General features: G+C 31.8%; 1 long non-coding RNA gene and 1 pseudogene across 1 annotated transcript; both read left to right on the forward strand.

Annotated features, from left to right (window-relative positions):
* Positions 1-43,783: 43,783 nt before the first annotated feature.
* On the forward strand, positions 43,784-52,731 carry LOC148240183 (uncharacterized). Its single transcript, XR_015816554.1, has 3 exons — positions 43,784-43,913; positions 43,996-44,044; positions 52,681-52,731. It is a non-coding gene; the product is annotated as an uncharacterized LOC148240183 (long non-coding RNA).
* Positions 52,732-70,842: 18,111 nt separating this feature from the next.
* LOC148240184 (neutral/alkaline invertase 3, chloroplastic-like) lies at positions 70,843-91,508 on the forward strand (annotated as a pseudogene).
* The last annotated feature ends 52,671 nt before the right edge of the window (positions 91,509-144,179 follow it).

A 144,179-nucleotide genomic window follows, 5' to 3' on the forward strand; every position in this document is an offset into this window, starting at 1 on the left:
TACTTTCAACATCTTAAGGAGTATTTTTTAGATAAAAAAATTTAATATGATTGTTATTTTGTCTGTTTTACATGCCTTTATGTTCAATTGAGTCGAATTGTTCTAATTTTCAAACATGCTATGTGAATTACTGACATTTGATGAATTTGCATGTAATATATGTAACATGTAGTTCATAATAGTAAAAGTAAAAAAAAAAAATAAAAAAGAGAAAAGTGGAATGAAGCCTGCATGGTCTGAAGTGTATCTGTATTAACATGCATATTACATCAAGTATCTTGTTAGGCTTTTTATCTCTGAGGGGTATCGTTTCCCCTTGCCCTTCGGGGTATTTATTTTTTCCTCCTTTATCTGGTCTGGAAAGACGTAAGAGGACCACTCTTAGTGGATGACGGCGTGCCTTCTTACGAGAGTAGTATCGCACTATCTGTAGGGGCCACTAGTGGTTAAGTAATGTCGTGACTATAGATATCTATTAGGACCACTATAGTTAGTACGATCATGGTCATAGATCATACCATGGTTTGGCTAGCCAGAAGTGGGCATGAGAAAATTGTTGTATCTCTATCTGATCTGGTCATTTTACTTAGGCAGTTAGAAATCTATATTTGCCCTTAGAGATGGAAGTTTGTAACGACTTCGCGAAGCATGACACGAAATATCTGTGCATTTCATGATTTATTTAATTTTCTCTATTATTTGGCATGATATATGATTTTATGTGCTAATGTACTATTTTGATATTCAAATAAATGTTTTCTTTTTCTAATGATGAGTTAGGTAAAATCGAAGCTAAACGATGAGATAAAATAAAAAAATTTTGAAATCTTACGAGGTTAATTTAATACTATTGTCCTTACTGAGCATATGAAAAACATTCATTCCATCTTCCTCCTAGATGAGGAAGAAAATGATGAACCGTAGGCAGACTTACCCTTATAAGTCTATGAGGATCCCGTGGATGCATAAGTGTGAGTGCATGACTGTTCTTGCATTCTGATGAATTCCAGTAGCATAGTGAAAGAAGTGGCCTTTATGTTTTGTATTTTGTTGCCACTTCTGGCCTCAGTAATGCATGTATTTGGAACATATATATATTTGTAAGGGATTTTTTAAGGTTTGATTCTGCTGCATAAATATTATCATGCACTCGTTATTCTGAATTTGTATCTAACACCCATTTGCCTTAATTGGCACCTGGGATATCACAAAAGCCCTAATTCTTTGATCTCTAGATTTATCACATTCTAACTCTTGTAACGTCTATCTTTTTAGGCTTTTGGAACTATAATCCTACTTCTTCACATTCACAAATGTTTTGGAGGAAGTTCCAAAACATCTCCTAAGGTGTGTATTATCTAATTTCTTTAGACTATAAACGTTATAAGAATCCTAAACCTCATGATATAAGGGATGGTTCCTAGGAACGTGGGCTTTGATACCAATTGTAACGACCCGCTTTTTTTGTTGAGAAATGAGCACTATTCCACACACATAACCTGATAAATTTATGCAGTAATAAGCGAAAACTTAAGATTCAATCATCCTCTATATGGAATTACAAATCGTAAGGCTTATAAATTTTTTTACACTACATCACTATAATATAATTAAACTGACTTTACAAGATGAACTTTCACTATCATTAAAGGTTCTTCAAAGTCTTCCTTCGACCTTAAACTTGCTCTTGATTTTGACTAATCTGCATTGGGGGTTTTAATTGGAATGAGCTTCACGAACTTAGTAAGGAAAAAAGACAGTGCCCATAACAAAGACATGCAAACACTCAACCACACAAGATTTACAAAATATATGCATATGTTCTTAAAACCAATTCTCAAGCAATGTAGTAACCATAATGTCACATATCTCAATAATTCACTCTTTCACATATGATTTCATAGACATCACAAATACTCTAACATCATATCTACATAAATAAATGAAATTATTCACTAGTTTCATAGCACTTGCACTTGAATTTTCTGACAATCACTTGCACTTATTACTGAATTACTTATCATTGCATATGTCAATATGACTTTCTCCTTACATTGTTAACTTATCACTTTTCAATTATACTTTCATTCTCAGTTACCTTTCTATTAAGGTTTATAATTTGTATTTTTTTCATCTTTTAAGAGTTTCATAGTGCGATGCTGTTTTCACTGACATCAACGAGAGCAGTAAATATCCCTTCTACCACGTGAATACATTCCAATTTAGTTTACAGTTCACAATTTGCAGTACACAATATACAATTCAAAGTTCTCATCACTTCCCCACATCCGGAAAAATCTATATCCACATGTAGGGTTCACCACAGTCACATGCCAAAAGACTACACACACACCCACCCCTCTGTGATACTAATTAAATGGATTTTCTCGTCTTTTAAAGATTCTTATGTTATTCTTTTACTAATCAAGTTCATCATTGAATGACCTACTCAGGCATGGACATACTTATATATCATATATGTTATATATCAACATGCTTATACAACAAGCATAATATATACCCTTTATATGCACAATTATCAACGCAACACATATAACATGAATATACTTGTATATTTACACAAGTCATGTGTATCCTATAAGTAGGCACATACAAGTTATTCACTCATACATACACACGTTACACAACCTACAATTATACATACATCTATATGTATCACACATACCTATAACTCGATAACTATCATGCATAAAATTTGTATATATATAAAACTAACAATATGAATACATAAACATACATCATAGATAATATCATGTAGGTCTCCAATCATATACAATTGCACACACGCACATATGATGAGTTCACATAACTCGCGTAGAAAACTTAAATAGTTTGCAAAGTCTACAAATAATTTATTTTAATGGAAAATAAAGTTTTATAAGAATATGGGGGCATCTGAACGAGACTAACAATATTCGTTACCTACAGTTGAATCAAAAAGTGTCAGAATCCTTATTGTCTCAGCTCACCCAAATCAACTCCTAGAGTTTGTTTGTTCCGTTGTTAATCCCATTCCTACTTCCAAACAGCATCACTTTTACCCTCACAGAAAACACGGTCTCACTCACTTGGATTTGCCTCCTAGAATTTGATATTTATTTTGTTTTCAATCCCTATCCAGTTCGTTTCTTTTTATTTACTCACCAATAATACCATTTTCGAAACAGACATCAAGAGAATTAAATATAAAAGATAACAGAATAATAATTCCCAAATAGATATCAGATTCAGACCAAAATTTCCCTTTTTTTTAAATTTCCTATCCCTCTCCCATTCTCATCCTTTCAATTTTCCTCCTATGTTTTTAGCATATCTCTTATGTCCTCTCCTCATAGCTGTCAACACGATAATTCCATCATTTCATCCGATCTTCTTTTTATCCTCAGATTTCACTCTCCATTTTTTTTTGTTTTTACTTCTGGTTCTAATCTGATTTCAAGAAAATGTCCCTATTCCAAGATCAACTCATTACTTCCCAAAAATATCTCAAAGAATTTAAAAGATAAATTCTACTCAAGTAGTGAGAGTCAAATTTAACTTTGTTCTCAGTGACAGTGTTAATCTGATTGACAGATTCCTTCCTTATTCTGCTCCCAATTCCCTCGCTAGCTAATTAATCTGATTGAGAAATTGCACATAAACTTCCTCTTAGTGTATCCTAGCTATGAATTTTCTTCCTCTTCCCTTGTAGCCCGACATCCTCTTTAAAAGTGGAGGAACCGTAAAAACCATTGAGGATGGCATCAAAATCCCTAAATTAAATAAGATTACAAAATATTTTTTGATAATTGAGGCATAATCAACATTTTTACTTCTAATAATTAAGGTAGAAACAAATAATATCTTCCTAAATATAATTATATAATTATATATTTACTTTTTGAAAAGAAGATTTTTATCTCTTTAACTGCTTAAGTAGTAATCAAAATTTTAAATTTTAATGACTAATGAAGAAAATAAATCTCTAGACTTTGACTTCTAAACAAGCATTCAATTCTCTAATTTTAGATATTCTTTAAGTGTAAACTTATAATTTTTTTTTAATAGATAACATAATGAAAATAATATTAAAACTCTAAAATATTTGATTACATAAGTTCAAAAATAAATTACAACACTTCTAGTTTTTTTTTTCTTTCTTGATGTTTTTAGTTTTTTTTTTCAGTCTTTCTTTAATGATATAATTTATATCTATGATGCAATGTTCATATAGGAAATGATAAAATAGTTTCTTTATAAAATTAGCTCTATTTATTTCTTCACCACAATATAATTTCTTCATAATCTGATCCTCACATTTATTATTGTGTTACGATGTGATCAATTTTAGGTGATCTAGAAATATAAGAAGAGTTAGAAAATAATTGGGAGAAGGAGGAAAAACATAAAGAAATGAGATAGGAAAATAAGAGTTTAGAATATAAGTATTATAAAGGTAAGTTCTCTTTTATTCCCTTAACACATAACGCATAATTAGGTAGTAATTATAAAGTAAATTTGTTATAAGGATTCAAATTTTTCAAACAGTTCCAAAGTTTTAGTTAACGACCGTGAGCTAACTCAAATCACATATTTGACTTTTTATTAAATTATTTTTTACTCTAAATAACAGAAAAACATAAAAGTACAATCTAAATTAAATACGTCCGAAAATATATACGTGTACTTACATTAGATATTCTTTAAATGTAATCTTATAATAATTTTTTTTATAGATTACATAATGAAAATAATGTTAAAACTCTAAAATATTTGATTACATAAGTTCAAAATAATGAAAATAAGATTTCTATCTCTTTAATTTTTAAATTTTAAAGACTAATGTAGAAAGAAATTTCTAAATTTTGACTCCTAGTAAGCATTCAATTCTCTATATTTAGATATCTTTTAAGTATAATCTTGCAATAATTCTTTTAAAGATTACATACCTTAGAATGAAAAATAATGTTAAAACACTAAAATATTTGATTATAAAAGTTTAAAAATAGATTATGACACTTCTATTTTTTTTTCTTTCTTGATGCTTTCAGCTTTTCTTTCAATATTTCTTTAATGCTATGATTTATATTTATGATGCAATATTTAGATAAAAAACAACAAGGTAGTTTTTTTTATAAAATTACCTCTATTAATTTTTTTCACCACAATATGATTTCTTCATAATCTTATCCTCACATTTATTATTGTGTTACGATGTGATCAATTTTAGGTGATCTAGAAATATAAGAAAAGTTAGAAAATAATTTGGAGAACGAGGAGGAAAAACATAAGGAAATGAAATAGGAAAACAAGAGTTAGATTGGAAGCATTATAGAGGTATGTTCTCTTTTTTTTCCCTAATGCATAACGCACAATTAGGTAGTAGATTCGTTATAAGGGGTCATATTCTTCTAACAATTCGAAATTTTAGACCGCGAACTAACTCAAATCTCATATTTGACTTTCTATGAAATTACCTCTTCATCCTAAATAACTGAAAAATATAAAAGTACAATCTTCCAAAAGTATATACATGTACTTACATTAAGCGGTATTAAATCTATCTTGTTCATTTGATTCAATTTTTACTTTTTTATGTAATTATTAGTAATCATTTACATGTTGAATGAGGTATATATTCATTAATTTTATTTTTGAACCGCTTATATTTTTAGCTTGAATTCATTGAATGAAATTTTATCTCATAATTCTTCATATATAGGAAGATCAATTAGAATTTAGTTCTGAAAAAACATAAATAAGAGAGTTTAAATATTAAAATTGTGATATATTGTTAAATTATAAAATATGGGACACATGTAGCAATTTAATTTCTTAAGAAAATGATGAAGCTTGTTTAGAAATTAAAGTAAATGGGACAATTAGATACATATACAAATATTTTAACTTCTAATATTATACTACACTATATCAATTTTTAAAATATAGTTTCTCAATGAGTGGTGTAATTTGACCCACAACCTAAAAATTTCTATGTAATTTCTTCATTTACAAATTGAAAATATATACATATACATGAGGTTAATTGAAAATATTGTTCTCATAATCGAGCAATAGAGTTAAAATAATATAAGAGTATTCTCAATTTATAGTGAACTCTTTAGAAGAACACCTTTCACTCCTATAGTATTATATGTATGATATAAAGTCTATAAATAGGAAACAATTTGTTTATTCTCCAATCCAGGAAGATGTTTCAAGCTAATGCTAATCCTAAATCAACATATCATCTTTACATTAAGATCCAATGATACCTGAATCACTGCTTAAAAGCTTTAACCCCCAAATAAAATGAAAAATAAACATTGTTATCATCACCATTATACATTTAAGTTGTTCAGATAGGTAAGTGAAGCCACAAATTGAAGTTACCTTTCCTTATGTGAAAGCAGCTTAAGAATCTTATATTATGCAAGTCTTTTGGGAGTTCTTCCGACCACACTTTCTCTTGAGGTTAGCACTTATCATGCAAGAGAAGGCATTGATAAGCTCATAATACTCTTCAATTATCAGAATTTTGACTGCACTTGGGTCTGCAAGTAGAAGCTTAGCCACAAGGTATCTAGGAATTGACCCTGTCTGGAATAATCGTGCTTGCTTCCTGATGAACTTTCCTCTTTTCATGTCATAGTATTAAGGTCAATTGTCTCTTGATATGTGTGTTTCCCCAACTTCAATAGATTTAGCAGTGATTTCTGGTCTTTTCATCTTTATGGGTGCAACAGTAAGCTGTAAAAAGTCCATTTTTAAAATCTTAAGCCACACTGCCAAGATTCCTTCATTATTACTTTATTTTATAAAACATCAACAAGGTACCATATCCTATTGGATTCAAGTATGTGAACTTAAGAAACTTATACCTAAATATAAATTCTACAAAGGGTTCTTTGGAGCAATGAATAAAACATTAACAGCAGAGAGAATTTTTAAGCATAACAAACTAACCTACCATAGCAGAGTTGGCCAAGAACCACCATTGTGGTAAGACCAAGGACTGCATGAAAAGGAAACATAGTGAGAAATGCTAAAGATAATGAAGAAATATATCATAAATAAATAATACGAGAGCAGATTCTTATGTGTTCTTAGGATCACTACTAGTGATTATTTGCTACTCCTGACCTTCAATAGCAGGATAACATATCTTAAATAGCATATCTGCTTCCAAATCTAATTCGCTTCAATAAGATCTAGTATGGCATGTGACTAATCAACTGTTATCAGACTGCTTACAACAGACCACATGTTTCTTAGAGAAAAAAATCAAAAATCCATTTGTGCTGGTTGTAAGTTTCCAATTAGATAACCTCCTTTATTGGGCATCCATTCCACCAACCAAGGAGAAATTTGATCTGGGTAATTGTTGAACTTATTAACTGCATCATATGAGTACTCCTCAATTTTGCAACTGTAATCTCTTTTAGTTTTCGCAAATCAATCAAATAATACTCCATGATGTGGAATGAAAGAACAAGTAGGCAATTATTCAGTGCCGAAATAGATCAGCTGATCCATCTTCTTGAGCAAGCATTTCACGTGCACAGAGTAAGGTAGAATAAAATAGTGCCTTCAAGAAAAAAAGAAGGATTAACTGGAGATACCACAACCAAAAAAAGTAAACAAATAAGATCTCTCTGTTACCAACTTATAAATTTAAATAATGACCGATTCATGTAAGCTAATGAGTCAGATCATAATTTATTGTTTGAATCCAATTTGCTAAAACATGGATCAAAACTAAAACAACTGGGAATAGTTCTAGATAAAAGTAGCAAAACTGCCTTAGAAATTCCCATAGACATAATGGTAATCAAATAATTATAACCCTCTCAATCCTCAAACTCTTCTTTTATCAAAGTGAACCCAAGAGATTCTTGACTCAATTGAAATAAGACATTCTTTTGCTTCAATTTCAAGAATGATTAACCTTAAATCAAAAAACAAGCAAAAAAACAAATCAAGGCATTAGATTCAATGTGAGTATTTTGGTGAAAACTTTCAACTAAATCAGACATACAACCCAAAAGTAAAAAATTCAACAATAAAAAGGAAAATAAACTGACACTCAAGGAAAACTAATGAAATGATGCTACGAATATACGTAATACGTGTCTTTTTCCCCTTTATTTTTAGGAACCATAAAGAATTATCTTCTATTACCTAGAAGTCATATAATAAGAGTACTCAAAAGGTGAGAAAACCTCATCAAAAGCCAAAAGCTAATGATTACAAGGCACCAATGCAATTTTTTTGTAAAAAACAACAGAAAGCATCTAAATAACTAGTCAATTTGTGATAGAACTTAACAAAAGTCCTACTAATTGGACCATTCACAAATCAAGGATTCCAAAACAAGAAAAAAAAAATCATAGCTTAAATCCAAACCCAGATGAAGTGATATTAAAAATGAACATACTCCAAAACTAAATCTAGAAAATAAAAGAGAAAGATGAATACCTTGTTGAAATAAAAAGTGGGTTTGTATCGAAGCGATGTTTGGGAGCAGAAAAATCTAGAAAAAGAGAAGATAATGTTGTGTCGTTTCAACATCTCCACATAATCAATAATAATCCAATTGTATGTATTGTATTTACTTTTGTTTTTGATAGTTGTGGATTATTATGAATAAATAAGAAATTATATGAAGATTCCGCTTGCTCTTCTTTTCTCATCTTGTCCCTTTATTTTATTTATTCATTTCATTTGATTATTTTTTAATTCTATATATAAATTTTCTCTCATTTTTCTACTTGCTTTTCCTTTTCTCTCTATTTTTTCTTTTCTCTGAATCACATGGTTAATGATAAGTATAACATATGTGCAGACGGAGGAGATATCTTGCGATGAGGGTAAGCACACTATAAATTCATGCACCCTCCATTTTCATCAATTTACCATTAATTTATTCAACTTATATGATCAATGATTTGTGTTGACCAGATTTCTTGTTTGTTTGTGTACAATAGTTCCCTCAATAATGATATACTCATAATCTTCCCTCTCTTGCTTGGTTAAGATAAATCATGAAAAACAACATGCAAGCAAGCTAGAGAAGAACAAGTGCCTGGAATTCAAAAGCTTCTGCAATGAACTTTAGAATCATAAAAAATAATTGATATGTGAACCAACTAAGATGAAGTTGTTTTTTTTTTGTTTTTAGATTTTCATGATTCATTAATGAAATTTGAGATATGATCACACTTTTATATGAGATAATAAGAATCTATAAGTAAGAATCATTACTTTGTTTCTAAAGTGGAGGTTTTATAATCTGAATGTTTTTGTTTTCTTTATTAAAAGAATTGAAATTAAACTATTTTATCTTACATTATTTTTTATTAAAATACATGAGATATTGTTTTAGTATTGTAATAACAATATATATTCATATGAGTTTGTGAAAAAAAAAATCAAAACTAAAGGTCTTTTATATGTGTGTAATAAGAAGACGAGAGATCTTCGACTTAATGAGAGAAAATGTAGGAAATCTCACCCTTTATATGTAGGCATTTTGTGAGTTTTACTTTAACAAATTTCTTCTTCTTTAATATTTATGTTAATAAATAATTTAAGAAAAATATTAATTTGAATTTTTTTGCTTATTATAATTGTTTTAATAAAAGAATCTAATCATTACAGAATATTAATTTCATTTAGATATGTCATGACTATATCTCTACTAAATCCAATTTCATTACTATATCTCTACCAACACAGTTATAAGTTAAATTTTTTGATTCTATTGAATCAAATATTATAAACAAATCATTATTAATACATATAATTATATCCAAAAAGTGATAAATTTTACATTTTAATATGATACAGACTTGTTATCTTCCAAAAAAATATAAGAATCTTAACCATTCAAACACCATGTTTATGATCATTTATGAAAATTCTTAAAAACTTCATTGTAGTGTGTGCTTAATTATGATAAATGAACATAGTCACAAGCTTTAATGGGGGCATTTTGGTGCATGAAATGCATGTTCCCATGTTAATGGATGTTAGTGGCTAGTTTTTCCTTTTCAATGGTATCATCCTATGTTTACCTTATAAATAGTTAGCTCCTCTACTCTATCCTATCTTATTCCTACATTTCTCTATTGTTCTCTCTTTTATTTCTTTTCTTTCACTTTCATTTTTTTCTAAAATTTTCTTGAAAGATTCTAACTTTTCCTTTTCTAGCTGTGCAAATTAATAAAATCTATGATCTATTGGTAGCTAAGCTTATTGTATCATACAATTAACATGTCAAAAATCTCCTTTCTATACTCACCTTATCTGATTGACCTAGTGCACACCTCAATCCGTATAATGGATCCTCAAACTTCAATTCCTATTTGCATAGAAAGTAAATGTCTAAAGTAAATTCTCCTATCTTTTTTCACCAAGAGATATTTACGTGAAACTATTAAATATCAACAATTCATCTCAACCAATAGCAACAAAATTTAATTTTTTTTGAAATAATACCTTTCAATTTGTAATTATCTATGCAGAATAAGTTTGAGTTTCAAAGCAAAAAATTAAAAGTTAGGTCAAGATTTTGACCTACTATAGTTCCCTCAACTAAGAGAACTTAATAATCATGAAATATTTTTTTCACCTAAAAACATAACAGGCACGTTGAGATTAAACTCAACTTAATCACGACATCAGCAACATAAAAAAAAAGTTAAGAGTTTAAATTTGTTTTCCATGAAAAAGTAATACTTATTACAACCTGCAGAGAATTTATTGGTATTGATTTTTAGAAGCTTTCATCCCCTCATCTGCCCAACAAAAGAAAACATAATTACTTTATAATATTGTTATTGAAAGAGATGAAAATAGTTAAAATACAACTAGTGAAAAATTAAATATTGAACTTAAATTTTATAAATTAAAAGGATAATAATTACTTTAGTTAAGTTACAGTAATTGAAGAAAAATATAAATCTTATTTTATTCTTAATTAATTTAAAAGCAAATTGAATTAGTTAAAAAGAAATTGTATTTATTACAATAACAAAGTATTTGAGAGTAATATTCTCCATTTACTAGAACGATTCAAATTAAAATATTAAGGAATTAAAAAAATAAATAAGAATCGAATTAAATAAGTTGTTAGAAGCAAGAGTACCTTCATTTAAAAGAGTACGTTTGCGCTTGCAAGGGGTGGCGCTAGCTTCAAACTGCATCAGCATACATACCCATTCAGTGAATAATAATAATAAATATTTTAAAATCAAAATCTACAATGTTTAATATTTTAGAAAAACAGTTTTACTTTTTATTAAAATATAAACTTTACATTTTCAGCAAAACTTAAACTTGTAAATCTTAAATAAAACACAAAAATTTTAACTATTACCATATTATTATAATTCATTATAATTTTTAATTGCTATAATTATGAGCTAGCAAAACAAATTTTCAATTAAGTAAAACTCATACTTTATAAGTCAGCAAATTTAAATTTAGTTAAAATTTTTATGAAATCCATAAGAGAAAAAGATATATATGAAAATAAAATTTTGCAAAATATATAAAATAAAATATTACCTCAAGAAGGATGTTTATTTTATCCTTCCTAAGTAAGAAGTCATTTTCGATTGCATCCAATTGTAACTTGATGTAATGGTAAATCACTATAAAGTTTTTAATGGAATTTATAATAGGAAGTGGATATGATGATGATTGCCATATTATACATGAGAATATCTAAATATATATAAATGAGAAAAAAAATATGTTTTTTGGTTCTGATAACTAAAAGTTGAAAAATAAAGGAAATGAAAATTATAATATTTTGTTTGGTTTAAAGTTATAATTGAAAAATAATTGAATAATATTAGTTATTAATATAATGATGAGTTAGCTACCGATAATCAAAATAGAATTTAAAAAAAAATTATACTTTCCTCTTTCCTCTGTTGTTAAGAGTTCTTATATGAAAAAAGATTTATCATTCATGAACGATTACTATTGAAATAATTAATAATAAATATTTTAGTATAAAATCCAAGTCTATTTCTTCTTCTTTAATATTTATGTTAATAAATAATTTAAGAAAAATGCTAATTCAGAATTTTTTGCTTATTATAATTGTTCTAATTAAAAGAATCTAGTCGTTACAGAATATTATTTTCGTTTGGATATATCATGACTCTTTAGGACAAAATTCAATTTGATTACTATATCTCTATCAACACAGTCATAAGTTAAATCTTTTGATTCTATTGAATCAAATATTATAAACAAATCATTATTAATCCATATAATTACATCTCAAAAGTGATAAATTTTACATTTTAATAAGATTCAAACTTTTTGTCTTCAAGAAAAATGTAAGAATCTTAACTATTAAACCACCATATTTATGATAATTTATCGAAATTCTTAAAAACTTCATTGTACTGTGTGCTTAATTGTGATAAATGAACAATAGTCACAAACTTTAATGGGGTAATTTTTGGTGCATGAAATGCATGTTCCCATCTTAATGGATGTTAGTGGCTATTTTCTCTTTTTCACTTAGATCATCCTATGTTGACCTTGTAAATAGCTAGCTCCTCTACTCTATCATATCTTATTGCTACATTTCTCTATTGCTCTCCCTTTTATCTCTTTTTTTTTTTCACTTTCACTTTTACTAAAATTTTCTTGAAAGATTTCTAACTTTTACTTTTCTAGTTTTCTAAATTAATAAAATCTATGATCTATAGCTAATCTAATTGTATCAAGCAATTAAAATGTCAAAAAGCTCTTTTTTATACTCACCTTATCCGATTGACCTAGTGCACACCTCAATCCTTATAATGTATCCTCACACTTCAATTCCTATTTGTATAGAAAGTAAATGTCTAAGGTAAATTCTTTTATCTTTTATCACCAAGATACTTTTACATGAAACTATTAAATATCAATGATTCATCTCAACCAACAGCAACAAAATTTATAATTTTTTGAAACAAAACCCTTTAGTTTGTAACTATCTCTGCAAAATAAATTTGAGTTTCAAATCAAAAAATTTAAAATTAGGTCGAGATTTTGATCTACTATAGTTCCCTAAACTAAGGGAACCTAATAATCATGAACTATTTTTTTCGCCTAAAAACATAATAGGCACGTTGAGATTTAAGTCAATTTAATCATGGCATCGCCACTAACATAAAAAAAAGTTAGAGTTTAAATTTGTTTTCCATGAAAAAGGAATATTTATTACAACCTGCAGAGAATTTATTCGTATTGATTTTTAGAAGCTTTCATCCACCCCATCTGCCCAACAAAAGGAAACATAATTACTTTATAATATTGTTATTGAAAGAAATGAAAATAGATAAAATACTAATAGTGAAATATTAAGTATTGAAGTTAACTTTTATAAATTAAATAAAGGATTATAATTACTTTAGTTAAGTTTCAGTAATTAAAGAAAAATATAAATCTTATTTTATTCTTAATTAATTTAAACTCGAATAGAATTAGTTAAAAAGAAATTGTATTTGTTATAATAGAAAAATAATTGAGAGTAATATTCTCCATTACTAGAACTATTCGAATTAAAAAAAATAAGAATCGAATTAAATAAGTTGTAAGAAACAAGAGTACCTTAATTTAAAGGAGTGCGTTTGCGCTTGCGAGGGGTGGTCCTTGCTTCCAACTACATCACCATACATATCCCATTCAGGGAATAATAATAATAATAAAGATTTTTAAATTGAAATCTACAATGTTTAATATTTAAAAAAAATATTTTTACATTTTAATTAAAATATAAACTTTACATCTTCAGTGAAACTTAAACTTATAAATATTAAATAAAATACAAAAATTTTAACTACTACCATATTGTTAAAATTCATTATAATTGTTAATAGCTATAACTATTAGCTGGCAAAGCAGATTTTTAATTAAGTAAAACTCATACTTTATAAATCAGCAAATTTAAATTCTATTAAAATTTTCATGAAATCCATAAGAGAAAAAATATATATAAAAATAAAATTTCGCAAAATATGTGAAATAAAAAATTATCTCAAAAAGGATGTTTATTTTTCCCTTCAGAAGTAAGAAGTCATTTTTTATTGCAAAGTACACAAATTTTAGGAAAATCTACATCAGATACTTTGTCTCTGCAAATTAAGAGAAGAAGACCAAATAATTAAAACCCATTAACTAGTCAAACGTGGTTAATAACTACTCAGATCTATATCGAGATATATATTATGTACACATACAAAGCTTTAATCATGTCTGATAAGGTGATTTCATATTCAACTACGAAAGTGGAGAGTAGATTAGAGAAATATTTAAGACCGCAATCAAATACTCCTTTCATTTTATATGCTATTCCAAAAAAGTTATCTACCGTACCTTTTAAAAAAATTGAATGCAAATCAATCAATAATATCGATATATATACATGATCAGTAAATAAATAAGAAAAAAAATAGATAAGATGTTAAGCACTAAACCTCTTGTTCCATTGAGGGGATCATGTCGAGGAGCTGCGTGCTTCGATCCATCCTATTTGAAACAATTATAGAAGAGAAAATGGTTTTACCTAGAGAAAGGAGACTATTTTTTTTTTCGTATCTACAATGCTCACCGAAGTGGCGGAGAGTTATAATGAGTTTAGTATTTATAACAAATTGCTAATAATCTCAATCATTTCTAGTGATTAATATTTAGGTTATCAATATTCTATGCATTAATGAACTTGTATATTTTTGTATTTTGTGTTCCGAGTTTAGATTAATTTTGCCAATTGTTTTATGAGAAAAAATATTTTCTTTTAAAAAAACAAGAGTTTAATTTAATCCATTTATAATATTGTATAAATGACAAAGATGGTTTTTCTCCAAATAAATTACTTCAACTGATAAAGACATTATATTGGCACCTTTGAGAATGGTTAATTGTTGTTAAAAATTAGACAATAGATGATAAAATTTTACCAACAAATTTACATTTTCACTAAAAGTTCAAATGCCGCAAATTTAGAGGAAGCCACGTATCCATTTCATGCACAACTTGTCCATTTCTTTATTTGAAAAAAAATTATTTAACTTTTATGTTGACAAAAAGAAGTACAAAAGAAACTATAAATAAAATAGTTTATCTTTATGTTTTAAAACCTAAAGAAAATTCAATCTCCTCTGTTGCAAGATACTGAAACGTCTCTCTCTCTCTCTCTCTATTAGTTGCATCTCATTCCAGTCATCACTCATCACCTCTCATTATTTATTGAAGTATCAAATTTTCTTATTAGTCGTTAAATATTGTATTTTAAACAATAAATTTACGTTACTTACTTCACTCATTTATATAGATTAAATTACTTATTCGAGTTATACCTTATTATTTGACTGAACTACAAATTTAGCCATATTTCTTCCTAAACACTGTATAAGCCACTAAACAATGTAAATTAATACACTAACATCCAATACACGATTTACTTTTTCCTTTTTTTTAAAAAATCATGGATAAAACCATTCTGCTTAAGCAAGTAAACAAAAAATTGAGACTTATGAACAACTATATATCTTTCAAAATTCTTTACTACATCTCTAGCTCTGTTACATACTATCTAATTACACTTTACATCCAATTAAGAAGAAGAGAAACAAAATGTGGAATGAAAAGTTACTTTTAAATCCAACTAAAAATTAGACAATAAGTGACACAATTTTAGCAGGTGATAGAGGTTGTCACTAAAAGTCAAAATGTCGTTAAGTAAATAAATATACACCAAATAAAGGAAGCCACTTGTCCATTTCATGCACAATCTATCCATTTCTTTGAAAAAAATTATTTAACTTTTATATCGGCAAAGTAAATACATAAGAAGCTAGAAATAAAATAGTTCATCTTTATGTACTCAAACCTAAAGAAAATTTGATCTCTTCTATTGTAAGACATCAAAACTTCTATCTTTGTAATAGTTGCATCTCATTGCAATCGCCATCAATCACCTCTTATTATTTATTAAAGCATCAGTTCTCTTGATCAATTGTCAAAACACTATATTTAAACAGTAAATGTACATCATTTGATTCATTCATTTGTATGAGATTAAATAATTCATTCAAGATAAGTTCTATTTTGTCATTTCATTGACCTATAAAATTAGTCATATTTCTTTCTAGTATGGTATAAGTTTATACAATGTAAGTCAATATAATAACAACATTACAACATTTACTTTTTTTAAAGAAAATGTCTTCATCCATAAACAGTAAAAACCATTTTGCTTAAGCAAGTCAACAAAAAACTTAGGCTTATGAATAAATATACATCTTTCAATAGTCCTTACTACATTTCTAGGTAAGTTATGTACTATTCTACTAAACTTTTAAATCTAACTAAGAAGAAAAGAAACAAAATACGAAATGGAAGCTTAAACATCCTCAAATAACAATCCAAACTTTAGAAAAATATTCGTCAAGTATAAAATTTATATCTGGTACCTTTAATAAGGGTCCGATTACAGGTAGAAATTAGATAATAGACGATATAATTTTAGTGGTTGATTCAGACTGTCACAAAAGTTGAAATGTTGCTAGGTAACATGTGACAAATAGAGGAACTCATGTGTAACGGCCCCGAAAATTCAAAAGGAAATACATATAATAATAATCTGAGTGCAGAAGCTAAATAAAAGATTAAGGTTAACATCCCTTACACAATAACTTAAAAGTATTAAACAACATCACAGAATAAGTTCTCTAAAAGAAATACAAGAAATGAGAAAAATAAAGGAAACTATAAAGCATCTAGCACCTACTCGCAGTTTTCTTGTGAATCGAGCTCGGGAACCAGGTCCTCTTGATCTGAAATGGTTAAATAAGGAATGAGCTACACTAGCCCAGTAAGGACATCACACTATATCCCCGTCACAGAAGCAAAGATTGGTAGAAAACCAAAAACAACCAATGGAGCACAAATTTTAAACCAATACATTTATTTAAAATAAAACCATTTACCCTTTTTCTTACCCTTGGAGAACCTGTGAAAACAACCTATAAAGACAATAACATCATACAGATCACAATTTCATGCATAATCAGTAACATAAAACATATCATAAATCTGTATTCATTAACAATAACTAATTATCACCGTTTCTCATTTTTATCAGCCTACTAATATCCATGGGGATCCATAGGGGTGTCCCCGCTACACGTTAACCATTCTCCTTAACAATCTTAATTCTTGGGCCATCCCCATACCCCGTCCAGTATGAGCGCCAAGACGTTAAACCTCAATACCTTGTCCAGTATGAGGATGAAGCAGGCCGTCCCCATACCTCATCCAGTATGATCGCTAAATGACTAAGTTTTCATACCCCGTCCGGTATGAGACAACGTTCACAGTAGGGTTTTCTATGAACCCGATTGGTCCACCATCTCCCTGGATATCTAATGAGGCTATCACCTCATCTGTTTTTCCATAGTCTCCGTTACCAAGTTGAAGATAATCACATAAACAATAAACATGCACCCAGTAATACAATCATATTATAAATTCTAAAATCACACAATGGTCAAGTAAAACAGTAATACATGCATTTAAAACTATAGAATAGATAGACCAGATACCATAATGCATTTAAACTGTAAAATAAATCAAACAGGAATCGACAGAGAATAATGTCCGGTTCGGGCTCCATAAGCAACCATAATTAATTATGCATATCTATTAATTTGCACAAAATACAGAATTATCATTCATTCAAACATTAATTCCATGATAGGAAATAGGGTGAGGGGTCCTTACCTGATTCAACGACAAAAACCAGATTGTTACTGCGCCTACGTGCAGTCTCTAGGTTCCCTGAATTTTTTCTCGGGAACTGAAACGTGCTTACGGTACCTACACATGTCCCAAATAACCCAAAAATCATACCCAGGACCTACTCGGCCAATTTTAAAATTTTGGCACGGCTGCTTCGCCGTGCTCGGGTGACGGTGCCACTGCTCGTGTCAATAATCTGCCTTGGTTTGGCTATTTTCGGCCGTTTTCGGCTAAATTCAGCAAAACTTGCATTGGTTCCTGTGAGAAAACACACTTAGGGCCCTCGGTGGGTCAAAAAAATGTAGAAAATTAAAACTCTCCAGCGATGGGGCTCTCCTGTGCGGCGACTCCTCCAGCTCATGTTGAGGTTGGGTATTTTACTCTGGTCAACCTGTAGAAGAGGAAACGGTGATCACAACGGTAGAAAAATCACATCGAATGGGAATTGGGAAGGGCCTCAATGGGGGTAAAAACTGAAACACCCTGTAGCCACGCCGTTGAGCTTCAGCGACGTTTTTCAGCCAATTGGCTGGTTCTTTCACTCCAATTTGGCCATGGGTGGGTTTGGAATCAAATTCTAAGTAAAGGGTAAGATTTTTACCTCGTTTGGCAGCCAGAAATTGCTCCGGTGCGGCGGCGGGTGGCGGCGGTCGGCTCCTTGGCGGCTGGGTTGTCTTCTTAGATGAGGGGCTCTGGCAGCTAGGGTTAGGGTTTGGGTGCAGATGAGTTTATTTATACCTATCTGCTTTTGATCTGGGCTGTCCATCGCATTTAATCTGGATCGTCCGATCGCGATTAAATAGGGAGTGAATCTGGACCGTTCATCGCGATTCAATCTGGACCGTCCGTGCGCGATTCAATCTAAACCGTTTGTGTGTGATGCAATCTTGGCTATCCGTGCGTGATGGAATCTGGGTCGTCTGTGCGCGTTTTTCATCTGGGTCGTCCGTTTGCACAGGAACGAATCTCAGTTGTTCGATCGCGCGCACGCGGGTCGCCCACGTGGCTCGCTCTTGTGTGGCCTCCCGCATCAGCGTCTCTACCACCTGGCGCGTCCTGGTTGGTCAGGGCTGTTGACCAGGCAGTTGACGTGGCGTAACTTTTTTAAATTACGTTTTGACCCCCATTTTCTGATATTTCTTTCAAAAATACCCTCAGAACCTAAATTTTCACCCCTTTTTCCCAAAATTGTTTTCAATTAAATCCTCAATTATTTTTTTTACCCTTTTTATTATTATTATTACTATTATTTTCATTTAATCAAATTAAATTCAATTAAATTCAATTAACACATATTTATATTTATATAGAAATAATAAAATAACATAAAAATAATTCAAAAAAAAATTGGGTGTTACAACTCTCCTCCCCTTAAAAAGAAATTTAGTTCCTCAAATTTGTCTCTTACTCTCGATCGAACAACTGGGGGTACTGGGCTCTAAAGTCTGATTCTAGCTCCCACGTAGCCTCCCTTGGTGTGTGGTTCTGTCATACGACCTTTACAAAGAATATTTTCCGATTGCGGAGTAATCTGCTTTTTTGATTCGTAATGCCAACTGGTACTTCCTCGTAAGATAAGTCCTCCTGGAGTGGGAGAGGTTCGTGGGCCAAGACATGAGAGGAGTACGGATTGTACTTGCGTAGCATGGACATATAAAACACATTGTGAACCTTGGAAAGTTCTGGAGGCAGTGCTAGGTTGTAGGCAGCGGTACTAATCCTGTCAAAGACTTCAAATTGTCCAATAAATCGGGGGTTCAGTTTCTCCCTCCTGCCGAACCTACTAATTTCCTTGAAAGGAGTGACCTTAAGGAATACCCAGTCGCCTTTCTCAAATGCTAAATCTCTCCTCCGGGTGTCTGCATAACTCTTCTGCCTGCTTTGAGCTGTCTAAATGTTCTTCTTGATCTTAACTATTTTGGATGTAGTCTCCTCTACCAGCTCCGGGCCGAACAGTTTTTTATCGCCCACTTCTTTCCAACAAATCGGCGATCTATATAGGCGCCCATATAATGCCTCATACGGAGCCATGCCAATACTCGCTTGCTAGCTGTTGTTGTAGGCGAACTCTATCAGGGGTAGATGGTCGTCCCAATAGCCCCCAGAGTCAAGGACACAAGCTCGGAGCATATCCTCAAGTGTACGGATTATCCTTTCTTACTATCCATCAGTCTGATGGTGGAAGGCAGTACTGAGGGACAGCTTCGTTCCCATGACTTGCTGAAAGCTACTCCAAAACTGAGAAGTGAACCTGGGGTCCCTATCGGACACCACTGTCACTGGGACTTCATGCAATCTGACTATTTTTTGGATATACATTCTTACCAATTTGTCCAAGGGATCAGTCATCCTGGTGGCTAAAAAGTGGGAAGACTTGATAAGCCGGTCAACAACTACCCAGATGGCATCATGTCCTGAGCGTGCCTTAGGTAACCCTGTCACAAAGTCCATTGTGATATGTTCCCACTTCCACTCTAGGATCGGTACAGGCTGAAGTAACCTGCCTGGGCACTGATGCTCTGCCTTGACCTGCTGACATACGAAGTATTTAGACACAAAGTCAGCTATGTCTTTTTCCATCCCATTCTACCAAAACCGGGGTTGCATGCTTTGGTACATTTTAATGCTTCCGGGATGCATGGCAAACTTTGAGCTATGGGCCTCTGTCATGATGTCTCTCTTTAACTTATTGTCACCTGGAACACACACCCTGTCCTAGAATCGGAGTAACCTGACAGCGGAGACTCAGAATTCTGAGCTAACTCCCTGTTGTGCATCATTCTTGAGGGCTACTAGGGCGGGATCAGCTGACTGAGTTTCCCTTATTCTCTGGATTAACTCAAGCTAGACGGTCAAATGGCCCAAACATGTGACTCTCTTCAAGTTCTGAAGTCGAATCTGTTGTGTGGCCCCAATTTGTCTGCATTCTGAAACTATCAAATGGGCTAAGATACCTGCACTTTTTTTGCTGAGTGCATCGACTACCACGTTGCCCTTACCTGGATGGTGCAAGATGTCACAATCATAGTCCTTACGAAGTTCTATCCACCTTCTCTGACGCATGAAGTCCATAAGTAAAGTGGGCTTGGTGAGGGGTCTAAAATTTTAGTGGATTGAATCTAATGAAAGGAAAAATAAAGAAATAAATAAACAAAAAGGGAAAGGAAAGCCCAACTCGAATGGGTTGAGCTCGTAGGAAGAATAAAGGAATTTCAGTGATGAATTGGGCCAAACCTCAAGAAATTAAGCAAAAAACAAGAAGGAAATTAAATCTTGTGGACCTAGCCTATAGGAAGGGGATAAGAGTAATTAAAATTTAAGTGAGCCCAGCCTTTAGGAATGGGTTAAGAGAGAAGGATAAAATTTAGTTTGAGAGGTTACATTAATTCAAAACAAACAAAGATAGGAAAGAAATAGTAATATTGAGAAACTAACAAATGGGTTGTTTCATTGGGGTTCTAGTCTATAAGCAAATAAAGTAAATTTGAATGAAATATGATATGGCCCCTAGTTGTGTTGGGTCAACGACGTTTCAGGCAGTGAATAGTAACTAGTCAAAAAACAACAATGATTATGATGGGCTTGAGATCTAGAATATGGGTTGAGGAAATTAATTACGACTTTGGAAAGATAAATTATATAAAATGAGACATTATTAATGAATATAATGCCTTAAATAAATATTAGGTATGTGATTTGGTTCAATAATTAATGAAGTTTTGAGTAATCTTGCCAACAATTTTATGAGAAAAATTATTTGAGAAAAATTATTTTTTTTTTAAAAAACAAGGGTTTAATTTAATTCATTTTAATATTGTATAAACAACAAAGATGGTTTTTCTCAAAATAAATTATTTCAACTAATAAAAGGCATTTTATTGGCACCTTTGAGAACAGTTAATTGCTGCTAATAATTAGACAATAAATAATAAAATTTTACTAGCAAATTTATATTGTCATAAAAAGTAAAAATGTCGCAACATAAATTTGCAACAAATAAAGGAAGCCACTTATCCATTTCATGCACAACCTGTCCATTTCTTTATTTGAAAAAAAATTAAACTTTTATATTGACAAAAAGAAGTACAAAAGAAACTGAAAATAAAATAGTTTATCTTTATGTTCTAAAATTTAAAGAAAATTCAATCTCCTCTCTTGCAAGACACCAAAACTTCTCTTCCTCTGTTAGTTACATCTCATTGCAGTCATCATCCATCACCCCTCCTTATTCATTAAAGGATTAGTTTTCCTTATCAGTCATTAAATATTGTAGTTTTAAAATAGTAAATTTACGTTATTTGATTCACTCATTTGTATGAGATTAAATTATTTATTTAAGTTAAATCATATTTTATTATTTGACTGAACTACAAATTTAGTCGTACTTCTTTCTAGTATTGCATAAGTCAGCAAACAATGTAAGTTAGTACAATAACATCCAATACAACACTTACTTTTTCCTTTATAAAAAAATATTGGATAAAAACCATTTTGCTTAAGCAAGGGAACAAAAAGCTAAGAGTCATGAACAAACTACATATCTTTCAGAAGTCCTTACTACATATTTGGCTATGTTATATACTATCTGATTACACATTTACATCCAATTAAGAAGAAGAGAAAAAAAATATAAAATGAAAGTTACTTTTAAATCTGACTAAAAATTAGACAATAAATGACACAAATTTAGCAGCTAATAGACGTTGTTACTAAAAGTCAAAATGTCCTTAACTAAATATACAACAAATAAAAGAAGTAACTTGTCCATTTCATGCAAAACCTATCCATTTCCTTATTTTGAAAAGAAAATTATTTAACTTTTATATCAGCAAAAAGAAATACATAAGAAGCTGGAAATAAATTTGTTCATCTTTATGTACTCAAACCTAAAGAAAATTTGATCTCCTCTACTATAAGACATCAAAGCTTCTATATTTGTATTAGTTGCATTTTATTGCAGTCGCAATCAATCACTTCTCATTATTTATTAAAGCATCAGTTCTCCTTATCAATCGTCAAATACTATATTTTAAATAGTAAATGTACATCAATTTATTATTCATTTATATTAGCTTAAATAATTCATTCAAGTTAAGTTCTACCTTGTTATTCGATTGACATACAAAATTAGTCGTATTTCTTTCTAGTACGGTATTAGTTTATACAATGTAAGTCAATACAATAATGGCCATTACAATATTTTCTTTTTTTTTAAGAAAAAATCATCATACAATAACAGTAAAAGCCATTTTGCTCAAGCAAGTCAACCAAAAACATAGGCTCATGAATAAATATATATCTTTCAATAGTCCTTAGTGCATTCCTGGCAAAGTTATGTATTATTTGATTAATCTTTTAAATCTAACTAAGAAGCAAAGAAGCAAAATACAGAATGAAAGCTTAAACATCCTCAAGTAACAACCTAAACTTTAAAAAAATATTCATCAAGTATAAAATCTATACTTGGAACCTTTAAAATGGTCCTATTATGGCTAGAAATTAATTAATAGACGATATAATTTTAGCGGTTGATTCATACTAGCACAAAAGTTGAAATTTTGCTACGTAATATGCGACAAATAAAGGAACTCATGTGTCCATTTCGTGCTACCCTATCTATTTCTTTACTTGAAAAAAAAAGTTGTTTAACTTTTGTAGCAACAAAAAGGTGTACCAAAAAAAATTAAAAATAAAATAGTTCATCTTTGTCTTAAAACCTAAAGAAAATGTGATCTACTTTGTTGCAAGATGTTAAAGCTTTTATTTTTTGTGTTGGTTGCATTTCATTGTAGTCACTATCAATCGCCTCTCATTATTCACTGAAGTGTTAGTTCTCATAATTAGTCGTCAAATACTATATTTTAAATAATAAAATACATCATTTGATTCACTTATTTATTATAATATTAAATAATTCATTCAAATTAGGTTCTATTTTATTATTTAATTAAACTATAAATTTAGTAGAATTTTTTTTTAATACTAAATCAACTTATACAATGGAAGTCAATACAATAGCATCCAATATAAAATTATTTCTTTTAAGAAAAAATCATTATTCATTAACAATAAAAGCCATCATGCCTAAGTAAATAACCAAAACCATCATGTTCAAGTAAGTGAAGCAAAAACTGAGGAGGTTCATGACCAATTATCTATCTTATAGAAGTCCTTACTCATATCTAGCTAAGCTATATATTATTCTTATTATACTTTTGAATCCAACTAAGAAGGGAAACAAAATGCAAAATGAAAGATTAAACGTCCTCAAGTATAAACCTAAACTTAAAGAAATATTCATGAAGTATAAAATTTATGCTCGGTACAAAATTTACCATATAACTAAATAAAACATAATCTATGCTAAATTAAAATTTAGGACACAACTTTTGTTTCTTAGTGCAACATAACATTACGAAAAAAAAAAGACTAAAACCTTAAGATTTAGATGTAACACCGCAGTTTTAAAGCTTTATTAAGACCTAATACATGCTCGAAACCTTATAGTTGTCTTAAGATAGGTCTAGAACCTGCAAAACTTGAGTTAGATAGTGGGCATGTTCCTCTTTGCGTTTTGAATAAACCAAGATGTCATCAATAAACACAATAACAAACTGATCCAAGAATTGTCTGAAAACCTTATTCATCAAGTCCATGAAGATTGTTGAAGTGTTGGTTAGTCCAAATGGCATGATCAGGAACTCATAGTGTCCGTACCTGGTTCGAAAGGTTGTCTTGGAGATGTCTTCTGCCCTGATTTTTACCTGATGGTAACCTGAACACAGGTCTATTTTGGAGAAGACCCGGGCACCCTGCAACTGGTCAACGAGGTCATCAATCCTGGGGAGGGGATACTTGTTCTTGATCGTGACTCTGTTTAGACTCTGTAATCAATACATAACCTCAATGTCCCATCCCCCTTTCTTGTAAATGTGACTTCGGCACCCCAAGGGGACACACTATGTCAGATGAACTCACTGTCCTGTAATTCAGTGATCTATTTCCTCAGTTCCTCCATCTCAACACGGCTCATACAGTAAGGAGCAACCGAAATCGATTGGGTGCCTAGTTAAAGGTCTATGGTGAATTCGACTTCTCTGTCCACTAGTAGTCCATATAGTTCATCTGGAAACAAATCTTGAAAGTCTTGGACTACCAGAATCTCTTGAATATAAATATCTTTCTTGGGTTTGCCTAGTTAGAGAAAACAGTAAGGTTAAAGTCTTGATAATAAGAAAATTTTCTATGAGGGAACAAATACTAAATGATTTTATTAATTTATAAATGGCTCCTCATTAAGAGGATTGAATACAACCTTCTTTCTAAAACAATCTACAGTAGTGTGATACACCGTTAGTAAGTTCATTCCTAAAATTACATCAAAGTCCCCCATGTCTAATTCTATTAGGTCCACACTCAATTTCCTATCTACTATATCTACGACACAGGTTCTATATACAACTTCTTCCAATAGTATTGTACTCCCAACAGTAGACACAAACAAGACAGAATCAAGTTTATCAGGTAATACATTAAATTTTGATTCAAAAATAGGTAAAACAAATGAATGCGATGCATCAGTATCAATCAAAATATGAGCAAGATAGTTACAGATAATGTACATACCCTGTACCACGTCCAGGTTGGCTTCTGCATTCTGCTGGTTGAGATTGTAAGCCCTACACTAGATAGGTGGTCTAGCCTGATTCTAATTCCTTAGTCACTCCCTCGCATAATGTTGGGCACTACCACATATGCGACAAGTGTTATTGAGGCGATAGTAGGGTCGGTCCCCATGATCCCTGTCACAATGTTGACATATCTTACCGCGTCCTGCCACTAGAGCTTGAGGGGAAGCCTGAATCATTGGTCTGGGACTCTTGTTTTGTTGAACAGGTGCAGTAGGTGCTGGTCTGCGGGGTGGAGTTGAGGGCCTGAGGTTCCCTGCTACTTGAGAGAAGGTACGGAGGCTCCTCTCCACTAACTGTGCCTTTGCCAGAACAACCAAATAAGTACTGAACTCAAGCACAAACAACTGCTGTTTGATCTCTGGACGGAGACACCACTCGAACCTTCTAGCCTTCCTACCCTTATCCAAAAATGTCTCAGGGGAATATCGGCCCAACTCTAGGAACTTACGAGCATATTATGATACAGTCATGTTCCCCTGGACCAACTGTACAAACTCCATCTCCTTCAGATGTTGGAGATGCTCTAGAAGGTACCTTGTTTAAAAGGCCGCCAGGAACTGTTTCCAAGTAATTGGAATAGGCAGGGTGGTCTATTTGACTTTCCACCAGCGATCTGCTTCTCCCACTAGCATATAGGTAGCAAGGATGATTTTCTGTTCGGGAATCACTCCACTAGTCTTGAAGGCCTTGTCTATCTCTACTAACCAGTACTTGGCATCTTCGAAAGAGGATCCCCCTATAAAAGTAGATGGGTTTAATCTTTTATACCTATCTATGTAGCATGGGTCCATCATGGGAGGAGCTGGGTCCCTTGGAAGAGGGACTAGGTCGTTCTGAGGATGGATTGGATGGCCCTGCGGTGGTACTTGCTGATACGGTGGGGGCACTAGATTGTACTGTGGTGGTGCTGGGGGGTACTGTGGCTGGGGCACTAGATCATACTGTGGTGGTGCCGAGTAGTATTGTAGAGGAGCAGGGTCGTACCAGGGTGGCTCGGGATCCTCTTGTTGCAAGGGTGGCTCTACCCTGTGGTAGCGGGGGAGGATCAGGTAGCTCCCTCCTTTCCTCCCAACCCTGCTAGGCAACAATGAGTCTCTCCAGCATCTCAAATATCTAGTCAACATCTTCTCTAAGCAAACCATCTCGGGCTGCTCAGTTTAGTGAGGGTCTTCCTTTCCTTATCTATCTGTACCTGCATTTCATAAGGAATGGTTGAGTGATAATCCATTGTTTTGGTGTTCCCTAAGGATTTTATGCAAGAAATGGGTCCAAGGAATGTAGCTCTAATACCAACTATAACGACCCCATAAATTTCCAAAGGAAATAAATTATAAATTAAGTCCGAAAGTGTAAGAAGTGTTTAAGGTTTACATTCCCTACACAATAACTTAAAGAACCAAACGGGGCTACGAAGTTCAGTCTTAAAACAAAATATAAGAAATAAGGAAATAAACAAAAAATAAAGAAAACTAGCATCTACTCGCAATCTTCTTGCAGTTCGGACTCTAGAACTTGGTTCTCTTGGTTTGAAATGGTTAAATAAAGAATGAGCTACACTACCCCAGTAACGACGTCATACTATATTACCAACAAAGAAAAAAAGGTTGGTAGAAAATTAAAAATCACTAATGGAGTACTAAATTTAGCAAATTCATTTATCAATCATAAAACTATTTACTCTCCACTTACCGTAGTGGAATTCTTAAAAATAACATATACAAACAATAATATTATAAAGATCATGATTTCATGTATAAGCAGCAACATAGCATATATATAATTATATATCTATCATCAATAAATCAAACAATAACTGTCAATCTTTTTACTAGCCTGCTGGTATATGTGGGGGTTCATAGAGATGTCCCCGTTACACACGAACCCTTTCCTTTAACATTCTCCATTATGGGCCATCCCCATACCCCGTCTGGTATGAGCGCCAATTTACAAAACCTCAATACCCCATCCGATATAAGGGTGAAGCGGGTCGTTCCCATACTCCGTTCGGTATGAGCACCAAATTACCAAGTCCCGATATCCCGTTCGGCATGAGACAACGTTCACGGTAAGGTTTCCTATGTATCCGGTCCGTCCACCATCTCCCAAGATATCCAGTAAGGCTGTTGTTTCATCCATTCACTTAATCACACAATTTTTATTGTTAAACCTTCTTTTTTTCTCAATTCAGCTGTAAACACATAGAATAAACCACACATGCATTCAAAGCCATAAAATAAATTAATAAGATGCCATCATGCATACAAATTGTAAAAACAATCAACAAACAACAGTAGATAATTTTCGGTCTTGGCTCTATTAGCAATCCGTAATTAATTATGCACATTTTCTAAATTCGCACAAAATACCGGATTATTATTTATTTAGACTTCAATTCTATGATAAGGAATAGGGTGAGGGATCCTTACTCGATTTGATGCCCGAAAAGCTAAGCTATTTGACTACGCCTACAGGTGATTCTCGGGTTCTCTGAATTTTTTTTAGGAATTAAAACGCTCTAATAGTACCTACAAATGTCCCAAACAAACCCAAAATCAGTCCCAGGGCCTATATGGCCAATTTCAGAATTCCGGCACGGCAGCTTTGGCATGCTCCGGCGGTGGCACCACTGCCTGCGGCGGTAGTCTGCCTCAGGTTGGATATTTTTGGCCGTTTTTGGCTAAATTTGGCCGACTTTGTATCAATTCCTGCGAGAAAATACGTTAAGGAGTCTTGGTTTGCTGAAAAAACATAAAAAATCAAAACTTACCGACGGTGGGGCGCTCCGATGCGGCGGCTCCTCCAGCTCAAGCTGCAGTTGGGTGTTTTGCTCCGGTCAACCTGTAGAGAAGGATACAGTGATCACAATGGTAGAAAAATTACACATAATGGAAATTAGGAAGGGCTTCATCAAGGCGTTTTGTGAAATTTTAGGCAGTGGCGCAGCTAGGTTTTGCCTGCGTATTTTTGCCAATTGGCCAGTCCTTTTGCTCCAATTTTTCCATGGTTGTGTTTAGAATTTAATTTCGAGCAAAAGAAATTTTTTTTACCTTTTTTGGAAGTCAGAAAGGGCTCCGGTGCGGCGGCAGGTGGCGGCGGTCTCTTTCCCGGCGGCCGGGTCTTCTTCTCTAGTGAGGGGGTCTGGCGGATAGGGTTAGGATTTAGTGTGGATGTGGGTTATTTATATCCGTCCGCTTTTGATCTGGACCGCCCATCACGTTTGATTTGGATCGTCTTTTCGCCATTAAATGGAGAGTGAATATGGACTGTTCATCGTGATCCAATCTGGGCCATCCATTGCGATCAAATATGGGCCTTCCGATCGCCCACGAGGCCTCCCGCGTGGCACTGCATCAGCGTCTGTTACCACACAATGCGTCCCAATTCATCGAGCGTACTGACCGAGAATTTGGCATGATAAAACTTTACTAAATTATATTTTGATCCCTGATTTTTTATTTTTTTTTTTAAATATCCCCATAACCCAAATTTTCACCCCTTTTCCCCGAAATTGTTTTCACTTTCATCCTCCTTCAATTTTTACTTCATTTTTACTCTAAATTAAATTTTAAAAAAATTAAAAAATTACATTTATTAATTTTAAATTACATTACAATTTCATTTTGCGGTGTTACATAATGAGCTTCACTAACTCAATAAGTATTATTGTTCTATCAACCCAGATAAAATATCATGCAAAACACACAGTAAGAAACAAAAGTAATAAAAATATTTCAGTACAAATTCATGTTCTTATTTTCACTATTTCATATGCTCCTGATCGATCGGATGAATTCTCTCGAATATCATATACGAATCTCAAAAGTCTATTCCCATACTCTCGAAAGTCATAAATGCACTCAAATATCAATCGTCATTTTGAAACATAATCGCACAGACAAAAGATCACAGATACACTCGAATATCGTTTATAATCTCGAAACATAATCACACACATACAAAAGATCACAAATACACTCGAACGGTCATTTCTATTGTTTCATCGCGCGATGCCGTTTTTGTCATCATTGAGAAAATGTGAAATGGATTCCCCCATCGCATGGATAGCGCACACACAAATCACACAATGGCCACAGCAGGTACGTTTGCTAGGTGGCCTACACTCACACGAATGCCTATCCACGTCTGCATTAGGTTTCAAACTCTATGCATGTGCAGGTTCACCATTCTTGCTGAACTTCAGCCACACGCACTCACTCTCTTCCTCAATTCAGACTAAACAAGAAGATATTTAGGGTTCCTACCCTATTCACTCATACCATCTCATTCCAAAATTCTCAATTTGTTTAAATAATCATTTTTTAACCTCAATTATTTCTTTTCCTTTTTTATTTTTACAATTTTATTTTTTTTCTTTTTCTTTTTCAATTTTTCCTTAATTGGGAATTTTTCTTTCAATTTCATATTTCATAAGTCAAAATAACTCAGTCCATTGGGTATGTTTTCTGATTTCGTCTCCCCATAGGGTTCTAATTGCTTAGGTTTACTTATCATAATTTGGGTTCTGTTTTTCCATCGAAATTGGGCCAATGTCCCTCCAAATTTTAAAATTCATAATTTTTATAAAATGAATGCACTTTTTAAAATTTAACCTTGTTGAGATTTAGAAATACTTACTCTCCTACGCGTCTTTCCAGATCTGTCTAAATGTTTAAATTTTCCTATACGCACGACATAATTAATTAAAATACTTTGAAATACTAAAAATTAATTTAATTAGATTACGGGTTCCAATAGCCACCCAATAAAATACCTGAATCTATTAGGATTCGCACCCAAAAAACCTTTTAGATCCACATTCAGCGAATTGGATTCCCATTTTTTGAGAAAGAATTTTTAGCTTCCCAGGAAAACTAAATTCTCGTTTCTCGAGGAAGACTTTTTCAGCTTCCTAGATGAAAAATCAGAACCCAAAATGGTGGATCGGATTTCCATGTTCGGGGAAGACCCTTTGGCTTCCCGAATGGGTCGACTATCCCCATTCTCGAAGAAGCCTCCTCGATTCCTGTGTGGGTGGGTGGCCTGGCCGAGCCAGCGCGGTTAGCCCGACACCAGTCCCACTCCACTGCCACTCAACCCCCATCAAAACATTAAAATAGAACGATTTTACCTTTCGACGTGGGCGATTTAGCCCCGGCTTTGCTCCCGATCGCTTCCTCTCAGTCACCCACGGCTCCCTTGCATGCTTTCAATTAGAATGGTGATTTTTATGCCTAAAAAATTGATTACTGCAAAGTAGAAATAGATTGAATGGAAATAGGGGAAGAAAAGATGAAAAAGACGAACTTTACCTCGCTTGCCTCGGTCTCCCCCTTCATATGGCGTCTCGATCGTTTCCTCTTCCTCCTTCTTCCTTTTGTTTCAGCTTCCACACTCTCCTGCCTCCGCCCCTCTCTTCTTTTCTTCCTCTCTCATGGCGGTCGCTCTTTGGCTCCCCTTTTTTTCCCGCTCGGCCCCTCCTATCTTTTCTTCTCCTTCCTCCTTTTTTTCTCCTTTCCCTTCCCTTTTCCTTCCCTCTCCTTTTTTCTTCCTCTCCGCTTCCCCACATGACTCTCTCTTCATCCTTCTCTTCCCGATTGCTATTTTCTCTTCTCCCTCTTTTTTTTTCGGCTACTCTTTAAAATGAAGAGAAAACCCTAATCTCTTCCCTTTTTATACCCGTTCCTTCAACCGTTGGATCTTCATGACTCCATCTGGGCCGTCCCTTTTCTTTTAAATCTCCTCCATCTGATCTCCTCAAGCGGTCCAATCTAGGCCGTCAATTCTCCTTATTTTCTCTTCCCCCTTCCACTTATCCTTAGTTATGTTTTTACCTCTTTTTTTCTTACCTACTTTCATTTAAGTCCCTAATTTACTTAAAAGCTTAAATTTTTGAAAATTTCTTTCATTTATACCCAAACTCTAAATTTTATTTTCATTTCTTTTCCTTTAAGTGGATATTATAGTCCTATTACAGCTAAAAATTAGACAATAGACGATATAATTTTAGTGGTTGATTCAGACTATAACAAAATTGAAATGTTGCTAGGTAATATGCCATAAATAGAGAAATTCATGTGTCCATTTTGTGCCCACCCTATCTGTTTCTTTACTTGAAAAAAAAAAGTTGTTTAACTTTTATATCAACAACAAAGAATACCAAAAAAATTTAAAAATAAAATAGTTCATCTTTGTCTTAAAACCTAAAGAAAATGTGATCTACTTTTTCACAAGATACCAAAGCTTTTATTTTTGTGCTGGTTGCATTTCATTGTTGTCACCATCAATCGCCACTCATTATTCACTAAAGTGTAAGTTCTCACAATTGGTCATCAAATACTATATTTTAAACAATAAATATACATAATTTGATTCACTTATTTATTATAATATTAAATAATTCATTCAAATTAGGTTCTATTTTATTATTTGATTGAACTATAAGTTTAATAGTATCTATTTTTAGTCCTGAATCAACTTATATAATGGAAGTCAATACAATAGCATCCAATATAATATTATTTTTTAAAAGATAAAATCATTATTAATTAACAACAAAAACCATCATGCTCATGTAAATGACCAAAACCATCATGCTCAAGTAAGTGAAGCAAAAACTGAGGAGGTTCATGAACAATTATCTATCTTTCATAAGTCCTTACTCATCTCTAACTAAGCCATGTATTATTCTTATTATACTTTTGAATCCAACTAAGAAAGGAAACAAAATGCAAAATGAAAGCTTAAACATCCTCAAGTAATAACCTAAACTCAGAGAAATATTCATCAAGTACAAAATTTGTACTTGGTACAAAATTTGCCATATAACTAAGTAAAACAAAATCTATACTAGATTAAATGCATAAAACCTGTGCAAAAAGGAGAGGGTCACAAATCTTTTCAAAAAATAAATAAATGAATAAATTTAAATAAGTTCAAAATATATGAAATAGAGTTTGGTAAGTTATGCGAATAGCTTGTTGAAAATTTTAATACTTTATACTACTTAATATATTTAAGAATATGTTTAATATACTATTAAAATATAATTATTTCTTGTAATATTACGTGGATTAGTAAAAATATATAAATAAATAATTTATTAATATATAAATAGGTTCATGAACTTGTAAACCAAATTCCTTCATATTTGAATTTGGCTCTTATACTTTAACATTTTATGACCATATTAAAATATGAAAAGAAGATTTTATTAATTAATAAAGATGAAAATGAATATGGTATCTATATATACATATATATATATTTATGAATAAATATGATAGAATCAAGAAGGTGCAAAGGGGAAAGGTTAGAAACTTCAAAGAAGATACTTATAATTGGGAATTATATAAATATATAATGTGTGTGTCTACATATATATGTATATATATATATATATATATATAACCTTCTCAATTTATCAATATATATATATGTGTGTGTGTGTATAGATAATTTTTGTATGTATATCACAATACTAATTGCGCTGAATATCATAATAATAAATTAACGATTATATAATCATATAATATATTTTTATAGATATAAATAATTAATGTTGTTGTATGTACATACCGGGCAACAGCTTTGTTGAAGTGTTTATTTCGCTGCCTTTGATGGAGGACGTTAAGATCACCGTTAGGACATAACTTAGTGAGTAAACACGACCACCGATCACAAATGAATTTCATACTTATTGGTACCACATATGATTTGTGCCACATATGATTGCTCATACACCATCATATATATGAATTATATGTTTATATATATATATATATACACACACGTGTCAAGGCATCCGATGAAATGAGTAAGGAAGGGTAAACTTTCATATATAATTGACGATGTCATAAATCAAATCAATTAGTAAATAAATTTCATATTTATTTTTTATTGTACATATTATTTATATATTTCTTTACTGATTTTTTTTAAAGAAATTTTAAAATTTTTTTTAAAAAGGTGGCCTAGGCAATGAATGCAACAAAACATGAATTCTCAGTAATGAAGGAAAAAATAAAAATCCTTCTTGAGGTGATATTTTATTTTATATATTTTATAAAATTTATTTTCATATATATCTTTTTCTCTTATAGATTTCGTAAAATTTTTAATTGAATTTAAATTTACAGACTTATACAGTATACAATATTCTACATTTTTAATTAATGTTAAACTTATAAATTTTAAATAGAACATAAGAGTTTTAACTACTATCATATTGTTATAATTCCTTATAATTATCAATGCCTATAATTATGCAACGGACCAAACAGATTTTTAATGAAGTAAAACTCATGCTGTATAAGTATGCAAATTTAAATTCAGTTAAAAATTTCACAAAGTCCCAAAAAAAAAAAAGATATCCATGAAAATAAAATTTTATAGTATATATAAAATAAAATATTATCTTAAGAGGGATTTTCATTTTTTCCTTCACTAATGAGAATTCATGTTTGCATCTAATTCTTCCATGCAATTTTTATTCAAAAAAAGAAATTAAAAAAAAAACTCAAAAAAGAGATATATTAGTAATATCTCCAATAAAAAATAAGTATAAAATTCATTTACTACCCTTCTTTACTCTTTTTATCAAATGCCTTGACAAATTCCTCACATTTCAATGCCATTTGACAAGTGCGAATGCTACAATTAATATCAACTAATTATTTTTTAAAAAACAAAAATTGGCTACATCTATTAATTAAGTTATATGCATCAATCATAACACAATACAAATAATCTCCAAGTAAGAATACACATAAAAATACAATTTGACTCGAGATTAGTCAAGTGATATACACTAATTACAATACAATACAAATAACTTTCAAATGATGATACACATAAAAATACAATCTGACTCGAACTTATAATCTCTTGTAAAAGAGGAAACACACAAGCTATTAAACTAATTATTTAATTAATTAATTATACACATGTATAGTTAATTAAATTAATAATTATTTATCTTTTAGGTTGATATCTAAGTACTTTCATCCTTATCTATAAGAGTATGAGTTCAAATTAGGCTATACATCTCAGAACATATCATTTAAATATTAAAATGTACAATTTTTTACTAGCAAAAATTGTACTTGAGAATTTTTATTATTAAATATTTATTTTAAGATCAATAATAATACACATAAATACTCCAAATTAAAGAGTTTTAAGTTGTGATGATTAGTATTACTTATGTACCTTGAGGAGGCTCCTTTAATCTTGATGCGAAGTGCATAAATCTTAGGGAAATCCGCATAAGATAATTTGTCCTTGCTAATTAAGAGAAGAAAACCAAATAACTAAACCCATCAATTAATCAAATATGGTTAATAACTACTCAAATCTATATCGAGATATATATTACATACACATACAAAGCTTTATCCATGTTTGATAAGGTGATTTCAGATTTAGCCATGAAGGTGGAAAGCAAGTCATAGAAATAATTAGGACCGCAACTAGAATCTCCTTTCATTTCATACATTGCTATAAGAAAGTGATTTATGATATCCTTTTAAAAAAAATTGAATGCAAATCAATCAACGACATTGATATATATACATGATCAGTAAATAAATAAGAGAAAAATAGATCAATTGTTAAGCACTAAATCTCTTGTTCCATCGAATGGATCATGTAGAGGAGTTGTGTGCTTTGATCCTCCTATTTGAAATGATTGGATAAGAGCTGTAACAACTCATACCTCCATAGGGAGTCGGGGTACTGTAAGAACTTATATTCCCAGCATGAAAAATACAATAAACTTCTATCTCCAATTAAAAATAAGTACGTCGAAGCATAGTGTTCACATCCCTCGACTATAAGGGTCAACCATTACATCTATCTAAAATCAAGAAAACATCTAATTAAAGTTTGTGTAGTTCATCCTTTCCTACATGTGCATCATAGAGAACACTGCCTCTCCTCACCCAGATTGTCTCCCAGAGTTTGTCTTTTCTGTTGTTAATCCTATTCCTACTTCCAAACAACATCACTTTCACCCTCACAGAGAATATTGTCTCTGCTCACCTAGATTTGCCTCCCAGAATTTTATATTTATTTATTTTTTAATCCTTTTCCAGTTTGTTTCCCTGTTTATGCTCAACAATACCACTATTTTCCAAACAAATGTCAAGGGAATTAAATACAAAAGATAACAAAATAATAATTTGTAAACAGACATCATATTCAGACCACTATTTCCCCCTTTTTTTTATTTCCTATTCCTCTCACATTCCCATCCTTTCAATTTTCCTCCAATGTTTCTAGCATATCTCCTCTGTCCTCTCCTCATAGCTGTCCACACAATAATTCCATCATTTCGTCCGATCTTCCGTTTGTCCTTAGATCTCACTCTCCATTTTTTTTATTTTTACTCCTGGTTCTAATATGATTTCAAAAAAATATCCCTATTCCCAAATCAACTCATTTCTTTCCAAAAAATATCTCAAAGAATTTAGAAGATTCTACTCAAGTGGTGAGAGTCAAATTTCACTTACCTTTGCTCTCAGTGACTGCATTAATCTGATTAACGGATTCCTCCCATGTTCTGCTCCTGATTCCACCACTAGCTGATTAATCTGATTGAAGAATCACACAAAATCTTCCTTTCAGTTTACCCTTGCTGCGAATTTTCTTCCTCTCCCTCTTCCCCTGCAGCCTGACGTCCTCTTTTAAAGTGAAGGAGGAACCATCAGAATCGTTGAGGATGGCAACGAAATCCCTAAATTAAATAGAGGTTACAAAATAGTTTTTGATAATTGAGGCATAATCAATATTTTTACTTTTAATAATTAAGGTAGGAACTAATAACCTCTTCTTAAATATAATTATATATTTATATATTTAGTTTTTGAAAAGAAGATTTGTATCTCTTTAATTGCTTAAGTAGTAATCAAATTTTTAAATTTTAAAGACTAATGAAGAAAAGAAATCTTTAAACATTAACTTCTAATAAGCCTTCTATTCTTTAAATTTATTATTCTTTAAGTGTAATCTTATAACAGTTTTTTTATAAAAAACATAATGAAAAAAATGTTAAAACTCTAAAATATTTTATTACGTAAGTTCAAAATAATGAAAATAAGATTTCCATCTCTTTAATTTTTAAATTTTGAAGAGTAATGTAGAAAGAAATCTCTAAATTTTGACTCCTAGTAAGCATTCAATTCTCTATATTTAGATATTTTTTAAGTATAATCTTATAATAATTCTTTTAAAGATTACATACTTTAGAATGAAAAATAATGTTAAAACTCTAAAATATTTGATTACATAAGTTTAAAAATAGATTATGATGCTTTTATGTTTTTTTTCTTTCTTGATGCTTTTGACTTTTCTTTCAATCTTTCTTTAATGCTATGATTTATATTTACGATGCAATATTTAGATAGAAAAAAATAAGATAGTTTTTTTATAAAATTATTTCTATTAATTTCTTCACCACAATATAATTTCTTCGTAATCTTATCCTCACATTTGTTATTGTGTTACGATGTGATCAATTTTAGGTGATCTAGAAATATAAGAAGAGTTAGAAAATAATCGGGAGAAAGAGGAGGAAAAACATAAGGAAATGAAATAGGAAAGCAAGAGCTAGACTGGAAGCATTATAGAGGTAAGTTCTCTTTTTTTTTTTCCTAACGCATAACGCACAATTAGATAGTAATTATAAAGTAGATTCGTTATAAGGAGTCATATTCTTCCAACAATTCCTAAGTTTCAGACTACAAACTAACTCAAATCACATATTTGACTTTTCATGAAATTACCTCTCTACCCTAAATAACAGAAAAATATAAAAGTACAATCTAAATTAAATATGTCCAAAAGTATATACTTGTACTTACGTTAAGCGGTATTAAATATGTCTTGTTCATTCGGTTCAATTTTTACTTTTTTTGTAGTTACTAGTAATCCTTTACAGCTGAATGAGGTATATATTCATTAATTTTATTTTTGAACCACTCATATTTTTAGCTTGAATTCACTGAATGAAATTTTATTTCATAATCCTTCATATATGGAAGATCAACTAGAATTGAGTTCTCAAAAAACATAAATAAGAGAGTTTAAATATTAAAATTGTAATATATTATTAAATATTAAAATATTGGAGAAATGTAGCAATTAAATTTCTTAAGAAAATGATTAAACTTGTTTAGAAATTAAAGCCAATGGGACAATTAGATACGTATACAAATATTTTAACTTCTAATACTATACTATACTATATCTATTTTTACAATATAGTTTCTCACTGTGACCCACAACCTAAAATTTTTTCGTAATTTCTTCATGTACAAATTGAAAATATATACATATATATGAGGTTAATTTCTATTGTTATTAGTAATATATTTATTTTTTTGTTTTTGATATTTTTTGTGGTATAGATTGAGAGAAAGATCGTGGCTAATGCTAGAACCAAATGAAGCAAAAGTTGTTGAATGCTATATGTTTAGTTTCCTTTATGAGCTGATGCTAAAAATTAAAAACTTACAACTCTGTAGTAATGCAAAACTATGTAATGAATAAAATATGAGTTTGCAAGAAATATCTTATCATCACTCTCTAATCACTCTCTCAGACAATGCTTTACATAGCAGTTGAATTTTTTCAACTGATCTGGACTCAACCGAGGAAATGTATTAAAAAGTTCTATTGTCAAGCATTAATTTAAATGGCACGGTGATGATTTATGAGACCGAAAAATACCATAACCAATCCAAAATGATTTACAAGATATAGAAAATGTCATAATCGAATAGTAGAGTTAAAATAATGTAAGGGTATTCCCGATTTTGAATGCCTTTCACTCCTATAGTACTATGTATATGATATAAAGTCTGTAAACAAGAAACAATTTGTTTAATCTCCAATCTAGGAAGATGTTTCAAGCTAATGCTAATCCTAAATCAACATATCATCTTTAAATTAAGATCCTATGATACACGAATCATTGCTCAAAAGTTGATTGTTATACATTTAAGTTTTTCATATAAGTAAGTTGAGCCACAAATTGAAGTTACCTATCCTTGTGTGAAAGCAACTTCATATTCTTATATTTTATAAGCCTTTCAGGAGTTCTTCCGACAACACTTTCTCTTGGGGTTAACACTTATCATGCAAGAGAAGGCATTGACAAGCTTAGAATCCTCTTTAGTTATAAAAATTTTGGCTGCACTTGGGTCTACAAGTAGAAGCTTAACCACAAGGTATCCAACAATTAACCATGTTTGGAATAACCGTGCTTGTTTTTTGATGAACCTTCCTCTTTTTGTGTCAAAGTATTCAAGCTATTTGTCTCTTAATATGCGTTTTTTAGCAACTTCAATAGCTCTTGCAGCGATTTCTGGTCTTTTCATCTTTATGGCTACAACAGTAAGCTGTAAAAAGTTCATTTTTAAAATCTTAAGCCGCACTGCCTTCATTCCTTTATTATTGCTTTATTTTATAAAACATCAACAATGTGTCATATCATATTGGATCCAAGCATGATAACTCAGGAAACTTATACCTAAATATAACTTCTACAAAGGGTTCTTTGGAGCAATGAAAAAAAATTAGCAACAGAGAGAATATTTAATCATAACAAACTAACCTGCCATAACAGAGTTTGGCCAAGAACCACCATTATAGTAAGACCAAGGCCTGCATAAGAAGGAAATGTAGTGAGAAATGTTAAAGATAATGAAGAAATAGATCATAAATAAATAATATGAGAGCAAATATCTTATGTGTTTTTTGCATCACTATAAGTGATTATTTGCGCTCCTAACCTTCAAGAGTGAGATAACATATCTTGAATGGCATGTCTGTTACTAAATCTTCCCATTTCACTTCAATAAGATCCACTATGGCATGTGATTGATCAGCTATTGCCAAACTTCTTACAATAGACCACATGTGTCCTAGAGAAAAAAATTGGAAATCCATGTGTCGCCTGTAAGTTTCCAATTAGATAACCTCCTTTATTAGGCATCCATTCCACCAACCAAGGAGAATTTTGATCAAGGTAAATGTTGAACTTATTAACTGCATCATATGAGTACTCCTCAGTCTTGTAACAATAAATCTCATTTAGTTTTCACAAATCAATCCAATAATACTCCCTGATGTGGAATGAAAAAGCAAGTAGGTGATTATTTAGTGCCTGGATAAGATCAACAAATCCATTTAAGAGCAAGCAATTCATGTGCACAGAGTAAGGCATAATAAAATAGTGGTTGTAAGAAAAAAAATTAAGGATTAACTAGAGATACCACAAGAAAAGAAGGTAAACAAATAAGATATATTAGTTACCAATTTATAAATTTAAATAATGGTCGATTCATGTAGGCTAGTGAGTTAGATCATAATCTGCTATTTCCACCAACATGTTACAAACATACTTAATGCGTAAACAATAACTCCATGGTGTAAAGCATGTAAGCTATGAACTATCTCAAAAAATATAAGCTATAAACTATACAATCTCCATCATTCTAGGGAGTTGCACCATTCAGAAGCAACCAAAAATACAATGAGTAATAATTCCAACAATTGAACATTTTCTGAATCAACCAGATTGGAATCATACACTTATTAAGCCTCCCAGAAATTCACTTGAGAAGCACCAAGATATGATATCAATTTAACTCAAGCTTGTCAAGTACTTAATCCTAGCTTTATTTTAAAACTTCTAATATTGTTTCCCAAATCGATTTAGTTTTATAATTTTGCTTCCAACATAGTTGTTGGAATAAGCCCCTATTACACCATGTGCAGAATTATTTTGTACAACCACTCTTTTGCTCCAAAAAATCAAAAATCGAATACCAAATGTCCATTACCATTTCAAGTGAGCCATAAAGACAATATTTCAATTGCTTGAAATAAATAGCAGATGAGCACATATGACTATTCAAACCACTTTTAGAACAAAAAATTAATATGCCCTGATGATTTCTTCATTCCATATGATAGAGTTAATTACCTCCCCTCTTTACTATGAGGATTAGGTTTTAAAACTTACAAATGTAAATAGAATGTAAATAGGAATTTACTTGGTTTAGTTCCAAGTTAGTGTTGGATGACCCTCTTCTCTATTTTCTTTGTTTGGTTGCAAGAGGTATTGTTTCCAGTAGTGAGACCTTTTTGAACCATAGACAAGTTATTGTTGTTTCTCTCAATAGTCTGTTGATTGGCACGTAAGGGGTGACCAATGGATACAGTGGTTGGTGTGGCATCATTGTCAATCACAGAGGACGAGGATGGGGGCTAGGACTTAACTAAACTTGTTCCTGAACAATAAAAGTTGTATGACCTCTGTTTGGTGAGAAGATTCTTGATAAAAGTAGTTGTGAAGTTTGAACTGATGAAGAATACATTGGCAGACTTTTGGAGGCTGATAAGGGGAGTAAATATTGTGGATCTTAGTTCTAACTGTTACTTATATAGATTTTTCTGTAAAGTATATATCAAAAAAGTGCTCAACAGAGGGCCGTGGACTTTTAACAACCATTTGTTGGTTGTGCACTACCTTAGGGAAGGAGAATATCTAATGAAAGTAGCTATTGACACGAGCCTCTTCTAGATATAGATTCTCTCACTCCCATCAAATTGTGTATCAAAAACAATGGCTAGGTAGTTTGGGAAATTGTTAGGGAGCTTTGTTGACTATGACACACGTTCATATTCTATGGCTGGGATGGGGGTTATCTGGGGTTTAGGCGGCCATTGATGTTCGGAAGCCTCAGTTCAGAAGAATGAGGCTCCACTTAAGAAATGGGGAATCAACATTTGCAATCTTCAAATATGAATGCCTACCTTTATTCTATTGTGCGGTTGGTTAGGGCACTTAGAATCCTTCTGCAAACTCCACATCCATTCAAGTGTGGCACCACTACAGCAGGAGTGGGATGAATCCCTCCACGCAAATCCCTTACAGAAACCCGCTCCAATGAGCAAATGGTTATGAGATGAATAGGGGAAAAAATTGATGGAATCATGGGCGAATATCCCGACAAGTATCTCAGGGATAGGGGGAAGGAAAGAAGAGATGAGTATCTCGGCCGAAGCAGGATAGAAGGGAGATTCTTTAAATTTTTATTAAAAAATTAATGTTTTCCTCTTTCTTCTTTCGTTAAGAGTTTTTATGTGAAAAAAAAATTTATCCTTCATGAACGATATCATAATTACTATTGAAATAATTAATAATAAAAATTTTAGTATAGAATCCAAGTCTATTTATTCTTCTTTAATATTTATGTTAATAAATAATTTAAGAAAAATGCTAATTCGGATTTTTTCGCTTATTATAATTGTTCTAATTAAAAGAATCTAGTCGTTACAGAATATTATTTTCGTTGGATATGTCATGACTCTTTACAACAAAATCCAATTTAATTACTATATCTCTACCAACACAGTCATAAGTTAAATCTTTTGATTCTATTGAATCAAATATTATAAATAAATCATCATTAATCCATATAATTACATTTAAAAAGTGATAAATTTTATATTTTAATAAGATTTAGACTTGTTGTCTTCAAGAAAAATGTAAGAATTTTAACTATTCAAACACCATATTTATGATAATTTACAAAAATTCATAAAAAATTCATTGTAGTGTGTGCTTAATTGTGATAAATGAACAATTGTCACAAACTTTAATGGGGCATTTTTTGTGCTTGAAATGCATGTTTCCATGTTAATGGATGTTAGTGGCTAGTTTCTCTTTTTCAATGATATCATCCTATGTTTACCTTATAAATAGTTAGCTCATTTACTCTTTCCTATCTTATTGCTACATTTCTCTATTGCTCTCCTTTTTATCTCTTTTCTTTCACTTTCACTTTTTCTAAAATTTTGTTGAAAGATTTCTAACTTCTACTTTTCTAGTTGTGCAAATTAATAAAATCTATGATCTACAGCTAAACTTATTGTATCATTCAATTAACATGTCAAAAAGCTCTTTTTTATACTTGCCTGATCTGATTGACCTAGTGCACACCTCAATCCTTATAATGTATCCTCAAACTTCAATTCCTATTTGTATAGAAAGTAAGTGTCTAAGGTAAATTCTTCTATCTTTTCTCACCAAAATATTTTTACATGAAACTATTAAATATCAATGATTCATCTCAACCAACAGCAATAAAATTTATAATTTTTTGAAATAATATCCTTTAGTTTATAGCTATCTCTACAAAATAAGTTTGAGTTTCAAATTAAAAAATTAAAAAATTAAAAATTAGATCGAGATTTTGACCTATGGTAGTTCCCTTAACTAAGGGAACCTAATAATCATGAAATATTTCTTTCACCTAAAAACATAATAGGCATGTTGAGATTTAACTCAATTTAATCACGGCATCACCACAAATATAAAATAAGTTAGAGTTTAAATTTGTTTTCCATGAAAAGGAATACTTATTACAACCTGTAGAGATTTTATTGGTTTTGATTTTTATGAAGCTTTTATCCACCCTATCCGCCCAACAAAAGAAAACATAATTACTTTATAATATTGTTATTGAAAGAGATGGAAATAGATAAAATACTAATAGTTAAAAATTAAATATTGAAGTTAACTTTTATAAATTAAATAAAGGATAATAATTGCTTTAGTTAAGTTACAGTAGAAAAATATAAATTTTATTTTATTCTTAATTTATTTAAAATCAAATTGAATTAGTTAAAAAAATTGTATTTGTTACAATAGCAAAGTATTCGAGAGTATTATTCTCCATTTACTACAACTATTCAAATTAAAAGATTAAGTGATTAAAAAAACTAAGTAAGAATTGAATTAAATAAGTTGTAAGAAGCTAGAGTACCTTAATTTAAAGAAGTGCATTTGCACTTGCAAGGGGTGGTTCTTGCTTCTAACTACATCACCATACATACCCCATTTAGTGAGTAATAATAATAATAATAATAATAATAATAATAATAATAAAGATTTTAAAATCAAAATCTAAATCTAAAAATAATAATAAGAATAAATAATAAAATTGGGAAAATGACCAAATTGAAAACAAATTTGTGAGTTTATTCTACGCCATAATTAAATAGAAGCCCAAATGATGAAGATTACAAGATTTGGGATCATTCCAAAATTTTTTAAAAAATCACCCTATCTGCTTCAAAATGACACGGTTTTGATTTTTTTTTAAGAAAATCAACGGTCTAGATCTCATCTCGCAATAGACGGCCATAATTTGATCTTATTTACTATATAAAAGTTTCTGTTCAGAACAAAATAATAATAACAAACCCTAGGAGCAAATGAGCTGCGGCAGAAAGGAGGAGTAGAGGGGAGATACATGAAAGTGAAAGGGAAGAGAGAAGATTTTTTGGCGTCTTATTCGTTGAAAGGCTAAGGTAGGTCGCGGTGAGGCTAGCCTTCAGCTGGTAAGCCGTAGTTGCACACTTTCCTCTCATTCAATATCTTCTTCTTTTGTAAATAAAGACAAATCAGTGATGGGTTTTGTAGGTTGGGTAAAGAAGAGTAGTTGAAACTCCTATGAATCACCTCACCAAGGGTAAGAGTAATTTATACTCTAAATGCCTAGATTTAAGCTAATATATTTTATTTAGATAATTATTTATTATAGGATCATAAATAATAAGGATTGATTATTTTGGATACTATTTAAGGAATATGTGATGACTGAGCGAAACTTGAACTGTGTTGTGTTATGTGATGAAGATGGCAGCTGGAATTAAATGTGAAGTGCAATTAGGGTTTTCAAAGGTTGAAGAAGATGAAAGGGGCTCCAAGTAGGTTGGGTTGATTGTACCTGTGAGGCATAGGCTCGGTTTACCCTAACGGGTCCGGGCCCATAAGGATTTGTAGGAAAGGCTTAGTAATTAATTTGGAAGAGCAAAATGAAATTGAAATGAAAGGGTAAAAATATATATAAATATATAACAAATATGTTACCTATAGAGAAAGTCAAGTATATGAAGTTCATAAGTAAAGTGGGCCTAGTGAGGGGTCCAAACTTTTAGTGGATTGAATCTAATGAAAGGAAAAATAAATAAACATGTAAAGAGGGAAAGGAAAGCCCAGCTCAAATGGGTTGAGCCCGTAGGAAGAATAAAGGAATTCCAGTGGTGAATTGGGACAAACCTGAAGAAATTAAGCAAAAAAAGAAGAAAATTAAATCTAGTGGGTCTAGCCTATAGGAAGGGGATAAGGGTAATTAAAATTACTGTGAGCCCAGCCCTTAGGAATGGGTTAAGACAGAAGGATAAAATTTAGTTTGAGGGGTTACATTAATTCAAAACAAACGGAGATAGGAAAGAATTAGTAATATTGAGAAATTAACAATGGGTTGTTTCATTGAGCTTCTAGCCCATAAGCAAATAAAGTAAAGTTGAATGAAATATTATATGGGCTCCAAGTTTACAACCCAACAAGCAGGGTCAACTACATTTCAGGCAATGAATATAATGCCTTAAATAAATATTAGATAGGTGATTTGGTTTAATAATTAATGGAGTGAATAAGCTATTTACAAAATTATAGGGAAGTCGCGATTAATCAAATTTTTATAATAATGTGTACAATGAGAAAAACATAGAAATTGTTGGGTGACTATGAATTAGTGAGAAGTTGAATAATTTATTATGTGAATAATTTAGAGTTTAAATGTTGTGATCCATCTTTAATATTCTAGATAAATTAAGATATTTTAGAAGTTGATGAGTTCTAGAACTTGGGAGTAATTTACGCTTGAATAAGTATGAAATTAAGACTCCCCACAAGAATAGAATGAGGATGAATTAAGTAGAAATGTCAAGGTATTATATGATATAAAATATCATAGAGAATACCTAGGATTAGCAGTAAAGATTTTTTGTATCATTGAAAAGTGAATATATATGTAGTTCAGGATCAGTATGGAATAATTATGAACTCTATCTCATTGACCATTTATTGACTATAACTATGACTGTGTCCTTAGGTGACGACGTGAATCATAAATATGATTGTAACTATGATTGTGTCCTTATCAGACGATGTAAATTATAACTATGACGGTAACTATGGCTAACTCCTTAGGGACGATATTAATAGTAACTATGACTATAACTATGATGGTGTCCTTGGGGGATGATTTGAATCATAACTATGGTTGGAAGGAACTCCTCTAGGTCACGAGAGACATAAAAAAGGAAAAAAAAAGGGGAAAGAGAATGTTAGGTGACCAAATAAATATTAAGACCTTGATGGTCTTTGGAAATTCTTCATGAATATTCTCTGGGAAGAATGGATACGCTACATGTTCAAACTCTTTCCAAGTTTCCACATAGGGATTACAAAATTGATTCAAGATTCTTAGTCATTAAACAATCATATGCTTAACGGATAAAAGCATTTTGGGAGATTGAGTAAATCATGAGCTTGGTGAGTATGAAAACTCCTACTAAATGAAATAAAATACAGTTAATTAGGATTTCTCTAAGTTTGCTACAGACCTGAAAGAAAATACAATCCTTTAAACCAATAAATCATATATAAAAATATTTAAAAAATTGAATAAGCATTAGAGACTTAAATATGTTTTTGAGGTTCAAATATATATTTATAGAATAGTAATAATAAATATTCTACTTATATAAATTCTTATCAAGGTGCCACACGGGAGTTGTATTGAGGTCAGAAACCATTGGACCTTAAATCCTCATGTGCTTGATAGATTAAAAGACTTTTGTCTTGGATGAGACAGAGTACACTTAACTGGAATTCTTCTTCCTGACACTTTTTATTCATTCCAAAGTAAATTTCCAAGGAAAAAGAGAATACCATAAGGACATGTTATGACAACACACTATTAATAATATGATAATAAATCAAAACATGTTTTCTTTACCCTTAACAGGGATGTAAAAGATGATACAAGGTGTCAACATATTAATTCAAACCTCTAGGGTAGATATTATCTGAGTGACGCAGTGGAAGCATAGTGTGGAGCCATAACAAACCATACATATGAAAGATTTCTCTCAGGACCAACAAAGAGAAATTGTTAATAGGATGAACATGAAACTCACGCCCTAAGACTATACTCTTGGATGATCACACGAAAATCATGGAAGTCAAACCTAGTCTTAGAAGAACTTAAAGACTAAATTCACTCACTACTAGCAAGACTCTTAGATAATCCTTCCACCTAAGGAACTCCTAATGATTGTCGATAATAAATATGGACTTAATAACTCACTATGTATTGTGTAGTGGACCTTTTTTTTTAAAAAAAGGGGGTCAATTAAGTATTGAGGTATTTTTTATATCGTTTAAATTTTCATGACTTTAGAGAGACAATATAATTCAGTAATGAATAATTTACTAGAATATCGACTCACCACAACAAAAAAAAAAGTCTTAAATATCCTAACATCATATCGAATCTATGAATAATATTTGGAAGTCAGAAAATCACCACACCTATTAAAACTTAATGCTTACCTATTCTTAAGAGTTTTGAGCAGAAAATGAAATGCTAAGGTTAAACCCTCATCTCTATAAATCTTCACATTTAAGTAGGACCAAGTACATAGATAACATATGCCAGCTAATCACAAAATAATTTCAAAAAATTAGAAAGTATTCAAAATAATTTGGACACATGAATTTTGGGATACCCTAAATTTATCATGACATCGAGGTTGCTTAGGTAATTGAGTAAATACATTTATGAAAAATAGAGGATATGAGATATATTATTAAGAGATTAGAAATATACTATAACATTGAGATTACAAAAAAAAAAAGAGATGAATTTAAGATATGATATATAGTTACTGAGAAATTCTTATGATAATTATTAAACTAGGAATGATGTTCCCAAGTCATGTCAAATAAAAATAACAATCGCATATAATATAATGGTATAACACTACGCTTTGATGCATTTTGAGGATAAAGATAGTCCCATATGATAACCAGAGATTTTATTAAAAGACATATATGGTATATTCTAAATAATCACATACTAATGTTCAAAAGTTGAAAAATAATAATTTAAATGAGGTTCATGAAATTCTAGAGGTTATAAACATGCTATGTTATTGAAGTTATTTAGATAATTAAAATTTATTCTTGTGCTGAAATTAGATGTGATATATATTGTTGAGAGATTATTATAATGATAAAACCATGTGGATGTAATGACAATTGCATATAATGTGGCTGGGAGATATTATGCTTTAATGAATTTTAAGGATCAATATAGTCCAAGATGGTAATCCTTTTGCCAGATCAAATGTTCTTGAAGAAACTATAGGGAGATACCAACAAACCCTAAGTATTAAAATATTTGGAATTAAGAAACAAATTCTTAACAATTATACGTTTCTTACCTAAATTAGAAAGGAACGGATTAATAACTAAAGAGATCTTATAAGTGATAATATTGTAACGAAATGATTAGGTTAAAGAGGAAACTTGGAAATAAGCAAGGATATTTCTGAATCACCTAATTACTACAAATTTGAAGGACCAAATTTTTTATATGGGGAGAAGATTATAATGACTCGTCTCGCATAAGTTAAAATTTGAATGCAACTTCATGCTCTAGAGAGTTTATTTAAGCATTAAGTGAATTTTCAAAAGTAAAAAAAAGGGATTCTAAAAATATAAAAATATAAAATGTAATCTAAAAATAATAATAATAATAAATAATGAAATTGGGAAAATGACCAAACTGAAAGCAAATTTGGGAGTTTATCTACTCTGTAATTGAATAGAAGCCCAAATGATTAAAATTATAGGATTTGGGGTCATTTTAAAATTTTTATAAATCAATCAATCTGCTTTAAAAAACTCTGTTTTAATTTTTGTTTTTAAAAAAAAAATCAACAGTCTAAATCTCATCTCACAACAGACAACCATGATTTGATCTTATTTACTATATAAAAGTTCTTGTTCATAAAAAAATAATAATAAGAAAACCTTGGAGCAAATGAGCAGTGGTGGAAAGGAGGAGTAGAGGGCCGATATGTGAAAGTGAAAGGGAAAAGAGAAAATTTTTTGACGTCTTGTTCGTTGAAAGGCTAAGATAGGTCGCGGTGAGCCTAGCCTTTAGATAATAAGCCATAGTTGCACCCTTTCCTCTGGTTTAATATCTTCTTCTTTAAAAATAAAGATGAATCCGTGATGGGTTTTGCAGGTTGGGTAAAGAAGAATAGTTGAAATCACTATGAATCACGTCATCAAGGGTAAGAGTAGTTTATACTTTAAATCCCTAGATTTAAGCTAATATATTTGATTTAGATAATTATTTGTTATAGGATCATAATAAGGATTGATTGTTGTGGATACTATCGAAGGAATATGTGATGACTAAGCAAAACTTGAATTGGTTGTGTTATGTGATGAAGATGGCGGCTGTAATTGAATGTGAAGTGTAATTAGGGTTTTCGACGATTGAAGAAGATGAAAAGGGGCCTCATGTGGGTCAGGTTGATTGTACTTGTGAGGCCTAGGCTTGGTTTACCCTAACGTGTCAAAGCCCAGAAGGATTTGTTTAACGGGCTTAGTAATTAATTTGGAAGAAGAAAATGAAATTAAAATGAAAGGGTAAAAATATATATAAATATATAATAAGTGTGTAACCTATAAAGGAAGTCGGGTATATGAAGTCCATAAGTAAAGTGGACCTAGTGAGGGGTCTAAAATTTTAGTGGATTGAATGTAATGAAAGGAAAAATAAATAAATAAATAAATAAAGAGGGAAAGGAAGGGCAAACTCGAATGGGTTGAGCTCGTAGGAAGAATAAAGGAATTCCAGTGATGAATTGAGCCAAACCTGAAGAAATTAAACAAAAAAAAGAGGAAATTAAATCTAGTGGGTCTAGCCTATAGGAAGGGGATAAGAGTAATAAAAATTTAAGTGAGCCGAGCCCTTAGGAATGGGTTAAGATAGAAGATAAAATTTAGTTTGAGGGGTTACATTAATTCAAAATAAATAGAGATAGGAAAGAATTAGTAATATTGAGAACTTAACAAATGGGTTGTTTCATTGGGCTTCTAGCCCAAAAGCAAATAAAGTAAATTTGAATGAAATATTATATGGGCTCCTAGTTTACAGCCCAACAAGCAGGGTCAACTACGTTCTAAGCAGTGAATAGTAATGGGTTAGAAAACAATAATGATTATGATGGGCTTGAGATCTAGAATATGGGTTGAGGAAATTCATTACGACTTTGAAAAGATAAATTGTATAAAATAAAACATTATTAATGAATATAATGCCTGAAATAAATAGTAGATATGCGATTTAGTTCAATAATTAATGGAATGAATAAGCTATTTATGAAATTATAGAGAAGTCGCGATTGATCAAATTTTGATAGCAATGTGTACAATGAGAAAAACATAGAAATTGTTGGGAGACTATGAATTAGTGGGGAATTTGAATCATTTATGATGTGAATAATTTAGAGTTTAAATATTGTGATCCATCTTTTAATATTCTAGATAAATTAAGATATTTTAAAAGTTGATGAGTTCTAGAACTTGGGAGTAATTTACGCGTGAATAAGTATGAAATTAGTACTTGCCCCAAGAATAGAATAAGGATGAATTAAGTAGAAATGTCAAGGTATTATATGAAGCAAATTATGATAGAGAATACCTAAATTAGCAGTAAAGATTTTTCGTATCATTGAAAAGCGAAAATATGTACAGTTTAGGATTTTTATAGAATGATTATAAACTCTATCTCATGGATCGTTTATTGGCTGTAACTATGACTTTGTCCATGGGGGACGATGTGAATCGTAAATATGAATGTAACTATGACTTTGTCACTAGGGGGGACGATGTGAATCGTAATTATTACAATAACTAGGACTATGTCCCTAGGGGATGATGTGAATTGTAACTATGGCTGTAACTATGACTTGTAGGAGCTATGATTTTATGCATGTTGATGGTGTGAATTATTATATCATTCTATGAGTCTATGTGCATATGTGATTGGTTGTGTTGGTGAATGATGAGAATATGTTGCTATGTGGATATGTATATGAGCTAGGGTATTCTACACGTTTAGGGAAGGATATTATATGTGTGAATACGTGTTCAAGAAAAGGTATTATATGTGTGATATGTGTTTAAAGAATGATATTCTATGTGTGGATAAGAATTTAAAGAAGGGTATTCTATATGTTAGCATGTGTAATTAATATGAATACGATATTGCGTTTATGAAATTGTGAATAAACCAAAAGTAACTTATGAGAATGTAGTTATGTAAATTATGGACACCCTTTGAATAAAATGAGATATATGACATAACACCCCGCCTATTACTGTGCTAAAATGATTTAGAAACTCTATTTATTTGGGCCTTTGGCCACTTTAAACTTAATTAATTTACGCTATTTAACATTTATCGTGATTTGTAATTTTGATTGATTTTTATTTATTTAATTAATTTTTATTTATATTTTATTTTATTTTAATTATTTTATTTTATTTTAAATTATTATGTATTAGTTAAATTGAATTAAAATGAAAATTTAGAAAAAATGAACTTGAAAACTTTGAAACAAAAAAAAAAATGCTCGCGGGAAAAATCCTGCGAGAGGGCCACTTGCGCGCGTGTACTGAGCATTGTGCACGTGCGACTGCGCGCATAGTGGCTGCGGGACATGCGCACAGCACGTACGTCCCTTCCGCACGCCCACACACACAAGACGTGCGCACAAGGCACACCTCTCCTCCGCGCGCACGGGACTTGTGCACAACGCGCATGTTTTTTTCGCGTGCACATGCCGTGGGGTTAGGACCTGCCCTCGCATCCTATCGCTCATAGGTGAGCCATCCTCACATCACCTCACACCCTGGCATGTGCCGCACAATATGCGTGTGCCATTCATGCAACAAGCTTGTGCGAATAGGCCCTGTGCACCAAGGACCTACGTAAATGGCACCCAGCACGTCTAGGCCCTACATGCGTGGCAGTAGGTGTGTGCGCCTGCAGGCTAGCCTGTAGTGCACTAGCCAAAGCACTGCTTCATTGGGCAGTGCGCCATCGCTACCTTGGGCATTGCGCCACGGCCGGCGGCGGAGGAGTTTGTGTTCCCTCATTTTTTGTGCTGAACATCTTATTCTCCTCTCTTTTTACCAGATTTTGCCACTTGGCGTGAATCCAACAATTCCAAAATTCTATAAATTACCCACCCCTTACCTTCCTCTCAACACTTCTATTTCTTCTATTTTTCAAAAGTTTAGAGATAGAGTAATTTAGTGAGAGAAGAAGTGAAAGAAAGGGGAACGATAAAGAAGAAATTATAGAGATTTCTGTAAGGAATCTAGTATTACTTTCGATGTCTTAAGGAGTATTTCTAGGTAAGAAAATCTAATATGATTGTTAATTTGCTTATTTTGTATGCCTCTGTGTTCATATGAGTCGAATTGTTCTTGTTTTCAAGCATGCTATGTGAATTGCAGACACTTGATGAATTTGCATATAATAAATATAATATGTAATCGGTAACAATAAAAGTAAAAAGAAAAGAAAAAGAGAAAAGTGGAATGAAGCTTATATGCTCCGAACTGTATCTGTATTGACATGCATATTGTATCAAGTGTCTTGTTAGGCTTTTTATCTCTAAGGGGTATCTATTCCCCTTGCCCTTCGGAGTATCTATTTTTCCCTCACATATCTGGTTTGGAAAGACTTATGAAGACCACTCATAGTGGATGATGACATGCCCTCTGACGAGAGTGGTGTCACGCTATCTATAGGGGTCACCCGTGGCTAAGTAATATAATGACTATATATATCTATTGGTACGGCCATTGTCATAGATCGTACCATTGTTTGGCCAGCCGAAAATAGGCCTGAGAAAATTGTTGTATTTGTATATGATCTTATCATTCCACTTAGGTAGTTGAAAATCTGTATTTGCCCTCAAAGATGGAAGTTGTAATGACTTCAAAAAGTATGACACGAAAATCTGGCATGATGTATGTTTGATTTTCTATGCTAACGTATCATTTTCTTAATAAATAAATGTGCTTTTTATAATGTGAGATTTGTAAACAAAGAAGTTAAACAGTAAGATAAAATAATTAACTTTTAAAATCTTACGATGTTAATTTAATATTGTTTTCCTTATTGAGCATATGAAACTCACTCTTTCTATACCCCCCTCCCAGATGAAGAAGAAAGTGAGGAACCGCTAACAAACTTACCCTTGGAAGTTTATGAGGATCTCATAGATCCACAAGTCTGAGTGCATGACTGTTTTCACACCTGATGAATCTAATAGCATAGTGAAAGAAGTGACCCTTATATTTTATATTTTGTAGCCACTTTTGTCCTCAATTTATGTATGAATTTAAAACTCATATATATTTGTAAGGGATTTATTATGATTTGGTTTTGCTACATAAATTTTATCATGTACTCGTTATTCTGAATCTGTATCTAACACCCATTTGCCTTAACTAGCACTTGGGATGTCACATATGAAAGTGAAAACGTGCGACTAGTAAGATCGATATAGTTGTAGTAGGGAGACGAAATTAAATCGTGATGAAGGGCCTGATAAGCTTGAGGTAAAGGTAATGGTTTAAATCAGTATATTATCTATGATCTTCGAATTGGAGTTTTAAATTATTCTTACTGAGCAAGTGGTGGCTCACTCATTTTTATTAATTCCAGAGTAGGAAGGCTAAGAGCAAGTTCATGGTCAAAGAAGATTCAGAAGAATCCTTTTATGAAATTGGGAAATTTTTTTGTAAAATAGATCTGAAAATTTACTATAAAAACGTTATTAAAGACTTTATGAGCCTCCTTAACTGTAACTTTGCACAAGGGATGTATGGTTGAGTTTTAGATTTTAGTATATTGATGCACTATTTATTAAGTTTTATACGTGTGGTAACACTCATTTCTTATATGAGAAATGGGGTTGTTACAGTAAATCTATTGATTAAGTTATATACATCAATCATAACGCAATACAAATAATCTTTAAGTAAGAATACACACAAAGGTATAGTTTCACTCGAGATTAATTAGGCAATATGTACTAATTGCAATTCAAAACAAGTAACTTTCAAGTGTTAATGCACACGAAAGTATAATCTGACTCGAACTTATGATCTCTTGTAAAAGAAAAAGTGCATCAACTATTAAACTAATTAATTAATTAATTAAGTATACACATATATCAATCAAATATATATATATATATATTCGGCTAATAAATATTTGATTAATTAAATTATTAATTATTTATCTATTAGTTGGATGTCTATGTACTTTTATCCTTATCTATAAGATTATGAGTTCAAATCAGACATACATCTCATGATATATTATTTAACTATTAAAATATATGAATTTTTACAAAAAAAAATTGTACTTGAGAATTTGTATTATTAAATAAATATTATAAGATCAATAATAACACACACAAATACTCCAAATTAAAGAGTTTTGAGTAGTGATGATTAGTTTTAATTATATACCTTGAGGAGGCTCCTTTGATCTTGAAGCAAAGTTCACAAAGCTTAGGAAAATCTGCATCAGATACTTTGTCCCTACAAATTAAGAGAAGAAGACTAAATAATTAAAACCCATTAACTAATCAGACGTGGTTAATAACTACTCAAATCTATATCGAAATATATATTATGTATAAATATAAAGTTTTAGCCATGTCTAAAATGGTGATTTCAGATTCAGCTACAAAGGTGGAGAGTAGATAAAAGAAATAATTAGGACCACAACTAGGTACTCCTTTCATTTCATAAAAGTGATATACCATACCCTTTAACAAAAATCGAATGCAAACCAATCAACAATATCGATATATATACATGATTAGTAAACATATAAGAGAAAAATAGATGAGATGTTAAGCATTAAACCTCTTGTTCTATCGAGTGGATCATGTCGAGGAGCTATGTGCTTCGATCTATTCTATTCGAAACAATTGGAAAATAGAAAAATGGTTTTGCTGAGAGGAGAGTGATTGTTTTTTTTTTCAAATCTACAGTACTCACCGAAGCGGCGGAGAGTTATAATGAGTTTAGTATTTATAACAGATTGCTAATAATCTAGGTCATTTATAGTGATTAATATTTAGGTTATCAATATTGTATGCATTAATGAACTTGCATATTTTTGAATTTTGTATTCTGAGTTTCGATTAATCTTGCTAACAGTTTTATGATAAAAATTATTTTTTAAACAGTAAATTTACGTTATTTGATTCATTGATTTATATGAGATTAAATTATTTATTGAAGTTAAATCATACTTTATTAGTTTACTGAACTATAAATTTAGTCGTATTTCTTTCTAGTATTACATAAGTCAGTAAATAATGTAAGTTAGTATAGTAATATTTAATACAACATTTACTTTTTCCATTTAAAAAAAAACATGGATAAAAACCATTTTGATTAAGCAAGTGAACAAAAAACTAAGACTCATGAACAACTATATATCTTTCGGAAGTCCTTACTACATCTCTGGCAATGTTATATACTATCTGATTACACGTTTACATCCAATTAAGAAGAAGAAAAGTAAAATGTGGAATGAAAGTTACTTTTAAATCCAACTAATAATTAGACAATAAACGACACAATTTTAGCAACTAATAGACATTGTCACTAAAAGTCAGAATGTCACTAACTAAATATACAGCAAATAAAGGAAGCAACTTGTCCATTTTTTTACTTGGAAAAAAAAAATTATTTAACTTTTATATCAGCAAAAAGAAATATGTAAGAAGCTGGAAATAAAATGTTCATCTTTATGTACTCAAACCTAAAGAAAATTTGATCTCCTTTACTATAAGACATCAAAGCTTCTATCTTTTGTATTTGTTGCATCTCATTGCAGTTGCCATCAATCACCTCTCATTATTTACTAAAGCATCAGTTCTCCTAATCAATCGTCAATACTGCATTCTAAACAGTAAATGTACTTCATTTTATTTATTCATTTGTATGAGATTAAGTAATTCATTCAAGTTAAGTTCTACTTTGTTATTTGATTAACCTACAATATTAGTCGTATTTTTTTCTAGTACGATATTAGTTTATATAATGTAAGTCAATACACTAACATCCATTAGAATATTTACTTTTTTTAAAGAAAAAACCATCATCCATTAACTGTAAAAACCATTTTGCTCAAGCAAGTCAACTAAAAACTTAGGCCCATGAATAAATATATATATATATCTTTCAATAGTCCTTAGTACATTTCTAGCTAAGTTATGTACTATTCGATCAAACTTTTAAATCTAAACAAGAAGAAAAGAAACAAAATACAAAATAAAAGCTTAAACATCCTCAAGTAACAACCCAAACTTTAGAAAATATTCATCAAGTATAAAATTTGTACTTGGTACCTTTAAAAATGGTCCTATTACAGCTAAAAATTAGACAATAGACGATATAATTTTAGCAGTTCATTTAGACTATCACAAAAGTTAAAACGTTGCTAGGTAATATGCAATAAATGGAGGAACTCATGTGTCCATTTTGTGCCCACCCTATCTATTTCTTTACTTGAAAAAAGAAGTTGTTAACTTTTGTATCAACAAAAAAGAGTATAAAAAAAATAAATAAATAAAATAGTTCATCTTTCTCTTAAAACCTAAAGAAAATGTGATCTACTTTTTGCAAGATACTAAAGCTTTTATTTTTGTGTTGGTTGCATTTCATTGTAGTCACCATCAATTGCCTCTCATTATTCACTAAAGTGTCAGTTCTCATAATTTGTCATCAAATACTACATTTTAAACAATAAATATACATCATTCGATTCACTTATTTATTATAATATTAAATAATTAATTCAAATTAGGTTATGTTTTATTATTTGATTGAACTATAAATTTAGTAGTATCTGTTTTTAATACTGAATCAACTTATACAATGGAAGTCAATACAATAGCATTCAATATAACATTATTTCTTTTAGGATAAAATCATTATTCATTAACAATAAAAGCCATCATGCTCAAGTAAATGAGCAAGACCATCATGCTCAAGTAAGTTAAGCAAAAACTAAGGAGGTTTATGAACAATGATCTATCTTTTAAAAGTTTTTACTCATCTCTAGCTAAGCTATGTTGTAATAATCCGCTTTCTCTGTTGAGAAAGGAACACTATTCCACACACATAACCTGATAAATTTACACAGCAATAAGTAAAAAATTAAGATTCAATCATCCTTATACGGAATTACAAATTATGAGGCTTATAAAATTCTTTACACTACATGACTATAATATAATTAAACTAACTTTACAAGACGAACTTTCACTGTCACTAAAGGTTCTATAAAGTCTTCCTTCGAGTTTCCAATTGCGCAGATTGTCAGCCACCTAGACTCCTCAGCTTGTCGCAAGGATAGTCGCGCACCATCACAGACCACCTTGAGTAGGTCAATGGCACCGCGACCCTCTTAATGTCTCATTTTCTCTTCTCACATAACTCTCTTTCTCTCTCTATACACAGATCTCTCTCTCCTCAAGCACAGGATCTCCATCCCACAGAACGAACGTAACACCTGCCTATCACTATGGTAAAATGATCTGAAAACTCTATTTATTTGGGTTGTTGGTCACTTTAAACTTAAATTAATTTACGTTATTTAACATTTCTCAAGATTCATGATTGATCTATTTTTATTTTATTTTATTATTTTTATTTTATCTTAAAATATTTTAAAATATTTTATTTTATTTCAAAGATAAAATTTAGAAAAAAATCAGGAAACAGAAAAAAATATGCTTGCAGTATAAATCCCGCGAGAAAGTAGTTTGTCAGTGTGGGTGCTGGGCACTGTGCTCACAAACATGCTTGCACAGAGGCCACAGAGCATGTGTAAAACACACACGACCCATCCGCATGCCCGCACGCACAGGACGTGCGCACAGCGCACACGTCCCCTCCGCCCGCACGCATGCACGGGACGTGCGCACAATGCACAATTCCCATCCTTGCACATAGCATGGAGTCAGGACCTACGTGCGTGTCCTATCGCTCACAAGCAGGTCATCTGGGTATCACTTTGTGCACAGACTAGAGCCACACACTGTGCGCTAGCGTTTTACGCAGCAGTCCTGCGCGAACAGGCCCTATGCGCCTGGGGCCTATGCATAGTTGGCCTGCGCACGCAACAGTGGGCCTGTGCACCTACAAGCTAGCCTGCAGTGTTGTTACCTTGGGCGACGTGCCACCGCGATCGATGGAGGAAATTTTCCTCCCTCACTTTTCATGCCAAGAATCTTTTTCTCCTCTCTCTTTACCAGATTTTGCCACTTGGCACGAATCAAGATGTTCTAAAATTCTATAAATTGCCCTTCCCCTTCCCTTCCTCTCCACACTTCCATTTGTTCCATTTTTTAAAGGTTTAGAGAGAGAAAGAGAGATAGTAAAATAGTGAGAGAAGAAGAGAAAGGAAGGAAAATGGTGAGGAAAAAAATATTAAAGTTTTGATAAGGAACCTAGTAGTACTTTCTACATCTTAAGGAGTCTTTTTAAATAAGAAAATTTAATCTGATTAATATTTTGCCTGTTTTGTATGCCTTTGTGTTCAAATGAGTCAAATTATTTTGGTTTTCAAGCATGCTTTGTGAATTACAGAGACTTGATGAATTTGCTTGTAATATATGTAATATGTAGTCTGTAATAGCAAAAGTAAAATGAAAAGAAAAAGAGAAAAGTGGAATGAAACCTATATTTTCTGAAGTATATCTGTATTGACATGTATATTATATCAAGTGTCTCGTTAGGATTTTTATCTCTGAGGGGTATTTTTTCCCCTTGCCCTTCGGGGTATCTGTTTCCCCTTATCCTATCTAGTCTTGAAAGACATATTAGAGTAGGTGGTATAGGCTGACCAAGACTTCTAATTTCTTGCTTATTCGAACCACAGGCTCCACCAGTAAGTTAACCTGCCTATATGTAGATGAGATTGTTCGACTTCATGGAGTTCCCTTATTTATTGTATCCAACCGCAATCCTCGGTTCACCGCTCACTTTTGGGATAGCTTCCAAAAACCTTTGAGTTTGGGTTATACTTCAGCATTGCTTATCATGCCCAGACGGATGGTCAGTCTAAGCGTACAATCTAGACATTGGAAGACATGTTACGTGCTTGCGTTCTCAACTTTTGTGATCACTGGTATAAGTATCTTCCTTTTTGTGATTTCACTTATAATAATAGTTATCATTACAGCATCGGTATGGCCCCATATGAAGCTTTGTATGGAAGGCCTTGTCATTCCCCTACTTGCTGGAGTGAAATCAGGAACCAGTGCCACTTATGACCAAATTTCTTTCAGGAGACCATAGAGAAGATCGCAATCATCTGCAAGAATTTGGCAACTACCCAAAGAAGGCAAGAAAGCTATTCATATAATCATAGGTAACCCTTAGAGTTTACCATAGGAGATCAAGTTTTCCTAAAAGTCTACCCCTACAAAGACAATATGCGGTTAGGAAAGAGAGAGAAATTGAGCCCTCGTTATGTGGGACCTTTTTTGATTTTCAAGTGTATTGAACCCGTGGCTTATCGCTCACCTTATCCAGGGAGTTTGAGGGTTTACATGATGTCTTTCATGTCTCGATGCTCAAGAAGTACCACCCTGATCTTTCTCATGTTATTCCTCGCGATGAGGTATAGTTACAGGCCAATATGACCTATTAGGAGGTTCATGTGAAAATTCTTCGGTGCACTAATAAGGTCTTACGTAACAAGATGATTCTCATGCTAAAGGTACATTGATAGCATCACACCTCAGAAGAAGGGACATGAGAGTTGGAGGACAAAATGAGGAAAAAGTATCAAGACTTATGCGAGACAAATTTAGGAACCAAATTTTTTTAGGTGGGAGGGATGTAACACTCCGCCTATCACTGTGCCAAAATGATTTGAAAACTCTATTTATTTGGGCTGTTGGCTGCTGTAAACTTAAATTAATTTACACTGTTTAACATTTTTCGAGATTCGTGATCTTAATTTATTTTATTATTTTCATTTTTATTTTATCTTAAAATATTTTAAATTATTTTATTTTATTTCAAAGAAAAAATTTAGAAAAAAATCAAAAAATAGCAAAACGGGAGAAAACCTACTTGCGGGGAAAAATCACCCAAGAAAGCAGTTTGCTCGCGTGGGTGCTGAGCACTGTGCGCGCATACATGCTGCACAGTGGTTACAGGGCATGCACACAGCGCGCACATCTAATCTGCACGCCAGCATACACGAGGCGTGCATGCAGCGCGCACGTCCCCTCCGTACGCACGCACGCACAGGACGTGCGCACAGTGAGCACTTGATGAATTTGCATGTAATATATGTAATATGTTGTCCGTAACAGCAAAAGTAAAAAGAAAAGAAATAGAGAAAAGCGGAATGAAGCCTGTATGGTCCAAAGTATATATGTATTGACATACATATTGCATCAAGTGTCTCGTTAGGCTTTTTATCTCTAAGAGGTATCTGTTTCCCTTACCCTTCGGGGTATCTGTTTCCCCCTCCCCTATCTAGTCTGGAAAGATATAAGAGAACTGCTCCTAGTGGATGATGATATGCCCTCTGACAAGAATGGTACACACTATCTGTAGGGGTAACCCTTGCCTAAGTAATGTCGTGACATAGATATCTATTAGGACTACTATAGTTGGTATGACTGTGGTCATACATCGTACCATGGTTTGGCCAGTCGGAAGTGGGTCTTAGCAAATTACTGTATCTGTATCTGATCTGGTCATTCGACTTGGGCAGTTGGAAATCTGTATCTACCCTCAGAAATGGAAGTTTGTAACGATTTCACGAAGCATGACATGAAATATCTGTGCATTTCATGATTTATTATTTTCTCTATTATTTGGCATGATATATGTATATTTGATTTTATGTGCTAACGTGCTATTTTGATATTCAAATAAATTATTTTTCCTAATGATTAGCTAGGTAAACGAGGAAGCTAAATGGTAAGATGAAATAATAAACTTTTGTAATCTTACGATATTAATTTAATACTATTTTCCTTACTGAGCATTTGTTACTCACTCTTTCCATCCTCCCCCCCCTGCCGAGATGAGGAAGAAAATGGGAAATCGCAGTTAGACCTACCCTTGGAAGTCTATGAGGATCCGGTGAATCCACAAGTCTAAGTGCATAACTGTACCCACACTCTGATAAATTTTAGTAGCATAGTGAAAGAAGTAGCCCTTATGTTTTGTATTTTATTGCCACTTCTGGCCTCACTGATGTATGTATTTTGAACATTATGTATATTTATAAGGGATTTGTTAAGGTTTGATTCTGCTGCATAAATATTATTGTGGACTTGTTATTTTAAATCTGTATCTGATACCCATTTGCCTTAATTGGCACATGGGATGTCACAACTCCGTTTTGTGGCGAAGAAGGGGAGCCCTACACGCCTATTTTTCCTTCTTTTACAGCATGCAGGTGTGATCTTCTTCTCATCCTTCTTTGGCTTCCAGAGGCATGCACACCTTTAGTTGCCATCTCTTTTTTTTTCCTTTTTAATTAAAACGGTGTCATTTTGTCCCTTTCTTTTCTTAATGCCCAAGTTTGGGCTGGGTTCCGTTTCCTGAGTCGGGGTGTTACATATGTATTATTCTTATTATACTTTTGAATCCAACTAAGAAAGGAAACAAAAAGCAAAATGAAAGCTTAAACATCCTCAAGTATAAACCTAAACTCAGATAAATATTCATGAAGTATAAAATCTATACCTGGTATAAAATTTACCGTATAACTAAGTAAAACAAAATCTATACTAAATTATATTTTAGGACAAAAAATTTGTATGTTAGTGCAACATAACATTAAGAAAAAAAAAAGACTAAAACCTTAAGATTTAGTTGTAACACCATAGGTTTAGAGCTTTATTAAGACCTAATACATACTCAAAACCTCATAGTTGTCTTAAGATAGGCCTAGAACACGAGAAAAATTTTAAAACCCTACACAAGCTTTTGGCAAAGCTATCTTGTAAGCTCATAGGTATCACAAAATAGCTCTAGAAGCCAAAAATTTCCTTATCCTCTATTAACCTTGAACCTTAGCATTGTTTATCCCAAATTAGGTAAGTAGTAATGAAGCACTACATAAGGACCCCTGAGTTTCCCTGCTTGATATTTTTAGTACTATCAATTTTATCCAAGTAACACCTTAAAAAGAGTATTACTGCCTCTTATACCACATATTCGAGAAATTAATATTACTTTTAGATGGTTAAGTAAAGTCATTAATTGAGAACAATTGAAAATGCTTTATCATTTGTTAGACAAAAAGATCTAGTAAATCCTTAATTATATATTTTTATACATATTGAACCTTTCAACATGAATTTCATTAAAATTTCTTGCCCCAATGTATAAATTACTTAAATCTCACTTCTGTTTAGTTATTAAAATTCAGTATACATAAAAAAATATATATCATGTAAATTAAAGGATAAATGTCTTGCTTCCTAGTAATACTCTATTGAACTCTCTATAGTACTATCAAATGTAGCAAACTCCTTACAAGATATAGGAGAAGGAACAAATGGTGATTTTATACATCTCAAAAGTGCCCAAGTAAGCCCATCAAAAAGTTGGTGTCGTTTGATTGTTGTTGCACCCATTGTTGACCCATTTTCTTGGTGGGTCCTTGATTAATAGTTGTGTGATCAAATCCTTTACTAGCTCTGAAACCATGGTTTATTTGGGAAACTCAACTGCTCGAGCCACAATATTCACCAGGGGCAACAACTTGTCAACTCCCTTATATGGCGTCATCCCATATAATATTTCGAATATCAATACCCCTAGTGTCCACCAATCAACCGTGTTTCTATGCCCTTCACCATACATAAACTATGGTGCTAAGTACTTATGGGTTTCAACAAAAGACATTGATTGGACATTGATTGGCTTTGTGATGATTTCCACAGCCATGTGATGTGTTGACTTTTTTTTTAAGGTGTAAGCAGGGCGCTACTGCAGGTGTGATACAATTGGGTAAAATTCATGATGAATTAAATTCTTCTGCTTGTTTTACCATTGATATAATATACACTAATTTTTTAGGCTAAGACGATCTTTGACAAATCACAATTCTTTGGTGGTGGCTTACTACCAATCTATCTAATAATTTTATATTTTATCTCTCAATAAGAACTTAAGTATCTCATTTTTCTAGAACCCAAGAATTTTTAGTATTAGAAAAAATATCCAATTCTTTAATAAACCATTATTTTTTATGAAATAATATCTACATATATTTAAAAGAAAGCCCATATCATATCAATAGTTTATACTAAATCAGTTTTTTTGTTTCATTTAGAGATTTTAGTAAAATTTTCTTAAATAGTAGGATTACGATAATCAAAAAATAAATTCAAGGATACCTCACATTTCTTTTAAATATAGTTTATATGCACATATTTTACAAATATAAATATGCTTACTTAAACAATATGTAGTATTATTGTTAGAGAATTTTTGAGATAGAAAAAAGAATATACATACAGACATATATATATATTGTTTATTGTCCTTTAATTCCAAAGAGTTTTCTTTATCTTCTCTAAAACCTAAATTTCAAACACAAATTTTTAAATCTAATCATCAGCCATCATATAGCAACAAGAACTTTTGATAAGAGCTTCCAATACATGGCCACAACAGAAGTTGAACAAACGACGACTAGTTTGAGAGCCTTATCATCCACCACCTCCAAGCTCAGAGCCTCTGTAGATGCTGCCGCCAGCACTGTAGGGATTTGTGTACCACGTGGAGGAAGATGGCATGTGCATCCAAATTCTATTTAAAAGTGGGGATTAAGCTCAAGCCCTTAATCAAAAAATATGAACATGCAGTCTGGATTTTATATTTAGTCGACATAAAGTCTGAAAGATGAAACTTTCAATCTACATAATCATTAAGCTAAAGTGATGACGAGGAGATTAGGAATGTGCATTTTGCATATAATAAATGCAGGTACAGCACTGTTAGTGTCTAAAGTGAGACCTGTATTAACCAATGTAGACACAAGAGGTGCATTCTACATTTTGGATCTCTTTTACACCTTTTGCAAGTTTTGTGACTTGTCCTTTCTTCATTAGGATAAAAATTTATCCATTAGAAATACATATATGCACATTACTCAGCATAACATGTAGTTGATTAGCACCTCCACCTTTTATTAGTCAAAGCATCATGGTAGAGCCAGTAACCCCTAGTAGTGCAGAGGCGGAAGTGTCAGTCCTTTTTACGCCTTATAAAGGTAATGAACTCACCTCGATGGAACTACTACTTTCCACCAATAAGTCTCGATGTGTTGTTTAGGTTTACAGCCAGCTTGTAGTATTTGATTTTGTACTTCTATATAAATAAAAGATCTTGTAGGTTTTCCTTCAGCTAATAAAAGTTGTGGGACAAACGAAAAATTGAATGATTTTTTACTTCTATACATATAGGAGATCTTGTACATATTCCTTGTACCTATAAAAGTCATGTGAAAAATGACAGATACTCAAACAAGTAACCTAAGTCACAAAGTTATAAAAGTAATCAGTATCTTAATAACGGTTTATTTTGTCACAAAACTGAACATTTTGGAATAATAGACATTGAATTGATAATTGCAACTCTATGCCACCAATCCCATTTACTTAATATTAATTGATAATTTCATCTTTTATATATATATATTTATATACATCCATTTATACATAATGTGAGAAAAATATTGAGGCTAAAATTTAGTTTTAAGTCTAAAAGGTGAGGTGAAAATTAAGAGACAACAAAATGTGAGGAAAAATATGACTGTGAGCTAAGAGGAAGAGAGGACAAATTGATTACATGAATAAAAAAGCTTCCAAAGAGAATGAATTTTTCATTTTTAAGCTCTAATAGACCATCGGGTGGAATAATTATTTTATATATAATTATCTTTTAAAATTTCGTACCAGGTTAGTAATAAGTTAAAGCTAACTCAAAAAATTTACAAATATATCACATTAGTTAAACTTACAAGATCAGTAATAAGTTAAGTTAATATTACAAAGTAAAGTTTGCACCAGTACACAATCATTTTAAAGGCTCACAAGGTGCTAAATGTTGTGATCATGTAAACCTTTAGTTTATAGTTTAAAATGTTATCATTATCGACTTATATTTTTTATATTACACTATATAGGATGTTAAAAGGCATTTTATAATTTTCATTAACCATTAGATCATGTTTCAGATATTATGTTTTAATCGAATTTTATATATTAGTATATAAATATATGATTTAAACTAAAATATTACATTAAAATAACTAAATATATTATTGTAAAGAATTGTAAATTTCTCAAAAGAAACAAACAAATGTATCTCATTAATTAATAAAAACTATGCAATCTATGAAAAGAAACAATGATAATTTAGGGATGAAATTAAATATTAAGCATGTTGATCAAGAATTTATATTTAATAAAAAAAGAATTAATGATCACATCTTTTCATGAAGCCAAGACTTTTGAGCATTAGGAAAAATATTCAATTATATAATAAACTATTATTTCTGAGAAAATAACAAACGCATTTGAAGACAAAAAAAAATCCAATTGCATATTACAAATTTATGCCGAATAAGAATCTTGATATCTTGCAAAAATTTTAATGAAGTTTTCTTATATAATAGTATTATGACAAAATAAAAAAAAAATTCAACTTTAACACACTTTTTTTATATATACCATACGTGTACATAGAAAATGTGAAACACCTATAGTTTTGAATTTAAAAAATTGGCTAATGTTAGAGTGTTCTCTTCCTCGATTGGGTAGCTCCTTCTCTTAATTTCTTTTTATTTTTCTTCTTCTTCTTTGTTTGGGTTGTTCTCATCTGCTTGTGTTATCTTCCTTGGTTCTAACTCTACTAACTATTTTCCACTCCTCAATGCTATAGCATTCACATGCTCTCTTGGGTTGGTCTCTGTGTTGCTTGGCAAAGTTCCTTGAGCACACTCAAAAATCAACTTTGCTGAATGCCCAATTTGGTTCTCTAGACTCTTGATGGAGGCTTCATTACTTTATAGCCTAGTGTCTGTTGCTGTCATGAATTTGGCGAGCATATCCTCTATGTTTGGCCTTTATTCAATGGGGGACAGAGCTAGCGGGGAAGCTTGTGTGTGATTATTTTTGTTGCCCCATGGAAAATTAGGGTGATTCCTCCATCCAGGATTATAAGTATTAGAATAAGGATTCCCTTGTTAAACTTCATAATTCTGAACTTGCACTACTTGTGCTGTCACCTATTCATGCTGTCTATCTTCTTAGTTAAGGCCTCAATTTCTGTAGATAGAGCTGTATAGTTGTCAACACTATGCAAGCTGTAATTATTTCTTGATGAAGATCTCTCCTTCTCCCATTGGTAACTATTATTTTCCATCTTCTTAATCAACTTCTAGGCAGCCTCAAGTGTCTTGTTGTTCAGTGTTCCTCAAGCTGCTATGTCAATCATTATCTTGATGTTGGTTGTGAGACCATTGTAGAATGTCTGTACTTAAAGCAGCATGGGTAGACCATGATGAGGAACTCTCCTTAGCAGATCCCTATAGCGATCCCAAGACTCATACAAAAATTCTCCATCTATTTATGCGAAAGTGGTGATTTCATTCCTCAACCTACCTGTCTTTAAAGGTGGAAAGTACTTGGCTTAAAAAGGTGGAGTGATACCCTCCTAAGTAGTGGTAGAACCAGCTGGTAACGAATTCAACCAAGCCTTAGATCTATCCTTCAATGATAAAGAGAAAAGTCTCAATCTGATTGCATCATTACTCATTCCATTATGCTTGAAAGTATCACAGATTTCTAGAAAATTGGCAATGTGCTCATTAGGATCTTCAGCTGGGAACCCAAAAAATTTTACACTTTGCTAAATCATCTGGATGATGGCTAGCTTAATCTCAAAGTTGCTAGCTTTTACAGCTGACCATGTGACACTCGGTTCAATTCCAATAAGAGTATAATAGAATAATCCATCATTGTGTGCTCTCTTCGCCCTTCTAGTTCGTCAACCATTGTTGTTGTTCCTCTTCTCAACAAATTTCTGACACGAGATGGGAGAAGTCTACTTCTTGCTTGTGCTCTCAGTCTGTGGCAAGTCCTCTCGATTTATGTATCAAAAATTAATGGTTCTTTGTTTCTTCTTGTCATGCACTATAGAACCCCTTGTAAATAGCTATAAAAAAAAAAAAGTAAAAATACTAAATTAATAAAAAATAGCCAACTTTAATATTGCTAGTATTAGTCCCCAGCAATAGAGCCAAAACTTTGTTGTTATATGAACTCACCTAGCAAGTGCACTAGTTCGAACACGTACTATAGCAATAAATTTGAATATCGTCCCACGAGGACTAATATAATAATTACTAGAATCACAACTAATTGATATTATTTGGCCAATGACTAAGAGAATGAGTATAAACTAAAACTTAACAACAACAAAAAAAACAATGAATTAAGATTAATAAACAATCAAGATATAATAACGGTTAAGATCTTAGAATCCACCCTAAGTTCAACTATGAATTTCCTAAATTCAATCTACAACTAGAACTTTCGCCCAATTTCGTTCAATCATGTAGTAATCTCTTCTCAATTAACAATCAAGATATAATAAAAGTCAAGATCTTAGAATCCACCCTAAGTTCAACTATGAATTTCCTTAATTCAATCTACAATTAGAACTTTTTCCCAATTTCATTCAATCATGTAGTAATCTCTTTCTAAAGATCAATTACCTTACCTACTTCATTGTAACACACATATCTCTATGGGTTAGTATGAATCAGTGCATTAACATTCAATCATCAAATATATGGATCATGCCTAATATCTCTACTCACATTCAATCTATTGTGCTAACTTGCTATTCTAATGAACAATCAATCTCTCAATCCAATCATTCATCATAAATCAATAAATAGGTGATCAATCTATTTATGCATTAAGCCACAAGATAACACATAGGGATTGGGGAAAAAGCTTTTCATAGATTAAATAAGAAAATCACAAAGTATCCCTTAGGGTTTCATCAAAGATCCCAACAGAAGAGTTTAGTTACACATCCTAATGAAAATTACAAGAATGAAATCTAAAAGAAATGTGAAAAGAATGACCGACAAAAAAAAGTTCTTGATGTCTGCAGTTGTCTTCCCTCCTCTCCTCCTCTAGTCTCCCCTTTTCTTTTTCAAATCCTCTCTTTTTTATATCGTTCAAAACCTAATTTTCTAATCTGGCACATCCCACGACCATGTCGAATTGACACACGGCTGTGTCTTCCTCGAAATTATGTCAATTTTTAGCTTTTAGACATGACACGACCGTGTCTCCTAGGCTCACAGCTGTGTCTCTTTTGTCAAACAAAATAGAAACGCTGCCTTCTTAACACATGGCTGTGTGTTAACCCAGTATAGGGCACATGGTCGTGTCTTTCAGGAACATGGCCATTTCTCACTCTTCCTAAGAAATAAAAATGTTGGCTCCATAACACATAGTTGTGTGTTATGGCCATCTCTCCCACATCTTCATGTTTCAAACCTTTTTCGCCCAAATCTTGTTCCAACCCATTCTAATTTGCTTCTAAGTTCTAAAATCATTCTTGAAAAGTGCTAAAGATAATCCAACAACATATCTGGTAAAAATCGATCAAAATCAACTCAAATAAAATAGAAACATATCTATAAAATTCAATTATATCAATTATCTTTCCACTCAAAGGGTTATAGAGCCTATATGCTTTATATTGAGAGCAATAACCAACAAAGATTCATTTCACAGATTTTTCATCAAGTTTGTTGTGATTATGTGAATCTATCAAGGAATAGGCAATACAACCAAAGATTTTTAAGTGGCTTACCTAAGGTCTCCTACCACTCAAAGATTCATATGGTGTTTGGTTGAGAACAGCCCTTGTAGGAGATAAATTCAATAGATAGATAGCAACGACAACATTTTCAGCCCTTTTTCTTTTCGCAAGCTTTTTTCCATTTCAACAACTGTTAAGTTTTTATGCTCATCCACTTTGTTTTGTTCTAGTGTATGTGGTGCTATCAATTCTCTGTGCAAGTCTTGTTCTTCAAAAAATTGGTTAAATTCATTAGATAGAAACTCCCCTCCTCTATCAGTACGCAATGCCTTTATGCTTCTTTCACTTTGCTTCTCAACGAGTGCCTTGAACTTCTTAAAGATCTCAAACGTTTCAGAGTTGAATTGGAGGAAGTAGACTTAACTCATACGGCTGTAATAGTCTGTAAACAACAAAAAATATTGACTTCCACCAAAAAATTGTGCTTTCATAGGGCCACACAAATCAGTATGTACAAGTTCAACACACTTATATGCCCTTCTAGACTTTCCTATAGCAAATGGTTTTTTACATTGTTTCCCATAAATGCACCATTTATAAAAATTTAAGGACTCAATTTTAGGTAGCCCGAACAACATTTCCTTTTAACTCAATAATTGTAGACCTTTTACATTCAAATGTCCATATCGTAAATGCCACAATTTTGACTCTTTATTTTCTTTAACAATAAGAGCATGGTTTTTAACACTAAAAACCTCAAGTTGGAAAAGCTTATTAAGTTCCATTTAAACACCAACAATAATTCGATCAAATGTTTTATCTCTAATCACACAAGACACATCATCAAACATTATAGAATACCCACTAGCCATAAGCTGCCCAATGCTCAATAGATTTTGTGATAAAGTAGGAATAAAATAGGCATTGTGATGGAGTTTTGTGTTACCATGACCATTGCTTAATGCCACCGTGCCTTTGCCATCATCACCAAGTCTTACTTTCACCTTACATGACTCATCCAGCTCCTTGAATAGAGATTTGATCCCGGTCATATGGTTGAAACAACCACTATCCAAAAATCATATGCCACTTGATGCTTTGGTGCCATCTTGATAGGCCATAAATAGCTCAATCTCCTCCTCATCTTCAACATAATTTGCATGTTTTTCTCTTTCTAGCAGTCTACCTTTACATCCCCGTATCGCTTGCAATAATAACACTAAATATTACTTTTGTAATTTATTTGTTTTCCAATCATCCCCTTTGTTCATCTTGTCCAGCAATTCTGCCTTTACCTCGGTTACCGCTGCCTCGATAACCTCCTCTACCACATCCTCTACTTGTGCCTTCTTTGAATCATCTTGTTATTTGGGAGACTCCCCCATCACTTGAAAAGCCTTCTCTTCAGTCTTTTCATTCACCTGATTCAATCTTGGCCCATGGGATTACAGCTCGTCAAATGAGTAAGTAGCTAAGTCCTTAGACTTCCCAATGGCTGCAACAATGTGATCAAAACTTAGAGTTAAACACCTTAACACTTTTGCAATAGTGGTTTGATCAGAAATCTCTTCCCTGTAAGATCTCATTTAATTAACAACCATTGCAACTCATAAAAGAAATTCTTGTACCGATTCTCTAATTTTCATTTACAACATCTCAAAGTCACAACGGAGAAATTGAAGTTTTACCATAATTATCTTCGATGAGCCTTTGTATGTTGTTTGCAAAGTCGTCCATGCTTCTTTGGTTGTATTTACAGTTGAAATTTTAGAAAAAATATATTCATGCACTGCTTGCTGGATGAAAAATAGTGCTTTAGAATCCCTTTTTTTATTTTCTCTTAACTTGCCTTCTTCATCCAGATTAGGATACCCATTCCCAACCAAGTCCCATAAATCTTGAGACTTGAATAATGTCTTCATTTTAATGCTCCAAAATTCGCAGCTTCCACCATGAAAAGATAAGAATTGATGGTTGAGAAATACTCACGACATTGCCATTTGTCGCCATGAGATGCACGCCCAATTACAACCAAACTTTTGCTCTGATACCACTATTGTTGGAGAAGAGAGCTTTGTTAAGCTCAAACTTGCGGCAGCAAGGAAAAATATAGTAGACAAGAAATGAATGCAGTAGAAAAATAAAAATATTAATCAAAACATTTTATGGGTATGAATTGCTGCTGGAATTTTAAATGCAGTGGGATGATATATTCAGCAACCAGAAATGCCTTTTAAATAGGCTTTACAACTGAACAAAAAATAAAAAGAAATGGTAGAGCAATCTGCCACTAACTCAAATTCTATCATTACTAACAAACATAAAAAATTTTAGGAGATAAATCCAAAACTAAGTCAAATATCCAACTGTCAATGTTGAATCAGTCTACAATAGGCAGTGCGACTTGAGATTTTAAAAATGGACTTTCTATAGCTTACTGTTGCAGCCATAAAGATGAAAAGACCAAAAATCACTGCAAGAGCTGTTGAAGTTACGGAAAGACACATATCAAGAGACAAGTGGCCTGAATACTATGACATGAAAATAGAAAGGTTCATTGGGAAACAAGTACAGTTATTCCAAACATGATCAATTCTTGGATATATTGTGGCTAAGCTTCTACTTACAGACCCAAGTGCAGAAAGAATTCTAATAACTAAAGAGGATTCTTAACTTGTCAATGCCTTCTCTTGCATGATGAGTGCTAACCCCAAGAGAAAACATGGTCAAAAGAACTCCCAACAGACGTATATAATATAAGATTCTGAAGCTGCTTTCAAATAAGGATAGGTAACTTCAATTTATGGCTCAACTTACCTATCAAAAAAACTTAAATGTATAATGGTGATGATAACAATGGTTTATTTTTCATTTTATATGGAGGTTAAAGCTTTTGAGCAGTGATTCGGGTATCATAGGATTTTAATGTAAAAATGATATGTTGATTTAGGATTAGCATTAGCTCGAAACATCTTCTTGGATTGGAGATTAAATAAGTTGTTCCTATTTACAGACTTTATATCATATACATAGTATTATAGGAGTGAAAGACATTCTTTTAAAGAATTCACTATAAATCAAAAATACCTTACATTATTTTAATTTTATTGTTTGATTATGATATTTTCTGCATCTTGTAAATCATTTTGTATTTGTTATGGTATTTTTCTATCTTGTAAATCATCACCTTGCCATCTAAATTAATGCTTGATAAAAAAAATTTTCAATACATTTCCTCGGTTGATTCCAGATTAGTTGAAAAAATTCAACTGGTATGTAAAGCATTGTTTGAGAGAGTGATTAGAAAGTGATGATAAGATATTTCTTGCAAACTCATATTTTATTCATTACATATTTTTGCATTACTATACACTTGTAAGTTTTTAGTTCTTAGCATCAACTCATGAAGGAAACTAAATCTCTGTTACAAACTTCCAAGTTTATGGGATCAATTCATAGAAGAAACTAAAGCTCAGCTCATAAAGGAAACTAAACATATCGCATTTAACAACTTTTGCTTCATCTAGGTCTAGCATTAGTCGCAATCCTTCTCTCAAATTGTACCACAAAAAATATCAAAAATAAAAAAATAAATATATTTCCAACAACAATAGAAATTAATCTCATATATATGTATATATTTTCAATTTGTAAATGAAAAAATTACATAGAAATATTTAGGTTGTGGGTCAAATCACACTAGTAATTGAGAAATTGTGTTGTAAAAATAAATATACAATATAATAGCTTAAAAAGATTATTAATGAAAATGTGAAATGATTACCCATTATAAAAAATACCAACAATATTTATTAATTACCTCATGAAGAATGCTTAATTTTTCTTGCAAGATTGAGAATTCATGTTTGAGTGCTTCCAATTGAAAGATATACCTATAGAAAAGACACAAGTGTCTCAAGATGAATTTTTGAACCAAAGTTAATTTGATTATCAATATTTGAGTAAATGAAATTTCAATATATATATATATGTATTGGTGCATATATTTGTATAAGAATATTATAGAGATGAAAAAAAAACACATAAAAATAAATGTTTGCTCACTGTTGCTTAGATTGTTCCTCAATAGGCTTAAGGAATTCATGACAGATCTGTGCCACGCGACAAGCACCAATGCTGGAGTACCATAGTAACCATGATTATATATATACACACACACACAATAATATTTATTATGATCTATGCATTAATATCATTTATATAGTTTATCCGGGGTTGTATAATTAATTATCATGAAGAAACCCTTTTGATTTTGAAAATAAGTTCTCCAATCTCGTGAAAGTCCACCTCCGATTTTTCACTGAAGTTAAATAAAGAGAAAAATTATCTATACTTATATATACACACCCAATTATATATATATATATATACCCACATAATATATGAATGATTAAACAGATATAAATTAATCAAATGACGGAGCCACCATGCCGAATCTGATATATTTTTGGTCAGTTGCTGTTTTAGTTATTTTACAGTTTTAAATGCATTGTGGTATCTGATCTATTTATTTTATGGTTTTGAATGCATGAATCACTGTTTACTTCATTATGGCTTGATTTTGTGAATATGATGATATGCCTGCCTTGTTGGATGCTCGTTACTGGTTTAAATATTTATGATTATGTGAGAAACAAAAAACTAAGGGAAAATAAAAAAGGTATGTGACCTGGGAGATGATGGATGGACCGGGTCCATAGGGAACCCTACCAGGAACATTATCTCTCATACCGAACGGGGTATGGAGACTTTAAATGTTTTGGCGCTCATACCGGACGGAGTATTGAGATTAATGGTTTTGGCGCCCATACCGGACGGGGTATGGGGACGGCCCTGGAATTAAGTTATTAAGGTGAATGGTTCACGTGTAGCGGAGACCCCTATGGTTCCCCATGGATACTGGTAGGCTGGTAAAAGAGAAAATTTGTTGCCTGATGATTTAAATATTAAAAGTATAACATGTGTTATGTTATAGAGTGCGTATGATTTCCTGATATTATAATGTTATTATTTTCATAACTTATTTTCATAAATCTCACCGAGATAAGTTGACAATAAAGGGTTTTATTATTAATAAATGAATTTGTTATAAATTATGCTCCATTGGTCATTTTTGTTTTCTACCAACCTTTAATTCTGTAACAGTGAGATAGTGTGAAATCTTTACTGGGCTAGTGTAGCTCATTCCTTACTTAACCATTTCAGATCAGGAGGACTTGGTTCCCGAGCCCGTTCCGTAGGAAGACGGTGAGTAGATGCCTAAAGATTTTATAGCTTTCCTTATAGTCTTCATTTCTAGTATTCACTTTAGTTAGCTTATTTTTTCATACATTTAATACGTTTGGTTATTGTGTAAGGAATGTTAACCATAATCTATTTTATTTTGCTTCTGCATTTAGAGATTTTATATACATTTCCTTTAAATTTTTGGGGATGTTTACAAAAATCTAGGTGAGCAGAGACAGTGTTCTCTATAAGGTTGAAAGTGGTGTTATTTAGAAGTCAGAATGGGATTGACAATGGAATAAACAAACTCTGGGAGCCGATCTAGGTGAGTAGAGACAATGTTCTCTATGTTGCACGTGTAGGAAAATATGAGTTACACAAACTTTAATTAGATGGTTTCTTGATTTTAGATAGATGTAATGGTTAACCCTCACTAGCGAGGGATGTGAACACTGCGCTTGGACGTACTTAATTTTATTTAGAAATAGAAGTTTATTGTATTTTTCGCTGGCAATATAAGTTCTTACGGTACCCTGACTCACTATGGAGGTATGGGTTGTTACAGCTCTTATCCAATCATTTCAAATAGGAGGATTGAAGCACATAGCTCCTCCACATGATCCACTCGATGGAATAAGAGGTTTAGTGCTTAACATCTGATCTATTTTTCTCTTATTTGCTTATCAATCATATATATATTGAAGTTTTTGATTGATTTGCATTCGATTTTTGTTTAAGGATGCAGTAGAGCACTCTCTTGTAGCAGCATACGAAATGAAAAGAGATACTGGTTGCAATCCTAATTATTTATATGATCTGCTTTCCACCTTCATGGATTAATTTGAAATCATCTTATCGGGCATGGCTAAAGCTTTGTATGTGTACGTAATATATATCTCGATGTAGGTTTAAGTAGTTATTAACCATATTTGATTAATTAATGGGTTTTAGTTATTTGATCTTCTTTTCCTAATTTACAGGGACAAAATATCTTATGCAGATTTTCATAAGATTTATGCATTTTGCATCAAGATTAAATGAGCATACTCAAGGTATATAATTAACACTAATCATCACAGCTCAAAACTCTTTAATTTGAAGAATTTATGTGTTATTATTGATCTTATAATATACATTTAACAATAAAAATTCTCAAGTACAATTTTTACTAGTAAAAATTCGTACATTTTAATAGTTAAATGATATGTCATGAGATGTATAGTCTTATTTGAACTCATACTCTTATAGATAAGGATAAAAGTACTTAGATACCCACTTAATGGATAAAGAATTATTAATTTAATTAACTATATATGTGTATATTTAATTAATTAAATAATTAGTTTAATAGTTAATGCATTTCTTCTTTTATAAGAGATTATAAGTTTGAGTCAGATTGTATTTTTTTGTGAGTCATCATTTGAAAGTTATTTGTATTGTATTGTATTGTAATTAGTGTATGTCACTTGACTAATCTCGGGTCAAATTGTATTTTTGAGTCTATTCTTACTTGGAGTCAGATTTGTAACCTTTTCATTTTTGCACTGGTTTTATGCATCTGAAGTCATAGTGGCCTTAGAATACCTACATGTGATGGGGATAGTTTACTATGATTTGAAACCCAAAAATATGTTAGTAAGATTCGACGACTACATTTCGTTGACTGACTTCGATCTCTCACTAAAAGATGATAATCCCACATCAATAATCCACATAATTTCTGCTCAAAATGCATCATCAATCACAAAACAAGTTATTATCCTGATCATAAACCCAACTTTTCTAATTCATCATACATTCTAGCCAATTGTATCACACCTGATGTAGCCTCCTGCTTACGCCCTAGTCAACACAAATAGAAAAAAGTAAACACATCGCGTAGTTGTGGAAATCATCACAGAGCCAATCAATGTTTAATTAATGTATTATGTTGGTACCCACTAGTACTTAGCACCAGAAATTGGGTATGGTGAAGGGCATGGAAATGCAGTTGATTGGTGGGCACTAGGGATATTCATATTCAAAATGTTATATGGGATGACGCTATGTAAGGAAGTTGACCAAGAGTTGCCCCTAGCGAATATCGTGGCTCGAGCACCTAAATTCCCAAAGAAACCATGGTCTCGGAGCCAGCAAAGGATTTGATCACGTGATTATAATCAACGACCCCACCAGGCGAATGGGGTCCATAATGGGTGCAATGGCAATCAAATGACACCAATTTTTTGATGGGCTTAATTGGGCATTTTTGAGATGTAATAAAATCACCATTTGTTCCTCCTCCTGTATCTTGTTAGGAGTTTGTTGCATTTGCTAGTACTATAGAGAGTTCAATAGAGTATTACTAGGAAGTAAGAAATTTATTCTTTAATTTACATGATATATGTTTTGTTATATATATCAAATTTTAATAACTAAATAGAAGTGAGATTTAAGTAATTTATATATTGGGGCAAGAAATTTTAATGAAATTCATGTTGAAAGGTTCAATATTTATAAAAATATATAATTAAGGATTTACTAGATAATTTTGTCCAGCAAACGATATAATATTTTCAATTGTTCTCAATTAATGTCTTTACTTAACTGTCTAAAAGTAATATTAATTTCTCTAACATGTGGTATAAGAGGTAGTAACACTCTTTATAAGGTATTACTTGGATAAAACCGAAATGTATTGCATCAACATCCTAATAATACCAAGCTTGGAAACTCATGCGTCCTTGTGTAGTGCTTTAGGACTTCTTACCTAATTTGGGATAAACAATGCTAAGGTTCAATAGTAGTTAAGGATAAGGAAGCTTTTGGCTTCTAGAGCTATTTTGAGATACCTGTGAGCTTACAAGATAGCTTTGCCAAAAGGTTGTGTAGAGTTTTAAAATTGCTCTCACATTCTAGACCTATCTTAAGACAACTGTGAGGTTTCAAGCATGTATTAGGTTTTAATAAAGCTCTAAAACTGCGGTATTAGTCTTTTCTTTTTTACTTAATGTTATGTTGCACTAAAATACAAATTTGTTGTCCTAAAATTTAATTTGGTATCGATTTTATTTTATTTAATTATATGGTAAATTTTGTAACAAGTATAAATTTTTTACTTGATGAATATTTCTCTGAGTTTAGGTTGTTACTTGAGGATGTATAAGCTTTCATTTTGCATTTTGTTTCCTTTCTTAGTTGGATTCAAAAGTAGAATAAGAATAATACATAACTTAGCTAAAGATGAGTAAGGACTTCTGAAAGATAGATAATTGTTCATGAACCTACTCAGTTTTTGTTTCACTTACTCAGAGCATGATGGTTTTGGTCATTTACTTGAGCATGATGGTTTTTATTGCTAATGAATAATAATTTTATCTTAAGAAAATAATGTTATATTGGGTGCTATTGTATTGACTTTCATTGTATAAGTTTAATTAGTATTAAAAGTAACTACTACTAAATTTATAGTTCAATCAAATAATAAAATAGAAACTAATTTGAATGAGTTATTTAATATTATAATAAATAAGCAAATCAAAGGATGTAAATTTATTGTTTAAAATATTGTATTTGGCAATCAATTATGAGAATTGACACTTCAGTGAATAATGAGAGGAGATTGATGGTGACTACAACGAAAAGCAACCAACACAGATAAAAGCTTTGGTATCTTGCAACAAAGTAGATCACATTTTCCTTCTGTTTTAAGACAAAGATGAACTATTTTATTTTTAATTTTTTTGTACTCCTTTTTGTTGATACAAAAATTAAACAACTCTTTTTTTCAAGTAAAGAAATAGATAGGGAGGGCACGAAATGGACACATGAGTTCCTCTATTTGTCGCATATTACCTAGCAACATTTTAACTTTTGTGATAGTCTAAATCAACTGTTAAAATTATATCGTCTATTGTATAATTTCTAATTGTAATAGGACCTTTTTTAAAGGTACGAGGTACAACTTTTACACTAGATGAATATTTTTCTAAAGTTTAGGTTTTTACTTAAGGATGTTTAAGCTTTCATTTCGTATTTTGTTTATTTTCTTCTTAGTTAGATTTAAAACGTTAATCGAATAGTACATAACTTAGCTAGAAATGTAGTAAGGACTATTGAAATATATATTTTTATTCATGAGCCTAAGTTTTTTGTCGACTTACTTGAGAAAAATGGTCTTTATTATTCATTGATGATGAATTTTTCTTTAAAAAAAAGTAAATGTTGTAATGGATGTTATTATATTGACTTACATTGCATAAACTAATACCATACTAGAAAGAAATATGTCTAATATTGTAGGTTAATCAAATAACAAAGTAGAACTTAACTTCAATGAATTATTTAACTCATACAAATGAATAAATAAAATGACGTACATTTAGTATTTAAAATATAGTATTCGATGATTGATTAGGAGAACTGATGTTTTAATAAATAATGAGAGGTGATTGATGATGACTGCAATAAGATGCAACTAATACAAAGATAGAAGCTTTGATGTCTTACAGTAGAGGGGATCAAATTTTCTTTAGGTTTGAGTACATTAAGATGAACTATTTTATTTCCTAATTCTTATGTATTTTTTTGCTGATATAAAAGTTAAATCAATTTTTTTTCTAAGTAAAGAAATGGATAGGTTGTGCATGAAATGGACAAGTTGCTTCCTTTATTTGTCGTATATTTAGTTAGCGATATTTTGACTTTTAGTGACAATGTCTATCACCCACTAAAATTGTGTCGTTTATTTTCTAATTTTTAGTTGGATTTAAAAGTAACTTTCATTCCACATTTTGTTTTTCTTTTTTATAATTAGATGTAAAAGTGTAATTAGGTAGTATACAACATAGCTAGAGATGTAGTAAGGACTTCTAAAAGATATAGCTCATGAGTTTTAGTTTTTTGTTCACTTGCTTAAGCAAAATGGTTTTTATCCATGATTTTTTTAAAAATGAAAAAGTAAATGTTTAATTGGATGTCATTATACTGACTTACATTGTTTACAGACTTATATAGTTTTAGAAAGAAGTACGATTAAATTTGTAATCTGTCAAATAATAATGATGATTTAACTTAAATTAATAATTTAATCTCATACAAATGAGTGAGTTAAGTAACATAAATTTACTATTTAAAATACAAAATTTAATGACCGATAAGGAAAACTGATATTTCAATGAATAATGATGGGTGATGATTGTAATGAGATGCAGCTAACACAGAGAGAGAAGTTTTGGTGTCTTGCAACAAAGGAGATTGAATTTTTTTAAGATTTTAACATAAAGATAAACTATTTTATTTTCAGTTTCTTTTATATTTCTCTTTGTTAATATAAAAGCTAAATAATTTTTTTTTTCAAATGGATAAGTGGCTTCCTCTATTTGTCGCAGATTTACTTTGTTGCATTTTTATGTTTAATGACAATATAAATCTGCTGGTAAAATTTTATCATCTATTGTCTAATTTTTAGCAGTAATTAATTGTTCTCAAAGGTGCCAATATAATTCCTTTTATCAGTTGAAGTGATTTATTTAGGGAAAAACCATACTTGTTTTTTACACAATATTATAATGGATTAAACAAAACTCTTTTTTTAAAAAAAAAAATTTCTCATAAAATGTTTAGCAAGATTAATCCAAACTTGGAACACAAAATTCAAAAAAATGCATACAATATTGATAACCTAAATATCAATCACTAGAAATGACCTAGACTATTAGCAATCTGTTATAAATACTAAACTCATTATAACTCTCTGCTGCTTTGGTGAGCACTGTAGATTCTAAGAAAAAAACAATCTCCCTTCTCTTGGCAAAACCATTTTTCTCTTCTCTAATCGTCTCGAAAAGGATGGATCAAAGCATACGACTCCTCAGCATGATCCACTCGATGGAACAAAAGGTTTAATGCTTAACATCTTATCAATTTTTCTTTTATCTATTTATTGATCATGTATATATATCGATATCATTGATTAATTTGGATTCAATATTTGTTAAAGGATATGGTAGACCACTTTTTTGAAATAGCATATGAAATTAGGGGTGTACCTGGTTGCAGTCCTAATTATTTCTCGGATATGCTCTCCATCTTCATAGCTGAATCTAAAATGACCTTATCAGACATGGCTAAAGCTTTATATGTGTACATATTATATATCTTGATATAGATCTTAGTTGTTATTAACCACGTTGATTAGTTAATGAGTTTTAATTATTTGGTCTTCTTCTCTTAATTTGCAAGGACAAAGTATTTAGTGCATATTTTCCTAAGATTTGCGAACTTTACTTCAAGATAAAAGAAGCCTCCTCAAGTTATATAATTAATGCTAATCATCACAGCTCAAAACTCTTTAATTTAAAGTATTTATGTGTGTTATTATTGATCTAATAATATGCATTTAATACTAAAAATTCTCAAGTATAATTTTTGTTGGTAAAAATTCATATATTTTAATAACTAAATGATATGTCATGAGATGTATAGTGTGATTTGAACTCATACTCTTATAGATAAGGATAAAAGTACATAGATATCAACACAATAGATAAATAATTAATAATTTAATTAACCAAATATCTATTAGTAGGATATATATTTGATTGGTGTATGTGTATACTTAATTAATTAATTAATTAGTTTAATAGTTGATGCATTTATCCTTTTACAAGAGATCATAAGTTCGAGTGAGATTATACTTTTATGTGTGTTATCATTTGAAAGTAGTGTTGACTTGTAATTATTTTAAAAAATAATTAGTTAATTTTAATTGTAGCATTGGTGCTTGTCGATTGGCACTGAAATATGAGGAATTCATCAAAGCATCTGATGAAAAGAGTAAGGAAGGGTAAGCTCTCATACATAATTGACGTCATAAATCGATTAACATATCCATTTATTGTGCTTTTTTAATTTTTTTAATTTCTTTTTTTTTTAAAGTATGTAGCGGCATTAGATGCAATAAAAAATGAATTCACATTGATGAAGGAAAAATAAAAATCCTTCTTGAGGTAATATTTTATTTTATATATTCTGCAGAATTTTATTTTCATATATATCTTTTTCTCTTATGGATTTTGTGAAAATTTTAACTGAATTTAAATTTGTAGAATTATACAGTATGAGTTTTACTTAATTAAAAATCTGTTTTGCTGGTTGCATAATTATAGCTATTAACAATTATAATAAATTATAACAACACAGTAGTAGTTTAAACTTGTGTTTTATTTAAGATTTACGAGTTTAAGTTTCACTGAAGATGTAAAGTTTATATTTTAATAAAAAGTAAAACTATTTTTTTAATATTAAACATTATAGATTTTGATTTTAAAATCTTTGTTATTATTATTATTAATTAATAAATGGGGTATGTATGCTGATATATTTGGAAACAAGCACCACGCCTCGCAAGCACAAGCACACTCCTTTAAATTAACAGAAAGTTAGGAAACTCATGGGTCCTTGCGTAGTGCTTCAGGACTGCTTACCTAATTTGGGATAAACAATGCTAAGGTTCAAGGGTAGTTGAAGATAATGAAACTTTTGGCTGCTAGAGTTATTTTGAGATACCTATGAGGTTAGAAGATAGTATTACGAAAAGGTTGTGCAAGGTTTTAAAATTATTCTCGTGTTCTAGACCTATCTTAAGACAACTATGAGGTTTCGATCATGTATTTGGTCTTAATAAAACTCTAAAACTGCGGTGTTACATTTAAATCTTAAGGTTTTAGTCTTTTCTTTTTTTAATGTTATGTCGCACTAAGATCCAAAGTTTTTGTCCTAAAATTTAATTTAGTATAGATTTTGTGTTACTTAGTTATCTGACAAATTTTGTACCAAGTACAAATTTTATACTTGATCAATATTTCTCTGAGTTTAGGTTATTACTTGAGCATGTTTAGGCTTTCATTCTACATTTTGTTTCCTTTCTTCTCAGTTGGATTTAAAATTATTATAAGAATAATACATAACTTAGCTAGAAATGAGTATGAACTTCTGAAAGATAGATAATTGTCCATGAACCTCAATTTTTGCTTCACTTACTTGAGCATGATAAAGTATAACCTAATTTCTACGAATTATTTAATTTTATAGTAAATAAGTGAATTGAATGATGAATATTTATTGTTTAAAATATTGTATTTGACGACCAATTATGAGAACTGATGCTTCAGTGAATAATTAGAGGCGATTGATAGTTACTACAATGAAATGCAACCAACACAAAGATAAAAGCTTTGGTATTTTGTAATGAAGTAGATCACATTTTCTTTAGGTTTTAAGATAAAGATGAAATATTTTATTTTTAATTTTTTTTGGTACCCCTTTTTGTTGATACAAAAGTTAAGAAACTTTTTTTTTAAAGTAGAGGAATAAATAGGGTGGGCACAAAATGGACACATGAACTCCTCTATTTGTTGCATATTACTTGGCAACATTTCAACTTTTGAAATAGTCTAAATCAACCACTAAAATTATGTTGTCTAAAATTATACTTGATGAATATTTTTCTAAAGTTTGGGTTGTTTACTGACTTATATAGTACTAGAAAGAAATACAACTAAATTTATAGTTCGGTCAAATAATAAGGTATGGATTAACTTGAATAAATAATTTAATCTCATACAAATGAGTAAACTGAGTAACGTAAATTTACTGTTTGAAATACGGTGTTTAATGACTGATAAGAAAAACTGATACTTCAATGAATAAAGAGAGGTGATGGGTGATGACTGCAATGAGATGCAACTAACATAGAGAGAGAAGTTTTAGTGTCTTGCAACAGAGGAGATTGAATTTTCTTTAGGTTTTAGAACATAAGGATAAATTATTTTATTTTTAATTTCTTTTGTACTTCTTTTTGTCATTATAAAAGTGAAATAATTTTTTAAAAAATAAAGAAATGGGCAGGTTGTGCATGAAATGGATATGTTGCTTCCTCTATTTGCTGCAAATTTACTTTATGGCATTTTGACTTTTAGTGACAATATAAATCTGCTGGTAAAATTTTATCATCTATTGTCTAATTTTTAGCAGCAATTAACCATTCTTAAAGGTGCCAATATAATGCCTTTTATCAGTTGAAGTAATTTATTTGGAGAACAACCATCTTTGTTGTTTATACAATATTATAAATGGATTAAATTAAACTCTTGTTTTTTTTTTTTGAAAGAAAATATTTTTTCTCATAAAATTGTTGGCTAGAATAATCCAAACTGGAAAACAAAATTAAAAAATATGCAAGTTCACTAATGCATAGAATATTGATAACCTAAATATCAAACCCTAGAAATGACCTAGATTATTAGCAATTTCTTATAAATTCTAAACTCATTATAACTCTCCGCTGCTTCGGTGAGCATTGCAAATTCGAAAAAAAAAAATCTCCCTTCTCTCGGTAAAACCATTTTTCTCTTCTCGAATTGTTTCTAATATGATGGATTGAAGCATGTAGCTCCTTGACATGATCCACTCGATGGAACAAGAGGTATAGTGATCATGTATATAAATCGATATTGTTGATTGATTTGCATTCAATTTTTTTAAAAGGGTATGGTGGATCACTTTCTTGGAATAGCATATGAAATGAGAGGAGTGCCTGGTTGAGGTCCTAATTATTTCTCTAATATGCTCTCCATGTAACACCCAACCTCTCATTTTTTTTTTCTTTTTATTAATTATAATTATATGAATATAATTATTATTTATATAATTTTAAATTAAATTAAATTTAAATTAATTTATTTTAATGGAAATAATAATAATAATAATAATAAAAAGGGGTAAAAATTATTTAGGGGTTTAATCAAAAATAATTTTGGGGAAAAGGGGTGAAAAATTGGGTTCTGGTGGTATTTTTAAAAGACAAATAAGAAACTGGGGGTCAAAATACAATTTAAAAAAGTTGTGCCACGTCAGCTGCCCCGTCTGTAGCCCCGACAAATTACGACGCACCAGGTGGCAGAGACGCTAACGCGGGAGGCCACGTGGGCGATCCACGTGCGCGCGATCGAATGGCTGAGATCCGTTGCCGCACGCACGGATGGCCCGGATCAAAAGCGCGCACAGACGAACCAGATTGTATCGCGCACGGATGGTCTATATTGAATCGCGCATGGACGTCCAAGATTAAATCGCGATGAATGACCCAGATTCACTTCCTATTTAATCGTGATCAGACAATCCAAATTAAAAGTGATGGACAGCTCAGATCAAAAGCGGATGGGTATAAATAACCCCATCCGCATCCAAACTCTAACCCTAACCGCCAGAGCCCCTCGTCGGAGAAGTCAGCCCAGCCACTGAGGAGTCGACCGTTGCCACCCGTTGTCGTACCGAAGCAATTTCCAGCCGCCAAAGGAGGTAAAAATTCTACCATTTGCTCAGAATTTTATTTTAAACCCACCTATGGCCAAATAAAAGTAAAAGCACCAGCCAATTGGCAGGAAAACACTGCCAAAGCTCAGCTGCACTATCGCGGGGTGTTTCAATTTTTGCCTCTGATGAGGCCCTTCCTGATTCCCGTTTGATGTGATTTTCTCACCGTTGTGATCACCGTTTCCTCCTCTACAAGTTGACTGGAGAAAAACACCCAACCGCAACGTGAGCTGGAGGAGCCACCGCACCGGAGAGCCCCACCGTAGGTGAGTTTCGGCTTTCTACGTTTTTTTGGCCAACCGAGGGCCCTAAGTGTGTTTTCTCAGAGGAACTGATGCAAGTTTGGTCGAATTCGACCGAAAACAGCCAACCCGAGGTGGATCACCGCTGCGAGCGGCGGCGCCATCGCTGGAACACCGCGGAGCTGCCGTGCCAGATTTCTGAAATTGGGCGAGTAGGCCTTGGGTCTGATTTTTGGGTTATTTGGGACATGTGTAGATACTGTAAGCCCGTTTTAGTTCCCGAGAAAAAATTCATGGAACCTAGGGACTGCTCGTAGGCGTGTTGACAATCTAGTTTTCGGCATCGAATCAAGTAAGGACCCTTCACCCTATTTCCTATCATGGAATTGGAGTTTAAATAAATGATAATACTGTATTTTATATAAATTAAATAGATATGTATAATTAATTACGGTTGCTAATGGAGTCCGAACTGGACATTATTCTCTGTCGATTCCTGTTTGATTTATTTTACAGTCTAAATGCATATGGTATCTAGTTTATCTATTCTATAGCTTTAAATGCATGTATCACTGCTTACTTCACTACTGTTTGATTTTGGGAATCTAAGATATGTTTGCTTTGTTGGATGGACGTTTCTTGTTAATATATTTATGTTTGATTTGGTAACGGAGACTAAGGACAAATAGGAATGGGATGTGATTTGATAAATGGATAAGATAACAACCTCATTAGATATCCTGCGAGATGGTGGACGGACCAGGTTCATAGGAAATCCTACTGTGAACGTCGTCTCATACCGGACGAGGTATAGAGACTTGGTCATTTGGCACTCATACTAGACGGGATATGGGGACGACCCGCTTCACCCTCATACCGGACGGGGTATTGAGGTTTATTATTTTGGCGCTTATACCGGACGTGATATGGGGATGGCCTTGGAATTAAGATTGTTAAGGGGAATGGTTCACGTGTAGTGGGGATCCCTATGGATCCCCATGGATACTAGTATGCTGATGAAAACGAGAAACGGTGATAATTAGTTATTGTTAATGAATACAGATTTATGATGTATTTTATGTTACTGATTATGCATGAAATTATGATCTGTATGATATTATTGTCTTTATAGGTTGTTTTCACAAGTGCTCCAAGGGTAAAAAAAGGGTAAGTGGTTTTATTTTAAATAATTGAATTGGTTTAAAATTTGTTCTCCATTGGTTGTTTTCAGTTTTCTACCAATTTTTGCTTCTGTGACGATGATATAGTGTGATGTCCTTACTGGGCTAGTGTAGCTCATTCCTTATTTAACCATTTTAGATCAGGAGGACCGAGTTCCCGAGCCTAATCCACAAGAAGACGACGAGTAGATGCTAGATGCTTTATAGTTTCCTTTATTTTTCTCATTTCTCGTATTTCTTTTAAAGAACTTATTCTGTGGTATTGTTTAGTACTCTTAAGTTGTTGTGTAAGGGATGTTAACCTTAATCTTTGATTTTGCTTCTGCACTCAGATTATTTTATGTATTTTCTTTTGAATTTTCGGGGGCCGTTACACTCCACCTTCGTAGTTGAATCTGAAATCATCTTATCAGACATGACTAAATCTTTGTATGTGGACATAATATATATCTCGATATAGATCTAAGTAGTTATTAACAAATTTTGACTAGTTAATGGGTTTTAATTATTTGGTTCTCTTCTCTTAATTTGCAATGACAAAGTATCTGATGCTGATTTTCCTAAAATTTGTGAACTTTGCTTCAAGATTAAAGGAGCCTCCTTAAGGTTTATAATTAATACTAATAATCATAGCTCAAAACTCTTTAATTTGGAGTATCTATGCGTGTTGTTATTGATCTTATAATATGTATTTAATAATAAAAATTCTCAAGTGCAAGTTTTGTTAGTAAAAATTCATGCAGTTTAGTCGTTAAATGATATGTCATGAGACATATAATCTGATATGAATTCATACTCTTATAGATAAGGATAAAAGCATATAGATATCCACCCAATAGATAAATAATTAATAATTTAATTAACAAAATATATATTAGTATGATATATATATCTATTTGGTATATGTGTACACTTAGTTAATTATTTAATTAGTTTAATAGTTGATGCATTTCCTCTTTTACAAGAGATCACAAGTTTGAGTCAGATTGTACTTTCGTGTGTGTCATCATTTAAAAGTTACTTGTATTGTATTGCATTTAGTGTATATTGCCTACTTAATCTCGAGTCAAACTATTGTTTTGTGTGTATTCTTACTCGGAGATTATTTATATTGCGTTATGATTGATGTATATCACTTAATCAATAGATTTACACAATTTTTATTTAAAAAAATAATTAGCTGATATTAATTACAGCCTTGACACTTGTCAAATGGCACTAAAATATGAGGAATTCATTAAGGCATCTGATGAAAAGAGTAAGGAAGGGTAAGCTTTCATACATAATTGACATCATAAATTGATTAACAGTCTTTATATATGCATTTAGTAAATGAATTTCGTACTTATTTTTTTATTTTAGATAATACTAATATATCTCTTTATTGAGTTTTTTTATAATTTTTTAAAATTATTTTCTTAAAAAAACAAAGGTGCATAGCAGCATTGGATGCAATCGAAAATGGCTTCTTACTTACGAAGGAAAAAATAAACATCCTTCTTGAGGTAATATTTTATTTTATATATTTTGCAAAATTTTATTTTCATATATATCTTTTTCTTTTATGGATTTCATAAAAATTTTAACTGAATTTAAATTTGCTAACTTATAAAGTATGAGTTTTACTTAATTGAAAATTTGTTTTGCCAGGTCATAATTATAGCAATTAAAAATTATAATGAATTATAATAATATGGTAGTAGTTAAATTTTTTTATGTTTTATTTAAGATTTACAAGTTTAGGTTTTGCTGAAAATACAAAGTTTATATTTTAATAAAAAGTAAAACTGTTTTTTTAAAACATTAAACATTGTAGATTTTGATTTTAAAATATTTATTATTATTATTATTATTATTATTCACTGAATGGGGTATGTATGGTGGTGCAGTTGGAAGCTAGAACCACCCCTCGCAAGCGCAAACGTACTCTTTGAAATAAAGGTACTCTTGCTTCTTACAACTTATTTAATTCGATTCTTATTTATTTTTTTAATTCCTTAAGATTTTAATCTGAATCGTTCTAGTAAATGGAGAATATTACTCTCGAATACCTTGTTATTGTAATAAATACAGTTTCTTTTTAAATAATTCAATTTGCTTTTAAATTAATTAAGAATAAAATAAGACTTATATTTTTCTTCAATTACTGTAACTTAACTAAAGTAATTATTATCCTTTTAATTTATAAAATTTTAGTTCAATATTTAATTTTTCACTATTTTTATTTTATCTATTTTCATCTCTTTCAATAACAATATTATAAAGTAATTACGTTTTTTTTTGTTGGGCAAATGAGGGGATGAAAGCTTCTAAAAATCAATACCAATAAATTCTCTGCAGGTTGTAATAAGTATTACTTTTTCATGGAAAACAAATTTAAACTCTTAACTTTTTTTTTATGTTGCTGATGTCGTGATTAAGTTGAGTTTAATCTCAACGTGCCTATTATGTTTTTAGGCGAAAAAAATATTTCATGATTATTAAGTTCTCTTAGTTGAGGGAACTATAGTAGGTCAAAATCTTGACCTAACTTTTAATTTTTTGCTTTGAAACTCATACTTATTCTACAGAGATAATTACAAATTAAAAGATATTATTTCAAAAAATTTTAAATTTTGTTGCTATTGGTTGAGATGAATTGTTGATATTTAATAGTTTTATGTAAAAATCTCTTGGTGAAAAAAGATAGGAGAATTTACCTTAGACATTTACTTTCTATACAAATAGGAATTGAAGTTTGAACATCCATTATAAGGATTGAGGTGTGCACTAGGTGAATCAGATAAGGTGAGTATAAAAAGGAGATTTTTGACATGTTAATTGTATGATACAATAAGCTTAGCTACCAATAGATCATAGATTTTATTAATTTGCACAACTAGAAAAGGAAAAGTTAGAATCTTTCAAGAAAATTTTTGAAAAAAATGAAAGTGAAAGAAAAAAGATAAAAGAGAGAGCAATAGAGAAATGTAGGAATGAGATAGGATAGAGTAGAGGAGCTAACTATTTATAAGGTAAACATAGGATGATACCATTGAAAAGGAGAAACTAGCCAGTAACATCCATTAACATGGGAACATGAATTTCATGCACCAAAATGCCCCCATTAAAGCTTGTGACTATGTTCATTTATCACAATTAAGCATACACTACAATGAAGTTTTTAAGAATTTTCATAAATGATCATAAACATGGTGTTTGAATGGTTAAGATTCTTACATTTTTTTGGAAGATAACAAGTCTGTATCTTATTAAAATGTAAAATTTATCACTTTTTGGATATAATTATATGTATTAATAATAATTTGTTTATAATATTTGATTTAATAGAATCAAAAGATTTAACTTATAACTTTGTTGGTAGAGATATAGTAATGAAATTGGATTTTGTCCTAAAGAGTCATGACATATCTAAATGAAAATAATATTCTGTAACTATTAGATTCTTTTATTAAAACAATTATAATAAGGGAAAAAATTCGAATTAATATTTTTCTTAAATTATTTATTAACATAAATATTAAAGAAGAAGAAATGTGTTAAAGTAAAACTCACAAAATGCCTACATATAAAGGGTGAGATTTCTTATATTTTCTCTCATTAAGTCAAAGATCTCTCGTCTTCTTATTACACACATATAAAAGACCCTTAGTTTTGATTTTGTTTTCAAAAACTCACATGAATATATATTGTTATTACAATACTAAAACAATCTCTCATGTATTTTAATAAAAAATAATGTAAGATAAAGTAGTTTAATTCCAATTCTTTTAATAAAGAAAAACAAAACATTCAGATTATAAAAACTCCACTTTAGAAACAAAGTAATGATTCTTACTTATAGATTCTTATTATCTCATATAAAAGTGTGATCATATCTCGAATTTCATTAATGAATCATGAAAATCTAAAAAAAAAAAAAACCAACTTTATCTTGATTGGTTCACATATCAATTATTTTTTATGATTCTCATTAAAGTTCATTCCAAAAGCTTTTAAATTCCAGGCACTTGTTCTTCTCTAACCTACTTGCATTTTGTCTTTCATGATTTATCTTAACCAAGCAAGAGAGGGAAAATTATGAGTATATCATTGTTGAGAGAACTATTGTACACAAACAAACAAGAAATATGCTCAACACAAATCATTGATCATATAAGTTGAATAAATTAATGGCAAATTGATGAAAATGGAGGGTGCATGAATTCATAGTGTGCTTACGCTCATCGCAAGATATCTCCTTCGTCTGCACATCCGCTATACTTATCATTAATCATGTGATTCAGAGAAAAGAAAAAACAGAGAGAAAAGGAAAAGCAAGTAGAAAAATGAGAGAAAATTTATATATAGAATTAAAAAATAATCAAATGAAATGAATAAATAAAATAAAAGGACAAGATGAGAAAAGAAGAGCAAGTAGAATTTTTATATAATTTCTTATTTATTCATAATAATCCATAATTATCCAAAACAAAACTAAATACGATACATACAATTGCATTATTGTTGATTGTGTCGAGATATTGAAACGACACAACATTGTCTTCTCTTTTTCTAGATTTTTCTGCTCCAAACATCACTTCGATACAAATCCACTTTTTATTTCATACAAGGTATGCACCTTTCTCTTTTATTTTCTCGTTCAGTTTTGGAGTATGTTCATTTTTAATATCACTTCATATGGGTTTGGATTTAAGCTATGATTTTTTTTTCTTGATTTGGAATCCTTGATTTATGAATGGTCCAATTAGTAAGACTTTTGTTAAGTTCTATCACAAATTTACTAGTTATTTAGATGCTTTCAGTTGTTTTTTACAAAAAAGTTGCATTTGTGCCTTGTAATCATTAGCTTTTATCTTTTGATGAGGTTTTCTCACCTTTTGAGTACTCTTATTATATGACTTCTAGGTATTAGAAGATAATTCTTTATGGTTCCTAAAAATAACGGGGGGAAAGAGACGTATTACGTATATTCGTAGCATCATTTCATTAGTTTTCCTTGAGTGTCAAAGTTTATTTTCCTTTTTATTGTTGAATTTTTTACTTTTGGGTTGTATGTCTAATTTAGTTGAAAGTTTTTACTAAAATACTCACATTGAATCTAATGCCTTTATTTGTTTCTTTTGCTTGTTTTTTCATTTAAGGTTAATCATTCTTGAAATTGAAGTAGAAGAAGGTATTATTTCAATTGAGTCAAGAATCTCTTGGGTTCACTTTGATAAAAGAAGGGTTTGAGGATTGAGAGGGTTATAATTATTTGATTACCATTATGTATATGGGAATTTCTGAGGCAATTCTACTACTTTTATCTAGAACTATTCCCAGTCGTTTTAATTTTGATCCATGTTTTAGCAAATTGGATTCAAACAATAGATTATGATCTGACTCACTAGCCTACATGGATCAGCCATTATTTAAATTTATAAGTTGGTAATAGAGAGATCTTATTTGTTTACCTTTTTGTCTTGAAGGCACTATTTTATTCTACCTTACTCTGTGCATGTGAAATGCTTGCTCAAGAAGATGGATCAGCTGATCTGTTTCGGCACTAAATAATTGCCTACTTGCTCTCTCATTCTACATCAGGGAGTATTATTTGATTGATTTGCGAAAACTGAAAGAGATTTATAGTTGCAAGACTGAGGAGTACTCATATGATGCAGTTAATAAGTTCAAAAATTACCCAGATCAAATTTCTCCTTGGTTGGTGGAATGGATGCCCAATAAAGGAGGTTATCTAATTGGAAATTTACAACCAGCACATATGGATTTTAGATTTTTTTCTCTAAGAAACATGTGGTATGTTGTAAGCAGTCTGACAACAGTTGATTAGTCACATGCCATACTAGATCTTATTGAAGCGAAACAGATTTGGTAGCAAATATGCTATTCAAGATATGTTATCCTGCTCTTGAAGGTCAGGTGTGGCAAATAATCACTAGTAGTGATCCTAAGAACACATAAGAATCTACTCTCGTATTATTTATTTATGATCTATTTCTTCATTATTTTCAGCATTTCTCACTACGTTTCCTTTTCATGCAGTCCTTGGTCTTACCACAATGGTGGTTCTTGGCAAACTCTACTATGGTAGGTTAGTTTGTTATGCTTAAATATTCTCTCTATTGCTAATGTTTTTTTCATTGCTCCAAAGAACCCTTTGTAGAAGTTATATTTAGGTATAAGTTTCTTAAGTTCACATACTTGACTCCAATAGGATATGGCACCTTGTTGACGTTTTATAAAATAAAGTAATAATCAAGGAATGTTGGCAGTGGCTTAAGATTTTAAAAATGGACTTTTTACAACTTACTGTTGCACCCATAAAGATGAAAAGACCAGAAATCACTGCAAAATCTGTTGAAGTTGTCGAAAGACACATATCAAGAGACAATTGACCTTAATACTATGACATGAAAATAGAAAGTTCATCGGGAAGCAAGCACCATTATTCCAGACATGGTCAATTACTGGATACCTTGTGGCTAAGCTTCTACTTGCAGACCAAAGTGCAGTCAAAATTCTGAAAATTGAAGAGGATTATGAGATTGTCAATGCCTTCTCTTGCATGATAAGTGCTAACCCCAAGAGAAAGTGTGGTCGGAAGAACTCCCAAAAGACTTGCATAATATAAGATTCTTAAGCTGCTTTCACATAAGCATAGGTAATTTCAATTTGTGGCTTAACTTACCTATCTTAACAACTTAAATGTAGAATGGTGATGATAACAATGTTTATTTTTCATTTTATTTGGGGGTTAAAGCTTTTGAGCAGTGATTCGGGTATCATTGGATCTTAATGTAAAATGATATATTGATTTACGATCAGCATTAGCTTGAAACATCATCCTGGATTGGAGAATAAACAAATTGTTTCTTGTTTATAGACTTTATATCATATATATAGTACTATAGGAGTGAAAGGTGTTCTTTTAAAGAGTTCACTGTAAATTGAGAATACTTTTATATTATTTTAACTCTATTGCTCGATTATGACAATAATAATTTCAATTAACCTCATGTATACGTATATATTTTAAATTTGCAAATGAAGAAATTACATAGAAATTTTTAGGTTGTGGGTCAAATTACACCACTTATTGAGAAATTATATTTTAAAAATAGATATAGTATAGTATAGTATTAGAAGTTAAAATATTTGTATATGTATCTAATTGTCCCATTTGCTTTAATTTCTAAACAAGCTTCATCATTTTCTTAAGAAATTTACTTGCTACATTTGTCCCATATTTTATAATTTAACAATATATCACAATTTTAATATTTAAACTCTCTTATTCATGTTTTTTGAGAACTAAATTCTAATTGATCTTCCTATATATGAAGAATTATGAAATAAAATTTCATTCAATGAATTCAAGCTAAAAATATAAATGGTTCAAAAATAAAATTAACGAATATATACATCATTCAACATGTAAAGGATTACTAATAATTACATAAAAAAGTAAAAATTGAATCAAATGAACAAGATAGATTTAATACTGCTTAATGTAAGTACATGTATATACTTTTGGACATATTTAATTTAGATTGTACTTTTATGTTTTTCAGTTATTTAGGATAAAGAGGTAATTTCATAGAAAGTCAAATATGAGATTTGAGTTAGTTCGCGGTCTAAAATTTAGAATTGTTAGAAGAATATGATCCCTTATAACGAATCTACTTTATAATTACTACCTAATTGTGCATTATGCATTAGGAAGAAAAAAAGAGAACTTACCTCTATAATGCTTCAAATCTAACTCTTGTTTTCCTATTTCATTTCCTTATGTTTTTCCTCCTCATTCTCCCAATTATTTTCCAACTCTTCTTATATTTCTAGATCACCTAAAATTCATCACATCGTAACACAATAATAAATGTGAGGATAAGATTATGAAGAAATCATATTGTGGTGAAGAAATTAATAGAGGTAATTTTATAAAAAAAAACTATCTTGTTATTTTTTATCTAAACATTACATCATAAATATAAATCATAGCATTAAAGAAAGATTGAAAGAAAAGCTGAAAGCATCAAGAAAGAAAAAAAAAATAGAAGTGTCATAATCTATTTTTAAACTTTTGTAATCAAATATTTTAGTGTTTTAACATTATTTTTCATTCTAAGGTATGTAATCTTTAAAAGAATTATTACAAGATTATACTTGAAAGATATCTAAATATAGAGAATTGAATGCTCCGTAGGAGTCAAAATTTAGAAATTTCTTTCTACATTAGTCTTTCAAATTTAAAAATTAAAGAGATAGAAATCTTATTTTCATTATTTTGAACTTATGTAATCAAATATTTTAGAGTTTTAACATTATTTTCATTATGTAATCTATAAAAAAAATTATTATAAGATTACATTTAAAGAATATCTAATATAAGTACACGTATATATTTTGGACGTATTGAATTTAAATTGTACTTTTATGTTTTTCTGTTATTTAGAGTAAAAAAGTAATTTAATAAAAAGTCAAATATGTGATTTGAGTTAGTTTGCGGTCGTTAGCTAAAACTTAGGAACTATTTGAAAAATATGAATCCTTATAACGAATCTACTTTATAATTACTACCTAATTGTGCATTATTTATTAGGGGAATAAAAGAGAACTTACCTTTATAATACTTATAGTCTAACTCTTATTTTCCTATCTCATTTCCTTATGTTTTTCCTCCTCCTCCCAATTATTTTCTTACTCTTCTTATATTTCAAGATCACCTAAAATTGATCATATCGTAACACAATAATAAATGTGAGGATCAGATTATAAAGAAATTATATTGTGGTGAAGAAATAAATAGAGTTAATTTTCTAAAGAAACTATTTTATCATTTCTTATATGAACTTTGCATCATAGATATAAATTATATCATTAAAGAAAGATTGAAAGAAAAACTGAAAGCATCAAGAAAGAAAAAAAAAACTAGAAGTGTTGTAATTTATTTTTGAACTTATGTAATCAAATATTTTAGAGTTTTAACATTATTTTCATTATGTTATCTATAAAAGAACTATTATAAGATTACACTTAAAGAATATCTAAAATTAGAGAATTGAATGCTTGCTAGAAGTCAAAGTCTAGAGATTTATTTTCTTCATTAGTCATTAAAATTTAAAATTTTGATTACTACTTAAGCAGTTAAAGAGATAAAAATCTTCTTTTCGAAAAGTAAATATATAATTATATAATTATATTTAGGAAGATGTTATTTGTTTCTACCTTAATTATTAAAAGTAAAAATATTGATTATGCCTCAATTATCAAAAAATATTTTGTAATCTTATTTAATTTAGGGATTTCGTTGCCATCCTGAATGGTTTTGATGGTTCCTCCTTCACTTTCAAAGAGGATGTCGGGCTGCAGGGGAAGAGGGAGAGGAAGAAAATTCATAGCTAGGGTACACTAAGAGGAAGTTTATGTGCGATTTCTTAATTATATTAATTAGCTAGCGGTGGATTGGGAGTAGAATAAGGGAGGAATTCGTCAATCAGATTAACGCCGTCACTGGGAACAAAGTTAAATTTGACTCTCACTACTTGAGTAGAATTTATGTTTTAAATTCTTTGAGATATTTTTGGGAAGAAATAGTTTATCCTGGAATAGGGACATTTTCTTGAAATCAGATTAGAACCAGAAGTAAAAACAAAAAAAATGGAGAGTGAGATCTGAGGATAAAAAGAAGATCGGACGAAATGATGGAATTATTGTGTGGACAGCTATGTGGAGAGGACATAAGAGATATGCGAAAAACATAGGAGGAAAATTGAAAGGATGAGAACGGGAGAGGGATAGGAAATTTTAAAAAAAGGAAAATTGTGGTCTGAATCTGATATCTATTTGGGAATTATTATTCTGTTATCTTTTATATTTAATTCTCTTGATGTCTGTTTCGAAAATGGTAGCATTGGTGAGTAGAGAAAAAGAAATGAACTAGATAGGGATTAAAAACAAAATAAATATAAAATTCTAGGAGGCAAATCCAGGTGAGTGAGACCGTGTTCTCTATGAGGGTAAAAGTGATGTTGTTTGGAAGAAGGAATGGGATTAACAACGGAACAAACAAACTCTAGGGGCTGATTTGGGTGAGGAGAGACAATGTTCTCTGTGATTCATGTGTAAGAAAGGATGAATTACACAAACTTTAATTAGATGTTTTCTTGATTTTAGATAGATGTAATGGTTAACCCTCAGTGGTGAGGGATGTGAACACTACCCTTGGACGTACTTATTTTTATTTGGAGATAAAAGTTTATTGTTATTAACCATATTTGATTAATTGATGGATTTTTTTATTTGGTCTTCTTCTCTTAATTTGCAGGGATAACGTATCTTATGCAAATTTTCCTACAATTTGTTACTTTGCATCAAGATTAAAGGAGGCTCCTCAAGGTATATAAGTAATACTAATCATCACAGCTCAAAACTCTTCAATTTGGAGTATTATTGTGTGTTATTATTGATCTTATAATGTATATTTAACAATAAAAATTCTCATATACAATTTTGCTAGTAAAAATTCGTACATTTTAATAGTTAAATGATTTGTCATGAGATCTATAGTCTGATTTGAACTCATACTCTTATAGATAAGGATAAAATTACTTAGATATTTGCCTAAAAGATAAATAATTATTAAATTAGTTAATTATATATGTGGATACATAATTAATTAAATAATTAGTATAATAGTTGATATGTTTCTTTTTTTATAAGAGATTATAAGTTCGAGTCGAATTGTATTTTTATGTGTGTCATCATGTGAAAGTTATTTGTATTGTATTGTAATTAGTATATATCACTTGAATAATCTCGGATTAAACTTTACTTTTATGTGTATTCTTACTTGGAGGTTTTTGTATTGTCTTACGATTGATGCATACCACTTAATTAATAGATGTACCTAATTTTTATTTTTTAATAAATAATTAATGAAGGAAAAAATGAAAATCCTTCTTAAGGTATTATTTTATTTTACATATTCTATAAAATTTTATTTTCATGTATGTCTTTTTTCTTTTGGACTTCGTGAAAATTTTAGCTAAATTTAAATTTGCATGCTTATATAGCATGAGTTTTACTTCATTAAAAATTTATTTTGTCAGCTCTATAATTATAGCTATTAATAATTATAATAAATTATAACAATATGATAGTAGTTAAAACACTTATTTTTTATTTAAAATTTATAAGTTTAACTTTTATTAAAATGTAGAATAATTTATACTGTATAAGTCTATAAATTTAAATTCAATTAAAGTTTTTACGAAATCTATAAAAGAAAAAGATATATATGAAAACAAAATTTATAAAATATATAAAATAAAATATTACCTCAAGAAAGATTTTTACTTTTTCCTTCATTACTACGAATTCATGTTTGGTTGCATCCACTGCCTATGCACCTTTTTTTCAAAAAAATTTAAAACAATTTATAAAAAAACTTAGTAATGAAATATATTAATAATATGTACAATAAAAAATAAGTACGAAATTGATTTACTATATTCACTAATTGATTTGATTTATGACGTCGTCAATTATGTATGAAAGTTTACCCTTCCTTACTCATTTCATCATATGCCTTGACACATGTATATATATATATATATATAAATATATAATTCATATATATGATGGTGTATGAGCAATCATATGTGGCACCAATCATATGTGGCACCAATAGGTATGAAGTTCATTTGTGATCGACGGTCACATTTCATTGATTGACTTCGATCTCTCACAAAAAGACGATAATTCCACATCAACGATTCATATAATTTCTTATCAAAATGCATCACTAATCTCTTGTTACCTTGATGATCAACCCAACATCTCTAATTCATCATGCATTCTACCCAATTGTATCACACCTGCAATAGCCTCCTGCTTACACCTTAGTCAACACATCACACAATCGTCAAAATCATCACAGAGTCAATCAATGTCCAGCCAAGGCCTTTTGTTGGGACCCACGAGTACTTAGCATGAGAAATTGTGTCTGGTGAAGGGCATCGAAACACGGCTGATTGGTGGACACTAGGGATATTCGTATTCAAAATGTTATATGAGACGACATCTTGTAAGGGAGTTGACTAGGAGTTACCCTTTGTAAATATTGTGGCTCGAGCACTTGAGTTTCCCAAAGAAATGATGGTTTCAGAGCTAGCAAAGGATTTGATCACACCGCTATTAATTAAGGACCCCACAAGGAAATAGGGTCCACAATGGGTGTAACGACAATCAAACGACACCAATTTTTTAATGGGCGTAATTAGGAAGTTTGAGATGTATAAAATCCTCATTTGTTCCTTCTCCTGTATCTTGCGAGGCATTTATTGCATTTGATAGTACTATAGAGAGTTCAATATAGTATTAATAGGAAGCAAAAAATTTAGTCTTTAATTTACATGATATATGTTTTTTTTATGTATATTGAATTTTAATAACTAAACAAAAGTGAGATTTAAGTAATTTGTACATTAGGGCAAGAAATTTTAAAGAAATTCACGTTGAAAGGTTAAATATTTATAAAAATATATAATTAAAGATTTACTGGATCATTTGTCTAACAGAAAATATAGCATTTTCAATTGTTCTCAATTAATGTCTTTACTTAACTGTATAAAAGTATTATTAATTTCTCAAATATTTGGTATAAGAGGTAGTAAAACTCTTTTTACGGGTATCACTTGGATTAAACTTAAATGTATTACTTCAAGGTCCTGATAATATCAAGTAAGGAAACTCATGGGTCCTTGTGTAGTGCTTCATTACTACTTACCTAATTGGGGACAAACAATGTCAAGATTCAAGGATAGTTGAGGATAAGGAAACTTTTGGCTTCTAAAGCTATTTTGATATACATATAAGGTTACAAGATAGCTTTTCCAAAAGTTTGTGTAGGGTTTTAAAATTGTTCTCGCGTTCTAGACCTTTTCTTATGAAAACTTTGAGGTTTCAAGCATGTATTAGGACTTAATAAAGCTCTAAAACTCCAATGTTACATCTAAATCTTTAGGTTTAAGTATTTTATTTATTTTTCTTAATGTTATATTGCACTAAGATACAAATTTTTTGTCCTAAAATTTAATTTAGTATAGAGTTTGTTTTACTTAGTTATATGGCAAATTTTGTACCAAGTATAAATTTTGTACTTGATGAATATTTCTCTTAGTTTAGGTTATTACTTGAGGATGTTTAAGCTTTCATTCTGCATTTTTTTTCCTTTCTTCTTAGTTGGATTGAAAAGTATTATAAGAATAATACATAGCTTAACTAGATATGAGTACGGACTTCTGAAAGATAGATAAATGTTCATGAATCTACTCAGTTTTTGCTTCACTTACTTGAGTATGATGTTTTTTATTATTAATGAATAATGATTTTTCTTTAAAGAAATCAGAGGTGATTTAGTATTAAAAACATATACTACTAAATTTATAGTTCAATCAAATAATAAAATATAACCTAATTTGAATGAATTATTTAATATTATAATAAATAAGTGAATCGAATGATGTATATTTTTTGTTTAAAATGTAGTATTTGATGACCAATTATGAGAACTGACACTTCAGTGAATAATGAAGGGCAATTGATGGTGACTACAATGAAGTGCAACCAACACAAAAATAAAAGCTTTGGTATCTTGCAACAAAGTAGATCACATTTTCTTTAGGTTTTAAGACAAAGATGAACTATTTTATTTTTAATTTTTTTGGGTACTCCTTTTTGTTGATACAAAAGTTAAACAACTTTTTTTCTGAAGTAAAGAAATAGATAGAGTGGGCACGAAATGGACACATGAGTTTCTCTATTTGTTGCATATTACCTAGCGACATTTCAACTTTTGTGACAATTTAAATCAATCACTAAAATTATATAATCTATTGTCTAATTTCTACCTGTAATAGGACCCTTATTAATGGTACCATATATAAATTTTATACTTGATGAATATTTTTCTCAGGTTTGGGTTGTTACTCGAGGATACTTAAGCTTTTATTCCGTATTTTGTTTATTTTCTTCTTAGTTAGATTTAAAAATTTATGAGCCTAAGTTTTTTGTTGACTTTCTTCAGCAAAATAGTTTTTACTGTTTATGGATGATGAAATTTTCTTGACAAAAAGTAAATGTAGTAATGGTTATTATTGTATTGACTTACATCGTATGAACTAATACCATACTAGAAAGAAATACGACTAATTTTGTAGGTAAATCAAATAATAAAGTATAACTTAACTTGAATGAATTATTTAATCTCATACAAATGATGAATCAAATGATGTTCATTTACTGTCTAAAATACAGTGTTTTGACAATTGATCATGAGAATTTATGCTTTAATAAATAATGAGGGGTGATTGATGGTGACTGCAATGAGATGCAACTAATACAAAGATAGAAGTTTTGATGTCTTATAATAGAAAAGATCAAATTTTCTTTAGTTTTGAGTACACAAAAAAGAACTATTTTATTTGCAGCTTCTTATGTATTTTTTTTACCGATATAAAAGTTAAATAATTATTTTCAAAAGAAATGGATAGATTGTGCATGAAATAGACAAGTGGCTTCCTTTATTTATTATATATTTATTTACTTAGCGACATTTTGACTTTTAGTGACAGTGTCTATCACTCGCTAAAATTGTGTTGTTTATTGTCTAATTTTTAGTTGGATTTAAAAGTAACTTCATTCTACATTTTGTTTTTCTTCTTAATAGTTGGATGTAAAAGTGTAATAAGATAGTATATAACATAGCTAGAGATGTAGTAAAGACTTTTGAAAGATATATAGTTGTTCATAAGTCTCAGTTTTTTGTTCACTTGCTTAAGCAGAATGGTTTTTATCCATGATTTTTTAAAAGGAAAAAATAAATGTTGTATTGGATGTTATTGTACTAACTTATATTGTTTATTGACTTACACAGTATTAGAAAGAAATACGGCTAAATTTGTAGTTCAGTCAAATAATAAGGTATGATTTAACTTGAATAAATATTTTAATCTCATACAAATGAGTAAATTAACTAACGTAAATTTAATGTTTAAAATACAATATTTAATGACTGATAAGGAAAATTGATACTTCAATGAATAATGAGAGGTGACGGGTGATGACTACAATTAGATGCAACTAACAAAGACAGAGAAGTTTTAGTGTCTTGCAATAGAGGAAATTGAATTTTCTTTAGGTTTTAAAACATAAAGATAAATAATTTTATTTTTGATTTCTTTTGTACATCTTTTTGTCAATATAAAAGTTAAATAATTTTTTTTTCAAATAAAGAAATGGACAGGTTGTGCATGAAATGGATACGTGGCTTCCTCTATTTTGCCATAAATTTACTTTGCATCATTTTGACTTTAGTAAAAATATGAATCTATTAGTAAAATTTTATCATCTATTGTCTAATTTTTAGCAGTAACTACCTGTTCTCAAAGGTGCCAATATGGTGCCTTTTATCAGTTAAAGTAATTTATTTAGAGAAAAATTATCTTTGTCGTTTATGCAATATTATAAATGGATTAAATTAAACTCTTATTTTTTTTCAAAAGAAAATATTTTTTCTTATAAAACTGTTGGCAAGATTAATCGAAACTCGAAACACAAAATCCAAAAATATGCAAGTTCATTAATGCATCGAATATTGATAACCTAAATATCAATCACTAGAAATGACCTAAATTATTAGCAATTTTTTATAAATACTAAACTCATTATAACTCTCCACCACTTCGGTGAGCATTACAGATTCAAAAAATTATAATGAATTATAGCTATTAACAATTATAATAAATTATAACAATATGGTAGTAGTTAAAATTTTGTGCTTTATTTAAGATTTATGAGATTATATTTTTAATGAAAAGTAAAACTATTTTTTAAAAATATTAAACACGATAGTTTTTTATTTTAAATCTTTATTATTATTATTATTATTATTATTCATCACTGAATGGGGTATGTATGGTGGTGCAGTTGGAATCAAGCACCACCCCTCACAAGCGCAAAGGCACTCCTTTAAATTAAGGTACTCTTGCTTCTTACAACTTATTTAATTGGATTCTTATTTATTTTTTTTAATTACTTAATCTTTTAATTCGAATAGTTCTAGTAAATGGAGAATATTACTCACAATTACTTTGTTATTTTAATAAATATAGTTTCTTTTTAACTAATTCAATTTGATTTTAAATTAATTAAGAGTAAAATAAGATTTATATTTTTCTTTAATTACTATAACTTAACTAAAGTAATTATTATCCTTTATTTAATTTATAAAAGTTAACTTCAATATTTAATTTTTCACTATTAGTATTTTATCTATTTTCATCTCTTTCAATAACAATAATATAAAGTAATTATGTTTTCTTTTGTTGGGCAGATGGGGTGGATGAAAGCTTCTAAAAATCAATAGAAATAAATTCTCTGCAGGTTATAATAAGTATTCCTTTTTTATGGAAAACAAATTTAAACTCTAACTTTTTTTATGTTGGTGGTGATGTCGTGATTAAATTTAGTTAAATCTCAATGTGCCTATTATGTTTTTAGGCGAAAGGAACATTCATGATTATTTGGTTCCCTTAGTTGAGGGAACTACAGTAGGTCAAAATCTCGACCTAATTTTTTATTTTTTGATTTGAAACTCTAACTTATTTTGCTTGTAAATTTTATTACTGTTTGTTGAGATGAATCACTGATATTTAATAGTTTCTTGTAAAAATATCTTAGTGAGAAAAGATAGAAGAATATACCTTAGACATTTACTTTCTATACAAATAGGAATTGAAGTTTGAGGATCTATTATACCTCTTGCAACCAAACAAAGCAAATGGAGAAGAGGGTCATCCAACACTGACTTGGTACTAGACCAAGTCAATTCTTATTTACATTTGTAGGTTTCAAAACCTAACCCTCTTAGTAAAGAGGGGAGGTAATTAACTCTATCATGTGGAATGAAGGAATTATCAAGGCAAATCCATTTTTTTGTTTTAACAGTTGTTTGAAATGCCATATGTGCTTGTCGACCATTTATTTCAAGCAAGGGAAAAATTACCTTTATGGTTCATTTGAAATGGTAATGGACATTTGGTATTCAGTTTTTGATTTTTTGGATCTTACAACTTTTGTAGCAAAAATGTTGTTGTACAAAATAATTCTGCACATGGTGTAATAGGGGCTTGTTCCAACAAGTATGCTGGAAGTCAAATTATAAAACTAATTTTAAACTTATGTAATCAAACATTTAAGAGTTTCAATATTATTTTCATTCTAAAGTATGTAATCTTTAAAAGAATTATTATAAGATTATACTTAAAAAAATCTAAATATAGAGAATTGAATAAGACGAGGAGTCAAAATTTAGATATTTCTTTCTATATTAGTCTTTAAAATTTAAAAATTAAAGAAATAGAAATCTTATTTTTCATTATTTTGAACTTATGTAATCAAATATTTTAGAGTTTTAACATTATTTTCTTTGTGTTTATCTATAAAAAAAACTATTATAAGATAAGACTTAAAGAATATCTTAATTTAGAGAATTGAATGCCTATTAGAAGTCAAAATTTAGAGATTTCTTTTCTTCATTAGTCTTTAAATTTTAAAATTTTGATTACTACTTAACCAATTAAAGAGATAAAAATATTCTTTTCAAAAAATAAATATATAATTATATTTAAGAAGATATTATTAGTTTATACCTTAATTATTAAAAGTAAAAATATTGATTATGCCTCAATTATCAAAAAATATTTTGTAATCTCTATTTAATTTAGTAATTTTGTTGCCATCCTTAATGGTTTTGATGGTTCCTCCACTTTAAAAGAGGGCATCGAGCTACAGGGCGAAGAGGAGGAGGAAGAAAATTCGTAGCTAAAGTAAACCGAGAGGGAGTTTTTGTGTGATTTGTTCAATCAGATTAATCAGCTAGCAGTGGAATCGGGAGCAGAACAAGGGAGGAATCCATCAATCAGATTAACACCATCACTAAGAACAAAGGTAAGTGAAATTTGACTCTCACCACTTGAGTAGAATTTATCTTCTAAATTCTTTAGGATATTTTTCGGAAGAAATAAGTTGATTTGGTAATAGGGACATTTTCTTGAAGTCGGATTAGAACTAGGAGTAAAAACAGAAAAAAATGGAGTGTGAGATTCGAGGATAAACAGAAGATCGAACGAAATGATGGAATTATTCTAATATTGGCCGAAAGGAGCCCTAGGTCTGATTTGGGATTTTTTGGGACACGTGCAGGTTTCGGTAGTGCATTTCAGTTTTCCGAGAAAAATTCAGGAAAATTAGGGACAGCCTGTAGGCACACTATAGAGTCTAATTCAGATCCCAAAACAGGTAAGGACCCCTCACCCTATTTTCTATCGCGGTATTAAAGCTAAATAAATAATTAAACTGTACTGTGTGACTTTGTAGATGTATAATTGATTAAGGTTGCCAATGGAGCCCGAGTCTAATATAGTGTTGGTCTGTTATTGTTTGATCTAATTTTCAGTATTAAATGCAGCATGATGTTCGATGTAATTATGTTATGGTCTCGTATGCATGAATCATGGTTTCTTTTATTCTGGTTTGTATTATGGTGAACCCGATACTGTGTTGTCTTGTTTGGTGTCAATTACTGGTTTACATGTTGTGTATAATTGGATGATTGAGATCAAGAAAAAAGGCAAAAATGTTATGTGAATTGATGAATGGATAATGTGGACAACCTAACTAGATATCCTGAGAGATGGTGGACAGACCGGGTCCGTAGGGAACCCTACCGGGAACGTGGTCTCTCATACAGGACGGGGTATGGAGACCTTATGTGTTTTGGCGCCCATACCGGACGGGGTATGGGGACAGCCCGTTTCACCCTCATACCAAACGGGGTATTGAGGTTCATGGTTTTTGGCACCCATACCGGACGGGGAATGGGGACTGCCCTGGAATCATGTTGTAAATGTTAATGGTTCACGTGTAGCGGGGTCTCCCTATAGATCCCCATGGATACTAGCAGGTTGGTAAAAAAGAAAATCTGTTTTCTGATGATTGAAATGTAAAGGTATGATATGTGTTATGTTATAAAGTGTGTATGATTTCATGATATTATATGGTTATTGTTTTCATATGTTGTTTTCATGGATCTCACCGAGGTAAGTGGATAGTAAAGGGTTTTATATTAATAAACGAGTTCGTTATAAATTATGCTCCATTGGTCATTTTTATTTTTTACCCACCTTTACTTCCGTGGCGGTGAGATAGTGTGATGTCTTTACTGGGCTGGTGTAGCTCATTCCTTATTTAACCATTTCAGATCAGGAAGACGTTGTTCTCGAGCCCGTTCCACGGGAAGACGGCGAAGGGGACGCCTAAAGACTCCATAGTTATATTTATAGTTCTTATTTCGAGTATCTCTTTTAGTTAGTTTGTTCTTTCATGTTTTGAGTACGTTTTGGTTATTGTGTAAGGGATGTTAATCAAAATTTTTATTACGCTTCCGCATTTGAGATTTTTAATACATATATTTCATTTAAATTTTTGGGGCCGTTACAATTGGTATCAGCGCCGCATTCCTCGGACCCATCCCTTACACAATAATGCTTAGAGAAATATTCACCGATAAATTGTTACTCAACCATTCCTTATGAAATGGAGGTGCAGAGAGATGAGGACAGGAAAACTCCCACTAAACCGAGCGGCCCGGGATAACTCACTTCGGGAGGATGTAGACAGGTTATTTGAGATGATGGAAGGATTCATAGCTGCCCAGCAAGGGCGAGGGGAGAGAAGGGAGTTACCCGACCCTCCTCCACTACCGCAGGTTGAGCCTCCGCTACAGCAAGCTGATCCCGAGCCACCCCAGCACGAGCCTGCTCCTCCACAGTACCACCTAGCACCACTGCCGCAGTACAACCCGGTGCCCCAGCCACGGTACTATCCAGCACCGCCACAGCATGACCCAGTGCCCCGAGCATATCAGCAGGTGCCACCACAGGACCCCCCAGTCTATCCCCAGCCGGGTCCAGTCCCTCCTCCACGGGACCCTGCTCATTCCTTGATCGACCCAGGCTACATAGAGAGGTACAGGAGACTGAACCCCTCCACCTTTACAGGGGGATCCTCTTTTGAAGAGGCCCAGTACTGGCTGGCGGAGACTGAGAGAGCTTCCAGGATCTTGGGAGTAGTTCCTGAGCAGAGAGCTGCCCTTGCTTCCTATATGCTGGTAGGGGAAGCAGGACGTTGGTAGGAGCTCAAACAGACCACCCTGCCTACACCAGTCACTTGGGAGCAGTTCCTAGCGGCCTTCCATGCAGAGTATCTCCCTGAGCACATCCGACACCTAAAGGAAACGGAGTTTGTTCAACTGGTTCAGGGCAACATGACAGTAGCAAAATATGCTCGTAAGTTCCTAGAGCTGGGCCGATACTCCCCGGAGACATTGATGGATGAGGGCCGAAAGGCCAGGAGATTCCAGTCGGGTCTCCACCCAGAGATCAGGTACCACTTGTTAGTACTGGAGCTCAAGACATATTCAGCAGTCCTAGCAAAGGTACAGATCGTGGAAAGAAGCTTCAGCACCCGTCCTTAGCCAGGAGGGAGTTCCCGACCCTCAACTCCATTCCGCAGGCCAGCACCTACTACGCCTGCCCAACCAAATAAGAGGCCCAGACCAGCCATTTAGGCCCCTCCTCAGGCTCCAGGGGCAGCACGTGGGAAGATTTGTCAGCACTGCGGTAGAGATCACAGGGACCGACCCTGCTACCGCCTCAACAACACTTGTCGCATTTGTGGCAGTGCCCAGCATTATGCAAGAGAATGCCCGAGGAACCAGAATCAAGGGAGGCTTCCTATCCAGGGCAGAGATTACAACCTTACCCAGCAGGATGCCGACGCCGACCTGGATGTAGTACAGGGTATGTATACTATCTGTGACCATCTTGCTCATGTTTGATTTGACACTGATGCATCGCACTCTTTTGTTTCACATGCTTTTGCTTCCAAAATTAATGTATCACCTGATAAACTTGATTCATTGTTGTTTGTGTCTACTGCCGGGGGTGAAACACTACTAGGGGAAGCTATCTATAGGGCTTGTGCCGTGGAGATAGCAAATAAGAAACTGAGTATACACCTGATAGAGTTAGACACGGGGGATTTTGATGTAATCTTAGGAATGGATTGGCTAGCGGCGTATCACACCACCATAGATTGCTTTAACAAGAAAGTTGTATTTAATCCTCCTAACGAGGAGCCATTTACAAATTAATAAAATTATTCAGTACTTATTCCTTGATGGCAAGTTTTCTTAACTTCTAGTGCCTTAATCTTGCTGTTTTCTCTGACTAGGCAAGTCTAAGAAGGAAATTTGTATTCAAGAGATTTTGGTAGTTCGAGACTTTCCAGATGTGTTTCCGGACAAACTGCCCAGTCTGTCAGTGGACAGAGAAGTCGAGTTCACTATAGACCTACAGCCAGGTACCCAGCCCATTTCGGTTGCTCCTTATCGCATGAGCCGCATTGAGATAGAAGAGCTGAGGAAACAGATCACTGAATTGCAAGACAGTGGTTTTATTAAACACAGTGTGTCCCCTTGGGGTGCTGGAGTCACTTTTGCAAGGAAGGGAGATGGAATGTTGAGACTGTGTACTGATTACAGAGGATTGAACAAGGTTACGGTCAAAAATAAGTGTCCCCTTCCCCGGATTGATGACCTCTTTGATTAGCTGCAGGGTGCACAGGTCTTCTCTAAAATAGACCTACGATCAGGTTACCATCAGGAGAAGATAAAAATAGAAGACATTCCCAAGACGGCCTTCCGAACTAGGTACGGACACTATGAGTTCCGGATCTTGCCATTTGGGCTAACCAATGCCCCGACAATCTTTATGGATCTGATGAACAAGGTCTTTAGAGAGTTCTTGGATCAATTTGTCATCGTGTTCATCGATGATATCTTAGTCTACTAAAAAAGCAGAGAAGAACATGCTCACCATCTTGCCCAAGTTTTGCAAGTCCTTAGAAATAAGAGGTTATATGCGAAGTTGAGTAAGTGTGGATTCTTGCTTGAGCAGACCGCCTTCCTAGGACACATCATATCGAAGGAAGGGGTATCAGTGAATCTCGAAAAGGTTGAAGTGGTACTTGGCTGGGAGAAGCTGACATCAGTTAAGGAAATCCGTAGCTTCCTAGGAATAGCAGGTTATTACCGCAGGTTCGTTGAAGGATTCTCCAGTCTAGCAGCTCCTCTAACCCGACTCATAAAGAAGAATGCTAAGTTTGAGTGGAAGGAAGACTACGAAAGAAGTTTTTCAGAATTAAAGAAGCGGTTGACCACTGCACCCGTGCTGGCTTTACCGAGTGGATCGGGGGGATATACAGTTTATAGTGATGCCTCTTATCTGGGCCTGGGTTGTGTCCTAATGCAGCATGGAAAGGTTATAGCATACGGGTCTAGACAGTTAAAGAATCATGAGAAGAACTATCCCACCCATGACTTGGAGCTTGCCGCAATCATTCACGCCTTGAAAACCTGGCGCTATTATTTGTACAGAGAGACCTTTCAGATCTATACCGATCATAAGAGTTTGAAACACATATTCACTCAGAAGGATCTGAACATGCGTCAGAGAAGGTGGATGGAACTCCTTAAGGACTATGATTGTGATATCTTATACCATCCAGGTAAGGGCAACGTGGTAGCAAATGCCCTCAGTAGGAAAAGTGCAGGTATCTTAGCCCATATGATGGTTTCAGAATGCAGACTAATTGGGGCCACGCAACAGGTTCGACTTCATGATCTGAAGAGAGTCACGTGTTTGGGCCGCCTGACAAACAAAAAACAAAAAACAAGAATATGCAAGTTCATTAATGCATAGAATATTGGTAACCTAAATATCAATCACTAAAAAAGACCTAGATTATTAGAAATTTATTATAAGTACTAAACTCATTATAACTCTCAGCCACTTCGGGGAGCACTGCAGATTCAAAAAAAAAAAAACAATCTCCCATCTCTCGGGAAACTCATTTTTCTCTACTCCAATCGTTTCGAATAGGAAGGATTGAAGAGCGCAGCTCCTCGACATGATCCACTCGATGGAACAAGAGGTTTAGTTCCTAACATCTTATCTATTTTTTTCTTATATGTTTACTGATCATGTGTATATATCGATATCATTGATTGATTTGCATTCGATTTTTTTTAAAGGGTACGGTAGATCACTTTTTTGGAATAGCATATGAATGGAAGGAGTACTTTGTTGTGGTCCCAATTATTCCTCTGATATGCTCTCCACCTTCGTAGTTGAATCTCAAATCACCTTATCAGACATGACTAATGCTTTGTATGTGTATATAATATATATCCCGATATAGATATGAGTTGTTATTAACCACGTTTGACTAGTTAATGGGTTTTAATTATTTGGTCTTCTTCTCTTAATTTACAGAGACAAAGTATCTTATGCAGATTTTCCTAGAATTTGTGAACTTTGCTTTAAGATTAAAGGAGCCTCCTTAAGGCATATAATTAATACTAATCATCATAGCTCAAAACTCTGTAATTTTGAGTATTTATGTGTGTTATTATTGATCTTATAATATATATTTAATAATAAAAATTCTCAAGTACAAGTTTTGTTAGTAAAAATTCATACAGTTTAATCAGTAAATGATATGTCATGAGATGTATAATCTAATTTGAATTCATATTCTTATAGTTAAGGATAAAAGTACATAGATATCCACCTAATAGATAAATAATTAATAATTTAATTAACCAAATATCTATTAGCAGGATATATATATATTTGTTTGGTATATGTGTATACTTAATTAATTATTTAATTTGTTGAATAGTTGATGCATTTCTTCTTTTGCAAGAAATCATAAGTTTGAGTCAGATTGTATTGCAATTAGTGTATAGATAACATCCCACATTTTCTATAAGACTCAACGTCACTAAAGTATTTATTTATTCATTCTATATTGACGATTTACACCTTAACACAACTCAACTATCATACAAAAAAAAAGGGGCTCCCATAGTTGTGTCTAATCTCACCTGACAAGCAGTAAATACAACAAACTAACAGAAATGATAATATTAACTATTAATCCACCAAAGTTTAATGTTAGTTCTGCATACATTGTAGTTCATGGCTATGCTCCAGAGGTTCTTGAGTTTCTTCCTACTTAACCATTTCTATAATATAATAAAGGAATGAGCTACACAGCTCAGTAAAATCAATTTAAACTTAAACCAAAAGAATTGAAATAGATGTAGATAAATTCCTCATTTTTCCTCAATGACTTCCTTCACCCAAATCATTCTTAGGTCTATCTCATACTCAGCCCAGCACCTGTCCATTTCTCCAACTTAGTACCCTTGTATCATGAAGATTTATAACAACAACTTCGTGCTTCTACTCCAACTTGCAACTTCTCGATTTTGACTTTTTTTTTTCTCTCTTGCAGATTACTTGTCTTTTTCTCTTTTTCCCAACTAATTTCAATCATTTCAATCTACATAATTGATTATGCAAATTTAAAAAAATGATCCACATTTAGCATACTTGCATTTTCACCAGATTATAACACACACACATCGACCATGAGGGCCATGCACACAAACACACACATCTTGCACTTAGCATACACGACACAACCCTTTTGGACCTTTATTTCTCTGCCACATTTCTTGTCTCATATACAACACACATCTGGGACATCTACTTCCCTTCAGACCCTCTATTATCTGGTCTACTCTACTGACTAATCACTAGTCAGCTGATACACATCACCACGACCAATACTGGCCACACTCACACCATGAAAAAGGAAACAACATACAGAAAGATGTGGATTAGTCCTAGTTTAATCTTATTTAATATTTACTCTCTAGTTTTTGATCATTTATTGTTCTCAATATACCACACTACTATCCAGTCCATTCACGACTCCATATTCAACTCCTTTCATACCCATTCATCATTATTACTATTCTATTATCACCCTCATTTGTTGATTTGGTCACTTAATGATATGGGTCACCTGAAAATTCTTTAGTTCATCTATGAGCAATAAGTATGCAAAATCACTATTGAACTCAAACCAGAATCAGTTCCACGACCTCCTAAATGGCCACATACACACCACAAGTGAACATGTTGTAATTTATTTATTTTGACAGTACATTGATTTCAGTTAGGCCATTTTATCATTTCCCTTTCTACATTCTCCTTCTAGTTTGGTTCAAACTTCATCTATTGGGTCCTCCCTTCCCCTTCCCTTCTGTTTCCCTAGCACCACGGTATGTTATTTATCTTTCAACCCTATTGTTCTCCATATTTTCCTTATTTCCACCCCTTTGTAGGCCCTTAATTGCATCAACTACTTATTGATATATGTGTATCCGATCTCATCGTGTTCCCTTATGAGGTCTACTAATTGATTTTTACCGATCTGTATAGCACAAGTTTGATCTATCCCTAAACCCCCAAACTTAACTCAGATTGAAAGTTATACCCACTGTACATGAATTAATTATTATCAAAACTGTCCTTACCACATGTTCTCCCATACCCAATTGATGATCCCCATTCTCATCCACGATTTACCTTGGACTTCTTTACTAAGTTATCGCATAGGAATATTCTTCACCATTACATCGAAATCATAGGAAATGCACATACAAAACTCACTAAAAATCTATATCCACGATATAGGAAATTTATAATACTCATTTCTAATTCGGGTTTCAAGAGTGAATTGATCTTACCTTCTGTTGGATTATTCGACCATCTTTTAGCTTGGCTTTCACGAAAATCACCCTCTTATTTCTTCTTCTATTAGCCTTACTGCTCTGTTAACCTCTCTCCTTCTCTTCCTCTCTACCACTCCCTCCTAGTGTCAGCAGCCTCACTCTCTCTTTGAGTTTCTTCTTTTTTTTTTAGATGTCTTTCCTATTTATAGCAATCTAGATTAAATCAGGGTCATCGAATTAGGAAAAGAAATCCTTATCGTTAAATCATTTTTTTCATTAGAATGGTGTCGTTTTAAGGTTTATTAACATGATGTCGTTGTTTTTTGCTTCTAGTTATTGTTGTCGTTGTTGTAGTCATTATTATTATTATTATTTTAAAGTAAATGAGCTGGGTTGCTTACCTGGGCCTGGGTGTTACAATATCACCTAATTAATCTTGAGTCAAACTGCACTTTTGTGTGTATACGTACTTGGAGATTATTTCTATTGCATTATGATTTATGCATAACACTTAATATAGATATATACCATTTTTATTTTAAAAAATAATTAGCTTATATCAATATTTAATTTTTCACTATTAGTATTTTATTTATTTTCATCGCTTTCAATAACGATATTATAAAGTAATTATGTTTTCTTTTGTTGGACAGATGGGGTGGATGAAAGCTTCTAAAAATCAATACCAATAAATTCTCTGTAGGTTTTAATAAGTATTCCTTTTTCATAGAAAAAGAATTTAAACTCTAACTTTTTTTTATGTTGGTGGTGATGTCGTGATTAAATTGAGTTAAATCTAAACGTGCCTATTATGTTTTTAGGCGAAAGAAACATTTCATGATTATTAGGTTCCCTTAGTTGAGGGAACTACAATAGGTCAAAATCTCGACCTAATTTTTAATTTTTTTTATTTGAAACTCAAACTTATTATGCAAAGATAGTTACAAACTAAAGTGTGTCGTTTCAAAAAATTGTAAATTTTGTTGCTGTTGGTTGGTGAGAAAAAATAGAAGAATTTACCTCAAACACTTACTTTCTATACAAATAGGAATTGATGTTTGAGGATACATTATAAGGATTGAGGTGTGCACTAGGTCAATCAGATAAGGTGAGTATAGAAAAGATCTTTTTGGCATGTTAATTGAATGATAAAATAAGCTTAGCTATAGATCATAGATTTTATTAATTTGCATAATTAGAAAAGTACAAATTCGAAATCTTTCAAGAAAATTTGAGAAAAAGTGAAAGTAAAAGAAAAGACATAAAAGGTAGAGCAATAGAGAAATGTAGCAATAAGATACGATAGAGTAGAGGAGCTAACTATTTATAGGATGATATCATTGAAAAAGAGAAAATAGCCACTAACATCCATTAACATGGGAACATGCATTTCAAGCACCAAAAATGCCCCCATTAAAGTTTGTAACAATTGTTCATTTATCAAAATTAAGCACACACTACAATGAAGTTTTTTAGAATTTTCATAAATTATCATAAACATTGTGTTTGAATAGTTAAGATTCTTATATTTTTGTTGAAGACAACAAGTCTGAATCTTATTAAAATGTAAAATTTATTAAGTTTTAGAAGTAATTATATGAATTAATGATGATTTGTTTATAATATTTGATTCAATAGAATCAAAAAATAAAAGATTTAACTTATCACTGCATTGGTCTCTATATAGTAATCAAATTGCATTTTTGTCCTAAAGAGTCATGACATATCCAAACAAAAATAATATTTTGTAACGACTAGATTTTTTTAATTTGAACATTTATAATAAGTGAAAAAATCCAAATTATAATTTTTCTTAAATTATTAATTAACATAAATGTTAAAGAAGAAGAAATAGACTTGGATTTCATACTAAAATATCTATTATTAATTATTTCAATAGTAATTATTGTAACACCCTAAAACAAAATTGCATGTAATTTAAAATTAATAAATATAGTTTTTTAATTTTTTAAATTTAATTTAGAGTAAAAATTGTAGGAAGAAATTGAAAACAATTTTAGGAAAAAAGGTAAAAATTTGGGTTTTGTGGGTATTTTTAAAAGAAAAATCAGAAACCAGGGGTCAAATTACAAGTTAGGAAAGGTCTGCCAGGTGGGACGCCCAGTCAGCAGCTCCGATCAATCAAGACGTGCCGTGTGGCAGTGGACGCTGACGCAGCGCCACGTGGGAGGCCACACGGGCGATCTGCGTGCCCATGATCGAACGACCAAGATCCGTTCCCGTGTGCACGAATGGCTTAGATGCGTTCCCTCCCCCAAACGCGATCGGACGGCCTAGATTAGATCCTTATGGACGACCCAGATTGGATCGTGATGAACGGTCCAGATTTACTCTCTATTTAATTGCAATCGGATGGTGTAGATCAAACAGTATGGACAGCCCAGATCAAAAGCAGATGGACATAAATAACCCCCATCCACACCAAACCCCAACCCTAGCCACCAGACCCCTTCACTGGAGACGAAGACCCAGCCGTCAAGAAGGAGACCGCCACCATCCTCCATCACACCGGAGCGCTTTCTGACCGCCAAAAAGGGTAAAAATTTCTTCTTTTGCTCAGAATTCAATACTAAATACACCCATGGCCAAATCAGAGCAAAAGGACTGGCCAATTGACTGAAAAATGCAGGTGAAGCCCAGCAGCGCCGCCACGGGAAATTTCACAAAACGCCTCTGATAAGGCCCTTCTCGATTCCCATTTTATGTAATTTTTTCACCATTGTGATCACTATGTCTTCTCTACAGGTTGACCAGAGCAAAACACCCAACTACAACGTAATCCAGAGGAGCCGCCGCACCGGAGAGCCCTGCCGCCGATGAGTTTTGGTTTTTGTGGTTTTTTAGCCACTGAGGCCTTTTAACGTGTTTTCTTGCAGGGATCGATGTGAAATCGACCGAATGTGGCTGAAAATGGTGAAAAACAGTCGACTCTAGGCGGATCGTTATCACGGGCGACAGCACCGTCGCCAAAGCACGGCAGAGCCGCCGTGCCAGAATTCCAAAATTTGCTAAGTGGACCTTGGAACTGATTTTAAATTTGTTTGGGACATTTGTAGGTACCATTAGTGCGTTTTAATTTTTGAAAAAAAGTTCAGGGAACTCGAGAATCGCCCGTAGGTGCAGTTGAACAACTTAGTTTTTTGGACATTAAATCGAGTAAGGATCCCTCACCCTATTCCCTATCATAGAATTGAAGTCTAAATAAATAATAATGCAATATTTGTTTGAATTTAGAAAGTGTGCATAATTAATTACGGATTGCTAATGGAGCCAGAACCGAAAATTCTCTACTATTACTTTGTTGATTGTTTTACAGTTCAAATGAATGTTAGTACCCTATTAATTGATTTTATGGCTTTGAATCCTTGTATAGTATATTCTATTTGTTTACTGCTGAATTGGGAAAAATGAAAGTTAAACGATAAAAAATGTATGATGAAATGAATAGATGAAATGATAGTCTTGCTGGATATACTAGGAGATGGTGAACGGATTGGGGACATAGAAAACCCTACCATGAATGTTGTCTCATACGGGATAGGGTATGGAGACTTGATAATTTGGTGCTCATACCGGACGGGGTATGGGGATGGTCCGTTTCACTCTAATACCGAACGGGATATTGAAGTTTGATAAATTGGTGCTCATATCAAACGGGGTATGGGGACGACCAATAGTTGAGAATGTTAAATGAAAGGGTTCACGTGTAGCGGGACATCTCTATGAACCCCCATGGATACCAGCAGGCTGGTAAAAAGAGTGACAATTATTGTTAGATTTATTAATGATAGATATAGATTTATAATATGTGCTATGATTGCTGATTATATATGGAATCATGATCTGTATAGATTGTTTTTATGAATCCCACTATGGTAAGTGAACGGTAAATGATTTTTATGACTGATAAAAGAATTTGCTAAATTTAGTGGTCCATTAGTAGTTTTTGATTTTATACCAATCTTTATTTCTATGTCAGTGATATAGTGTGATATCCTTACTGGGCTAGTGTAGCTCATCCTTTATTTAACCATTTCAGATAAAGAGGACCAGGTTCCAGAGTCCGATCCGTAAGAGGATTGCGAATAGATGCTAAATTTCTCTATTTTTCGTTTATTTTCTTATTTCTTGTATTTCTTTCAAAAGGGTGAATTTCGTAACACTGTTTGGTACTTTAAGTTATTTGTGTAAGGAATATAAACCCTGAACATTTATTACACTTCCGCACTTTAATTATCTTTTATTCCCTTCGGATATTTCTGGGGTCTTACAATTATGATATCTTTCATGAATGATAAAATCTTTTTTCACATGAGAACTCTTAACAAAAGAGGAAAGGATTAATTTTCTTTTTAAATTCTTTTTTGATTCTCGGTAGCTAACTCATCATTATATTAATAACTGATATTATTAATTATTTTCTTATAGTAATTATTTTTCATTTATAAATTTAAACCAAATAAAATATTATAATTTTATTTCCTTTATTTTTCAACTTTTATTATCAGAACCAACAAACGTACTTTTTTTCTCATATATATATTTAGTGATTCTCATGTATGATATGAAAATCATCATCATCATATCCACTTCCTATTATAAATTCCATTGAAAACTTTATATTGATTTAGCATTACATCAAGTTACAATAGCTCTTTAAATTTATTAAACACACACACACACATATATATTAGTGTGTTTGTGAGTGTATTTCTCAAAAAGTTGTAACGATAAAAAAAGTTAAATAACTATAGTTTCTTTTATTGGGTATGTATCAATTATCAAATCATAACAAAACGTAAGTGAATTCCACTTTATTCACTATGGTGATTAGTAAATTCGTATTGCATTCAATTACATAATGAAACCAATTAGAAAATAACAAAAATTGATAGAATTTAAAATTTTTTATTTTAATTTTACATAAAATTAATTTTCATTTCTTAAAAGTTATTTTAACATTTTACAATTTAATTAAATATAAATTTATCAACATTTAATATTTTTTAGATAAATTTATTATCTCTTCCTTCCCTCACCCTATCCCCGATATACTTACTAGGATATTTGCCCATGATTCTGTCAGTTTTTCCCCATGTTCATCCTGTAACCATCTACTCATCAGAGCAAGATTCCGTCAGGGATTTGTGCGGAGGGACTAATCCCACCTTTGTTGCATCGGTGCCACAATGGAATTGATGTGGAGTTTGCATAAAGATTTTGAATGCCCTAACCGGCCGAATAGGAAGCAGAATAAGAGCTGGCATTCGTACTAAAAGATTTCAAATGTTGATTCCCCATTTCTCAGGCTGAGCCTCTTTCTTCTGAACAGAGGCTTTCGAACATTAGTGGCCGCCTGAACCCACAAAAAACCTCTCATCCCAGCCATAGAAAACGAACATGTGTCATAATCCACAAAGCCCCGTAACATGTTCCAAAACTACCTAGCCATTGTCTACGATATATAACCTAGTGGGAGTGAGTGAATTTGTACCCAGAAGAGGCTCAGGTTAATGGCTACTTTCATTGGATGTTCTCCCTCCCTAAGGCGGTGCAAAACCAACAAGTGGTTGTTAAAAGTCCACGGGCCTCTATTAAGCATTCTTTCGAAATCCATTTTGCAAATAAATTTGTATAAGTAATGGCTAGAACTAAGATCTATAATATTTACTCCATCGATCAGCCTCCACGGGTCTGCCAGTATATTCTTCATTGGTTTATACTTTATAGTCGCTTCTCTCAAGAATCTTCCTACCAAACAGAGGTCATACAACTCTCGCTATTCAGGGACAAGTTTAGTTAAGTCCCAGCCCCCATCCTCCTCCTCTGCAATCGACAACGATGTCACGCCATCCACCATATCCATCGGCCACATTTACATGCCAATCGAAATACTATTGAGAGAAATAACAATAACTTGTCTATGGTGCGAAAAGGTCTCACTACTGGAAATAATACCTCTTGTAACCAAACAAAGCAAATGGAGAAGATGGTCATCCAACACTGACTAAGTACTAGACCAAGTCATTTCCTATTTACATTTTATTTACATTTGTAAGTTTCAAAACCTAACCCTCTCAGTAAAAAAGGGAGGTAATAAACTCCATTTTGTGGAATGAAGGAATCATCAAGGTAGATCCCCTTTTTGTGCTAACAGTTGATTGAATAGCCATATGTGCTCGTCAATTGTCTATTTCAAGAAAAGAAAAAATTGCCTTTATGGTTCATTTGAAATGGTAATGGGCATTTGGTATTCAATTTTTTATTTATTTGAGCTTGCGACTTTCGTACCAAAAGAGTGGTTGTACAGAATAATTCTGCACATGGTGTAATAAGGGCTTTTTTGCAGCAACTATGCTGGAAGTGAAATTATAAAACTAAATCAATTTGCGAAATAATAGTGGAAGTTTGAAAATAAAGTAAGGTTTAAGTACTTGACAAGCTTGAGTTAAATTGATATCATATCTTGGTGCTTCTCAAGTGAGTTTTTGGTAGGTGTAATAAATATATGATTCTTGTCTGGTCAATTCAAAAAATGTTCAACTATTAGGATTATTATTCATTGTATTTTTTGTATCTTTCGAATGGTGAAACTCCCCAAAATGATGGAGATTGTATAGTTTATAGCTTATATTTTTTAAGATAGTTCATAGCTTACATGTTTGACACTATAGAGATCTGGTTTGTGAATTAAATACGTTTATAACATGTAGGTGGAAACAACATATTATGATTTGACTCACTAAACTACATGAATCAGCTATTATTTAAATTTATAAGTTTGTAACTAAGAGATCTTATTTGTTTACCTTCTTTTCTTGTGGTATCTCCTGTTAATTTTTTTTTTCTTGTAGACAATTTTTTATTTTGCCTTACTCTATGCACATGAAATGCTTGCGAAATAATAGTGGAAGTTTGAAAATAAAGCAAGGTTTAAGTACTTGACAAGCTTGAGTTAAATTGATATCATATCTTGGTGCTTCTCAAGTGAGTTTTTGGTAGGTGTAATAAATATATGATTCTTGTCTGGTCAATTCAAAAAATGTTCAACTATTAGGATTATTATTCATTGTATTTTTTGTATCTTTCGAATGGTGAAACTCCCCAAAATGATGGAGATTGTATAGTTTATAGCTTATATTTTTTAAGATAGTTCATAGCTTACATGTTTGACACTATGGAGATCTGGTTTGTGCATTAAATATGTTTATAACATGTAGGTGGAAACAACATATTATGATTTGACTCACTAACCTACATGAATCAGCTATTATTTAAATTTATAAGTTTGTAACTAAGAGATCTTATTTGTTTACCTTCTTTTCTTGTGGTATCTCCTGTTAATTTTTTTTTTCTTGTAGACAATTTTTTATTTTGCCTTACTCTATGCACATGAAATGCTTGCTCTAGAAGATGGATCAGCTGATCTTATTCGGGCACTAAATAAATGTCTACTTGCTCATTCATACAACATCAAAGAGTATTATTGGATTTATTTGCGAAAACAGAATGAGATTTATCGTTACAAGACTTAGGAGTACTCATATGATGTAGTTAATAAGTTTAACATTTACCTAGATCAAAATTCTCCTTGGTTGGTGGAATGGATGCCTAATAAAGGAGGTTATCTAATTGAAAACTTACAGGTAGCACATATGGTTTGTTGTAAGCAGTCTGGCAACAGCTGTTCAATCACATGCCATACTTGATCTTATTGAAGTGAAATGGGCAGATTTGGTAGCAGACATGCCATTCAAGATATGTTATCCCCCTCTTGGAGGTCAGGAGTGGAAAATAATCACTGGCAGTGATTCTAAGAACACATAAGATATCTACTCTTGTATTATTTATTTATAATCTATTTCTTCATTATCTTCAACATTTCTCACTACATTTCCTTCTAATATAGGCCTATGTCTTACCACAATGGTGATTCTTGCCCAACTTTGTTATGGCAGGTTAGTTTGTTATGCTTAAATATTCTATCTGCTACTAATGTTTTGTTCATTGCTCCAAAGAATCCTGTATAGAAGTTATATTTAGGCATAAGTTTCCTGAGTTGTCATGTTTGAATCTAATAGTATATGACACCTTGCTGATGCTTTATAAAATAAAGCAATAATGAAGGAATGTTGGCAGTGCGGCTTAAGATTTTAAAAATGGACTTTTTAAAGCTTACTATTGCATGCATAAAATGAAAAGACCAGAAATCACTGCTAGAGCTGTTGAAGTTGTTGAAAGACACAAATTAAGAGACAAATGCCTTAATACTATGACATGGAAAAAGGAAGGTTCATCGGGAAGTAAGCACGGTTATTCCAGTCATGGTCAATTGTTGGATACCTTGTGGCTAAGCTTCTACTTGCAGACCCAAGTGCGGCCAAAATTCTAATAATTGAAGAGGATTTTGAGCTTGTCAAAGCCTTTTCTTGCGTGATAAGTGCTAACCTCAAGAGAAAGCATGGTTACAAGAACTTTTAAAACACTTACGTAATATAAGATTCTGAAGTTGCTTTCACACAAAGATAGGTAACTTCAATTTATAGCTCAGCTTACCCATCTGAACAACTTAAATGTATAAAGGTAATGATAACAGTGGTTTATTATTCATTTTATTTGGGGGTTAAAGCTTTTGAGCATTGATTCGGGTATCATAGGATCTTAATGTAAAGATGATATGTTGATTTAGGATTAGCATTAGCTTGAAACATCTTCTTGGATGGGAGATTAAACAAATTATTTCCTATTTACAGACTTTATATCATATACATAGTACTATAAGAGTGAAAGGCATTCTTTTAAAGAGTTCACTATAAATCGAGAATACCTTTACATTATTTTAACTCAATTATTCGATTATGACATTTTCTATATTTTGTAAATTATTTTGTATTGGTTATGGTATTTTTCTATCTCGTAAATCATCACCATGCCATTTAAATTAATGCTTGACAATAGAACTTTTTAATACAATTCCTCAGTTAATTCCAGATCAGTTGAAAAAATTTGACTCGTATGTAAGGCATCATCTAAGAGAGTGATTAGAGAGTGATGATAAGATATTTCTTGCAAACTCATATTTTTATTCAGTATATATTTTTTGGATTACTACAGACTTGTAAACTTTTAGTTCTTAGCATCAGCTCAGAAAGGAAACTAAACATATAGCATTCAACAACTTTTGTTTCATCTGGTTCTAGTATTAGCCACAATCCTTCTCCCAAACTGTACCAAAAAAAAATATCAAAAACAAAAAAATAAATATATTTCCAACAACAATAGAAATTAACCTCCTATATATGTATATATTTTTAATTTGTAACCTAAGAAATCACATAGAAATTTTAGGTTGTGGGTCAAATTACACTACTCATTGAGAAAATATTTTGTGAAAATAGATATAGTATAGTATAGTATTAGAAGTTAAAATATTTGTATATGTATCTAATTGTCCCATTTGCTTCAATTTCTAAACAAGCTCCATCATTTTTTTAAGAAATTTAATTGCTACATTTCTCCAATATTTTATAGTTTAACAATATATTACAATTTTAATATTTAAACTCTCTTATTTATGTTTTTTGAGAATTGAATTCTAATTGATCCTCCTATATACGAAGGATTATGAAATAAAATTTCATTCAATGAATTCAAGCTAAAAATATAGGTGGTTCAAAAATAAAATTAATGAATATATACGTAATTCAACATGTAAACGATTACTAGTAATTACATAAAAAGTAAAAATAGAATCAAGTGAACAAGATAGATTTAATACTACTTTATGTAAATACACTTATATACTTTTAGACATATTTAATTTAGATTGTGCTTTTATGTTTTTTTATTATTTAGGGTAAAGAGGTAATTTCATAGAAAGTCAAATATGTGATTTGAGTTAGTTCTCGTCTAAAACTTAGGAATCATTTGAAGAATATGACTTCTTATAATGAATATACTTTATAATTACAACCTAATTGTGCGTTATGCATTAGGAAAAAAAAAAGAGAACTTACCTCTATAATGCCTCCAGTCTAACTATTGTTTTCCTATTTCATTTCCTTATATTTTTCCTCTTCTTTCTCCTAATTATTTTCTAACTCTTCTTATATTTCTAGATCACCTAAAATTGATTAGATTGTAACACAATAACAAAAGTGAGGATAAGATTATGAAGAAATTATATTGTGGTGAAGAAATTAATAGAACTAATTTTATAAAAGAAGAACTATCTTATTGTTTTCTATCTAAATATTGCATCGTAAATATAAATAATAGCATTAAAGAAGGAATGAAAAAAAAAAGCCAAAAGCACCAAGAAAGAAAAAAAAATTGAAGTGTCATAATCTACTTTTAAACTTATGTAATCAAATATTCTAGAGTTTTAACATTATTTTTCATTCTAAATTATGTAATCTTTAAAAGAATTATTACAAAATTATACTTAAAAATTATCTAAAGATAGAGAATTCAATACTTACTAGGAGTCAAAATTTAGAGATTTCTTTCTACATTAGTCTTTAAAATTTAAAAATTAAAGAGATAAAAATCTTATTTTCATTATTTTGAACTTATGTAATCAAATATTTTAGAGTTTTAATATTATTTTCATTATGTTATCTATAAAAAAAACTATTATAAGATTAAACTTAAAGAATATCTAAATTTAGAAAATTGAATGCTTATTAGAAGTCAAAGTTTAAAGATTTCTTTTCTTCATTAGTCTTTAAATTTTAAAATTTTGATTACTACTTAAGCAATTAAAGAGATAAAAATCTTCTTTCCAAAAAGTAAATATATAAATATATAATTATATTTAAGAAGATGTTATTAGTTTTTCCCTTAATTATTAAAAGTAAAAATATTGATTATGCCTCAATTATCAATAACTATTTTGTAATCTCTATTTAATTTAGGAATTTCGTTGCCATCTTCAATGGTTCTGATGGTTCCTCCTTCACTTTAAAAGAGGACGTTGAGCTGCAGGAGAAGAGGGAGAGGAAGAAAATTCGTAGCTAGGGTAAACTAAGAGGAAGTTTTTGTGTGATTTCTTCAATCAGATTAATTAGCTAGCAATGGAATCGAGAGTGGAACGAGCGAGGATTCTGTCAATCATATTAACATCGTCATTGAGAAGAAAGGTAAGTGAAATTTGACTCTCACCACTTAAGTAGAATTTATCTTCTAAACTATTTGAGATATTTTTGGGAAGAAATGAGTTGATATGGGAATAGGGAAATTTTCTTGAAATCATATTAGAACTAGGAGTAAAAATAAAAGAAAATGGAGAGTGAGATCTAAGGATAAATAGAAGATTAGATGAAATGATGGAATTATTGTGTGGACAGCTATGAGGAGAGGACAAAAGATATATGCTAGAAACATAGGAGGAAAATTGAAAGGATGAGAACGGGAGAGGGATAGGAAATAAAAAAAGAAGGAAATAGTGCTTAACAAATCCTCTACATGATCCACTCGATGGAACAAGAGGTTTTGTGCTTAACAACTGATCTATTTTTCTCTTATTTATTTACCAATCATGTATATATGATCAATGTCATTGATTGATTTGCATTCAATTTTTTAAAAGGATATGGTAGAGCACTTTCTTGCAGCAACGTATGAAATTAAAGGAGATTCTAGTTGCGGTCATACTTATTTCTATGATTTGCTTTCCACCTTCTTGGCTGAATATGAAATCACCTTATCAGATATGGACAAAGTATTGTATTTGTATATAATGTATCTCGATATAGAGTTATTAACCATATTTAATTAATTGATTGGTTTTAGTTATTTGGTCTTCTTCTCTTAATTCACTGAGAAAAATTATATGATGCAAATTTTCCTAAGATTTATGCACTTTGCATCAAGATTAAATGAGCCTCCTCAAGGAATATAAGCAATACTAATCATCATAGCTCAAAATTTTTTAATTTAGAGTATTTATATGCGTCATTATTGATCTTAAAATAAATATTTAATAATAAAAATTATCAAGTACAATTTTTTCTAGTAAAAATTCGTACATTTTAAAAGGTAAATGATATGTCACAAGATATATTGTAACATCCGGTGGCGATCTTCACATCCTCCATCAAAGGCAACTAGATAAATGCTTCAACGAAGCTACTGCGCGGTACGTACAAACAACAACATTAATTATTGGTATCTATAAATATATATTATATGATTATACAAATCGTTATTTTATTATTATGATATTCAGCACAATTAGTATCGTGATATACGTACATACATTGTCTATATAGACACGCACACACATATATATTGATAAATTGAGAAGATTACATATATATATATATAGACACACACACACATTATATATTTATATAATTCCCAATTATAAGTATCTTCTTTGAAGCTTCTAACATTTCCCCTTTGCACCTTCTTGATCCTATAATATTTCTGCATAAATATATATATACATATATATATATATAGATACCATCTTCATTTTCATCTTTATTAATTTAGAAAATCTTCTTTTCATATTTTAATATAGTCCCAAAATGTTAAAGTATAAGAGCCAAATTCAAATATGAAGGAATTTGGTTTACAAGTTCATGAACCTATTTATATATTAATAAATTAAATATATGATATATTTTTTCTAATCTGAGTAATATTACAAGAGATAATTATATTTCAATAGTATATTAAACATATTCTTAAATATATTAAATAGAATAAAGTATTAAAATTTTCAAGAAGCTATTCATATAACTTATCAAACTCAATTTTATATATTTCCAACTTAGTTAAATTTATTCATTTATTTTTTTAAAAAAAAAAGATTTGTGGCCTTCTCTTTTTTGCACAGGTTTTATGCATATGAAGTCACAATGGCCTTAGAATACTTACACATGATGGGGATTGTTTATCGTGATTTGAAACCTGAAAACATGTTAGTAAGATTCCACAGCCATATTTCGTTGACTGACTTCGATCTCTCATGAAAAGACGATAATTCCACATCAATAATCCACATAATTTTTGATCAAAATGCATCATCAATCACAAAAACAAGTTGTTATCTAGATGATCAACCCAACTTTTTTAATTCATCATGCATTCTACCTAATTGTATCACACCTGCTATGGCCTCCTGCTTACACCCTTGTCAACACAAATAGAACAATAGTAAACCTATCACACTACTGTGGAAATCATCATAGAGCCAATCAATATCCAATCAATGTCTTTTATTGCGATCCACGAGTACTTAGCACAAGAAATTGTGTCTGGTGAACAGTATGGAAACATGATTGATTGATGGACACTAGGGACATTCAAAATTGAAATGTTATATGGGACGAAACCATGTAAGGGAGTTGACTAGGAGTTGCCCCTGGTGAATATTGTGGTTCGAGCACTTGAGTTTCCCAAAGAAGCAATCAGAGCCAGTAAAGGATTTGATCACACAACTATTAATAAAAGGACCCCACTAAGTAAATGGGGTCCGCAATGGGTGCAACGACAATCAAACGACACCAATTTTTTGATGGGCTTAATTGGGAATTTTTGAGATGTATAAAATCACCATTTGTTCCTTCTCCTGTATCTTGTAAGGAGTTTGTTGCATTTGATAGTACTATAGAGAGTTCAATAGATTATTAGTAGGAAGCAAGACATTTATTCTTTAATTTACATGATATATTTTTTTTATATATATATCAAATTTTAATATTTAAAGAGAAGTGAGATTTAAGTAATCTATACATTGGAGCAAGAAATTTTAATGAAATTCATGTTGAAAGGTTCAATATTTATAAAAATATATAATTAAGGATTTATTGGACCATTTTGTCTAACAAATGATATAACATTTTCAATTGTTCTTAATTAATGTCTTTACTTAACTGTCTAAAAGTAATATTAATTTCTCTAATATGTTGTATAAGAGGTAGTAATACTCTTTTAAGGTATTACTTTGATAAAACCGAAATGTATTGCATCAAGGTCCTGATAATATCAAGCAAGACAACTCATTGATCCTTATGTAGTGCTTCATTACTGCTTATAGAATTTGGGATAAACAATGTCAAGGTTCAAGGAATGTTGAGGATAAGGAAACTTTTGGCTTTTAGAGCTATTTTAAGATACCTATGAGGTTACAAGATAAATTTTCCAAAAGGTTGTGTACGGTTTTAAAATTTTTCTCTCGTTCTAGACCTATCTTAAGATAACTATGAGATTTTGAGCATCTATTAGGTCTTAATAAAGCTCTAAAACTACGGTGTTACATCTAAATCTTAAGGTTTTAGTCTTTTCCTTTTTTCTCTTAATGTTATGTTGCACTAAGATACAAATTTTTTTTCCTAAAATTTAATTTAGTATAGATTTTGTTTTACTTAGTTATATGGTAAATTTTGTACGAAGTATAAATTTTATACTTCATGAATATTTCTTAACCATCAGGATGATCGATCCCTTGGACAAATTGGTAAGAATGTATATCCAAAAAATAGTCAGATTACTTGGAGTCCCAGTGACAGTGTTGTCCGACAGGGACCCCAGGTTCACTTCTCAGTTTTGGAGTAGCTTTCAGCAAGTCATGGGAACGAAGCTATCTCTCAGTACTGCCTTCCACCACCAGACTGATGGACAGTAAGAAAGGACAATCCGTACACTTGAGGATATGCTCCGAGCTTGTGTCATTGACTCTGGGGGCTATTGGGACGACCATCTACCCCTGATAGAGTTCGCCTACAACAACTACAAGCAAATGAGTATTGGCATGGCTCCGTATGAGGCGTTATATGGGCACCCATATAGATCGCCGATTTGTTGGAAAGAAGTGGGCGATAGAAAATTATTCGACCCGGAGCTGGTAGAGGAGACTACATCCAAAATAGTTAAGATCAGGAAGAACATTCAGACGGTTCAAAGCAGGCAGAAGAGTTATGCGGACACCCGGAGGAGAGATATAGCATTTGAGAAAGGCGACCGGGTGTTCCTTAAGTTCACTCCTTTCAAGGGAATTAGTAGGTTCGGTAGGAGGGAGAAACTGAACCCCCGATTTATTGGACAATTTGAAGTCTTAGACAGGATTGGTACTGCTGCCTACAAACTAGCACTGCCTCTAAAACTTTTCAAAGTTCACAATGTGTTTTATGTGTCCATGCTATGCAAGTATAACCCGTACCCCTCTCATGTCTTGGCCCACAAACCTCTCCCACTCCAGGAGGACTTATCCTACGAGGAAGTACCAATCGGCATTACGGATTGAAAGAGTAGATTACTCCGCAATCGAGAAATATTCTTTGTAAAGGTCGTATGGCAGAACCACACACAAAGGGAGGCTGCATGGGAGCTAGAATCAGACTTTAGAGCCCAGTACCCTCAGCTGTTCGATCGAGAGTAAGAGGCAAATTTGAGGGACTAAATTTCTTTTTAAGGGGAGGAGAGTTGTAACAACCAATTTTTTTTGAATTATGTTTATGTTATTTTATTATTTCTATATAAATATAAATATGTGTTAATTGAATTTAATTGAATTTAATTTATTTTAATTTGATTAAATGAAAATAATAGTAATAATAATAATAAAAAGGGTGAAAATTTAAGTTCTGGGAGTATTTTTGAAAGAAATATCAGAAAACGGGAGTCAAAACTCGATTTAAAAAAGTTATGCTACGTCAGCTGCCCGATCAGCAACCCTGACCAATCAGGACGCGCCAGGTGGCAAAGATGTTGATGCGCGAGGCAATGCAAGAGGGAGCCACGTGGGCGATCCGCGTGCGCGCAATCGAACAGCTGAGATCCATTCCTGCGCACATGGATGGCCTAGATCAAAAATGCGCATGGATGACTTAGATTCCATCGCGCACGGACGGCCAAGATTGCATCACACACGGACGGTCCATATTGAATTCCGCACAGACGGCCCAGATTAAATCGCGATGAACGATCCAGATTCACTTCCTATTTAATCATGATCAGACGGTTCTGATTAAATGCGATGGATAGCCCAGATCAAAAGCAGATAGATACAAATAAACCCATCAGCACCCAAACCCTAACCCTAGTTGCCAGAGCCCCTCATCTAAAAAGACAGCCCAGCCGCCGGGGAGCCGACCGCCACCACCCTCTGCCGCACTGGAGAATTTCTGGCTGCCAAACGAAGTAAAAATCCTACCCTTTACTCAAAATTTTCTACCGTTGTGATCACCGTTTCCTCTTCTATAGGTTGACCAGAGCAAAACACCCAACTGCAACATGAGCCGGAGGAGTCACCACACTGGAGAGCCCCACCGCCAGAGAGTTTCGATTTTCTACGTTTTTTTGACCCACCGAGGGCCCTAAGTGTGTTTTCTCACAGGAACCGATGCAAGTTTTGTTGAATTTAGCCAAAAATGGCAGAAAACAGCCAATCCGAGACGGATTGCTGACATGAGTAGTGGCGCCATCGCCCGAGCACGGCGGAGCAGCCGTGCCAGAATTTTAAAATTGGCCGAGTAGGCCCTGGGTCTGATTTTTGGGTTATTTGGGACATGTGTAGGTACCGTAAGCACGTTTTAGTTCCTGATGAAAAATTCAAGGAACCGAGGAACTGCACGTAGGGGCAGTAACAATCTAGTTTTCGGCGTTGAATCAAGTATGGACCCCTCACCCTATTTCCTACCATGGAATTGAAGTTTGAATAAATGATAATACTGTATTTTGTGCAAATTAATAGATATGCATAATTAATTAAGGTTGCTTATGGAGCCCAAACCAGAAATTCTTCTCTGTCGATTCCTGTTTGATTTATTTTACAGTTTAAATGCATTATGGTATCTGTCTATCTATTTTATGGTTTTAAATGCATGTATTACTGTCTTACTTGACCACTGTGTGATTTTAGAATTTACAATATGATTGTATTACCGGGTGCATGTTTATTATTTATATGATTATGTACAACTTTGTAACGGAGACTGCGGAAAAACAGATAAGGTGACAGCCTCACTAGATATCCAGGGAGATGGTGGACCAATCGGGTTCATAGAAAATCCTACCGTGAATGTTGTCTCATACCGGACGGGGTATGGAGACTTGGTTATTTGGCGCTCATACTGGATGGGGTATGGAGACAGCCCGCTTCATTCTCATACCGGACGAGGTATTGAGGTTTAATGTCTTGGCGCTCATACCGGACGGGGTATGGGGATGGCCCTGGAATTAAGATTGTTAAGGAGAATCGTTAATGTGTAGCGGGGACACCCCTATGGATCCCCATGGATATTAGTAGGCTGGTAAAAATGAGAAACGGTGATAATCAGTTATTGTTAATGAATACAGATTTATGATATGTTTTATGTTATTGATTATGCATGAAATTGTGATCTGTATGATGTTATTGTCTTTATAGGTTGTTTTCACAGGTTCTCCAAGGGTAAGAAAAAGGGTAAATGGTTTTATTTTAAATAAATGTACTGGTTTAAAATTTGTGCTCCATTGGTTATTTTTGGTTTTCTACCAACCTTTGATTCTGTGACGGTGATATAGCGTGATGTCCTTACTGGGCTAGTGTACCTCATTCCTTATTTAACCATTTCAAATCAGGAGGACCTGGTTCCCGAGCCCGACTCACAAGTAGACTGCGAGTAGATGCTAGATGCTTTATAGTTTCCTTTATTTTTCTCATTTCTCGTATTTCTTTCAGAGAACTTATTCTGTGATGTTATTTAGTACTTTTAAGTTATTGTGGAAGGGATGTTAACCTTAATCTTTTATTTCACTTCCGCACTCAGATTATTATTATATGTATTTCCTTTTGAATTTCTGGGGCCGTTACACATGAGTTCCTCTATTTGTCACTTGTTACCTAGCAACATTTCAACTTTTGTGACAGTCTGAATCAACCACTAAAATTATATCATCTATTGTCTAATTTCTACCTGTAATCGGACCCTTATTAAAGGTACTAGATATAAATTTTATACTTGACGAATATTTTTCTAAAGTTTGGATTGTTATTTGAGGATGTTTAAGCTTCCATTTCGTATTTTGTTTCTTTTCTTCTTAGTTAGATTTAAAAGTTTAGTAGAATAGTACATAACTTACCTAGAAATGTAGTAAGGACTATTGAAAGATATATATTTATTCATAAGCCTAAGTTTTTTGTTGACTTACTTAAGCAAAATGGTTTTTACTGTTTATGGATGAAGACATTTTCTTTAAAAAAAAAGTAAATGTTGTAATGTTGTTACTGTATTGACTTACATTGTATAAACTTATACCATACTAGAAAGAAATATGACTAATTTTATAGGTTAATGAAATGACAAAATAGAACTTATCTTGAATGAATTATTTAATCTCATACAAATGAATGAATCAAATGACGTACATTTACTGTTTAAAATATAGTGTTTTGACAATTGATCAAGAGAACTGATGCTTTAATAAATAATGAGAGGTGATTGATGGCGATTGCAATGAGATGCAACTATTACAAAGATAGAAGTTTTGATGTCTTACAATAGAAGAGATCAAATTTTCTTTAGGTTTGAGTACATAAAGATGAACTATTTTATTTCTAGCTTCTTATATATTTACTTTGCCGATATAAAAGTTAAATAATTTTTTTCAAAGAAATGGATAGATTGTGCATGAAATGGACAAGTGGCTTCCTTTATTTGGTGTATATTTATTTACTTAACGATATTTTGACTTTTAGTGACAACCTCTATCACCTACTAAAATTGTGTCGTTTATTGTCTAATTTTTAGTTGGATTTAAAAGTAACCTTTCATTCCACATTTTGTTTCTCTTCTTCTTAATTGGATGTAAAGTGTAATTAGATAGTATGTAATAGAACTAGAGATGTAGTAAAGAATTTTGAAAGATATAGAGTTGTTTATGAGTCTCAATTTTATGTTTACTTGCTTAAGCAGAATGGTTTTATCCATGATTTTTTTTAAAAAAGGAAAAAGTAAATCGTGTATTGGATGTTAGTGTATTAATTTACATTGTTTACTGGCTTATACAGTATTAGGAAGAAATATGGCTAAATTTGTAGTTCAGTCAAATAATAAGGTATGATTTAACTCGAATAAATAATTTAATCTATATAAATGAGTAAATTAAGTAACATAAATTTACTGTTTAAAATACAGTATTTAACGACTAATAAGAAAAATTGATACTTCAATAAATAATGAGAGGTGATGGATGATGACTGGAATGAGATGCAACTAATAGAGAGAGAGAGAGAGACATTTTAGTATCTTGCAACAGAGGAGATTGAATTTTCTTTAGGTTTTAGAACATAAAGATAAACTATTTTATTTATGGTTTCTTTTGTACTTCTTTTTATCAATATAAAAGTTAAGTAGTTTTTTTTCAAATAAAGAAATGGACAAGTTGTGCATGAAATGGATACGTGGCTTCCTCTAAATTTGCGGCATTTGAACTTTTAGTGAAAATATAAATTTGTTGGTAAAATTTTATCATCTATTGTCTAATTTTTAACAGCAATTAACCATTCTCAAAGTTGCCAATATAATGTCTTTATTAGTTGAAGTAATTTATTTGGAGAAAAATCATCTTTGTCATTTATACAATATTATAAATGGATTAAATTAAACTCTTGTCTTTTTAAAAGAAAATATTTTTTCTCATAAAACTGTTGGCAAAATTAATCTAAACTCGGAACACAAAATACAAAAATATGCAAGTTCATTAACGCATAGAATATTGATAACCTAAATATTAATCACTAGAAATGACTGAGATTATTAGCAATTTGTTATAAATACTAAACTCATTATAACTCTCCGCCACTTCGGTGAGCATTGCAGATACGAAAAAAAAAAATAGTCTCCTTTCTCTCGGTAAAACCATTTTCTCTTCTCTAATTGTTTCAAATACGATGGATCGAAGCACGCAGCTCCTCGACATGATCCCCTCGATGGAACAAGAGGTTTAGTGCTTAACATCTTATCCATTTTTTTTCTTATTTATTTACTGATCATGTATATATATCGATATTATTGATTGATTTGCATTCAATTTTTTTAAAGGGTACGGTAGATAACTTTTTTGGAATAGCATATGAAATGAAAGGAGTATTTGATTGCGGTCCTACATATTTCTCTGATCTACTCTCCACTTTCGTAGTTGAATATGAAATCACCTTATCAGACATGATTAAAGCTTTATATGTGTACATAATATATATCTCGATATAGATCTGAGTAATAATTAACCACGTTTAACTAGTTAATGGGTTTTAATTATTTGGTCTTCTTCTCTTAATTTGCAGAGACAAAGTATTTGATGTAGATTTTCCTAAAATTTGTGTACTTTGCAATAAAAAATGACTTCTTACTTCTGAAGGGAAAAATAAACATCCTTTTTGAGGTAATTTTTTCTTTCACATATTTTGCGAAATTTTATTTTTATATATATTTTTTCTCTTATGAATTTCATGAAAATTTTAACATAATTTAAATTTGCTTATTTATAAAGTATGAGTTTTACTTAATTAAAAATATGTTTTGCCGGCTAATAGTTATAGCTATTAACAATTATAATGAATTTTAACAATATGGTAGTAGTTAAAATTTTTGTATTTTATTTAATATTTATAAGTTTAAGTTTCACTGAAGATGTAAAGTTTATATTTTAATTAAAATGTAAAAATATTTTTTTAAATATTAAACATTGTAGATTTCAATTTAAAAATCTTTATTATTATTATTATTCCCTGAATGGGATATGTATGGTGATGTAGTTGGAAGCAAGGACCACCCCTCGCAAGCGCAAACGCACTCCTTTAAATTAAGGTACTCTTGCTTCCTACAACTTATTTAATTCGATTCTTATTTTTTTTAATTCTTTAATCTTTTAATTCGAATAGTTCTAGTAATGGAGAATATTACTCTCAATTATTTTTCTATTATAACAAATACAGTTTCTTTTTAACTAATTCTATTCGAGTTTAAATTAATTAAGAATAAAATAAGATTTATATTTTTCTTTAATTACTGTAACTTAACTAAAGTAATTATAATCCTTTATTTAATTTATAAAAGTTAACTTCAATACTTAATATTTCACTATTAGTATTTTATCTATTTTCATTTCTTTCAATAACAATATTATAAAGTAATTATGTTTCCTTTTGTTGGGCAAATGGGGTGGATGAAAGCTTCTAAAAATCAATACCAATAAATTCTCTGCAAGTTGTAATAAATATTCATTTTTCATGGAAAACAAATTTAAACTCTAACTTTTTTTTATGTTGGTGGCGATGCCATGATTAAATTGACTTAAATCTCAACGTGCCTATTATGTTTTTAGGCGAAAAAAATAGTTCATGATTATTAGGTTCCCTTAGTTTAGGGAACTATAGTAGATCAAAATCTCGACCTAATTTTTAATTTTTTGATTTGAAACTCAAATTTATTTTACAGAGATAGTTACAAACTAAAGGGTTTTGTTTCAAAAAATTATAAATTTTGTTGCTGTTGGTTGAGATGAATCATTTATATTTAATAGTTTCATGTAAAAGTATCTTGGTGATAAAAGATAAAAGAATTTACCTTAGACATTTACTTTCTATACAAATAGGAATTGAAGTGTGAGGATACATTATAAGGATTGAGGTGTGCACTAGGTCAATCGGATAAGGTGAGTATAAAAAAGAGCTTTTTGACACGTTAATTGCTTGATACAATTAGCTTAGCTATAGATCATAGATTTTATTAATTTAGAAAACTAGAAAAGTAAAAGTTAGAAATCTTTCAAGAAAATTTTAGGAAAAGTGAAAGTGAAAAAAAAAGAGATAAAAGGGAGAGCAATAGAGAAATGTAGCAATAAGATATGATAGAGTAGAGGAGCTAGCTATTTACAAGGTAAACATAGGATGATCTAAGTGAAAAAGAGAAAATAGCCACTAACATCCATTAAGATGGGAACATGCATTTCATGCACCAAAAATTACCCCATTAAAGTTTGTGACTATTGTTCATTTATCACAATTAAGCACACAGTACAATGAAGTTTTTAAGAATTTCGATAAATTATCATAAATATGGTGGTTTAATAGTTAAGATTCTTACATTTTTCTTGAAGACAAAAAGTCTGAATCTTATTAAAATGTAAAATTTATCACTTTTGAGATGTAATTATATGGATTAATAATGATTTGTTTATAATATTTGATTCAATAGAATCAAAAGATTTAACTTATGACTGTGTTGATAGAGATATAGTAATCAAATTGATTTTTTTCCTAAAGAGTCATGATATATCCAAACGAAAATAATATTCTGTAACGACTAGATTCTTTTAATTAGAACAATTATAATAAGCGAAAAATTCTGAATTAGCATTTTTCTTAAATTATTTATTAACATAAATATTAAAGAAGAAGAAATAGACTTGGATTTTATACTAAAATATTTATTATTAATTATTTCAATAGTAATCGTTCATGAATGATAAATCTTTTTTCATATAAGAACTCTTAACAACAGAGGAAAGAGGAAAGTATAATTTTTTTTTAAATTCTATTTTGATTCTCGGTAGCGAACTCATCATTATATTAATAACTAATATTATTCATTATTTTCTTATAGTAATTATTTTTCAATTATAACTTTAAACCAAACAAAATATTATAATTTTCATTTCTTTTATTTTTCAACTTTTAGTTATCAGAACCAAAAAACATATTTTTTTTCTCATTTGTATATATTTAGATATTCTCATGTATAATATGGCAATCATCATCATCATATCCACTTTCTATTATAAATTTCATTAAAAACTTTATAGTGATTTACCATTACATCAAGTTACAATAGCTCTTTAAATTTATAAAACGCACAAACAAACACACATACATATATCTGTGTGTTTGTGTGTGTATTTCTCAAAAAGATCGGATGATAAGAAAACTTAAATAACTGTAGTTACTTTTATTAGGCATGTATCAATTATCAAATCAAAACAAAATGTAAGTAAATTTGTATTTCATTCAATTACAAGATGAAACAAATTAAAAAATAATAAAAATTGATAGAATCTAAAATTTTTTATTTTAATTTTACATAAAATTAATTTTGAAATTTATTAAAAATTATTTTAACATTTTACAATATAATTAAATATAATTTACCAACTTTTTAATATTTTATAGATAAATCATTTGTACTTTCACCATTATCTATAAAAGTTGTATTTATAGTTCGGACTATAAACTATACGTTTTATATATTATTATTGATAAGTTGTGTTATTATTAGTGGAGAAGTAATATATAATTAATAAAATATTCAAATTTATATTTTTTAATAAAAATTTGAAGAATCTCCCTTCTTTCCTGCTTCGGTTGAGATACTTTTTAGGATATTCGCCCATGATTCCGTCAATTTTTCCCCCTATTCATCCTGTAACCATTTGCTCGTCGGAACGGAATTCTGTCGGGATTTGCGCGGAGGGACTCATCCCATTCCTATTGCAATGGCACCGCACTGGAATGGATGTGGAGTTTGTAAAAAGATTCTGAATGCCCCAGCTAACCGCACAGGAAGTAGAATAAAGGCAGGCGTTCATACTTGAAGATTGCAAATGCAGATTCTCCATTTCTCAAGTTGAGCCTCTTTCTTCTGAATAGAGGCTTCCAGACATCAATTGTCACCCGAACCCACAGACAACCCCCCATCTCAGCCATAGAAGATGAACTTGTGTCATAGTCGACAAAGCCCCCCAATAGGTTCCCAAACTGCCTAGTCATTGTTTTCGATACACAACCCAACGGGAGTGAGTGAATCTATACCTAGAAGAGGCTCGTGTCAATGGCTACTTTCATTGGATGTTTTCCCTCCCTAAGGTGGTGCACAACCAACAAGTGGTTGTTAAAAGTCCATGGCCCTCTGTTGAGCACTCTTTGGAAATCTAATTCGCAGAAAAATCTGTACAAGTAATGGCCAGATCTGAGATCAACAATATTTACCCCCCTTTCGACCTCCTCAGGTCTGCTAGTGTATTCATCATTGATTTAAACTTCACAACCGCTTCCATCAAGAATCTTCCCACCAAACAGAGGTCATACGACTCTTGCTATCCAGGGACAAGTTCAGTTAAGTCCGAGCCTCCATCCTTCTCCTCTGCAATCGACAATGACACTATGCTATCCACCATATCCATGGATCACCCCTTACGTGCCAATCAACTAACTATTGAGAGAAAAAACAATAACTTGTCTATGGTGTAAAAAGGTCTCACTACTGGAAACAATACCTCTTGTAACAAAATAAAGCAAATGGAGAAGAGGGTCATCCAATATTGACTTGGTACTAGACCAAGTAAATTCTTATCTATATTCTATTTACATTTGTAAGTTTTAAAACCTAACCCTCTCAGTAAATAAGGGAGGTAATTAACTCTACTTTGTGGAATGAAGGAATCATAAGGGTAGATTCATTTTTTTGTTGTAACAGTTGTTTGAATAGCCATATGTACTCGTCAACTGTTTATTTCAAGCAAGGGAAAAATTACCTTTATTGTTCATTTGAAATGGTAATGGACATTTGGTATTCAGTTTTTTATTTTTTGGAGCTTGCAACTTTTGTAGCAAAAGAGTGGTTATATAGAACAATTCTGCACATGGTGTAATAGGGGCTTATTCCAGCAACTATGTTGGAAGTGAAATTATAAAACTAAGTAAATTTGGGAAATAATAGTGGAAGTTTAAAAATAAAGCTAGTATTAAGTACTTGACAAGCTTGATTTAAATTGATATCATATCTTTGTGTTTCTCAAGTGAGTTTCTAGCATGTGTAATAAGTATATGATTCTAGTCTGGTCGATTCAAAAAATGTTCAACTATTAGAATTGTTACTCAATGTATTTTTTTGTTGCTTTCGAATGGTGTAATTCCCCAAAATGATGGAGATTATATAGTTTATAACATATATTTTTTGGAGATAGTTCATAGCTTACATGTCTGACACCATGGAGTTTTGGTTTGTGCATTAAGTATGTTTCTAACATGGTGGTGGAAATAACATATTATGATCTGACTCACTGGCCTACATGAATCGGCTATTATTTAAATTTATAAGTTGGTAACTAACATATCTTATTTATTTACCTTCTTTTCTATGGCATCCCCAATTAATCCTTATTTTTTATTTCTTATAGGCACTATTTTATTCTACCTTACTCTGTGCCCATAAAATGCTTACTCCAAAATGGATCAGTGAATCTTATTCGGGCATTGAATAACGCCTACTTGCTCTTTTATTCCACATCAGGGAGTATTATTGGATTGATTTGTGAAAACTGAATGAGATTTATCGTTACAAGATTGAGGAGTACTCATATGATGCAGTTAATAAGTTCAAAATTTACCCAGATCAAATTTCTCCGTGGTTAGTGGAATAGATGCCTAATAAAGGAAGTTATCTAATTAGAAACTTACAAGCAGCATATATGGATTTCCAATTTTTTTCTCTAGGAAACATGTGGTCTGTTGTAGTAGTTTGGCAACATTTAATCAGTCACATGCCATACTAGATCTTATTGAAGTGAAATGGGTAGATTTGGTAGCAGACATGCCATTCAAGATATGTAATCCCACTTTTGAAGGTCAGGAGTGGCAAATAATCACTGGTAGTGATCCTAAGAACACATAAGATATTTGCTCTCGTATTATTTATTTATGATCTATCTCTTCATTATCTTCAGTATTTCTCACTACATTTCTTTCTGATGCAGGCCTTGGTCTTACCACAATGGTGGTTCTTGGCCAACTCTGCTATGGCAGGTTAGTTTGTTATGCTCAAATATTCTCTCTGTTGCTAATGTTTTATTCATTACTCCAAAAAACTCTTTGTAGAAGTTATATTTAGGTATAAGTTTCCTGAGTTGTCATGCTTGAATCCAATAGGATATGGTACCTCGGTGATGTTTTATAAAATAAAGCAATAATGAAGGAATGTTGACAGTGCGGCTTAAGATTTTAAAAATAGACTTTTTGTAGCTTATTATTGCAACCATAAAGATGAAAATACCAGAAATCACTGCAAGAGCTATTGAAGTTGCTTAAAGACGCATATCAAGAGACAAGTGGCTTTAATACTATGACTAAAAAGAGGAAGGTTCGTCAGGAATTAAGCACAGTTATTCCAGACATGGTCAATTGCTGGATACCTTGTGGCTAAGCTTATACTTGCAGACCCAACTGCAGCCAAAATTCTGACAACTGAAGAGGATTCTGAGCTTATCAATGCCTTCTCTTGCATGATAAGTGCTAGCCCTAAGAGAAAGTGTGCTCAGAAGAACTCCCAAAAGACTTACATAATATAAGATTCTGAAGATGCTTTTATAAAAGGATAGGTAACTTCAATTTGCGGCTCAACTTACCTATCTGAACAACTTAAATGTATAATGGTGATGATAACAATGGTTTATTTTTAATTTTATTTTGGGGTTAAAGCTTTTGAGCAGTGATTCGAGTATCATAGGATCTTAATGTAAAGATGATTTGTTGATTTACGATTAGCATTAGCTTGAAATATCTTCCTAGATTGGAGATTAAACATATTATTTCCTTTTTATAGACTTTATATGTAACACCCCACAAACCTTTGCATTTAATTTGTAATTAGAAATCCCTATTTATTCAATCTCTAAGGTGACTTGAACTCTTTTAATTATTTCGTAATTTTTATATCGCATTTCATAAATTTAATTCACATGTTTAATTTTATTATGAAATTTTGATTTTTATTATTTTTGTCAATATTATTTTATTCTATTTTAAAAATAAATTTTTAGGAGAAAAGACAAAAAAAGGGGTAAAATCCCACGGGAATATACCTAGGGGAAAAGACCCACGCGGGCATTGCACGCCTCGTGCGCATGCGTGCGTGCGGCCAACACCGGAGGTGCACAATGTGTGCACGTCCCATCACCGTAGGGCATGAGGTCAGTTTGCGCGCGCAGATAGGCACGACACCGTGTGCCCTATGTATACGCCGTCCACGCTGTACGCCCTGCATGCAGTAGGATAAGCCAACGCACCTGCAGGCTAGGCATGAAACGCGCAGCCAACTGGGGAGGAACACTATTGCCTCGGGTAGTGTGCTGCCACCACCTTGGGTGTCGGGCACTGCCTCGGCTCGTGCGCACCACTAGTTTGGTGGTATGCCATTGTTGTCTTAAGAGTGTACCACCATCAGTTGGGAGGCTTTCTTCGTTTTTGCACCACAGTCGAGTCATGTCACATCACTTCTTTCTCATTTAACTCTCCCTTTCCTCACTAGATTTTGTCATTTGTTTCAAATTTAATGGTCTCCATTTTCTATAAATCGGGACCCCTCTCTTCAGTTTTTCTTATCACTTCCATTTCATTCTTCCATTCTCCAAGAGCTTTGGAGTGATTTATGTTTTTTTTGTCCCCCATCTGGTCCGAAAAGACGTGAGAGGACCGCTCCCTATGGATTATGGTGTACCCTCTGACGAGAGTGGTGCTGCAAATTATTTAGTAGGGGTCACCTTTGGTTAAATACTGTCGTGGTTATAAGCTATCTAATAAAACCACTGTGGTTGGCACGGTCGTTGTCATAGATCATGTCATGGTTTGGCAAGCCGAAAATGTGTTATTGGCAAATTACTGTTATATATCTGATCTGATCATTCCACGTGAGTAGTCAAAAATTTGTATTTGCCCTCAGTAGATGGAAGTTGGAATGACTTCCCGAAGCATGACATAAAAATCTAAGTATATCATGATTTATTTGATTTTCTCTATTATGAACATGATTGATTTGATTGTTATGACTATGATATGATAGATTTGATGTTTTCTTTAATAAATAAATTATTTTCATAAATAAGAAAGGACCCTGTTGTGACCCCTGATGGTAAGTATTGATGACATAATTATTCACTTTTAAAATCTTATGATGTTATTTAAATATTATTTTCATTATTGAGTATATGGAACTCATCCCTTTTCATGCTCCCCCCCTAAGATGAGGAAGATAGTGAGGAACAGATCGCTGACCTACCCTTTGAAGTCTATAAGGATTCCGTGGATCCACAAACCTTGACGGCATGACTGGTCCCAAAATTTTCTAATGAGTCCATTCACATAGTAAAAGAAGTGGCCCTTTTTGTATTTTGATATTTTGTATTTTGTTGCAACTTCTGGCCTTAGTTATATATGTATAATTGGAACTCATATATTTTGGCAAGGAATTTATAATAATTTGCTCCGCTACATACAATTATCTATCATGCACTTGTAACCTGTTTCTGCATCTGGCACCCTTATAACTTAATTAGCATTTGAGATGTCACATTGTATCATATACATAGTACTATAGGAGTGAAAGGCATTCTTTTGAAGAGTTAAATGTAAATTGAGAATATTCTTACATTATTTTAACTTTATTATTCGATTATGACATTTTCTGTATCTTGCATATCATTTTTGATTGGTTATGGCATTTTTCTGTCTCGTAAATCGTCACCATGATATCTAAATTAATGTTTGACAATAGAACTTTTTAATATATTCCCTCGGTTGATTCCAGATTAGTCGAAAAAATTCAACTGGCATGTAAAATATTACTTGAGAGAGTGATGATAAGATATTTCTTGCAAACTAATATTTGTATTCATTGCATATTTTTGCATTACTACTGACTTGTAAGTTTTTAGTTCTGAGCATTAGCTCATAAAGGAAACTAAACATATAGCATTCAACAACTTCTACTTCATCTAGTTCTAGCATTAGCCACAATCCTTCTCTCAAACTATACCACAAAAAATATCAAAAACAAAAAAAAAATAAATATATTTCTAGCGACAATAGAAATTAACCTCATATATATGTATATATTTTCAATTTATAAATGAATAAATTACATAGAAATTTTTAGGTTGTGGGTCAAATTATACTACTCATTGAGAAACTATATTGTAAAAATAGATATAGTATAGTATAGTAGTAGAAGTTAAAATATTTGTATATGTATCTAATTGTTCCATTTGCTTTAATTTCTAAACAAGCTTCATCATTTTCTTAAGAAATTTAATTGCTACATTTCACCCATATTTTATAATTTAACAATATATCACAATTTTAATATTTAAACTCTCTCATTTATGTTTTTTGAGAACTAAATTCTAATTGATCTTTCTATATATGAAGAATTATGAAATAAAATTTCATTCAATGAATTCAAGCTAAAAATATAAGTGATTCAAAAATAAAATTAATGAATATATACCTCATTCAACATGTAAAGGATTACTAGTAATTGCACAAAAAGTAAAAATTGAATCAAATGAACAAGATAGATTTAATACCGCTTAATGTAAGTACATATATATACTTTTGGACATATTTAATTTACAATGTAATTTTATGTTTTTCTGTTATTTAAGGTAAAGAGGTAATTTCATAGAAAATCAAATATGTGCTTTGTGTTATTTAGTGGTCTGAAACTTAGGAATACTTGGAAGAATATGATTCCTTATAATGAATCTACTTTATAATTACTACCTAATTGTGCGTTATGCATTAGGAAAAAAAAAAGAGAACTTAACTTTATAATACTACCAATCTAACTCTTGTTTTCCTATCTCATATCCTTATGTTTTTCCTCTTTCTCCCAATTATTTTCTGACTCTTCTTATATTTCTAAATGTAACACCCATTAATTTTGCCATTTATTATTATTATTTTTAATTAATTTTTGAATTTATTTTATTGTGTTTATTTTATAATTTTTGAATTTTAATTGAGTTATTTAATTTAATTTAATAAGAATAAAAATAATAATAATGATTAAATTGGGTAAAAATATTATTTGAATTTAATTAAAATTAATTTTGGAAAAAAGGGGTGAAAATTAGGATTCTGGGGGTATTTTTGAAAAAAAAATCGAAAACCGGGGGTCAAAATGCAATTTAGAAAAATTGTGCCCCGTCAGCGCCACGTCAGCAGCCCCGTCAGCGGCCCAGTCAGCAGCCCTGGCCAACCAGGACCTGTCGCGTGGTAAGACCACGTTGACCCGGGAACGGCCACGTGGGCGATCCGCGTGCGTGCGATCGGACGGCCCAGATGCATCCCCGCGGGCACGGACGACCCAGATAAAGCGTGCGCACGGATGGCCCAGATGCAAGCGCACGGACGACCCAAATGCACGCGAACGGACGGCCCAAATTCAATCGCGCACAGACTGCCCAGATTTAATCGCGCACAGACGGCCCAGATTTAATCAAAATGGACGGCTGTGATCAAAAAGCAAAAGGGTATAAATAGAACCCCCACACCAGACCACAAAAACCTTAGCCGCCTGCCCTCGCCAGAGAAGACGAACCAGACGCCGGAGGAGCCGGCCGCCGCCACCCGCCGCCGCACTGGGGAGTATTTCGACCGCCGATCGAGGTAAATTTCATACCCCCGGCTCATTTTTCAATGCTGAGTTTCTCCGTGGCCAAATCGGAGCTAAAATCCCAGCCAAACGGTCGAAAAACACGGCCGAAACCCAGCGGCGCCGTCGCGCCCCTCCTCGGTTTTTGCCTCCGATGAGGCCTTTCCCGGCCTCCGTTTGATACAATTTTTTATATCACCGTGATCACAATTCTTTTCTCTACAGGTTGATCGGAGCCAAATCACCAAAACACGAACCTCGCCGGAGAGCTGCCGCACCCGAGAGCATCACCACCGGTAAGCTTCAGTTTTTCGTAATTTTTTGGCCCCCCGGGGGCCCTAGGGTTGTTTTATCATAGGGACCAATGCAAGTGTGGCCGAATTCGGCCTGAAACGGCCGAAAACAGCCAACCTGAGGCAAATCGCCGCCGCTCGCCGGAGCACGGCGGAGCCGCCGTGCCGGAATTGCGATATTGGCCGAAAGGGGCCCTGGGTCTAATTTGGGATTTTTTGGAACACGTGCAGGTACCAGTAGTGCGTTTCAGTTTCTCGGGAAAAATTCAGGGAAATTAGGGACAGCCTGCAGGCGCACTGTAGAGCTGTATTCGGACCCCGAAACAAGTAAGGACCCCTCACCCTATTTCCTATCACGGTATTAAAGTTCAATAAATGATAAAACGGTATTTCATGAATCAACAAATGTGTGAAATTTTTTAAAGTCGCTAATGGAGCCCGAGTCTAGTGTGTTTGTCTGTTAGCTGTTGTTTGGCCTATTTTACGGTTTAAAATGCAGTATGAGGTCTTATGTTTTCATTTCATAGTTTCTTGTACACATATTACTGTTTTATTGGTTATGGGTTGAATGACTGAGAACCCGATGTTGTATGTTGTCTTGTTTGGCATAAATTACTGGTTTGCCTGTTTGTGTGTGAATTGATGATGCTGACTGAGGAAAAGGGGAATGAAAGGTTATGTAAATTGATAATTGTATAATGTGGTCAGCCTGACTAGATATCCTTGGAGCTGGTGGACGGACCGGGTCCGTAGGGAACCCTACCGAGATTGTGGTCTCTCATACCAGACAGGGTATGGAGACCTTATGTGTTTTGGCGCCCATACCGGACGGGGTATGGGGACAGCCCGTTTCACCCTCATACCGGACAGGGTATTGAGGTTTATAGTTTTGGCGCCCATACCGGACGGGGTATGGGGACGGCCCTGGAATCTGATTACAAGTGTTAAGGGTTCATGGGTAGCGGGACCCCTATGGATCCCCATGGATACTAGTAGACTGGTAAATGAGGAAAAATATGTTGTATAATGATTGAATTGCAAAAGGTGTGATAAGTATTATGTTATACAGCTCATATGATTTCATGATAATGATAATGTTACTGCTTTTGTATATTGTTTTATGAATTTCACCGAGGTAAGTGGATAGTAAAGGTTTTTATGTTAATAAACGAGTTTATTGTAAATTATGCTCCATTGGTCTTTTTGTGTTTTCTATCTACCTTTACCTCCGTGACGGTGAGATAGTGTGATGTCTTTACTGGGCTGGTGTAGCTCATTCCTTATTTAATCATTTCAGATCAGGAAGACATTGTTCCCGAGCCCGTTCCGCAGGAAGACTGTGAAGGGGACGCCTGAAGACTCCGTAGTTATATTTATAGCTTTTATTTTCGAGTTTCTCTTTTAGTTAGTTTGTTCTTTTATACTTTGAGCACGTTTTTTGTTTTAGTGTAAGGGATGTTAATCAAATTTTTATTCCGCTTCCACATTTGACCTTTTTAATACACATATTTCATTTCAAAATTCCGGGGCCGTTACATTAAATTACCTAAAATTGATCACATCGTAAAACAATAATAAATGGGAGGATAAGATTATAAAGAAATTATATTGTGGTGAAGAAATTAATAGAGTTAATTTTATAAAGAAACTATTTTATTGTTTCCCATCTGAACATTGCATCATAGATATAAATTATAGCATTAAAGAAAGATTGAAAGAAAATCAAAAAGCATCAAGAAAGAAAAAAAAAAAAAAACTACAAGTGTCATAATTTATTTTTGAACATATGTAATCAAATATTTTAGAGTTTTAACATTATTTTCATTATGTTATCTATAAAAAAAACTATTATGAGATTAGACTTAAAGAATATCTAAATTTAGAAAATTGAATGCTTATTAGAAGTCAAAGTTTAGAGATTTTTTTTCTTCATTAGTCTTTAAAATTTAAAAATTTGATTACTACTTCAATAATTAAAGAGATAAAAATCTTCTTTTCAAAAAATAAATATATAAATATATTTAAGAAGATGTTATTAGTTTCTACCATAATTATTAAAAGTAAAAATATTAATTATGCCTCAATTATCAAAAAATATTTTGTAATATCTATTTAATTTAGGGATTTCATTGCCATCCTCAACGGTTCTGGAGGTTCCTCCTTAATTTTAAAAAAGGACGTTGGGCTGCAGGGAAAGAGAAGAAAATTCAGAGTTAGGGTAAACCGAGAGGAAGTTTTTATGCGATTTCTTCAATAAGATT

The sequence above is a fragment of the Carica papaya genome, chromosome 9 (genome assembly GCF_054855325.1).
Source record: "Carica papaya isolate Zhongbai chromosome 9, ASM5485532v1, whole genome shotgun sequence".
NCBI lineage: Eukaryota > Viridiplantae > Streptophyta > Magnoliopsida > Brassicales > Caricaceae > Carica > Carica papaya.